We start from the raw sequence: 144,179 nt of genomic DNA on the forward strand, positions 1-144,179 counted from the left end.
CGGCATATGGGATACAACACCGGTGAACCCCTTTTCTGATTTTAAATAATGCAGTATCCCTTTGTTCTGTTTAAACAACTGTTTCTTGGTTTGTGTACAGGTTCCTAATGAGCACATCTTAATTTCTGACCAGGTTCTCCATGGTTTATTATGATCCACACAATCAACATCTTTCTGTTAGTGTCTGCTTTCAGCCACAAATCATGTGACATCAGCAATGATATCCCTTGCTCCATATCCTCTGATGAGTCAGGCTTGAATAACTGACAGTTCCCTGTCAAAGTACTGCTGCATCCATTTAAACATTATCCTCAGGGAAAAAAAGGAGTTTAGTATGATATTAATGATATTATAGGATAATTTCCCCATTTTTGGATCACCTGTCTGTAGATACATTCCAAATATTGAACTCTTCCCATCAGATGGCCAGGTAGCTCTTTCACAGATTTCTTGATATAGACAGGTGAATGGGTTCTCCCTTTCTCCGGCTCCCACCACCCCACATCCTCTTACCCTCATAATACTGCTCTCACTACTGTTCCTGAGGGACTTATCGCTCCTGAATTTGATGTGTCCAGAGCTCTTATCTTTACTAATGTGTGTACTCGACTCTAGCCAGATTGTAAGGTAGAAAACTGAGTCATGGTGGTTGGGGGTAGCAAGTATTCAGGAACTAGAGGAATGATGTGTTTCATTGGTCCTGTACTGAACCCTGGTGGAATGGTCCCTTCCTTTTAACTCTTCTGTGGATGTCCAATTGTCTACAGATGGGCTTTGGGTCTCCACTCCAACCCCTCTTATTTGCCTCGATGTAATTGTTTTGGTTCTTTTGATACCTGATACCTGATCCTGTCAACACCTTTTGATTACACAGGCTAGTGTGCTTCTTCCTTGTGAGCTTATTTGCTTCCCTGCTGGATGGCTGCTTATTTAACTTCAAGCCTTTAAACTCCAGGCGCTACATCGTTTGATAGCTGGGCACTATCTGCACCCATTTTTGTCTTCAGCGATTGTGTCAGGAAGGTGAGTATCAAAGAGTCACAGATTATTAAATATCAAAGAGTGACAGATTACTAGAACAAAGCTTTTTGCTAAGGGGGGCCTTGAGTAGAGACCCAAAGTCTGTCTGCTATCTTAATACTTAACATATAAATATATGTTCATCAGCCTCCATCCCTTTCATTATAAATCAATATATTTACATATATACATGCCTATAGCTATACCTCTATAAATAGGTATTGGCTCCTACTTCTTTCCTCTATTTACTTTCACCTTCCTCCTATCCCACTCTCATGCTCACCCTCCATTTGGCTTCGAATACTTCCTCTTAGATACATTGCACTTGATCAATCCCCACCAGCTATTTTATGCCCTCCTTGCCATCCATTATTAGATCTCTTATCCCAGAGTTTGTTGGCTCCCCACTCCACTCCCCTACCCCACCCACTTCTCTCCAATATCCCCCAGAACCACCATTCAGTTTCCTTTGGATTGTTTGACCTGACTATCTTTTACAGGTAGATGTAGGGCAAAAGAAAAAGACAAACAAACAAAAAGAAAATAGACCCTTTTGTATTGTTTCAAGTCTGATGAGGTGTCAAGCCCTGTGCCCCAAGTCAGAATTCTATTTTCAGGATTCCTCAGGGACTTAATTACTTTGCTCCCCTTGCTACCCTCTTGCACTCCCTTTGCATTTCACCCCACTGTATATGGGGTAGACTAGGCAGCCTTTCCTGCCAGTGTCTCTAGTGCTGTCCCTCATAGTGCTATGGGTCAGTGAGTATCCTCTCTGAGCATTGGCCGCTCTGAGCAGGGATGTCATCCCAGTGGTTGATGGGCTATGGTGAGGTCCAATCTCTCTTGCCCTCTTCGTTTGCACCTGTGAGGTCTGGACAGACCTGCCACTCCCTCTGTGCTGTATTTTCAGTACTGTTCTCTGTATTACCTTCTTCTGGAGAGGAGGGTCAACATAGCTCAGCTTGGGCCCATCCCTGTAGTCTATGTTCGTTCACTGCTCCTTGCCAGTGTGTTGCCCTCAAGGTTTGGGATCAGTCAGAACTGACTGGATGACAGTGAGTTTGGTTTGGGCTTTCTGTGGAGGTCTACATGTATAGTCACCATTTATGTTGTTGAAAAAGTTTTCTGAAGTAGAAGTCGTGGATCTTGCAAAGTTCTATAGTGAGTTTTTTATATCACTAAGGACAGATTTTTTCCAACTACTCATCGTTCTTCTTTGTGTTCATCTTTCTCATTTTGAATCATATCCCATAAGCAAATTAAGATCTCCAAAGGTTTATTGCATCCACATCATAAAGATTGACTCTATATTAAGGGGACATCAATTACTTAGTCTTATTTTGAGTACATTCTAATCTGAAGGGTTTATCTTCTGGTATTATATAAGGTAATGGTCTTCTGCTATTCATAAACTGTTTAGTGTTTGAGCCTTCAAAAGTGGCCCAGCTCTTCCTTCTTCACAGGCTTCTTTTAGTCTAGAAGCATTGTGACATGGCTTCTTGCAGTAATAGCATCATACAACCCTCCACAGTGAGACAAACTGAGAGATAAGTGGTGGGAGCAGTGCCAGGGTCATGTTGTGGTTAACTGACAAGTAGCTTCCAATTCACAGAGACCCTGTGTACACAGAAGAAACACTAACTGGTCTGGCACCAATGTCACAGTTGTTGTGTTTGTGCCCATTGTTGCAGCCAGTGTATCAGTCCGTATTTGGGAGTGCCTTCCTCCTTTTTGCAGACTTTCTACTCCACCAAGCAGGGTTTGCTCCTCCTGGGACTGTTCTCTTCTGATAAAGTGTCCCAAACACACGAGGCCTTCTTTGCCTCTTCCGGCAGTGCTACTTGCAAGACAGATTTGTTTGTTCTTTAAGCGGTCCAGGGTACTTCCAATATCCTTTGCCAACTTTATAATCCAATTTATCAATTTTTAATCTTCCTTATTCAATGTCCGACTTTCAGGTGCATATTGAAGTAATTAAAATTCATGACTTGGGTCAGGACCACCGTAGTCCTTAAAATAACCTCCTTGCTCTCAAACACTTCAAAGGGGTCTTGTGCAGCAGATTTACTCAGTGCAACATATCTTTTGATCCCTTGAGGGCTACCTCCATGAGCATTGATTGTGGGCCCACACACAATGAAATCTTTGGCAATATCTGTTTTTATTTCCATTTGTCATGATTTAGTCCAGTTGTGAGGATTTTGATTTCCTATACATTAAGTTTTAATTCATACTGAAGACTTCAACCCCCTTTTCTTCATCAGAATGTGCTTCAAAATCCTCACTTTCAGCAAGTAGGTTTGTGTCATCTGCGTATCATAGGTGTTCATAAGCATTCCTCCAATCCTGATGCTGAGTTCTTCTTCATCTAACCCACCTCCTCTTATTATTTGCTCAGCACACAGATTGAATAAGTATGGTGAGAAGATATCCCTGACACACACCTTTCCTGATTTTAAGCCATGCACTATTCCCTTGTTCTGTTCAAATAACTGTGATATATATATATATATATATATATATATATATGTTAAAATTGCTTCCATTTGATTATGCAGAACTTCTATTGTGAATTGACTGGAGGTTTAAAAATTAGACACTTGTATATTCAATGATTTCAATGATTTATATACATTCATATATATTCTGTTTCATTTCTTTCATTGCTACTCCCTTAGTGTAACATCACCCATCCAACCTAATAAGCCTTTCTGTTCTCCATTCCTTCTCCTCATTCTAAGTTTTAAGCATCTCCCCAGTGTTATTGTTCCCCTTAAAGAGTTACCTACTTGTGCTAAGTAGGATTATTGTGCCAAACTGGCCAATATGAAAATGTGGGATTAATCAGGTTGCAGTTTGATTGGAGGGCAAACAGAGAAATGGCTCTCCAAGGCCTGCCCCCTCTCTTTTGCTCTCTGGTGATTGGAGTGTGCCAGCATGTGTGTACTGCTGCTATAGTTAGTTCGCTGCACCAACCTGTCAGCTACATCACCTGTGGGCCCGGCCAATACATGGATCATGTTGCTAGAGCATGAGGTTCCTTTGAGATCTGCTTTGCCATGCTGCTGGCGCATACATTGATTGAGCTTGAGGCTGGTGAATTCCGTCACCTTGCATTGCTTGCTCTTAATGTGCCATCTGGGCCTACTTCACCATACTCCCGAGCTACTGACTGTTGGTGATCCACCCTGCTGCCTTCTGCCTGCTTCCTCCTGCCTGTGGGAGGACTCTGCTTGCCTTGCCTCAAGGAGGACTCTGATGTCTGCTTTCTAGACCTTGGACCAACAGCCCACATGAGTTGATGAACTTTCAGGGAAGTGAGCTGAATTGAACCCTCTGTATGGACTAAGTAGCTGTTATATTCCTTCTTGCTGTATAAATCTATCCATCTCTATCTGTATCTGTATCTCTACATCTATCTATATCTATATCTATCTCTCTACATCTATCTATATCTACCTCTACCTCTATCTCTATCTCTATCTCTATCTCTATCTCTATCTCTATCTCTATCTCTATATCTATACCTATACCTATACCTATACCTATACCTATACCTATACCTATACCTATACCTATACCTATACCTATACCTATCTCTATCTCTATCTCTATCTCTATCTCTATCTCTATCTATACCTATATCTATATCTATATCTATATCTATATCTATATCTATATCTATATCTATATCTATATCTATATCTATATCTATATCTATATCTATATCTATATCTATATCTATATCATCTATTCATAAGTGTCCTGGTTTCATTTCTCTAGATAACCCTGCCTAACACACTACTATTCGGCTAAAAAAGTGAGCCATGGTGGTATCTTTAGTTCAAGACCCAGAGTGTGGCCATGGTCCATAGTCTCAGGGTTCCCACTAGTCTCTAAGTGACCAGTAAGCCTGATATATTTGTTGACTTTCAGTCTTGTTCTACATTTTCTCCCAGACCTTCTTATGTGATCTCTTTCAGAATTAAGCATAGTATTATTCTTAGGAGAGGGTCTTAGAAACTGATAGATGCTTAGTTTGTTAGCCTATTTTACTAAGTGTTTCCTTTTGTTTTCTCTTTTCACCACTCTACGTTGGACAGAGCATGATCAATATTTGCATCCTAGGTGATGACGAGCAAGCATTGAAGACCCCAATTGATACTGATCGAAGTAGTGTATGGAACATTGTTTTTGTAGACTATGTTATGTCACTGTCCCCTGGTTTCACCTGAGATTGTGGTTCTGAGCCACAAAACTACTAATTCGCTAATTTACTCCCTGTATGCCACACTACATCCATGGATATAGTTGACGTCAAAGTAAGTAACCATGTGAAACCCATATATTTGTAGGAATACTCCCAACTTTCCCTTTCATATACATTCATCCTGTGTAGATGCATGCATCCACACTTAGCTCACCATTATTGTAATGTTATATATTGAACAGCATTTACCTCTGTTGCCTTTAACTTTTGCATCCCCTCCTTGTTTTTCCTCTATCCCTTTTCACTAACCACCCCTTATTGTATATTCCCTACCTCTTCACCTAAGACTTTGAGATCTACTTGACTCCCTGTCCACTGGAAATTCTGTGACTATACTATTCCCTCTTTTTGCTATTTTATTGTCTTCATTACAAATTGATATCGGTGCCTATTTTATTGTTCTTGAAGGCCCTCCCTCCCTTTGGATATTTGTATATCTGAGTTGACCTCTGTGTGGTATTGTCATGAATGTTAGTCTCAGAAAGTTCTCTTGTGTGGGTGCTTTTACTGAAAATCTCCCTTGGTATTCTTTCTGGGGAAAAAAAACTCTTTAGTATTTGATGTAAGATTTGTTTGATTTTTCAAGTTCTTTTTATTTCTGTCTACCTGGAAATGCTCCATTTTCACTGTCATATTTGAGAAACATTTCTGCTATGTTTATAATTCTTGGTTTTCTAGTTCTACTCCATCTCCCCGCACTCCCGCCAGAGGAAATGCCATCTCATTAATGAATTGCCAGCAGTTTCTTATGAGAACTTAGAGCTAAGTCCTTCATCAGTAATTTTTCATTTTCCTGAGTTGTTCTCAGAAGTCTTTCCTTCTATTACTATTTTGAAAGTTTGATTATGATGTGCTTGGTGATTTTCTTTTAGAATCTATCTTGTTTGGAGTTCTTTCAGCCTTTTGAATGTATATCTGTTTGATTTTCATGGTGTTACAGAAATTTTCCTTCCAAATTTTCTTTCTTTGATTTTGTTGATCTACTCCTGGTCTGGATCAGTTAAGGAAGTCTCGTGGTGGGGCTGGTCATATGGTCCTCCTTGTGCATTGTCTGCTCTGAGCAGGAATATCATCCTTGGGACTTAGTGGGCCAGGATATACTCCAGTCACGCTCCTTCCCTCTTCATTTACTCCCATATTCTCTGATGAGATGTGCCTCTCTCCCCAAACTGTAGGGGTGGGGCTGTGTCCACATAGTTGAGATTGGGGCCAGTCCCACAGACGGGTGTCCTCTCTATTGGTTCCTTATATTCCCATCTTGGTGTACCAGGTTGATGGCCTGGTCTCTCCCTCTCCTCTGGAGATATAAATAATACCCTCCCCTTGTATGGGTTAGTATCCTACCCCCGCACCATGTCTTTTTTCCTTTCTCTTTCTTTTCCTCTCCTATTCAGTTGGCTGCCATATGTATCCCTGGATTGGGTTTGGCCCCAGCCATAATACCTGGTCCTCACCCCAGGAATGTATGTATATATTAACTATTCCCCCATGCCCCAGTTTTTAAGCTTACCTCAGTAGACTCATGTTTTGCTTGTCCTTTCGTGCTTGGCTAAATTCGTTTAGCATAATTTCCTCCAGAGCTTCTCATGCTGCAAGATGCTTCATGTGTTCATCGCTGCTATTTAGAGATGTGTGGTACTCCATTCTATGCATGTACCAGTTTTTTAATCCATTCATCCGTTGATGGAAATTTGGGTTGTTTGCAACTCCTAGCAATTATGAACTGCTCCAAGATGAACATCGGAGCACAGATGTCTGTTTGTGCTTTGTTTCTGGCCTCTTCTGCGTCTATGCCCAGTAGGGGAATTGCTGGGTCATATGGTAGCTCGATTTCCATGTTTCATATATCGCGAAATAGATTTCCATAATGGCTGTGGTTACTGTAAGTTTTAAATATAAATTTATGAAAATATTTCATCTTAAAATATAAAATGACTTCAAAGGGTTCTTGGGAAAAGAAAATTAAACACTAATGAAATTTTCTATGATTTTCTATAACCATTTTATTGGGAGCTCTTACAGATATCATACCATTCCACAGTTCAATGACATCAAACAGTATTGTACAATTGCTACTACAACCAATTTGAAAACATTTTCTTCTTTCATGAGCTCCTAGATATCAGCTCCCTTTCCCGTATCCCACCATACTCCCCAGGACCACTTATCCGATTTGCTGTCTCTACAGGCTCTTTTGAAAGAACATAACGAAGATTCAAGTCTATCCACAATGACAAAATACATCAGAGATAAACCTTAATATATGTATTTAAAAACATACACATACACCAAAAAGTATTAAAAACCAGATAAGGCACATTGTGTGACAAGGTTTAGACCTTTTGAGTCAGGTATTTCATTTTCACCTCTTATAGTCATCTCTCTAATACACTCTGTTTGCTAAGCAGTGTTTTTCCATAACTCAATTATGGATAGTGGGAAATATTAAGAGGCTTATTTCATGTGTAGATCTCAAACTTTCCAAAGCCATATATGTATAATACTATCCTGTTCCTTAGAACACATTGGAACACAATGCTCTGTAAACCTTTCCATTAATGTGAGGAAAGTGCAGAAACTGTGCAATAAATGGCATTGACTACATGCTGTTAATTTGAGGACAAATAATGTTCATTTGTACAAAGTAAAATTTTGATAGACTGGTATAAACAAAATTATAAAGGTCCTAGGTGAACACAAAGGAGAATCTTTCAATTATGAGGAGCAAAAAGTTTATGATTGTTAAGCCATTCCCCCAAACTATAAAAGAGAATTTTGAAAGAACTATCCACATCAAAAATACATATAATTATTGCACGCAGTTTTTAATAAAATTGTTAGCAGTGAATTGTACACTTAAAAGTGTTTAAAGCATCAAATTTGCACAGTATATGTTTGTCCACATGAACAATAAAATATAAATTTGTAAGTACACAAAAACAATGAAAATAATATTAAAATATACAACTATAAAAATAAAATTGCAAATATATGGCAAAATAAAAATAATATCTTCAATATTATATTTGATAGCTATAAAGAAAGAAGTTGAGTGGAATAAATAACATAAGTATAATAAGATCTTTAAGTAAACCAACAGAATGTTTTACTTAATTGGAAAAAGCTAATTATAAGAAACCAAACATTCCCAAAGACAAAGCATTAGATTGGGACCTAACCAAATAAGAAATTCAGAGGACCAATAAAATGTAAAAAAGATGCTCATAATTTTTATAATGTATACATGCATATTTAAAGAATTAGATGCCATATTTTCATCTATAATTTTAGCAATAAAAATACTTGGCCAATGACAATGCTGGTAACATTATGGAGAAGGCCAAGCTAATGCACTTTGAAAAAGACTATTCTGATGACACTTCAAGCAATTGTTTTAAACTGCATTTATATTTATTTGTTTTTTACTATTTTCCAGAAATACCTGTTCATGTATTTGTAGTAGGATTGTTCCCCCTAATAAATTATCTTTTGGTTTTATGTTATTGTTTTTCTCTCTTCTATTTTGGGGGGCTTGTTTCTATTTATAAATCATTTCTGAAATTTACTGTTTACTTATTTATCTTTATCCTTACTCCTTTAAATATGTTACCAGCCTTTTTCTTTCAGTATACTTATTGTATACCCCACATTTTTAATACTTGGTTATTTTTGTTACTTCAACATTTTAAAATCCAAGCTGGTCTTTTTCTCCTTGATTTCTACTCCTATTGTCTTGTAGTCTCTTCTATGTCAGAAACCTCAGGAATACTTGAAAAAAGCCAGCCACTTTTATGTCATTTGATTGTCCTTAGAATAAAATTCAAATTCTATGACAGTGTATTATGATGCCTTAAGTAATCTAGCTAGCGCTTATGATTCAAATATTAATTTAGCCTACTCTCCTCTTTGCTCTCATAAGTTCAACTGCAAATTGCTTCCCATATCTTTAGTACACCAGTTACTTTTTACATGGAATCCTCCCCTGGCCCTTTCATTTGTCTTCAACAATCTATTGGTTAACTTAAAGATCTTAGTATACGTCTTATTTATTTTGCTTACAGTCTTTCTTTACAGCCAACAATTGTATATGCCATGAAAGCCGGGATTATATTTATCTTAGTTGCTTAGTTTATCCCAAGGCAAAGAGATATAAAAAACCCAAACATTTATTGAGGTATATAAGAATTCATCTAGAATTCCACTTTCAGAAAGTGACAGCTCAGTGTCTAGAATAAAGAATTGATAGCATAAGGAAATTCCTTGATGCTAAAAATAAAGGCATATATATTTAGATTGATAAGGGCTAGTAAATTTAAAGAAATTTATTTAAAAATACAGTCTTCTAAAAAGATAATATTTTGGTACTCTAAGTATGTCACGAATATCCTAAACTTCCAACAGGAAAAAATCTGATACTCCATAAAATAAAAAGAAACAGAATATTTCTGATGCTCTATAAAAGAAAGAGAAATAGAATGTTACTAACACTTTAAAAATAATAAGAGAATATTGCTGATAACCAAAAATTCAGAAATTTGAAACTACCAACTGCTTCGTAGAATAAAGGTATGGAAGTCTGTTTTTGTAAAGATTTACAATCTTGAAAATCCTTTGGGGGCAGTTTTACAGAGTCCTGTATGGTCACCATGAGTCAGAATAAAATTGACAGCACTTGATTTATAAAAGGAAGAGGAACTTTGTCACTAACACTTTAAAAACCTTGTAATTGTATTTTCAGTGAAGAGTTACACAGAAAATGGGATCACATTTAATAATTTTTCTCACAAATTATTCAATGACATTAGCTACATTTTTCATTGTCTGATATATATTCTTGTTCTTTCATTTCTTGCAATATCATTCCTGTGCCCCTTTGCCATCTAATCTTTGTTTTAGAGTAAATGTTGGCCATTTGGTCTCATAGGATAATTTCTTAAAGGAGAATAGTGCTCAAGAGTGATTATCTATTTTACGAACTTATCTGTTATTTAACTAAATTGATCTCAAGTCTTGGTTCAGATTTTAAACAGTATTTAATGATCATAGTCTCAAGGAGTCTTCTAGTCACAACATGTCTATTAAGTCTGGAATATGTAGTGAAGAAAGGAGATGGTACCCAGCTATCAAAAGATATAGCGTCTGGGGTCTTAAGAGCTCAAAGATAAAACAAGTGGCCATATAGCTCAGAAGAAACAAAGCCCACGTGGAAGAAACATGCCAGCATGTATGACCATGAGCTGTTGAAGGGATCAGGTATTAAGTATCAAGGAAAATAAAATCATATCATTGAAAAGGTGGGTGAGTGCAGACTGGAGACTCAAAGTCCAATGGTAGCCAAACGGACATCCCTTACTGAAGGATTGTGGGGAGGAGATGAACGAGGCAGGGTGCAGGGTAGCAATGATGAAACATATAACTTTCCTCTAGTTCTTAAATACCCCCCCCCACTATCATGATCCCAATACAACCTTGCAAATCGGGCTAGATCAGAGGATGTACATTTGTACTAGTAATGAGAGTGGTGATGCCTGGAGGGGTGTTGAGAATGTGGGGTAGCAAGGGGGAACTTATTACAGGAATCTACATATAGCCTCCTCCCTGGGGGAGGGGCAGCAGAGAAGAGGGCAGGGGGAGACGTCAGACAGTGTAATGTATGACAAAACAATAATAATATATGAATGATGAAGGGTTCATGAGGTAGCGGGGAGCGGGGAGGGAGGGGGAAAATGAGCAGCAGATATTAAGGGCTCAAGTAGAAGACAGATATTTTGGGAATGATGATGGCATATACATATACATATACATATACATATACATATACATATGTTCTTGACACAATCGATGAGCCCCCAATAAGTCTGATTAATGAATGCCTGAATGATATAAAATATCTATAACATTAATGTGAAATTCCAGTGGTACTTTGAACTAAAGTAAATAAAGAAATTGAAGTTCTGGAATTATTATCTATTAGGACCTATATGTTATATCTCTGGTCACAATAGTCAGTGGTAGTAGCTGGGCACCATCGAGTTCTTCTGATCTCAAATTAGATTGGGTCATGGTTCATGTATTCTGTTCATTCTGCAAACTAGTTTGAGTCTATGGTTTCTTTAGTTTTCTTTTATTCAAGTTGAGTAGACCCACAGAGGTATCTTAGATGAATGCTCACAAACTTTTAGCCCCCAACACTGTTCACCAATATTGACCCACAATTATGGCCCGATGTCTTCAAATCCTGTTAAGCAGTCCAATGAGGTATTTGTTTAGGTCTAAGATATATGTGCGTATATATGAACTCATTTACATATATATTCATATACAAATATAGATACTTATGTATATGCACTCCTACCAGGAACCCTGCTGGTGTATTGTTTTAGGTGTTGCCTAACCATAAGATCAGTGGTTGGAAACCACCAGCTTCTCTGTGGGAAAAAGATGAAGCTCTCTGCTTTCATAGAGAGTAGCCTCAGAAATCCTTACAAGCACTTCTACTTTGTCCTATATGGTCACTACAAAGTCAACTTTGACTTGATGGCAGTGAACTTCATTTTTTATTTTAAATATGCACTAATATATACACATGTGTACACTTATAGACATATATGAATATATAAATGAGTATGTAACTATATATTCATTTTTTAGTTGTCCAATGATATATCACTAATAATATCCTTTTTTGAATGAACTTCTTAGTTACATTATTTACCTTGGAAGAACTGAACATTTTATAAACATTCGTTGTTACCTTGGCTATTGTTAAATATAGTGTCTAATATGTAGCAAGAGATGCCTTTACCCAACCATCTTTGGTAAAAACTAGTGATTTTTATTTTCTGCATATATATCTCCTCTTGTCTTTTAATAAAGAGATATAAGTGTGAGATAATACAATATTTGTCCATTTGTGATTCTTTTCTCAGTCAAAATAAAGTCTTCCAGATCCATCTGTTATATTCAAGAAATTATAATTATTATTTTTATCATGATTTTTATTGTGAATTTTGTGGAAAGTTTACATTTTATACTATCAACTCTGCATCCAACAGTTCAAACCACTCATCAGTTCAAACCACTCATCAACACCCACCCATATTATATCCAACCATCCTCCCCCATTTTCATCCTCTTATCTTTCCTTTCACTCAAGTCACTATTCATCAACATTCTAGTCCATTGCTTCATCTTCTCACCTTTTTCCTCTCCCCTTTGGAGTGGTAGTTACATAATTTCATGTCAACTTGATAAATAAGTGTAGGGGTGGAGTCTAGGCTGCCAATGAGGTCATAGCCTGAAGATGCCTACTTGTGGGCCAGGCCTTCTCGTGAAGATTCTGGAAACTTCTCTCTCTCTCTCTTTCTCTCTCTGACTTGGTCTTCCTGTTCACAAGCCACCTGGAGACTTGCAGAGACCTGTGAGAGCCCCTATCTCTGGTTCAACTTCCTGTTGAAGAGCTACACTTGGAGAGCTGGAGGATCCACGTGGAGACCCACGCCAGTGCTGAGACTCCTCCACCGTCATTAGATCCACACAACTTTGCACCCACTCACCTGCGATCTTCCTGCATTTTGCATCATTTCATGTACATATTTCTTTGTATATCTTCTACTAGAGTTCTAGAGTATATACTAATGAGTGGATTTGCTGGATAATAAGATCATTTTATTTATAGCTTTTTTCTGAGGAATCAACATACTGTTTTTCAAAGTGATTATAACTTTTTACAATCTCATCAGCAGTGGATAAGAGTTTCAATCTGCGCACATGCTTACAATTGTTTGTTGTTTTCATCAATATTTTTAAGATCAATACAGATAGACTGATGGATAGGATACAAAGAAATGGTAATTTTAGATTTTAAATTTATATTTAGGCTCAGCAGTATAAGAATACAAGGACAGGGAATACAAATAGGTTTTCAAAAATAAGGAGGAAATAATTTTCATTCTTTCTAAAAACATTCCCAAGAGTAATTTCTAGCAAAATTAAAAATAATTCCATAAAGATAACACAGATTGAATGAAACAGAAGTGACTGATTATACTGATACACATTGTTCAGTCTAAATGTTAGATAGTACGAGTTAACTAAAATTTTATTATTTCAGGTTTAGATGTAGAACATTAGGAACACAATGTAGAATTTGAATAGCCATTGAATAAAAAAAGTATTCAACCCGACTTTGTAAAATAAATTCCCTGATACTAAGAATATATAGAATCCTCATTCATGCTAACAGGTCCATGTTTTCCTATGAATTCATTGAGAAAATACTACTGAGTCTAGAGAAAAGGGGTTTCATCCGTAGGTTTTGTAATGTTCTTCACTGTATTGAGAGCTTTCTCTCTAAAGAAGGCATTTTTGTGATTAAGAAAAGGCACAGATATATTTACAGTTTTTACTTCTTATAAAATGTTAGTTTGTGTACTTTTCCTCCAGATTCCTTTTCACTGATCCTACAAACCATGAATATATGGCCAAGTCCCTGATTATATGACAAATCCATAATCTCAATAAATATAGATACATAACCCACAGCCAGAGAATTTCTTCTACCCATTTTTATTGTGTGCCATTATTGAGTAGCGCTAAATTGTTGAGGAATTTCACTCTTGGAAGTTGCCAGTAAATTCTTTACATTATCTTTGAAGTGAGGCTTCATTTTTTTTAATCTCCTCTTAAGAGACCTTCCCCAGGGTCCGTAGATGTTGGTCAAAGTGACAGCATTATGAGGGGAGTAGGCGTACTGGCAATGTAAATCACATGCGAGTGCTCTTGCATCTTGCTTTCTAATACTTTCATTTGACAGTGGAATATTTATAGGTATTTGTAGTTCGTATTGACTGCAAGGTTCAAAATGTTTTTCATTGACATACAGTCTATACCTGAGTCAATACTCAAATTATATATATGTGTGTGTGTGTGTGTTTATTTCAAATAGAACGGACATTTACTAAAGAAGACATGCTTTTGCTTTAAAATTCTAAGAAATTCTTCTATGATTCTCTTATCAAAGATAAGAGAATCTCTTATGGCCTTCACACCACAGTTCATATAATCCAGGACATTTTGCTAAAAAGTGGATTCTCATGCAGTGTTCCGGCGTGTAAATGGAAATTGTAGCAGGGATCAAGCCAAAATGAATCGATGCCAAGCTTTGTGTCAAAGTGCATTGAATGTGATGGTTCTCATGGGTGATGCCTTCTCAAGTGGTGGTGCAGAGATCTGATTTCATTGTATCGCACATTTCAGGATTCGTACAAACCCTTCAAATCTGCTTGTATTGATTTGGGAGAAAGTGAGCCGAGGACATTAGAGGAGATTTTAGGAATCAGTCTTAGAAATTATATCCATCAATTCAGTCTATATTTCATTGGCTAGAAAGAGTCATGTGACTCTACCAAGCAAGGCTATGTTTCCATGAAGTTAAAAGAAGACTGGTGAACATCTAAACCAATCTCAGATACAATCTGTTCTTCTCATAACAAAATATTTATTTCACTATTCCTCCCATACTCAGAACACTTTTACCCCCTTAACAAGGTTAAGAAACCACACTTTTCAATGTACTCGGGTTAAAAGAAAACAGTATCTCAGGATGACAGGCATTCATTTTCTCGCAGGTACATTATATCACCCTTTAGTTACCAACTAATTAAAATACAGTTGAACTAATATGCAGATAAGCCAAAATACAAAGGAAGAAGAGGGTATACAGAGTATTCCATGATGCATGCAGAACAGTCAGCTCTGACTCACGGAGAAGCTTATCTTCATGATCATTGTCTGACCTTCTACTTCACCAAATATAAAATCCTTTTCCAGAAGTTGTTCTTTATTTTGACTTGATCAAAGTAAGCAAAGTGAAGTCTTGCCATCTTTACTTCCAAGGAAGTCCATGTGTGATATTCAATATTTTTTGCCAATATCACAATTTGAATGCATCAGGTTTTCTCTCTTCTGTTTTCATGCATCAGCTTTTGACTGCATAACAATTCTCAGATCCTATTGGACATATATATAATGTTTTTTTAGTTTTACTCAGGATTATTAATATTAAATGCCCCTTTAAAACATCAATTGTGTGTGACTGTGTAGGCATAAGAGAAAGGAAGGGAAAGAAGAATAGAGAGATCAAATTGATGTGAAGATAAAAAATTGAACAAGGGGCCAGGTCTGAAAGTGCATGGAAATGGAGTACATCATTTTGCCCACATTTGATTGGGCAGAACTGTCAAATGGTTCCACCTAGAAAAATGCTAGAGCATATATTCTTGTTTTATGTACAAAAGGAAAATGAAATGGTGAAGTAAACTCATGCCTTCACCTCTGCCACAATTCCACTCTAATGATTTACTTCATGGGAATTCTTTGTATTTTTAATAAAAGGCATAGCAGGGTTTTGAATTTAATTTAAACTATAATCATCAAGCCTGTTTCTCAGACTGTGTATGTAATTTTTGTCTCTGTCACCTCAAGGCTGAAAAAGAAAATACATTTTAACACTGTAGTTGTAAAAATTCATTTGACCATGACTTGAAATGAGAATATATAATATATAATCTTTCAGATTATCTTCCTTTTAAATATTTGTCATGTTGTTATATGTGACATTTGTGCCCATAATGCTATTCTAGAGCAGTAGTCACTGAATCTATCAAAGTCATGCCTTCAATAGATACTTTATTTCCAGTTAGTCAGTGGTAATTTAAGTTACATTTTGCCACTGCATGAAATAAAGACTTAAAAAAATTTCATTCTTTAATCCCTAGTGAATCCTCCTTTAATCCAAAACCAGTTAGATAAAAGAATTTGTCCCTAAATCCCATTTACTTGAAGGTCTCTTACTGCCATCATTTCTGATACCAGTTCTGAAGTCAGGAATCATTTTCAGATGTGAACAACAGATTCTTAGTTATGATGACAGTGAATTTATTAAAGGATATTAGGTCATTGATATAATTATTTGGAGGGCTGGACGTACAAATTTTAGGGTTGTTTTCCACAGTTAATTCCCAGAAATATAGTTTAGACCTGACTGAGAAAACTTCAGCTGCTGTGGCTGCAAACTCTAAGAACATAAGCTCTTGTTCCTTGAAACCACCCACTTGCAGTGTTATGACAACACAAAGAAATGAAGGCACAGAGATTCCGTCCTAAAATGTAGCACAAAACACTAAACAGCTGCAGATTAATGGAGAAAGGAAAGAAACTAGCAGAAAGAAAATACTCTCAGAAATGCTTGGTGATAATTTATCATTAAAGTACAAAGTCATATGCAAATATGTAATAGTGAAACTATAGACAGTCAGGGATGAGGAGGGAATATGAGCAGTATCAGAAACAAAGAGGGGTAATCAGCAATGGCGGAACAATAAGATAAAAGAGTGATTTCTTGGGAGCAATAATATATAAAAGAGTGATATCCCAAAATGTCTGTGATTTTAAAATTTGCTAAATTTTCTTTTTAGAATGAAGGCAAGACAAAAATATTTTCAGATATGTTAAGATTTAGTAATTTTACTATGCAGGAATTAACACCTGACAGAACTCCTGAAGGATGATTAAAAAAAAACAAATTTGAATAAGAAAAAAAGGAGTATAAGTTCCTGAATCAAAATTAGAAAAAATATGAAACTTGTTAAATTTAAATAAATATTAGCTACTAGGAAAAAGCATGATACCAACAATATCAATGCATTTATATGAATATAAATATAAATGATTCTAGACAACATATAAGAATCCAAAAATGCATGGAGACATTTAAAAGTAACATATCTGGACTGATAACATTTTTTTTTAATTTATGGTGTGGCTTTATATGGGTGTAATGCATATACTATGATATTCATCCATTTAAATTATACAATTCAATGGATTTTAGCTTACTCCCAGTTGTGTAATGATCACCATAGACTAGAATGCAGACTAAAGCTATCAAAACATCATAGGCAAAATGAATGGAAACATGCCAAAGTCTGATTTTCTCCTTTATGCAGTAATTTATTTTCCAAATTTCCACAATAATTTTATATTTATTTTTGCATTGTGAAAGTTATATAACAAAATATTACCATGTCATCATTGAAAAGTGACTTTAAGCATATTTACAATATTACACAGCCAGAAATCCCCCAAACAAACCCTATGTCCATTAAACAGTCAAAGTTTATTCTGTCCTCCTCTCTGCCTCCGGAAACCAACAGTCTACATTCTGTGTCTATAGATTGATCTATTCTAGACTCAATATTCATGAATCATAAACTATGTGGTTCACTGTGTCTTTCTTTCAATAAGCATAATACTTTCATGGTTTATTCATAGTTTAGAACACATACTACTAGATTGCTTTCTTTTTAAATCATTTTTTGTTGAGCTCATACAACTCATCACAAGCCATACATACATCCATTGTGTCAAGCACATCTGTACATTTGTTGCCATCATCATTCGCAAAACATTTTCTTTCTACTTCAGCCCTTGGTATAGGTGCTCATTTGTCCCTCTCTGTCCCCCACCCTCTCTCCCTCCCTCCCTCCCTCCCTCACCCTTGATAATTTAGAAATTGTTGTTATTTTTTTCATTTCTTACACTGTCGGATCTCTCCCTTTAACCACTTTTCTGTTGTCTGTCCCTCGGGGAGGGGGTTATATGTAGATCATTGTGATGGTTCCCCCTTTCACCCCCATCTTCCCCTTACCCTCCTGGTATCACCACTCTCATTATTGGTCCTGAGGGGTGTATGTACCCTGGATTCCCTATGTTTCCCGCTCTTATCTGTACCAGTGAAAATTCTCCGGTCTAGTCGTATTTGTAAGGTAGATTTGGGATCATGATAGTGGGTGAAGGGGAAGGAAGCACTAAAGAACTAGAGGAAAGTTTTATGTTTCATTGTTGCTATACTGCACCCTGACTGGCTCATTTCCTCCCTGCAGCCCTTCTGTAAGGGGTTGTCCAATTACTTACACATGGGCTTTGGGTCTCCACTCCATACTACCCCTCATTCACAATGATAGGATTTTTTTTTGTTTTTTGCCTGATACCTGATCTTATCAATGCTTGTGATCATCCAGGCTGGTGTGCTTCTTCCATGTGGGCTTTGTTGCTTCTGAGCTAGATGGCTGCTTGTTTACCTTCAAGCCTTTAAGACCCCAGATGCTATATCTTTGATAGCCAGACACCATCAGCTTTCTTCACATTTGCTAATGCACCCATTTGTCTTCAGCGATCATGTCAGGAAGGTGAGCATCATGGAATGCCAATTTAATAGAACAAAATGTTCTTGTATTGAGGAAGTACTTGAGTAGAGGCCCAATGTCCATCTGCTACCTCAGTACTAAACCTATGTATATATTCACATAGATCTATTTCCTCATTGTCACATATAAATATATTTACATATGCACATACCAGTATTTAGAACTCTATAAATGCCCTTTGCCTCTTAGAGAAGGACATGTCTGGTTAGAACACATAGGAGCAAATGAATGGAGAGGAAGAGAAAGTGGAATATATCCTGGTCCACCAAGCCCTGAGGATTATATTCCTGTTCAGATCAGCCAAAGCACACAGAGGACCATCGGGCTGCCCCCACTATGAGACACAACATCCCTTGCTATCCCATAGTGCTACGGGGGACAACATTGGAGACACAGCGTGGGAATTGCGCTCAATATGATCCCACCACCCTGAGATGAAACACTAAGTGTATGCAATAGAACAGCAAGGGGAACAGAGCAATGAAATCACCACGGAATACCAAAAGTAGACTTTGGGGCCAGGACATGACACCCCATCAGACTCAACCAGGAAAACACTCCTACAGGTCAACAAACAGACCTTGAACTATTTTACAGGCTTTTCTTTTCCTTTCTTGTCCTGGTTTTGTTGTTGTTTTGCTTTCTTTTGTTGCTTTGTTTTACTATGTCTTGTTTTTTGTGCATTTTATTATCCCCGCAGGTCTATCTAGATAAGATAGGCAGGATAAACAACCCAGAGGAGAAAACAGTGGGACCGGGGGGGGGGGGGTATGGGAGAGGGGAGGCAGGGGAGAGTAAAGTGGGGGTTAACAACGCCATTGACATGGGAACAACAAGGAATCTAAAATCCATGACAAGGAGGGCATAGGATACCTGGTGGGGCTTGATCAAGGACAATGTAACCGAAAGGAATTACTGAAACAAAAGGAAGGCTGACCATGATAGTGGGACAAGAGGAAAGCAAAAGGAAATAGAGGAAATAGATACATTGCTTTTCATGACTTAATATTATTGCATTGTATGAACATATTTTGTGGATCTATTCTTTAGTGGGTGGACATTTAAGCTGCTTTAACTTTGGGGATATTATGAAAAATGTAGTGATCACTGTTCATGTACAGGTTTTTGGTTGGCTATATACATTTTAATGACTTTATGTTTGTTTAAGAGTAAAATTTTAGGGATATATGGTCTAGGACCCCTGGTGGAACAGTAGTTTGATTCCACCTGTGGTTCTGTGGAAGAAATATAGGGTAATTTGCTTCTTTAAAGATTTATAGCCTTGAAAATTCCATGAGGCAGGTCCAGTATGTCCAAAAGGGTCACTCTGATTTTGGATCAAATAACTGGCAATGGGTTTGTTTTTAAAAAAATTTTAAATCAGTTTTGTTGGCATATAATTCATATACCTTACAATTCAATAATTCAAAGATCAAGAAAACAAACATAAATCTAGCAATGGTTTTAGGGAGGGGGTGTCACACTAAATCCCAGCTCCAATTTAAGAACAATTATGTCTTACATCATGACCCTCCTCTATAATCTCCTCCAGGAAGAGAACACAGAAGAGACAGATGTTATAGCAAAATATGGTTAAGAATTTGTATGTTGCCTGGCTATCAGATAAATTACTGTTTTGGGTCTTAAAGGCTTGTCTCTGAACAAGCAGCCATCTATCTAAGTGATATGTCAACTAAATCCACATGGAGGAAACACACCATCATCAGTCACCAAAGGACTGTGAAGCCTATAATCCGAAATTGAAGAGAGGGATTAGTATCCAAGCCTAAATTTTGATTATCTGCACTGCAGTGGGCTATGGATGGCAGTGGGAGCCCAAGACTCATTAGTGGAACTGTCCAGGAAATAAACCTCCTGTGAATACCCTCTGTCCATCCACAATTGAAGAACAGGATGCATTAGTGAATTGAGTATAGGAGGTCAAAGGCATAAACCTGACTTGAACAGTTAAAACTTTTCAGCAGATTCCCCCTAGGAGGCATGCTGGACATGATCTGATTTCCAAAATGTTAGGTATTTGGAGGTTGCTTTGTTTTTGATTTTACATATTAAGGGTATCCCAGGAGTGATGTCATTTCAGGTTGCCTTCTTGAAATTTTGCCATATGTTTTTTCACTTTTTTGGTGTTTGAAAACCAGGACTAATGAACCTATAGAGTCAGCAAGTGGAATAAGAGTTTTCAGGGGAGGGGGACACAAAGATGGTAGTGGGGTGAAGGGGTGATGATATCAAGGGGCCCATATAAAAAAGAATATTTGGAAACTGGTAGCAAATGTCCAATTCTGCTGGACATGGTTAAACTATGGATTGATTTGATATATGTGTTAATCTCAATTAATTAGAAAGGAGAGTTGTACAGTCATTACCACAATCAATTTTATAGCATTTTCTTCATTCTCGTGTTCATCATTTCATCGCAAGGAAGCATTAATCCAGTTACTCTCTCTGTAGATTTACCAGTCCTCATAACCTTTTGTTAGTCATTTTATTGGACGCTTGTACAATTCTTATCACAATCCATCCATCCATCCATTGTATCAAGCACATATGTACATTTGTTGCCATCATCATTCTCAAAACATTTGCCTTCTACTTGAGCCCTTAATAGTTGCTGCTCATTTCCCCCCTCCCTGCCCACTCCCCCCTACCTCATGAATCCTTCATCATTCATAAATTGTTATTATTTTGTCATATATTACACTGTCTGATGTCTCCCCCTGCCTTCTTCTCTGTTTCCCTCCCCCAGGGAGGAGGCTATACATAGATTCTTGTAATCAGTTCCTCCTTTCTACCCCACATTCTCTCCACCCTCCAGGTATCACCACTCTCACCACTGGCCCTGAAGGAGTCATCTGTCCTGAATTCCCTATGTTTCTAGTTGTTATCTGTGCCTATGGACTACCTCTGGTCTAGCCTGATTTGTAAGGTAGAATTGGGATCGTGATAGTGGGGGGAGGGGAGTATTTAAGAACTAGAGGAAAGTTATATGTTTCATCGTTGCTGCCCCGCACCCTGCCTGGTTCATCTCCTCCCCACAACCCTTCAGTAAGGGGGTGGCTACCATTGGACTTTGAATCTCCACTCTGCACTCACCCACATTTTCAATGATAAAAGTTTTTGTTCCTTGATGGTTTAAGAGAGTATAACCTGGTTTCTAAAGTGCCTGCAAGTGAATTCCAGTTCTTCTGCCTCCTTATCAGCACAAATTATGACCTGTCATATTTATTCTAGCCATACTTATGAGTGTGAAGTGCTATTTCTCTATAGTTGTGATTTGAATTTCATCAATGATTAATGATGTTCAATATATATTCATGTTCTTATTGCCCATTTATACATATTATTTGTGTAAATGTCATTCAAGTCATTTACCTATGGCTTGATTTGGGTTGTTTGTCTTTTTGTTGTAAAAAATCTTTGTAGCTGTTAGATACTAGACTTTTGTCAGGCATGTATTTTACAAGTATTTTCTACCATTTTAGATGATTGCTTTAATTTCTTCATCGTACCTTTTGATACACAAACATGACTAATTTTGATGAAATTCAAGTCACCTTTTAATTGGTTGTTTTTCAGTACGTTTAAAATATATTGTCTGTAAAGGTCATGTACATTTTGACTTATGATTTTTTCTAAGACTTTTACAGTGTTGATTTTGGATATAGTTCTGGTTATTTTTTACTTATGTTGTAGTAGATAACAGTCCAACTTCATTATTTTGCAGATAGATATCTATTTATTGTTGCATAATTGGCTTGTTGCTAGCATGTAGGGATGTAATTGATTTGTGTATACTGATCTTGTTTCCTTCAATCTTGCTGAATTGTTTTGCTGTGATAATTTCTTCGGTGATTCTTTAGGATTTTTTCTATAGCACAAGATTATGCCATCTGCACATAAAGGTGTTTTTCCTTTTCGTTTCTCCTATGAATGCCTTGTATTTCTTTCTATGCCCAATTCTTCTGTCTAATGTTTTAAGTACAAATTTGAAAAGATGTGGTAAAAGCAGCTATTTCAAGAAAATTTAGGGGGACACAATTCAATGTTTCATCCTTAAATATATTATTAGCCTTGGATTTTTTTTAATAGATACTGTTTTTCAGGTTGAGGAAATTTCCTTTTTCTAGTAGTTTAATGGCTTTATCATCAAACAGTGTTGTATCATATCTTATACTATTTAGCACCTATTTGAAGGATCATATTTTTATTTTATTTATTAATATTTTGAATTACTTTTATTAAGTTGCTGATAATAAACCAATCTTGACTATCTTGAATAAGTCTCACATTTTATAAGTTGTTGCTGAGTTTTCTTTGCTAGTGTACCCATATTGTTAAATAAAAAATGTTCTAAGATCTTTATCTTTCTTAAGGGAAAGCAAGATATGCTAAATAACTAGACTTTATCTTGGAGCATTTTAGTATTATTTATTGCAGAATTGAAGATCTAATGGAAAATTAGAATCATTACGAGAATCCAAGTCTAGTATGCTTTTACCACCTTGGTGCTGGTTGACCCTGAGAGACAAATTGGAACTATTCTTGCCAAGTCACCAAGATGCCTTGAATTTTAGTATTTTCTAGGTGTATGTCTTTGTCTCTCTTCTCAGATCACAAATAAATTTTTGAATGGTACAAGTCATTCTCATTGCTTCAATGGAAATCAGTGTAATGAGAATTCCTGAAGGATGTCTCTTCATTCCTTAACTTTCCCCTGAATAACTCCAAAATATAAAATAATTTTAAAATGCGAAATGTAACAAGATACAAAGCATCTCAAATTAAACATATTTCAAAATGAATCCAATGTTCTCACCTCCTGAGTTCCCTAATACCACACTAAACAGCTTCGCCATTTCCTGAATTTCTGAAGTAATTATAGCAATCAAAGTCTTATTTACTCTCTCTATTATCAAGTCTCAGTGAGCATACATTCTAAATGCTTCAGATATATCCATTTCTCTCTTCACTGTCATTATTACAATTAAGGCCACCCTCAACTCTTATCTCAGTCTTTTAGTAATGTTCGAAATGGTTATCCTAAACACTTCGATCTTCACATAATAGAACAATTTTTTGCACCTCAAATCAGATCATAAATATCTACTGTTTAAAACCATTCCTTGCCATCAATTTCTCTTAGAATAAAACCTAAACTTGATAATAGAGCTTTGTGCGCTCATCAGTAACTTCTATTCAGAAGAAAGGCCTGGTCATCAACTTCTGAAAGATCATAGCCATTGAAAACTCTATGGAGTACTGTGCTACTCACCTTGTTGACAACTGGCTTGCTTATTTCCTTGTTTTATTATCTTGTCCAGTGTATCTTACTATTTACACCTGTCACCAATTCCTCTGGGAAACTGCATATTTCATTACATTCATTAAATTCTCTAATCTCTGTGTAAGCTATTATGACTGTTTGGAATATGCGCTAATTTCCTTTGGTATCGTGCACATTCTTATTCTGAATGATTTTTGCACACATTTCAGGTTACAGTGTAGATGTCTAGAGTTTCCTGGCCTCTTCAAAATCACATGGTCTGGGTGTTGTTAGCCACCAACCATGCAATTCCATCAAACTCAAGTTTATCTTTATATCAAATATGGTTTTCTTACGTACTTATGATTATATCCACAGTACCAAGAACTGCTTCTCTTTAACGTGGTATGTGCTTAGTTAATATGTATTGAATGAATGGAATGGGTTTAAATTTTAATTTAAATAATAAACATAAAATGGGAAAATCAGCAGACTAGGCATTAAACCTTGGATAATGGAGTTATTCTGCTTATTTTTAAATTTCACTCATAAAATGGGCAGAATAACATCTGAACAGGTTGTCTGGATTTTCTTATGAGTTTCATACAATAAGACATCTTGGTACGTTGATACATACAAACACTCTATAAATGTTAGGTGTTTTTACTGTACTATTTAAAAGCCCTAGTATTTTAAAATATAAATAATGAAAATGATGATGATGCTAGTAAAATTTTATTATCATAGAAAGTGGTCTGAATTTAGCTTTTCTAAGTTCATGGTTGATTTCTGGGTCTTCCACTTACAATTGGTTGGAGAGACTGAATCTTTGTGAAATGTTTTTTTTTTACTCTCTAGTACTTATATAAAATAGTTTCTTAAATCATTTTGGCAAGATTGTTGGGAAGATTATGAGAAAATTATTTCATAAATTATAAATACTATGTAATTTCAATATGATCTCACTTAATTTAAATCCCAATAATTGTCAAACCAAGGAGAAAATGTGTTTCAGTATCCAGTTTGGAAGATTATATGAGTTATTTATCTTTTCAACTTTTTTACTTTCAGTGAATTGACTATTAAGCCAAAATCATGATATTTAGTATCATTAACTAGTAAAATTGATTGAATACTGTTGTACATTGAATTGTGCTCCCCCAAAAGAAGTATGGAGAGTTTAACCCTTCTACTGGCAAACAGGATCCTATTTGAAATTAGGAGTGATCTTTTGTTATATTAATGAGTTCTTACCTCGTGGTGGATTCCTAGATCTAATAATTTCTCTGATATGTCTTATAAAAAGAGCAGAATAGGCACACACATATTAATACACACAAAATGGAAAGACATCAAGTTACAAGCTAAAGAATGCCTGGAAACCCTCTCTAGAGTCATGCTCCCATTTAGACTTCTAGCATCCCAAAGGATGAAACAATAAAGGCTTGTTATTTATAGGTGCCTACTTATGTTATTTCTTATTTTGGAAGCACTAGGAATTGTTAGATGAATACATTGTGTGATTCAGTGAGGATATCTTCTGATGGAGTTGATCTTATGAATACTTAAGGAACCTATAGAAGTCAGATAATTTATAAATTCTTTTAGGCCAGATAGGATTTTACTGTGATAAATCTGATAACATAAGGAAGAGGCTTATGATAAAATACAAAGTAACAGAATTACGATATTTTAAATGGTAGTGGTTTATAATAAGTGTTTATTTTAATGAAATGGAAGAGCTTCAACTTTGCAGAGTAGAATGAATAGAATCCAAGAAACTTTGATTGAAGACCTATGTTATTCAAAGTACATGACTGTGTTTATTTTAGACCTTCGTGATCAATCGATCTCTGCTGATGATAATGCATGATATTATGGGACATATTTGAAAAGAGAATAATTTAAGATTCAGGTGGGTGGGTGGGGATGCACTAAAACAATCCAGGGTAGGGTGGCAAAAACGGGATAGACTAAAGTTTATCCCGGATTATTGACTTTAGTACAAAAGCTTTTAATTGCCGTGGGGGTGCTGAGTAATTTTTTTCCTGACAAGAGGGCAGTAGGTCAAATAAATTTAGGAAGTTATGATTTAACCAATACATTTCCTACAAATTACATTTGGTGTTATTACGGTGAAGAAATCCCTACTATTTAGTGGCTTTAGTGAAAGCCTCCTTGGTTGATAGAAATGTTAAAGACTGAGGAAATGGAATAGCCTGATGAATTTCATAATGCTCCTTAAAGCTTGTTAAGGGATTAAAAATTAATAGGTCTACGTGATATTGTTCAAGCCCTATATGGTTCTAGACCTACTGAAATCTTAGCCAATTATCTTTATATCACTCCTGTATTTCCTTATCTTACTATACCAATACCTGGTGACACGGGGGTTAATTATTGTTCTGGTAACCATAAGGTCAGTGTTTCAAGCCCACTACCTACTCTGAGGGAGGAGGATGAAGCTGTCTACTCCTGTAACGATTTACAGACTAGGAAAACATAAGAAGCAGTTATAATTAGTGCTATATATTCATTATGACTCCAAGTGAACTTGATGGCAGTGCGTTTGGTTTTTGGTGTAAGATATGGAGGATTGGAAGCTGCGTGCCTAAATTCACTAATAGCATTTGAGGAAGAAATAACTAAAAGAAAGTATTACTGCATAAAACCTAAATATCCACTTTTATAAAAATTATTTCAAAAATATTATAATGTGAAAAATATGCACATAGATATGGAGATGCATATGTATAGTAAGCTATCTAGTGGAAGAATCTTTTATTAATGCATAATAAATCATTTTAAAATTTAGTGTCTCCAAAGAGCCAGTTTTTCCCCACTTCTGCTGTTTGGCAATTTGGTCTGGGATTAGCTCAAGCAGCTCTCTCTGCTCAACTGGGCTCTCTCATGTGTGGGTGATAGACCAGCTATACTGCATCAAGCTGCATCTGAATTGAGGCGTGAGGATGAAAGGAAAAGAAAGAGACATATGCAAAGCATGGGATTGGAAGGACAACAGGCCGATGGACTGAAGTAAGGAGTATATTCAAAGCTTGGTTTTTATGCTCATCTTACAAGGGAATGATTACAAAGTAAACATTAAAGCACTGATTTTTAGAAAACATTCTGAACCTCTTATTTATGCAGATGTTACTTAACTAGGCACACTATCTAAACACTTGAATAATAACAGCACTATATTCTAAGATAAGCACAAGGACATGCAAAGTTCAAAAGAATCTTAAAGAGATCATAAAGAACTGAGGCATCTCACACTGCTTTCAGCTGCAAGGTCATAAAGAACTGAGTTATCTCACAATGCTTTTAGCTGCTAGGTAAACAGAGGCACAGGGAACTAATTAGTCACCCACTAAGAAACACCTGGACCAACCTATGGCCTCCTACACTCATGACATTGGACATTAACTGGGATAGCTTGAATGCCTTCACTAATGCCAACCTCTCTACAAATGCTTTCTCAGACTCCTGGAGGCTAGCCTTGGCCTTTTTGTATGGTGATGACAGATTTGTAAACAGCAAGAGAGGAGGGCATGGTTCAAGGCATAACCAGTTAGCCAAGTCTCTGCATGTATCGCATTTACAATTGTCCCATTTACTAGTCATATAGAAAGTACAGAGTTAATGAGGGAGGAGACTACCCAAGGGCAAGGATTTATCAAGGTGTGATTCATTAAGAGGTGTAATCATCTATACACAAAACATTGCCTTTGGCCTCCTTTGGGTCATCCGGTTATACTGCTTTCTAATTGATGGCAACACATTCTCTTGCTATTGCTATTATTCACTTATAAGGCAATTCTGAAAACACCCTTACATATTACAGTTGAAGGTACTTTTCAAATTTACACTTTTATACTCATTTTTGCTTGTATTTTGCCTTTACATGTATTTATGCATGCATGTTTTATTAATGATCTCATGCTTGTTGAAAGTGAAGAGGACTTGAAACATTTATTCATGAAGATAAAATACTATTGCCTTCAGTTTGAATTATACCTGAACAACAGAAATCCTTACCACTAAGCAGCATTATGAACAATGGGGATTGGGGGGGGGGCGTGAAGGTGTCAGTGATTTTATTTACTTTTGGACATAATCAATGTCCTGCAAAGCAGGAATTAAGAAACCAAGTGCTATATTGCTCTGGGAAAACCTGCTTTGCAAGATCACTAAAGCAAAGATCTCACTTTGAGGACTAAAGTGCACCTGAACCAAGCCACCGCATTTTCAATCTCTTCATGTGCATGTGAAAGCTGGGCAATGGAAAGGGAAAACTGAAATGGAATGGATGCATTTGAATTGTGGAGTGGAAAAAACCATCGAATCTGCCATGGATTGCCAGAAGAATGAACAAATCTGTCTTAGAAAACAGACAAAACATGCCTTTGCTGTGAGTATGAGAATCCTTTTTCTGATGTACTTTGGACCCATCATGCTATCACATCCTTCTGAAGGAAATCATGCTTGGTAAAGCATGAAAATGAGGAAGAGCCTGGAGATTGTAGATCGACAGAGTGACTGCAACAATGATTGTGCAGATGGTACAGAACCAGGGATTTGTTGTACATGAACAACATCAATATTGTGATTTAATAATAGCTAACACTTACTAAACATTATGCGCCAGTCACTGTGTTAAATACTTTGCATATATTATCTCAATCGATTCTGACAACAAATCTGTGATGTGAGTGCTATTATTATTTTAGTTTTATAGATGAGAAAGCTGCGGTTTAGATTACCTCCATAAGTTACCCTCAGTCACCCAAATAATAAGAAGCCAAGTTAGCACCCAATCCCTACATTTTATGATTCTAAGGCTGGATCTATTAACCTCTCCATGGCATTTCCAAACCCCCTATCAGCCCGGTACTGTAATAATCTCATTGAATTATTATTAAAATTGTATGGAATAAAAGTTATTATTAGCCTACTTTCACAGTTGAGAAAACAGAATCTCAGAGAAGTTAACCTGCTTGACCAAGTTTGGGAAATTAGTTATTTGAAGAGAAAATATTCTCATCCAAGTTCACCCAACTCTAATGTCTATGCTTTTTCCACTTGGTAAAGCTTTCATTTTTGGGGCTTGGCCTATTACTGGTCATAAAATGAAACAGTTTGCAGAGACTTGAAGAATCTGGTAGTCTGTAGTAGAGTCTCAATGTCCTAAATTAGCACTTGTACTTCAGAAATATCTCAAGGAAATTTGAATTTTTTAAATGTTATTGAATGGTAATATTTATCTGAAATCAATTTTCATTAAGTCTTAAGTTATGTAGTTGTTGTTGGAGAGTATGGTAAGAGCTATGCTGTGCCATTCAGATCCTCTTTCGGGAATTAAGTTTATTCTTTCAGCTGCTGAAAGAAATTTGCTCCAATAAAGGCATAGATAACATCAGTGACCAATCAATGATTGGATAGATAGATAGATAGATAGATAGATAGATAGATAGATAGATAGATAGATAGATAGATAGATTTCACAGAACACAATGATATAGGAGAATATACTCAAATATTTCCCTAGTTTTTCATACTGTAGTGGCTCATGTGTTACTGTGATGCTGGAAGCTATGTGCCTGGTACTGAAAATGCCAACAAAGTCATCTAATGTGAACAGGTTTCAGTGGAGCTTCCAGACACAAAATAGACTATGAAGAATTGGCTACCCACTTTGAAGGAAGTAGCCCCTGAAAATCTTATGCATAGCATTGGCACATTCTTTATACTGAAGCCCCAATGAATGGAAGTAGAGCATTGTCAGAGATGGTGCCAGAGGATGGGCCCCTTGAGTCGGAAGGTGCTCAAAATGTGACTGATAAGGTGTTTTGGGGTTTTTTTTCAAAGGAGAGTTGACCAAGGGGACGTGGGTGGAATAAGACTTGTGGGAGTGGAACCTTTGAGGTCATCATTTGTTAATGGGCACATTTCAAAGTAAGAAGAAATGGTTTCAAGAATCTACTAAAAATCATTATTGGAATGTACATATTGGAATGTAATATAGGGAAATTGGAAGTGGTCAGAAATGAAATGTAATGCATAACGATCAATATCCTGGCATTACTAGCTGAAAGGGACCGGTTTGGGCCATTTGGAATCAGAAAATCAAAGGTTTACTATGCTGGGAATGACTCAATCAAGAGGAATAGTGGTGTCTGCATGGTCAGAAAGTACCTTTCAAGGTCCTTTGATGTGGATGTCCTGTGAGGGACATTAGTAATTGATTGGCTGATATATGACTTTTCTATGAAGTATTTTGTTTTGGCTTCATGTTAAAAATCTTGCATAAAAGGGAAGCTCTTTAGTGTACATATGTAAATATATTAATCCACAAAAATAGCAGTATTGGACCATGTACATATAGTTATACAGCAAGACACTGAAGTAGGGGATGGACTTTGGGCCTCCGCTCATATCCCCATCAATACACAAATATGTTGTTCTACCCAATTGGCAGATGTGTCACCAGGGTGCAGTAAAGCATCTATGAAACACACTATATTCCTCTGGTTCCTTGAGACTTCTTCATCCCCCCACTACCGTGACCCCAGTGCTGCTTCTCAGTTCAGACTAGACCAGAACATGTACACAGGTATAGAAAGGGATGGGAGCGCACAACACACAGAATCCAGGAACAGGAGTAGGAATAGTGATGCCAGAAGGGTAGTGTGGAGAGGGGGAGAGGAAGAGAGAAAGAGGGAACCAATCACAACGATCAACACATAGCCATACACCCATCTCCACGGCAGAGAACAACAGAAAGCATGGGGGGAAGGGAGACAGTGCTCAGTGTGAGATAGGAAAATTATAACAATATACAATCTATCAAGGGGTTATGAGGGTAGTGGGGAGGGAGGGAGAAAAGAGGAGCTGATAACAAGGTCTCAATAGAAAGTACATGTCAGAAAGAATGAAGGCAACATATATGCAAACATGCCTGATTCACTCAATCTATGGATTGGGATAAGAGTTGTATGAACCCCCAATAAAATGATTTAAAAAGAAAAAGGGAAGCTCTTCTGACCATGCAGCAGAGAACATCATTCAGCTTCTTTCTGCGGAGAGGCCATGTCAGCAACATTCAGTAAAAATACAGGGTAAGGTAAAGGATGCGAGCATTGCAATGTGCTAACAAATGGAAAAACTTGGACTGTCAACAAATGAGAGCACTCTAGTACTCTTCTAGACTCTTCCTCATTTTCTCCCTTTTCCATTTCAATTCTGAGGCTGGTAAGGATTGGTGAGAGACAGCATAAAAACTGTTTTGCAGCAGCTTGGACACCATGTCTTCATTTATGATTTCCTATCACTTTGAATCATCTTAGCTAATATCTTCCCAAAGAATATTGTGCATAATAAAATTATGATACATAAATACTCATATACTTATCAACATGTCTGCATTATTTTTCATAGTGAAATAAGGACATTTAAATCTGTCTGTATTCTTCCATCTAGCCAAACAAGCTAGGTCCCATCTTGAAAAAGCTGACCTTTTGAGAAGTAAATGGAGTTCACAGTAAATTTAACCCCGAACTCACACATAAGGAACACTGGTGGGAATGCTAAAAAAGAAAGAAAGCATTCGTATTTTCTTGAGCTTATAATCTATTTGGCCTTACCGACCATACACACATCAGAAAGTGGCAAACAGCAGCAGATTATTTAGTGCGGCACTTCTCAAAGGTCTTGAAAAAGTAATATAGATGTACTCACATGCCAGAGTGGGCACTTAGCACTCTAAAATGAGATATAGTTTTGTTTTAAAATGTATGCAAATATATAATCTATTTCTAAACATGTTAATGTGTTTCAATATAAAAAATATGTTTTCACCTGTTCATCTATCTTAAAAGAATATGAACATTCCAATAAAATGCAGTATGTTTATACTATAATTTCTGTTCTATGGCACCTAGAATTATGCAGTTAAACATACCCAATTGTGTAAAGCATGGCATTAATTTTTCTTTCCTCGGGTGACCTGTTTGTGTCAGAGCATAGCTATTCTTCATATCAATATGCTTTTGTTTAGGTGCAATTAAGATATATGAAAAAGTTGTTAAAAATCATGTCTGGAGAGTCTTTCTTGCCTCTCTGGTAGCATTACAGAAATATTATTGTAAAGTTCTTGGAGAAGGTATGTGTGTTAGTATGTTAATCATTGGATAATAGTAACTAGAAGGTAATCATGAGCTAGGTTTTCTTCATTAAATCTTAAAGAATTTAATGACTAGATCATTTTGGTAAAGTGCATTGTATTTGTTTTCTAGTGCTGCTGTAAAAATTACTGCAAACATATTGGTTTAGTAAAAGAAAATCTAGTATATTTTAGTTCAGAAAGTATGGAATTAGAAGTGACTCTCGTGGGGCAAAATAAAAATACAGTACCAGTAGAGCTACTTTTCTTTCTTGAGCCTTTAGAGGGAATCCATTTTATTGCCTTTCGGCTTCACACTTTCTGCAGTTCCTGGTCCCCTTCTTATATTGCATCACTTTTTACTGAAACTGGTTTCTGCCTTCCTGTTTCACATTGAAAGCCTGTAGCAATTACATTGGGCCTACCCCCAAATTCTAGGATATCTCCTTATTTTAAATTCAGTATCTGATTAGCCATCTAAATTCCATATGCTATCTTAATTCCCCATTGCCATGTTGTTTATAGTTACATAATTTTATGTCAGATTACAGATAAGAGCTCAGGACACACAGAATCCAGGACTAGGAACTGGAGTCGCAATACCAGGAAGGTAGGGGAAGGTGGGGAGTGGAGGGAAAGAAGGGGGAACTGACCACAGCGGTCTATGTAAGATATGAAAATTATAATTTATCAAAGGGCCACGGGGAGGGAGGGTATAAGGGAAGCTGATAGCAAGGGCTCAATAGCAAGTAATGTTTAGAAAATAATAATGGCTACATATGTACAAATATGCTTGGTACAATTGATGTGTGGATGGTTATAAGACTGTAAGAGCCCCCAATTAATGATCTTTTCATCGTAATTTTTTAAACGTGTCAGGGAGGTATCTAGCCTCTCAGTCTAACCTGACGGTGCCTCCTTGTGCATGTGGCCTTCTCCTAAGGAGGACCCTGCGAACCTCCCTCTCTCTGCCTGGACTCCTACTTGGTGGCCGCCCAGAGAGCTGCCGGAGCCCTTCAATGTTTCCATTGACCTCGGATGCCCATGACTCTGTATCAACGTGAGATGTTCCTGTATTCAGCATTATTACATGTGACTGCATGCATCTAAAGAGGGACTTGTGGACTAGCATCAGATTTAAGGACTTGAGTCGGACTGGGCTGGGATACAATTATTTATTAATATAAAGCATTTTCTTACACATATATGAGTATCACTTGATTTGTTTCTCTAATCAGCCTGCCCTCTAGTCAGCCTTCCCTGACATAGTATGTGTGTGTTCTGGTGGAGAACGATTGACAGAAAACACAAGGGCTTGCTTTTTTAAACTTAGCATAAGTTTACTTAGTGAAGGGAGCATGCTTGAGGATTCAGTAGGGTTTTGTTTTGTGTTTTCCTTTTATTTGATTTTGGGAAAATGTGTTTCTTTGGTAAGACGATAAACCTTATTCCATTATCTCTAGTGTACTATACACATGATAGCATTTTCTATGCATACCTTTAAGTGAAGATGGTTAAGACTGAAAAAGCATGCAAGGAAAACAAAACATTGCTGTCAAGTGCTTTTTTTAATTTATGACTTTATTGGACATGTAAACCTTCCCCATAAGTTTTTCTAGACTATAATCTTTACAGAAGGGAACTGCCAAATTTGTCTTTCTCTGAGCACCTGGTTGATTTGAACCTCTGTCCTTTGAGTTAGCAGCTCAGCACTTTAACCACAGTGTCACCAGTGCTCCTTGAAAGCTGCCTTAATTTATCTCTACTTTTCTTTACACCTGGTCCCATTGCTGTTTGCGCATGTGGCTCCAGGTGCTGCCGAATGGAAAGCCACTATTCACTCTGTGAATGCTTACGATGTCCTGGAAGTTGTTCAAATACTGTCTCATTTGCTTTGCTAATTCTTTCTGATTTTTAAGTCTTAAATTCCCATCTGGAACATAGTCTGTACAATGAATGGGCAACTTTTTAATTTTTCAGTTACTGCTGATGTCCTGGGTAGAAATCTGAATAAGTTAATTCATGAGGAGAACACCAAACCATTTTTATTCACATTGCAGAATGACAAACATTTTTTTCGTAGATTTTACTATAAAGAATATACTAAGGGTACACCCTTGAAGCTGTAATGCCTGACATTTATATGTGTAGTGATAATGCATTTTTATGAAAGATTTTCTCATTATGATTCACTGCTCATTATGCTTGAAATAGCAACCCCCAACCCTTGAGGATCCTTCCTGATTGTTGCTACATAGGGGATTACAGCAGTTCAATCGTACCATCTGATCTGGTTCCTCATGTAGATGCTTCTATAATCAGTGTGGCAGCTGACTGACAGCTGGATTTCAGGATGTAATACCATGACTCTGGCTATGTGTTTGTCAGACAACATTGCAAAGTTATTAGAATCATTTAAATATGTAGTGCATTCGGGAGACTGGTAAAGGTGGTGCCCAGGTGAGTGGCACATACTGAGGACTCTCATGCAAGGCGGGTTTACTGTCCAGGTGGCCTAGTGGTAGGGTCCTGGTGAGAGAGAACTCTCAGGCACAATACCTACCCCCGTCCCCACAAGGCATCTGTCCTGAGCCAGAGCCCCTGAGATCTGGGATCTGATATATGATCCTTAGGACATCTCGGCTCGTCAGGCTGAGCTGACCCAGCACACCCACTGCCACCGTGAGCAGCAATTGACTCACCCCACCCCTAGGCCCGGTCTCCATGTCAGGTGTGGCATGTCTGGCCCGCCGAGACACACACAGCTGTGGCGGGATCCCTTGAAGCAGCTTCACTCATGGTACTCCACTAGGAGAGAAGTTTCACCTTCCAGAAGTTCCCCTCCCCCCACGTGGTAGCGATCTGCCTCAAAGCTCGGGTCCATCCTTCCATTCACCCAGGGTCCTGTTAACTGACCTGCAGTCTACTGGTAGCTGGTTAGGTGACTTGCAACTGGGGCAGATCCACCCCCATTATTGCCTGGAACCCCTCCACCAGCACGCCCACGCATCCGCTCCAACCACCTTTACTCCCACTCGCTGCCTGGGCAGCCTTGTTGTGGCACACTCTTTGAGCCAGCAGCCCTGGGCCTTTCCTGCTATCAACACACCCATTGCTTGAATCCATATCCCTCTACCTGCTCCTAGGCTGGCCCACACTACTGCAGTGCACTGCAATGTACCCAGTTCTGACCACCTGCTTTCAGAGGTGGCTAGCGCCACAGCCATGTGTTTCCCACCGGGAGCTGCTTCTGTCTGCTCTGGGCCAGCCCACGCCACTGCAGTGCCCTGTGATGTTCCCAGCAGAGGCAGCCCCAAACGCTTTCCTGCCCCGAGCCCACTCCTGCTGGCACAGGAGCAGCCCTGCTTTTCCTGCCGGAGCTGCTTCTACCCACTCCTTCATCTGCCCATCCTACTGTAGTGCCTCTTGCTGCCCCAACCCTATCTGGCCGCTTCAGGAGGCTCGCCGTTGCGGTGCACTTTCTACTGGCACAGCTACTGTCTACCAGCTCAACACTACAGGCCTGCAAGGAGCGGAGGAGTGCATGCTTGATCTGAAGAGCAATCATTCACCTCATATTGTATGGCTTTAGAGACCTGGATCAACACCACCTTCTGTGTCAGTGAGGCCTCCTTCACCTTCGTCTTCTGTAAAAATTGGAGGGAAAAGGGAAAAATATTTTTTTCTCTTTATTTTTAATTAAACAAGAAAATGGCTGCTAAGTGTGCCCTGACAGACCAGATCAAAGCAGCCCAGGGACATACATATAGACTCCAGTCCCCACTCCAGTCACTGAAACTCCTCACCACTCTTGACCACTGACCCATCAAGGAACTCTGCCTACACAGCAGTCTGACCCACCTCTGTAGTAGGTTACAGGCAGCCCCCTGAGAGCATGTTTAATAGTAACACAGAGAAAGACCTGAGGGCCCTCTGGTCTCCCAAAAACATGGGTTCTATGAACAGATCAAGGAAAAATCAACAGACCACATCACTCCCATAAAAATAAAAAACAACAGAGGGACAAAACACAGTAGCAGAGTTAAGGCTGCTCATAGAAGAATCAGACATGGATCTGTCATAGAAGGAAATCTTCAGAAGTCTGTTTGGAGTAATACAGGAATTGAGGGAAGCAACCCAAAATGAGTATGCAATGATAGAAGAGATGAAATCCACAATAGAGGGGATGAAGTCCACGCACCGAAGAGAAATACAGGTGTTAACTGATGAGGTAGCAGAAGCCAAACACAAGGTTACAGAATTTACAATTACATTTGAGGAGGCAGAGAACCGTATCAGTGATCACGAAGACAAATAAATAGACCTCAGCAAGTGAGAAAGACAATCATATGGAAAAATTAAAGAAGCAGATAATAACCTGAGATCAATGACAGATGTTATGAAGAGGAATAATGTTTTAATAATTGGGCTATCAGAGCAGAACACACCACACAAGTCAACTGCCAAGATAGCGAACCAATTTCTGGAAAAAAATTTCCCCGCCTTAAAGAGTGAGAACCAGGCTGTCATACAGGAAGCAGAAAGGACACCAACTAGACTAAACTTCAAGAAGAACTCACCAAGACATATAATAGAAAAAATATCCAACTTTGAGGAAAAAGAGAAAATTTTAAGTGCAGCAAGAGAAAAGAAGACAGTCACAGACAAAGGAACTCAGGTAAGAATATGCTCAGACCTATCAGCAGATACCATTAAAAGGAGAAGAGAGTGGAGCAACATCTTCCAAAAGCTGATAGAAAAAAAAACACCTCCCCTAGAATCCTTTACCCTGGGATTATCCATTAAGTTAAAATATCCATTAAGATAAATGGGGAGATAAGGGTCTTCCAGGACAAGGAAACACTGAAAGAATATGCTGCAAGACATCAGGCCCTGAGGAAAATGCTGGCTGGCTCACTATGGCTAGAGATCAACCTTCACCAAGCACAAGCAGGAGACCACCGTAGAGACCATCTCCATCCAGAAGCCAATGTGCTAGCAACAATTACCAAGATAACACGGTGTCAGAGGGGAAAGAAAACAAGAAAGAAGCCCTCACACAAACACAAGATGATGATATGAAGGGACTTAGGAAAACACCCAAAATACAAGACGTGGTAAGACAAAAATGAATCCACAGATTGTGATGATATCTCTGAGTTCCAATGGACTCAATTTGTACATTAAAAACAAAAGCCTGGAGGACTGGCTCAGAAAACATAATCCATCAACCTGTTGCCTGCAAGAGACACAGCTTAAGCACACAGACAAAAATAAACTAAGAATAAAAAGCTAGCCGAAAATATACCAGGAAAATAACGACTTAAAAAAAGCAGGGATAGAAATCTTAATCTCCAATAAAATGGACCTCAGGTTCAAACCATAAAAAGAGACAAGGAGGGACACAATATAATGCTCAAAGGTTCAATAAACCAAGAACCAGTTAGCATATTGAATATTTATGTGCCCCACAATGGAGCGGTGAATTTTGTCAAACTATTAAAAAGATGAAAAATCACGAATTCAACAATCATAGTAGGTGACTTTAATCTTCCACTATCAGAGAAAGACAGACCACTGGGAAAGAAGTTCGACAAAGAGGCTATAGAACTAAACAATGTAATTAGGAAACGGCCTGATAGAGCATTCCATCCAAACGCAAAAAAAAAAAAAAAAACCACATTCCTATCAAGCCCACATGGATCATTTTCAAGAATAGACCACATGTTGTGATACAAATCAAGACAGTAAATTCAAACACAGAGATTATTTTGATGTCTTTCTCAGACCACCATGCCATAAAGATGGAGATTAATAAAAGGATGACCAGGAAATCAAGGGCAATCAATGGGAAGATGAACAATGATCTCCTGCAAAATGAGTGAGTACAGGCCCAGATTAGAGAAGATGTTAGGAAGTTTCTAGAAACTAATGAGAATGAGAATGCAAAGTATCAACACTTATGGGATGCTGCAAAGGCTTTTATCAGATGTAGCTTGAGATCAATAAATGCATATATGAAAAAAAGAAAATAGGCTTATGACAGATATGTTATCACAAAACCTCCAACAACTAGAATAGAGTCAACGGAACAACCTCTCCAATAGCAAAAGAAAAGAAATAATAAAAATCAGGGCAGAGTTAAACCAGTGGGAAGACAAGAGAACAATGCAAAAGATAAATGCAGCAAAAAGCTGGTTCTTTGAAAGGATCAACAGAATTGACAATCCGCTGACAAATTTAACCAAGGAAAGGAAGGAGCAAACATCAATAGCCAGGATGAGGGATGAAACCGGTAATTACAACAGACTCCAATGAGATTAAAAGGATATTCACAAAGTACTCAGAAGGACTGTATTCTAATGAAATCAGAAACGTGGAAGACATGCATAAATACTTGGAAAAACAGCCCCTCTTTAGATTATCTCAAATGTCAAAAACCTCAACAAACCCATAGCGAAGAAGAAATAGTGTGAGTCATCAAGAATCTACCAACAAAAAAAGCCCTTGGACAAGATGACTTCACAGTGGAATTCTACCAAGCATTCATGGAAGAGTTGACAACAATCCTCCACAAAGTATTCCAGAGCAGAGAAAAGGGTGGCAAACTCCCAAACGCCTTCCACGAAGCCAGTATAACTTTGAAATCCAAACAGGACAAAGACCCAACAGGTATAGAGAACTACAGACCGATATCTCCAATGAACATAGATGCAAAAATCCTTAACAAAATATTGGCCATTGGAATACAAAAGTATAAAAAACATATTATCCACCACAAACAGGTAGAATTCATCCCAGGGATGCAGGGACAGTTTAACATTTGAAAATCCATCAATATTATATACCACATTGAGAAGAAAAAGGATAAAAACCATATGATAATATCCATAGATTCAGAGAAAGCATTTTACAGCATCCAACACCCATTCATAATTACAACACTCACAAAGACAGAAATGGAAAATAAATTCTTCAAGCTAATAAAAATTATCTTAAGAAAAGCCAACAGCCAATATCACAGTCAATGGAGAAAAGACCAAAAAATCCCACTGAAAAAGGGTATCAGGCAAGGATACCCCTTGTCCTCACGTCTATTAAATATAGTACTGGAGGTTCTAGTTAACAAATTAAAACAGCGAAAAGGACACTAAAGGTATCCACATGGGATAGGAGGAGGTGAAACTATCGCTATATGCAGATGACATGATCTTGTACATTGAAAACCCCCAAAACTCAACAATGGGAGTACTGGCAGCAATAGAGGAGTATGGAAGAATGGCAGGATACAAGATCAACAAAAAGAAGTAGGTAGGTTTGTTATACACATTGTACAGGATCATGGAAGAGGAGATCAAGAAGGCAGTACACTTCACAGTAGCCAAGAACAAACTGAAATACCTAGGAATATATTTAGAAAAAAACCCCAAAGACCTATACAAGGAAAACCAGAAGATCCTACCACATGAAATCAAAAGCGACTTCCACAAATGGAAGAACATTCCATGCTCTTGGTTTGGATGGCACAACATAGTAAAAATGTCAATTTTACCCAAAGCACTTTATAAATTTAACACTATTCTGATTCAATTACCAGCAACCTTCTTCAAAGAATTGGAAAAACTAACCACCAATTTCATATGGAGAGGGAAGAAGCCCAGAATTAGCAGAGAGCTCCTCAAGAAGAAGGAAAAAGTTGGAGGACTCGCCTTATCCAACTTGAATGCCTACTACATAGCTACAGTGGTCAAAACAGTGTGGTACTGGCGCAATGCCATATATTCAGACCAGTGGAAAAGAATCGAAAGCCCAGAAGTAAAATCATCAGCATATAGACAACTGATCTTTGATAGGGGTCCCAAAACCATCAAGTGGGAAGCAGATGCACTTTTTAAGAAGTGGTGCTGGAAACAATGGATATCCACATGTAGAAAAATGAAACAAGATGTTTACCTCACTCCATGCACAAGAATAAACTCAAGGTGGATCACAGACCTAGAAGTAAAATCCCAAACCATCAGGACCATCAAGGAAAGATTCGGGACAAACCTAAGATCCTTGGCCCAGGGAATTCATAGGCTCACTGCCATAGGGAAGGATACACACACAGGTGAACTGGAAATCAACAAATGGGATTTAATAAGAATAAAACACCTGTGTGCCTTGAAATAATTCACCAAGAGGGTGACAAAGCAACCCAAAGACTGGGAGAGAATTTTTTAGTAATGACACATCGGACAAAGGGTTCATTACTAAAATCTGCACCCTCATGGCCTGCAAAAAGAGGAAAATAGTTAACCCCCTAAGGAAGTGGGCAAAAAACCTGAAACAAACTTTCATTAGGGAGGAGATCCAAGTGGCCAACAAACACATGAGAAAGTTCCCCTGTTCATTAGCCATAAGAGAAATGCAAATTATACCCAAATGCATATACCCAGCAGAGGTAAGAAATTAAACACGACCAGTCATCTGCACTCCAATGTTTACTTTGGTGCAATTCACAAGTGCAAAAACTTGGAAACAGCCTACGTTTCCATCAATAGATGAGTGGATTAGTAAACTATTAAAAGAGTTTTAACAAGCAGCCATTCAACAAGGCCACATGGAAGAAGCACACCAGGCGGTGCAATAGTTAGGTGTCAAGACTGGGCAACGGGGATCAGAAGATTCACAACATAGAGTAAACAAACAAAAATGCATTGGTGAGAATGGAGAGGGTTTGGAGCGGAGACTCATAGCCCATCTATGGACAATGGAACATACCCCCACAGAGGGATCGCAGGGAGGAGGTGTGTCAATCAGGGTTCAGTAGAGCACTAATGGGTCACTCAATATAGCTCTGTTTGCAGGAGTCCTCCCCACCCCCGCTATCATTATCTCAATGCTGCCTCCCAATTTCGACTAGACGGAAGCATGCACATAAGGTATAGGCAAGAGATAAAACTCACAACACATGGAACCCAGGAGCAGGAATGGGAATAGAGATACCAAGAGGGCAGAGGGAAGTGGAGGAAGAAGTGGAGAGTGTGGAGGCCGCAGATCACAATGAATAACACATAACCACATACCACCAGTCATGGGGAAGAACAACAGAAACCAAAGGGGAAGGGAGATGGCGGTCAGAGTGAGACTTGAAAATAATTAACAACTTCCAATCTATCAGGGGGCCAGGAGGGTTGGTGGGGGGAAGAGGGAGGGAAAAAGGAGGAGCTGAACCCAAGGGCTTAATGGAAAGTAAATGTCTAAAAAAGAAGGATGGAAAAAAATAAATAAAGAAGGATGGAATGTATGTACTAATATGTCAGATACAACTGATGTATGGTTTGTAACAAGAATTGTAAGAGACTCCAATAAAATGTAAAAAATAATAAAATAAAATATTAAAAAATATGTAGTGAATTCTTCGTACGCCCTTTCTGTTAGGTGTCCTTTGAGAGGCAGGATTAGAGCTAGATGAGGAAAGGGTAACAGCATCCAATCTAAACTGGTTGGTAGCTAGTTATTTGAGTGCTATGATACTATTATAGAATGACATAACTATATTTTTAAAATATTTGTAACCATCATTTTATTCATTGTAGTCAAGGCATTGTACTATTGTGCGTGTATTACTAAATTTCTTTTTTTTCAACAATCATGTGAGTTAGACACAGTTATTATACCCATAAGACCATCGGCTCTGGCTCATAGCAACCCATTTAGGACAGTAGAAGTCCTCCTTAGGGTTCTGAGACTAAATCTTCATGGTAGCTGGCAGCCTCATCAAAACCCATGGAAGAACTAGTGGGTTGGAACTGCTGACCCTGTGGTTAGCAGCCTAACATTTACCCCACTGTACCACCAGGTATCCTTATACCCATGAGGAGTTGAAGAAATCCAAACCGTCTGAGAGCAGATTAGTTATCAAGAGTCCCCAGCTAATAAGTACAATAATCAAGATTATTGTTGTGATCTGTATGAATTTATCTTATTTGGGTTTTTCCTAAAAGCAAAACCTGTGGCTTGCTTCAAAGTAGTTTATTTGAAATGTGAGGCCAGGAAACAGGGAGTCTGAACAGGGGAAAAGGAAAAGCTAACACCAAGAACCCTGGTGGCATAGAGGTTTTGTGTTGGGCTGCTAACCCCAAGGTTTGCAGATCAAAACCACCAGTCATTTCTCAGGAGAAAGACAAAGCTTTCTATTCCCAAAAAGAGTTACAGTAAGAGAAACCAGCAAGAGCAGTTCTACCCTGTCTTATTTTAATTTTGGAAACCCCCTAGAGAAATTCTACTCTGTTTTACTACAATCCTGGAAACCCATTGGGGCAGTTTTACCCTATAGGGTCACTAATAGTCAGAATCAACTCTATGACACTGAGTTTGGTTTGGGTTTTCAAATAAAAGAATGTCTCTCTAGATAAGTGCTGTGAGCCACAAAGGACTCCTGGAGTGACATGGAGGTAAGATTTGGGCTGCTAACCAAAAGATCTATAGTTTAATCCCACTGTCATACCTTGTACTGTGTCCCCATCAAAATCTATATCTACTTGGCTGTACCATGATCCTCAGTGGATTGGCATATATGAAATGATATAATGTGGCAGTGATGTGATGATTCCCTGATGGAATGCTCTGCTGTGATAAACCAGTAAAGGGATTAAGGGTAGGATACAACATCCTTAATTCTATCATAGCCTTGATTTTAAAACCCCAAACTAACTGAAATTCACTGGTATTGAATCTGACACATGGTGATTCTGTATAGGGTATCTGAGGCTATAAACCTTTATTACAGCAGAAAGCTTCATCCTTCTTCCCTTTGGTTAGCAGATCATTACATAACCCATAACCTACTATTCCAAGGTGGCTGGGAAGGTGTCGGATTTCTCTGGAGTGTGGCCTGATAAGCCTTTTATCTTAAAAGAGAAAAAAAAGAAGAAGAAAATGAGAGAGAGAGAGAGGCACCAACTACCACCAAGAAAAGAGCTGGAAACAGTATTTGTCTTTGAATACAAAGTACTTGCTCTGAACTTCTTAGAATCAGGACAAAATTCATACCAAGATGCGTGGAGCTCTCTAAGAGACACGGCCCACAGAAGCTGAAAGGAGACAAGGAACTTTCCTCAAAGTCGACACAAAGAGAAAACCTTCCCCTCGAGTCAACACACAGAATTTGGATTCTGAGTCTCTTAAATGGCGAGAGAATACAATTATTTATCAAAGTCACCAACTTGTGGTCTTTCTGTTCTAGCAGCACTAGATAACTAAGATACTCACAGAAAAGGGGTGAGGGGAGACGTCGGACAGTGCAAGATATGACAAAATAATAAATTATCAAGGTGATAAATTATCAAGGGTTCATGAAGGAGCGGGGAGGGAGGGGGAAAATGAGGAGCCGTTGCCAGGGGTTTACATGGAGAGCAAATGTTTTGAGAATGATGCGGGCAACAAATGTACAAATGTGCTTTATATAATTGATGTGTGGATGGATTATGATGAGAGTTGTATAAGCTCCCAATAAAATGATTTTAAAAAACCCAGCACCTCCCATTACACTAGAGAAAGATGAGGCAGTCTGTTTCCGTAAAGATTTCCTATCTGGTCCCATATTGTTTTACAGCCTCGGAAACCCCATGAAGCAAGTCTATTCTGTCCTACAAGGTCTCTATGAGTTGGAGTCACCTCAATGGCAGTGGATTTACTGTGAGCAATGAGATCTCATTTTTACTGAGACCCCCTGAGGATAAGCTACCAGACCAGGAAGAATAAGTTACTAGAGTCTTGTTCCTGGGAGTGCTAATTCAATTGGATCAAGTTGGCTCCAGAGGTACAGGGGAAAAAGCCTTGGGGCTGAAAAAGAAAGACCTAAAGTTACACAGGGTTGAGGTGAGAATGCCGCCAGCAGGAGGAGGTTTGTATTTCTATGGGATGGACCCCAGAAGATGTGAGAATCAGAGGTGGACCAAGAGGCTGTGATATGAGGCACTGGGGGCATCAGCTACAAAATTTGAAGCTTGTATTCATAACTATAATGCTATTTAGAGACAGGCTGTTCCATAGGAAAAGATTTTACCCTTCATGTTAAATACATTTCCCATATACTAATTTCAGTTCCCCACATATAATCACTGAGCTCCAAGTATGTGCGAGGTGCTTTGCAATATTCTGAAGGTCCAAAGAGAAATAGCAACATCATCCTCTGCAGGATGCTTCCATTTCAGCCTCAATGTAGCCCAGTGTGTGTATGCCTCAGTGCAAAAGAACCATCGTAACATACATCAGGAACTAAAATGGTTATTCGGGTCCCATGTGTCAGTGTTACACATTTAAGTCTATCATATCCTATTTTAAAAATTCCAAATGTGAAACTGACTCGATGCATAGTCAAAATGTGTTGAAATGTATAGGAAGATTTTAACAACCAACGAAGCAGGCAGGTTACAGTGGAGGTGGAGGCTTGAGGGCAAAGGAAACCTATCAGCATGTCAGCAGCCTGGTATTCTCTTGACGACTTATGCAGCACACACTTGCCCCACTTCCCACAACCTTGAACTCTCCTTGACACAACCATTCAAGCCAAGCCTTTGAACAGCCTGTCGCACAGCATTAAGACCGAAAGTCTGCTTTCCTGACAGTTATCAGACCTCGAAAAGATATATATGATATTGGCGTGTGTGTCCCTCCATTTAAAAAGAGGAAATACAGACTGAAGCCAGATGTGCTTTAAATACTAGATCTGTCATCCACAGTATATTTTATTATTCAAGGTCCATTCGGGGCAGAAATCTCAGCAATGTACTGTTGGTATTAGTTTGAAGTACTATTTCAAAGCCCTAAGCTATTGCATTCTCATGCATAACCACAGTAATTGATGTGTGATTTGGTGAATGTTGGAAAGCAGCCCTTTTCCCCAGTAATGTGTCCTGCACAAGTATTGCACTATCTTAAAATCCACTTATAGTTTTCCTATCTTCTCCCTCTAGTTTGCTTTGGGGTTGTCATGCTAAAACTGCAGGTATGCCTGAATTTGGCAAAGTGCTTAAGGGAGGCACAATGAAAGAGTGGGGAACTTGGGTTGAGAATAGATAGCTTTTCCTATACTAGTAAGGCCATTCGCCTTGTAATTCTTCAGCAGTTCTATCTATGTAGAGTGTCTTTCAGTCTTTTGTCTTCATTTAATAGGAATCTACATGCATATTTTGATACCAAGTATGCATTTTTTATTTTTATCAAAATTCTGAAGAGAACGTCCATCATGTGTATTATTTAAGGTCAATTGGAGAATTAATGAAAGGCTTGTTTGATGCCTATACAGTAAGTGCTCAACAAAGGCTAATATTTATCTTCCTTTATTCTCTGAAACGGGGAGTAATGAGGCCAGAAAAACAAGATTAATGTATTATCTAGGGCTTCTCTGACCCCTTAAGTAGCTGACTCAAATAGCTGAAGGAAGAATTGTTTGCCAAAAGTCTTAAAAATCTTTTGCTTATTTTTAGGTTTGCCTATTGTCAGCAGTCTCTGCTCTCTGTGCCTCAGTTTCTTTATGATCAAGATGGAGAGCCTGTTATTTTTACTTAAGCTTCATAGCATGTAGCAAGGATGAAAGAGCTGAGCCTTGGAAGCCCTGTGCCAGTTGCAAACAAGGTGGAATTGTACACAAGGCAGCAGCCAGCCGCTCAAGAGCAGCCTGTTGTACTCCCTTCCTTAGAGCCCCTGCTTTTCTCTGTAAGGTTGAGCTGTGTGTTCATTTAAGAAAAGGTCAGGAATAAAGCTTTACAATTTAGCCATGGCGACTTCAATTAACTCTCAAGAACCAGACCTCCCACTCCTAATTTGGCTGAGTAGAATTCAGAGTTCTTCAAGGTGAGGACATACTAATGCACTTCATAGGATTCTCAGAGTCCTTTCTGGCTTCCAATAAAAAGATAAGACCATCAGAAAAGAAACAAGTTTTAAGTAATTTATTGGGGTTATCAGTTATGCAAGGATTTATATAGACGAAAAAATGCCCCATTATTTTAAGAGAAGATTGATGCAATATTATAGTCTAAATTATCATATTTTGTGTGTCTGATGTACTCCTATATTATTAGACATGAAGCAAGTCATCGGTAACTTGGAAAGGAAATAGAACTGCATTGCTAGGAGAGCAGTATTTACTTATAGGAACCCAAGACAAGAAGTAGATTTCATGATGAATTCACTACTGAAACTTTTTTTTATTTTGGTTATTATAACCCTAAAAATAAATAAATAAAAAGAAACCCACTTTCATTGAGTCCATAGAGTAGTTAAAATGAATAGTTGATTGGCAATTATGACTCTTTTTTTAAGTACATGCAAGTTAAAGCATTTTTTTTACTCTTAAATACAGGAGGCAGTATCTAACAGCCTGGGTGTAAATCTCTGATCTAATCGTAATGGGATAAATAACCTGTGAAAATAATTCTTTATTTGCAAAGTGAATGCATTTCTGTAGAACAAATGGCCTCTAAAGTCCTTTTCAAGATAACTTTCTGTAGTTTTCTAATAGTTGAGGGAATTATGGGGCACAATGAAATTGCACGTATATTGGCAATCTCTTATTGAGAATCTCATATCTAAAAGGAGCTTAGAGTTCATCGTTTATATGTGTGTACATAGACACAAGAGGGCTGCAAAAAGTTTATAGGAAATGTCAATTATCTTTTTTTAGTTTCATTGTTATGAGTTTTTGAAGTCTCCTCATATATAAGTGTGTATGTTTATATATATTGTGTTCACCAAGGTAGACTAGAGAAACAAATCCATGGAAATTCATATGTGTATAAGAGAGTATTATATAAAGGGTAGTTGTACATGAAGGAAGCACCCCAACCCAGTCCAGTCTACGCTCATAATCCAATATTAACCCATATGTCAGACACCAATGTATATAGTCCTCTTCAGACTCATGAAAAACATGCAATGTCGGTGAATGCAGGATGATCACAGGCCAGTGGGTAAAAAGTCTTTGGATCCAGTTCCATTGTAAGCATATCAACACTGGCAGGTGTCACTGCATGGCTTCTCCAGTTTTCAGGTCCTGGGGTATTTCAGTGTAGTAGCATGTGTCTTGTCCTCAGGGATATCACGCAGGAAATGAGCAATGAGAGAGTCTCTCCCACCTCTAAAGCTGAAATTTAGGAGTTCCCAGAATTCTCAGGAGAGGCCTATGGCCACACAGAGGCCTCATTGGCTATGATCCAATTGACAGGCTAGGGTCCACCCCTTCACTCTTAATCCTCTTAAGTCCCAATTGACACCAGATTATGTAACAACCACATACATATATAAATAATGTTAATTTACAATAAAAGAATTAAGAATACCTAAAATATTACAATATCTTTAAAATTATGCCATTTAAAATGAAAGTGCCCAAACTATTAGAGAAATAAGAGATGCATGTTTAAGAAACCTTGTATTCGTCAATATGACACTTTGAATTACAAAAATCCTGTCAACCAAGGAAAAAGTTGAGCTAAATTGACTTATTAAATAAACTAAAATGCAATTTTATCGTGCGAAAGATATTTATTTAAATACCATAATTTAGAAGGAATTTGCAGCCTCAATCCCTACATAATAGAGCTTTAGTAACATAACTCAGTGTATCCAGGGTTTAAAAAAAACAAATTATAGCAAATTCAGTTTTGCAATATGGTTAGAAATGTTTCAGAATCTATGTCTTCTCATCTACAAATTAAGTCTAATTATCTTGAGATAAATAGGTATAAATACAAGGGGGGTTCAAAAACTGCATGGAAGAATTCCATTATTTTAAAATTATATTATTGTCCACAATATTTTTAAAGCCTCTTGGTATATACCCCCAAATGCTAATATAATTGTCCAAGATGAAGGCTATGTTGGGATGGATGAATTAAAAACTCTGGGTGGATTCAGGGAGTCACATGCTATCTCAGCAACTCCATCATTTTCTATCCATTTTAATTGTCTGCATATGCAGACAAAGGTGACCACTGGCATTTCTAGGCTTGCATTTACCTTATAGTCACTGATCTATGGGAGTCAGATGATTTCATGTCACTCCTGGCTAGGGGTGGAGTGGAATCAAACCTGTCAGTTTGGTCACTGCCTGATGCTAGGTCCTTAGGACTGTGGCCTTCTTATAAGCGGGGACCCTGGGGCTTCCTCTCTCTGACTCTTCCTCCTCACCCTCATGCTTGCTGACAACTCTGGGTGCTGCCAGTGCTTTGCCATGTTTTCAGCAATCGTGAATCTACATGACTGCACCCACCAGCCCGTAATCATCCTCTGCATCCTTGTAGGTGGCTGCAGGAGTCTGAGAAAGGGAATTGTGGAGTAGTAACAGAGTTATGGACTTGAACTGGACTGGCCTGGAATGCTTTCTTAATATAAAGCTTTCTTACACATATATGAGTGTCATTGGCTTTATTTCTCTAGTCAACCTAACACACAATAATTGATTCTGGAAAAGACAGTGCCTCTTCCAAAGGTTGTAGTCATGACTTTCTTTGGTTTGATTCAGAATGTATTATGTGCCCATCTGTGAACAAATCACTGTAGCCAGGATAACGGGATGCTTTCATCAGTCAGGCAACAAAAGACTGGAATCCGCCTCTCTAAGTTACATACCCCGAGAGTGGTGAGGTAGGATGAGTTGGGAAGGGAAAAATGCTTCATTAAAAGATTATTTAAGATCGAGAGCAGAAGGAACAAACAAGCAAGCAATAAATAAATGAAGAAAGACTATCAGATGTCAATAACATTCAAATCATATTTAAAAGGCTGCGTTGTAAGCATTGAAGAGCAAACCAAAAGAGACAAACGCAAAAACCCCCAAAAACTTGCATCTTTGCATCGAGTCAATTTCAACATACAGTGACCCTAAAAGACAGAGACAGAGCAGAATGACCTCATAGTTTTCAGTTATGAGTTTGAGTAGAAAGACTCATATCTTTCTCCCATGGAGTGGATGATGGGTTCAAACCCAGGACTTTCTGGTTATCAGCTGAGTGCCTTGACTTTTTGAATGAAGAAAAGGGGATTTAATTTAAAGGAAATGTTCAGTGTATCAGAAAAGAACAAAATATAGAATAAAATATTTACATTATTAATGCCTTGCTAATAGGATCGGTTCTTTTCCATTTCAATAGCCAAAATTCACTCTTTTTAGAAAACTAGTCAATATAATTTTTCTATGCTATTCTACATGATAAACTCCCTTTTAATGGAGAACCATCTGTTAGATACATTAATCCATTCCGACAAGGTTTTCCTTGCCGGGGAGTATCCTTTCTCCTATAGAAGATAATGTGCGTAATCTCTCTGCTACATTGGGTGTTTATATCCCCATTTATTTCTCAGAGGGCAGTTTTATTTTCCTCATTTCATAGTTCATGGTGGGAGGGGAGTCACTTCAGCAATGTTTCCTTTCTCATAGGGCTGTTGTGAAGAGCAAATGGGGTGATATTTAATATTGGTAAACCACTTAGCTGGGAATGATAGGAACTCAATAAATGGCAACAGTCAATAAGACTATTGTTTAAATCATAATAAAAACTAAAGGAACAAGATCAGATAATGGTGGAGCTGATTTTCTCTCCCAGAGTATTTCTGCCTTTTAATTCCCTGTTTTGGTTTAATGGTACTAATATTTCCCCAGTCAATCTGGTTTGAAATTTCAATCTTACTAATTAATTTTTCTCTGTCTTTGGTCTTTAACATAATTGATTCTAAACTCTATTGATTGTATCTTGGGAGTATCTCTTATATTTCATTCTTATTTGCACATCCGACTGCCACTACCCGAGTTCTAATCTGCATATCTTATTCCCTGAACAATCCATTTTACCCCTAAACCAGTCTATACTATCTTCTCTTCCAGAGTAATCATCTACTTGCCTACTTCCCTAATTAGAAATCAACAACGTTTTTCAGTGGCTTGGTGAATAAAGTCCACCCCTGATACTCCTAGCTGTGACTCTCTTCAGTACAGTTTGAATCAAAGTTTTCAGGCATAGAAATATTTCTCTTGACAAGTTCTATGCTTTGGCAAACTGAACTACTTTTTTAGATTTTTTTCTTGTGTTCCTTGTGATTCTCTGCTATATTTTGTTTTCTTTTCTCTTCATTTGAACTTCTCCTATCACTTATCACAGATTACTTAAATTCTATTTATGAAGGTCTAGTTAAATTGCCATGTTCTCCATGGAGCCTTTCCTTTTTATAAATGCAATGGGATTTCCTCATTTTGCATATAGTTTACCTTATAATGACATAAGTATATGTATTATATTACTACTCTTCAGTTACTTAAAATTAAGGTCTAAATCAACTCATTTGTTAAAATATTCCAACAGCAACAATTAAATTATTGGTAATTGTATATGTGCATTAGGTTGTCAATTAAGATGACCTTTCTAATATTCCAATATCAGATAATCACTAATTTAATAGTATAGAAAGCATCATTAACATGATTTCTTACATTATTTTGCATATGTCTGATGAGCTTTAGTCAAGGACATAGTTGCATTTAGTTCTTGACTGATCTTTCAGACGAATGCCTGAATATCTAATATCTTCGCTGTTGATTACAGAAAAATTCATACGCCTTAGGTAAAACATGTGATAATAAAATTGATATTTATTTATGTAAATAAGAAAAGCCTTGTTTATAGTTTTGGACAGGCAACGGGCCACTGTATTCCTACATGGGTGTATGCTACATAGATACCATTGGGCAGAGAGACATATTTTCCTCAAAAAGTTACTGAATTCACACACATCCATATCACAAATGCTCTAATGAAACTGGAGTTCTACCCTATGAATCATGCAAGAGATGCAGCTGAACTGATATATGGTTTGCTTTTTCAAATTATGTCACTATCAAAAGAAAAGAATGAAGCATGGCTTCTATAGAGCATCTAGCTTTGAGTTAATCTGTCTCTAGAGGTTGCTTCTCTGTGACACGGTGCAGTTTGATTAAGTAGAATTATTCCCTCCAGTCATGTTTCTTAGCACATTTCATATTGTCTTGAACTAGTACTATGTACCTATCTCTGTTCTGATGTGATAGGTCAGCACTAGGCTGAATGAAATGCTATCGCGCTATTTAATACCTATTGAAAGATAGAGTTTTTATATAGATGCCAGACGAGAATATGTAATGCAATAGGGATAAGGGAGGTCAGAGGTAAAATGGTAAAATCAGCTTTCTGGTGTGGAAAGATTGTTTTAAACCACATGCCATTGATATGTTTGATTTTGCTGTGTCTAACACAGGCACCACAATAGTTAAGTGCTAGTGCTTGGCTGATATCCAGGAGGTCACAGTTTGGATCTACCAGCTGCTCTGCAGGAGAAATATGTGTCACTCTGCCTCTACAAAGATTACAGCCTTGAAAATTCAATGGGGCAGTTCCACTCTGTCCTGCAAGCTTGTTACTAGTCAGAATTGACTCCAGGAGAACAGTTTTAACACAAGTCTGATGTCTGTCCATCAAACACTTCTTTTAGATTTTATTATTATAGATTTTCTGTGTAAGATTTCAAAAGAGAGCATCCTTTATATTTTTATTACAAAAGTCTTATATACATCATACATAAAATTCTAAAAATATAAAGAAATCAATCCCATGGAAGCCCATACAACTCCCCTACCACAGTGGAAACGGAATCATATAAATTTGATATTTTTATTAATCAATATATATATTACTGTATGTGCGTATGTACATATAGACATGCAGAAATTATATCACATGTGTGCTCTTTTGTGATGTGCTTTTTATAATTTTCCAAATATGAGAAACTTGGATATGACCTTTACATCACTGTGAAACATTTCCATTCTGGATTAGAGAACTGATACTATATACAAATGTTCATTCTTTTGAAGAAACTTTTATTATATTTTTATTAATATTCATGTTGCATTTTTTGCCAAAGTTTGTTCTATGGACCTTTGTGGATTTCAGTGTATTCTTTGCATTATTATTATTTTAATAATTTTATTGGGGGCTCATACAATTCTTATCACAATCCATACATGCATCCATGTGTCAAGCACATTTGTATATCTGTTGCCATCATCATTCTCAAAACATTTTCTTTCTACTTTAGCCCTTGATACCAGCTCCTCATTTTCCCCCCTCTCTCATGAGCATTTTTATTATTATTGGCAGCATCATCGTCCTTGCTAATATTGAGCGAATATTTTCCACAGGCATTTTCATTTAATAATGAAACCACTGTCAAGTGGTACCGATAACTCATTCTGGGAATACAAGAGTTATTGGATGGTGCCAATGGTTAACATACTTAGCTGCTCAGTTAGATTGAAAGTTCATATCTATCCAGAGGCACATTGCAATAAAGGCATACTTCCAAAAATAAGCCATTGAAAACATTATTAAATAGGTTTATAATGAGAACAATAATACTAGGATGGTACATGCACCATAGAAAAATCAAACACTGTAGATCAAAGGGGCAGTATTTACTCAAAGATAACATTTAGAATGCTTAGGAAAAGAGGAGGAAAGGAAATAGGAGACACAGGGAAGAAGTGGGATAAATGATGTTATGTTATGCGATTTTCAATCGATGACATGAAACAAAATATATATGAACTAGTAAGTGGAAAACTTATCTGATCTGCAAACCTTCACTCAATTCACACTGAAAAATTAAAAATAAATAAGTAAATAGAGCTGAAAAGAAAACAAAAACATAGGGAACAAGTTCTTCTCTGATAAAATTTGGTTGCCATCAGTCAGAATCAACTTAATAAATTATAGTTATTTTAATAGATGACCTTGGGGATTACAGTTAGGTTCACACTGCATCCTTGTTTACAACACATGATTTGTCCTAATATCTAGACCCATTGATTCTGATACAGCTTATTTTATAGCAAAAAAATAAAATCACTTAGAAAGCAAAGCACTCTTAGTTTAAGTAAAGTTTTATTTCAAAGTAAGTACATTTAGTATGGTTTCAAGACACTTCCTTCACTATATTGGATTTCACAATGATGATAAACATGTTAAGGCTATAAAAATAATATTAAAAATAATCTATTTTTATTTGGGGAGAATAAATATATAAGATCTTCCATTATTGTAATATCAAATCCATTTAGAGCCTTGGCTTTATTAATACATTCTAGAAAAAATTATGACTCTTATAGGAGTACACTATAGTCTGCACTTAGTCTAAGCATGAGTAGATATCAAAGGAACTTTTATAAATGGGGAGGGGTGTTAAAAAGATCACTAGTTATAATTATTGTCGCATCTAGTGGGAGCTCTCATGGTGTAATGAGTCAGGTGTTGTTTTGCTAACTGCAAGGCCAGCAGTTCCAAAAGCCCCTCTGCAGGAGAAAGAAGAGGCTACCATCTCCCCTAGATTTACAGCCTTGGAAATACCAGGGAGCAGATCTACTCTGCCATAGAAAGTATGCGTCAGAATGGACTAGATAACACTTTGGTTTAGGTTTGGGTAGTGGTAGTCAATTACACATACCTCACTTCAACTCTCTAAAAGCCCTCCAGACTTAATTGGCGTTTCTCTGTAGGTATTTGTCTGCATTTTGGCTTGATCCAATTATTAGTTCGGAGTGTTCCATATGTGAACCCAGTTCTACTCTTGACACTCGTGGAGTTGTCATGAGTTAGAATTGACTCACTTTTCATTTCTGTTCGGTCTGCATGGAGTTTAGTTTGAAATAATCTCCCTGTAAACAGTTGTTACTTCTAAAAGGCTGAAGCAATTGACATAGAGGCCTTGTTTTCGAGCTGGTATTATTTCCAGTTGTGGAAGGATCGTGTTATGCATGTCTTTGCTTGGCTAATGTCTTCATTAATAACTGTAGAAAGGGGTAAAATGGCATGATGATTCAATCTGAATTGATAGTAAAGGAGAACGTGTTGTGAAGACCCGAGACTCATAACTATATCACCTCTCCGGGAGGGTTTCAGGATGTAAGGAGGCACAAAAGCCAGATTTAACCTATCAAGTAAAGGCAATCTTGCAGGGAAAATGATCAAAAATAAGATATTTTTGTCTAAGGAGAGCACTTACTGGCAATCAGCCATGCTGTGAGCATTTGGCAGTAACCAGAATAGAATTGGGCTAAATAAAATTCTGAAAGAAGGAATGAAAACATTCACACTGAATTCCTAACTTTTCTCTAAAAAAATACATCTTACTTTGAAGTATTTCCTTTAATTGTTGGTGTAAGCCAAAGACAAAAGATAACTGCCTTTTGAAGTAGCATGCAGAAAAAGGAATAAAATGTCTCCACCGCGTAGATGAAATTAGTTACGTGGAAACAACATGCTCAGCTGTTCCAGATCTTAGAAAGTACTTTGGGTCAAGGTAAATTCGATTAATCTGCATTTTAAGTCAGTATTTATCAAAGATCACCTGCTTCTGAACTACTTGAGGTGTCTAGGAAAATGCAGAATTCTAGACCAGACCCCAGAGTTAGTGAAACTGAGGCCCTGCATATGAGCAGATGGAATCTGCATTGTAAACAAGGGCACCATTTTCTTTCTCTAGAAGGTCATTTTATTGGGGGTCTTACAACTTTTATAACAATCCATACATCAATTTTATCGAGCATATTTGTACATATGCTTCCATCATTCTTTTCCAGATATTTACTTTCTATTGAGCCCTTTTCCCTCCCTCCCCCTCCTCGCCCTTGTGACCCCTTGATAAATTATTATTATGTTCATATCTTACACCAACTGCTGTCTCCCTTCCCCCATGGTTTCTGTTATTCGTACCCCGGGAGGGGTGTGTGTGTGTTTGTGTCCATCATTGTGATCCATTCCCCCTTCCTCCTTACATTCTCCACCTTCTGCCTACCCTTCTGGAATTGCTATTCCAAATCCTTTTCCTGGATTCTCTGTGTTGAGAGCTCTTATCTCTTATCTGTACCTGTGTACATGCTCCGGTCTAGTCCTAAGTGAGAGGCAACACTGGGGTCATGATAGTGAGTGGTGAGGAAGCCTCCAGGAACCAGAGGAAATATTGTATGTTTCATTGGTGCTGTACTGCACACTAATTGACTCATCCCTTCCCTATGACCCTTCTATGGAAGGATGTCCCATTTTCTACAGATGGGCTTTGGGCCTCAGTTCTGACCCCCCTCATTCTCAACAATATGGTTTTGTTTGTTTGTTTGTTATGGGTCTTTGGATACCTGCTACCCCATGCCAAAAACACCTCACTGGAAACTATTATTTTATGTTATCAGGAGGACATCACACTACAATGATGGGAAAATAATGCACAAATTGGAACTATATTATGATACAGAAAACTTGTTGTCATGTCTTGGACCATAAAGGCACAAATTAGCAGAGGCAAGAGAGCCATACTTGTACATACAAAGGAGAGGTATAGCATCATCAGAGTTAGTGTGTTTAGCCTCATATATTGGATACTGCCCAACTCCAAGGGACTGCATTTGCATCAGTCACAATGTGATTGGCACCCCCTAGAGTTGTGCAGTGCTATCACTGAATCAGTATATACTAATGTTCCCAGTTAGCACAGAATGCATTCTATTTTGGAGAAAGTACATTAGTTTCTCTCTCACGCCTAATGAGAGATTATGATTTTCTTGGCCTTCATTCACTAGACTTCTGAAATTTGATATTCAAGCTATTGATTCTGAGATATGGATTACCTGATAGATATAGCATGAAAAATAATGATAGGCCCAATAATATGTAATATATTCATGAATATTTACATGTGTTATCAATCTGTTGACACGCCCTAGTGATGTAGTTGAGCTGCTAGCCACCAGCTCAGCCAGCCACGCTCACTAGCTGTTTGTTCCACTTGTGAAAGAAGAGGATTTCCCATCCTGTACAGATTTACAGCCTCAGGAACCCCAGAGGGCAGTTCTACCCTGCAATATAGGGTCACTATGAGTTGGAATAGATTCAGTGGTGGTGGGATCCCCCTTTGGTTATGTAGACTGGATAAATCATAGATTTATAACCTAGAGAGCTGAGACTCAGACCACAGGCTAAGAAAGACTCACTAATGCATATCGATCTCTTGATAGCAATGCTGAAACTATTCGCCAATTTTGCCCTTTCCAATTGCCATAGTGTCACTTTGCCTATTTTATGCAGTAAATAAAAAATACACAATCAGTACTTAAGTAAATAAGACAAGGCATAGACAGCTTGATGAGCCATAGATTCCATTTAGACTATTTTCCCTTACATGCATTTTTTCGCACCTGCAACCAGATTGTAACCTTGAGAAGAATCATATGCACAAAATTAGAGGCCACAGTGGAAAATTTACTTGTGAGAGTAGGTCATCAAAAAGAGCATGCTGAGTCCAGATGCAGAGGAAATTAGAACCTGTGTTTGTTCTCTCTTGGAGGACAATTGTGCCCTCTGTGTAAATTATACAGCCCCTCCTTATACTGATTGAGGGGGAGAGAAGCCCATTATCTAAACAAGTAAGGAAGACATGGGAACAAAAAAAAAGGAGGAAGAGTTAGAAAAATAACTGAGTTTGAAAACTGCTGAGTCATTAGGACTGATTGTATGAAGGAGGAAGGAATAAAAAGGGGGAAAATATTTTACCTGGTTCTCGAGAAGAGACTGGAACCCACTTAACTAGGGTCTAGCAGATTGTGAGTTCTCCCATAGATTTTCATTCTCTTCAAAACATCTTTACTTGATCTACTGCCCTTTCTAGATTCCTCCTTGATTCATTTCTTTTTTACAATGGTCTAGAGGGGAATATTCTTCAAATTCAAACATAACCTAAATAGAGAATATTCAAACATATGCAAACTCATAAAACAAAACCCCTCACTGTAATTGAGTTGATGCCGACTCAGACATCCTATAGGACTAGATAGAACTCCCTCTCTGAGTTTCTGAGACTATTTATGGGAGTAGAATGTCCCATCTTCCGTTCTCAGAGTGGCTGACCTGGCAGATATCAGCCAATTGTGTAACTGTATGCCACGGGACTCCTATATTCAAAAGTAAAGACCCTTTTATTATGCCTTAAATAGGACAAAGACAAATCATCTAGATGAGGGAAATCATCAAGCTAACTTGAGGGAAACCAAGGCTAACCTGAGGCCAAATTTAGGCCAATTAATTAATGACCGAGGTGCTAATTGGAAACTACCACATCACGATTGATGACAGATCAATTCATCGTTGCCATAGGTGGAACTACAGAAGGGCCATTATTAGGATGTGTAAATAAATGGAAATTTAAAAGATTTACTAGATTGGTGGTGGGCTTTTACCCCCTGGCTACATAGTGGTTTGGGGTGACTCATGACTATGTCACCAGGAGTCATTGTCACCAGCAGTTCAGTTTCTCAGATGACATGCCACTAACCCACAGGGCATCCATGCGACTATTACTGGTAAATCATAAAAGATATACGCAGGCAAGGTTCCTGAGGGCAAAACTGACCCTTTTCTGAATTAGAGTAATCACTACCCTGGAGTTGTAATTTGCTTTCAAAACACACTTGGCCTGAGAGCCAAGTGCCTTAATGATCAGAGAAACAAAACAAAACAAGCAACCAAACAACTCCAGTAGAGTCTGAATGTATGCCCAAACTCAAAATGGAGTTAGGTTCCCTCGGTGAACCTCAGCCTTCCACAGACAAAGTGCTTTAAAATTTAAACCCTAACACAACAGCTAAACTTCTTTTTCAAAAGTTGAATTTCTACCCTCACTACCCAGTCTCTCCTTAACCCCATGATGTATATACATGTCATCTGAAATGTACTCTGATCATTCTATGAAGCTTATATGCCTAACACTCTCCTGTATGCCAAGTAAAAGTACATTTCCCACCTTGATTTTGCTTTTGTAATTAAGTTAATAACAGAACCAGGATGATTTTTATTTACTGAGCACTGGCAGACACTTTTCTAAGCACTTTACCTGTTTTAATTAATTTATTTCCCCCTCCCCTACAGCCCTATTAAATTCTATCATTACCTTTATTGCATAGGTAATACAACAAGCTTGGAGAGGTCATGTAATTTCTGTGAGTTCATACACGTAAGTGATGGAGATAGGATATGAACTTAGGTGTTCAGACTTCCATGCACTTGACCACTGTGAAAGTTTCTGTGCCATGTAATTTCAAACTCACCATGCCTAAAATTAAATTTCGATATCCCTATTCCAAATCCTATACATACATCTTCACTTTTTCCACTTTTTAATGAAACCACAATTTTTCCAAGTCCCAGTATTACCATCTTTCCAAGTCCCAATATCACCATCAGTAAACCTGAAAAATTGAAAATAAGTTTAAAATATTCTGGTGGACCAATGTGTAATAATGTTCATCAAAATCCCATAATATTTTTAAGTCATTGGACTTTGGTTCAAAACTTTTGCATTGAGGGTACCCAATAAATGACTATCAAATATTTGCTATTTTCATACTCGTTGCCTTTTTAGGACATGCCATAATCCAACAAGCATAGTTCTGTCTTTGTAAATGAGCATTATTGAAAGTTTTTCCCTATTCTCAACACTCATTGTTTGTGAAAATAGTGGCCTAAGTTATTAATCTATACAAATCAACAGCTGTGTATTTTGTTATGTAAAAGAATCTGTCCAATACATGTATATGCTGCTTTTTTGAAACTGTTTTAAATTCTATACCATTGACTAAAATAATGGTAATGTCAGTAGACCTACCATATACCCCCTGTGAATTATGCTCTCCAAAATAAGTAAACAAACAAACATATAAATAGTGCTGTTTATTAAGTAAAATGGGGACATAATATAAACCATCCCTATGAATATATTTTGACCTGCACCTCATTCTAGCCCACATCTAAGAACAATTTGTTCTTATGACATGGTCCTGCTTGATGCTGACCCTTATGAAGAGATCACTGAAGATATAGGTGCAATGGCAAAGTGTAATGAAGAAACTAGATGGTGCCTGACTGTCAGATAGAATAGCATCTGGGGTCTTAGGGGAGGGTCTTAAAACAAGTAGCCACCAATGTGAGGCTTACATGATAAAAGCATACCAGCCAATGTGAGCCAAGGATAAAACTCACTGCCATCACGCAATGTCTATAGTTTTATTCTGTTCTTGCTAGGTTGTTTAGATTTTGTATGTTTTCATATATATATACACAATGCAAGATAGGTAAATTTATAGGGAAAGTACCTGGATTAATAGTTTCGTAGGACATGGCAGAGGAGGTTTGCAGGAAATGAGGCGCTAACAAGTACAAGGTGGAAGAAATGTCATAAACTTGATTGTAGCGTTGACTAAACAATACTTTTGAATGTGGTTTACTATTGAAGTGTATAATATGTGAAATATATGTAAATAAAACTTTAAAAATCATATAGCTTCAAAAATACTTTTAACAGTTGTATTTGCAAATAATCCACATATTATTCAATTTGATAGTTAAATCATATTAAATAGAATTGTACCAGTTGTAGAACATGTTCTTCTTTCATGTACTTGTATTCAACTCCCAATTTTTCAAACCTCTTCTACCACACTCCCCAAGATATTATTAGTATAGTCATAGTGTTTGTAGCTTTACATCTCCTAGATTTCATACACAGATAAACATACCAAAAATATATCAAAGTAAAACAGAGAACAACCTCAATCATAAAGAATGCAGAAATATATTAAAACCTAGATCAAATTTGAAATGGGTCAAAAGGGAAGATCACAGGATAAAATGTTATTTATTAACCTAATTGCATCTGCAATAATCCAATTTCTCCTGCATTCTGCATGATAGCAAGGCTGTTCATATTCCTGGTGTATGTTCAGAATAGATTCACTTGAGGCTTAATCCTTGTCCAGATCCTGCAAATGGATTTCTGGACATCCATAGTTTTCTGCAAACCAGGTGTTCACGATTTCAACTCTGATACTGTTCCTTCCTTTGGATTTGCATTTAATGGTTAACAAATTTTGGATCACATGGGCCAGTGTGCTTCTTAGGTGAAGATTTACTTGTTGATGGCTGCTTATTTAAAGATAATTTTTAATACTTTACTTGCTGTCCTTTCTCATAGCTGCCCCACTTTGCTCTAGCACCCATAACTTCAGTGAATATTTCATAAGGACAAACATCAAGTGAGCGCATAATACTTTTAAGCCTGAATGTGTTTATTTTGATATCACAATATAGCTAATACATATGTCACAGTTTGTGGGCGTGAAATCACTGGTCTTTAAGAATTATATATTTATTTCAATGTTTTCTTACAAATATAATATTATTTTACTTATCTAGGGTGCATAACAGCTGGCAAAAATTCCTTGGCAAATTGTGCCTTTTACTAGACATGTAAACACTCTAGTAATTTGTGTGAATAAAAAGACACCAAATATTTTCCTCCAGATAAAAAGTATATGTTATATTCAAGAAGTGTTCAACTTAAAATAACTCAGGGGTAAGCCAGAAGATGAAGGGATGCTATAGCTCAGAAGCTGAAAATAATTCATATGGGAGACATTCTTTAATCACCAGATACCTTTACGTTTCTAATCATGTTTTGAATTATAAGAGGACTTTAAAAAGTTCATGTAAAAATAGAATTAAAATATAATGGAAATTTCCATAAAATTTTGAAGCACTCACATACATAGGTCTTTGTCATAAGCAGATCAGCCATATCAATACTTGGGTGGATTTAAAAAAATTGTTGACATAATTTGATGTCAGCTAGACTAAGAAATTCTTCATATTTTAGCATTCTTTAGGGAGCAGGGCATCAAAGTTTATAGAATTTTGACTCAATTTTGCCTTGGAATCCATCTAAGATCTAAAACAGGGCATTCACTTGCAGTCAGTATTGTAAAATGACATTAGATGTTGGCGCTAGTCCTTTTCTGTGGTTAAAGGACTCCGTGTAAAGATACTTTTACTGAGGATTCAATTCTGAATTTATTAAAAAGCTGTTTTTTCTTGCCTTGTTTTCTGATCACCCAGGGCCTGGTTGTGTTTTCCAGTAACCATAACTGGGACTCTATCTTTTCCTGGGCTTGATCCTTTACCAAATATTCTAATTCCCTTGGAATTCTGTTCTTAACTTTTCTTTGCTGTGTTGTTATTGCTGCGTGTTATCACGTCTGTTCCTCAAGTGTTGCTAGGTGTCATTAAGTCAAAGGGACCCTATGTCCAACAGACCAAAACACTGTCCGGTTTTGAGCCATCTTCATGATTATTGCTGTTTGAAACCATTTTTTGCAATCTCTATGTCAGTCCATCTCACTGAGGGTCTTACTCTTTTTTTTTTTTTTTTGGCTGACATGCTATTTTACCAAGCATGTTGTTGCCCTTCTCCAGGAAAATGGTATGTCCAGACTACAGGAGATGAAGTCTCATCACCCTTATCTCTAAGGAGTAATGTGGTGGTACTTCTTTGAAGACAAATTGATTTGTTCTTATGCAGTCATGGCATACTTAGCAATCTGTGCCAACACTATAAGTCAGTGCCATCTATTCTTTGGTTGTCCTTATTCACCATTCATCTTTCTCATGTATGTAAGCCCATTTTGCTTTTCAGCATTTTAAAGAGATCTTTTGCAGCATATCTGTCCAATGCAATGTCATTTATTGTCTTGACTGTAACTTCCATGGCTATTGATTGTCGCTACATATGTTTCAGCATTACATATTTCCAAAGACTAGAATCCAGTCTTAGAATTAAATTCCTCCTAATTTAACTCCTGATAAGTGTTGTCTGATTTCCCTAATATTTCCCATGTACATAGATATCAGAGCTGTCATATATGACTATGCAAACTCTACAGTAAACAAATCCAGGAGACATCTTTGTAAACACTTTGATGTGAATTTTGTTCCGTGGAGTTATACAACAAGAGGCATCCACAAATAGATTCTTATCATATCTCTGCTATGTTAGACAGGGTTCTCTAGAGCAACAAAACGAGGACACTTATGATTATATATATATATATATAGAGAGAGAGACAACATAAGACGCAAATAGCTAACAGCAGTACAAATGGCTCAGTTCAACTCACTTCCATGAGACAGTTAATACACTGGCAGTCCTTTAACTCACAAAGGCTGCTGGGTGCAAATCAAGGAAGCAGACAGATGAGTCTTCTGTAGAGCAATGTAGGCAGTCTGGCCACAGGCAGCAAACAGCAGGGAAGGTTATCAACAGTCAGCTAGATGACAGGGTCCGACACTTCCCAGCTCAAGGGATGTATATACCAGCAGTGTGGCAAAGCATGTCTCAAAGGAACCTCAACTGATAGCAACACAGTCCAAGGGTTGGGTGTCCCACTGGTAGTGTAGCTTGCAAGTTGAGGCAGAGAACTAGCAGGTGACAGCTAAGCAAGGCTCATTGAGCCATTTATCTCAGGCCAGGTTGGCACAACAATCCTACCTATCACATATGCTGACAGACTACTCTCCATTTACACCTTTTATAGTACCTTTTCCATCACTATCATTGAAATTTACCTAGTCTTGAATACCAGACCTCACTAACTTTAATGGTCTATCTTTTTAGGCCACTTTTAATATCCGCTGTTTAAATACAACTGCCTATGACAATAAATGCAATATTTAAAACATCAGAATTATGCAGAATAAGTCAATTTTTTATAATGACAAAAACTCAGAACTCAATGGTGCATGAAATAGCTCATTTCTAAGGTTCTGATTTTCACTATGTTCCTGTGAGAGCTTATATACACATATGTCAGTTTTGATAGGTCACTAATTTATTTTTTACATTGAATTAATTTTGATAAGACACTACTTTACATTTATCCTATGATATAAGTGGAAACATCTAGATTAGATTTGTTCTTTATGATTCTTATACACATACTGTATTTAGTAAAGATTTTTAAGAGAGTCTCGGAGTAGAACCTGAAAATAAACTAGTTTTTCCCCCAATCATTTCACTTAGTTGAAATGAGTATAAAGGTATAGTTGAGTATAAAGGGCAGGCCTTAGTGAATACTTTATATTCTGTGTAAACATTGCAAATATTGTTCAGGCTGTGTCCATATGGTAATTTCGAAATTAAAAAAAAAGATGAATGGGAATACTCATCATGGTTGCTGAGAGAAAACACATTGTCTATTTATCATGTAATTTTAAGTCAAATACTGTGGTTTTGCAATGAACTATTTTGGAAGAAATCCAGACATTTCCTAAAAGTGAGACACTAGACATTTGTTAAGTTGCACTAAATGAAGTTCCCAAAGTGCAGAGATGAGTTGAAATGAACAAATCAGTAGGTTTGGTGAGCTATCACCCTGAGGTTCTCTGAATGTGAAAAAATTCACAGCAGTGGATCATAGATTTATGACAGTACCTTTCATTTCATTACCAACCATAATGAGCTTCAAAGCATACTTAAGGTCTCTAACCTCCAAAGGCTTTTTTCTTTTCTTTCAGTGATCTTGAAAACTCATTGTTTTTTAAACGGGGATATAAGAGGCAGAGAAGTAGGAACATCCTCATTGGCAATAAAAAAGTGACAAAAGTGGTATCATTTTCTTGCCTCATGTAAACTTCTTCATTGATGCAGAGATTTTGATTGTATTGTGTTTTTGCAAAATCTTACTGATCAATATTAACTAGGAGCACAGATTCATCGCAATCACTCTGCTCTGAGGCATATAATTGGAACCTGTAATTCTTCAGCCTGCTTAATATAAATGACAACCAATACCATCATATCTTTGTTTAAAGTTTATTAAGTGGAATGGAATTCACAAATATCTAAGATCCTTGCTGCTTCAATGACTAAACTGAGTACATTTTCTCCCCAGCCTCCCTCCATAATTCCCCAAAGGCAGCTTTATTGTATTATCAAATGTTAGCTAGCTTGCTTCATTGGCGTTTATGATTTTGGAGCAATAGCAATCTAAAGAAAATTTGCTGGTATGGAAAGCTGTACCAAGAAATTCTTTTGATTCTTTGGTGATAAAGTCAAACAGAAGTTATTATTTTCAGTGCCAAGAAACTTCAGAGTAAACCCTTTTATTTTAGTTATTGGAAGGATCACAGAAGGAAATATTTAGCCCCCCAAATATAGAGTTATACACATTCTGTGTGCTGGCATTGAAAGAGAAGAGCAGGCCAATTTAGTTAACTCTAATGGGATTCAGAAGCTTTCCTTGAAAGTAAATTGACCTGTGGTTTAAGGCAGATCAAGCAGTCTGGTATCAAACCAAGAATTGTCTAAACTGTTGTTGTTAGTTCCAACTCCTGAGCACGCCCATGTTTTCCACAGGGTTTCACGCCTGTGACCTGTCGGAATCAGATCACCAAGGCTATCTTCTGTGACTCCTCTGGGTGAATTTGAACCTCCAGTCAATCAACTAGTAGCCAGGCACATAACAGTTTGTACCGCCTAAGGATGGTATTTGTTTAAACTCGAATTGTAACATTTCAAATAGAATTTTAATAATTTAAATAATTTATAAATATTTTATAAATAATCTGGAAGTAGGCCATTAAGTAATGAGAATCTGTGGTACACTAGAGAATGCATCTTTTTAAATAAATTCAAGAAATCTTCTGACACTTTCTGTGTATTGTACACCATATGTATTCTTACATGGCAACATCACATCAACCTAGAAGAATATTAAAGTATAGTAAGGACTCCGAACATTCTGTAGTTAAGAAAACTATTCACCAAAAATGGACCCCAAATTTGGCAGAGGACTATCCTACCCAATATCATGACTTTTCTTCACACATGTACATTGACTTTTTGTATGCTTTGAATGCCCTCTGGGAAGCAGTTATATGAACAATTGTGAGGCCGGGCAGTGTTTTGTTCTCTTGTACATTGATCTGCTATGAATTGGCACTGATGTGAAGAAACCTAACAGCAACCACATGGTAAGCAAGTTTTAACATTGTGTTGTTAGGAAAACCTAATTAAAACAATCCTAAATTGCAGGCATTCAATTATTTTATCAAGGACATCTCTCTTAGATGGGATTTAATATGATTTTGATCTTGGACTATCCACATTCTTAAATACTAACTATATGAACTTTCAATCCTTATGTATCTCAGAACCAATTCAAAATTAAGATTTCATATTCAAATTAGTGGCCAAATAACGTGATTGTTTTTGCTTTATAATTTTCCTCACTAGTTAACATAACCTAGACTACTGGTTAGGAAAGAGACCAAACATCTGATAAAACATGTACTTTTCTGTCTCACAGATCTTCTTAGGCTGACAAGGTAACATGCACCACACCATCATTTGGGACTAAAGTTCCTTCTATTTCTCTTGCACTGTTATAAGATAGTATCATTATAATTACACTATGTTGTAGCTATTATCGTTATAGTATACCTGATTTGACTATAATTTGTGGTAATTTTGATTAATCTTTGTGATTTGATTATATGTGATTGATTATAATATATGTGACCTGTGATTTGAAACCAGGGTTCATTACCCAGTCTGTGCCCCAGCATGTGGTAAGGAAAAATTAGTAAATTCAAGGAAGCTAGCTTTTTGCATAAGGAACTGACACAGGATCTACACAAAGAACTCCTACCAATATCTAATTTTTGAGGATTTAGTAATGGAAGCATGGTTAACTGTCAGGATGCTAAAGAATATAGTTTCTAGTTGGATATCATGTGTCCTTGACAGGGATATTTATTCTTCTTTTTAAAAGTAAAATATATTTTTTATTTCTTTGGTCAGGGAAGTGGATTTTCTATTATTGGTATGCAATCCCAGTTAAAAATAAATTCAAGTTTTCCATTGCCATTAGAGGAAGGGATACAATTTTTGTTGTTGTTTTGCAATAATGCTAAAATTTTATTGAAAATCCCCATAGCAATGAAAATCTCAAGAATGACAGAACATATGATTTAATAGAATTTTCTAAATGAGTAAAATGGATATGTTACTATTCACATTTCCATGGATCTGTAATGGAGTGAAGTACAGCATTTGGCTGAGATTCAGGAAAACTAGTTTCAGTCTTGTCTCTATTGCCTCAGTTTTATAATTTTTAGAGTTGGTATAATAAAACTTGTTCTACTTTTTATACACTGAAATTCAAGTAAGTTAATATATGTGAATATACTTGATACTCTCTAAATTATATAACATTGCTTTACCAAAATTCATTTTGTATTCTAACACAGAGACAATTTGGGATCTAATTCCTAAAAAAAAACAAAAAACTCCATTTAGAGTGAATATGTAATGGATGGAGGGCAATGACAAGAATTGAAGTTGATTGGTAGGTAGAGAATATGTGTGCTATGGAAAAACATGGAATATTATTCTAAGTACAATGGTAAGCTAACAAAAGTTTTGAAGTAGAGAAGTTAGGTGATCTGATTTTCAATTTGGTAAAGATTTGCTTTGGATGCTGTGTAGAGAATAAATTTTAGGAGGCAAAACCAGAAACAGGAAACTCATTGGAAGAATTTTACAGTGGTCCAAGCAAAACAAAAATGGTGACTTTGTCTAGGGTGGTGGCTCTGGGGAAGAACAGGATAGGACACATTTATAAATCAGACTGTAGGCATACTCGTAATTACTGATGTTTGGTTTTTGTTTTCTATTAATTGCAAGCAGCATACCAGGTAAGGAACCTCATGGAATTCCCCAAAAAAGAGGCATAATATAGACAAATCTGGACAGAAGCAAGGCCCATGTAAAGAACAGAGGTTCAAGAAAGTAGATGGAAATTCCAGAGAATATGGTGACCACAGAGTGCAGAAGTCAGTAACTATGGATAGAAAAACTCATTAAAAGTCGTTCCTAGTAGTTTGGGTTGGAAACTCTTGGGAATGGGGAAAATATGTAAGTGGCTGCTTGAGGCACTGGACTTAAACTAGCAAACACTTTGTAATGAGTCATAGAAGAAATCAGACAACTGGTTGCTCCCAATGGCTCCTGGCCAGAGACAGTGACAGAAATACAATCTCTCTCTTTACCTTGAACACCCTCCCAGTGTCCCTAAATGTGGCCTTCCGCACCCTCACCCACCCAGAAGCTGTTGAGAGCCCCCACCACAAAGTCCACCCAGCCTGTGTCTCCCTGAATTTGTCCCCCTGCCACACTGTTTTCCTCTGTTGCATGCCCACGGATTGAGTGATATAGAATCAAAGTGTTTGGGGTCAGTTAGGGGCACACGTACATGGTTTTTGGTCAGTAGGTCTGTGGCCTACAAAGTCAGTAGCACAGTCCTGCAAATGAGGTACCACACTTTTACTTGCAATTACATCATTTTTCTTTTATCTCTTTCCCAACTGGTTTTTTCCCCATCTAAAATGTAGCAGTAACCACATCCACACTGCCAGGCCATACCCACTGACTGCTCCTGTACCACTTGATTGAAGACAGGCAGAGATTAACATCAATAGAACTGTTCTTAACTACTTTATGTGAGCAATGAACAGATCTAAAGCATACTCTCATGTCCTACCATATCTACGAGTAGATAGGTGATACAAACTAATACCCAGAGCACACATCAATTCACCTGCCTGAATAGATTGAAACAAAACAAACATTAACAACAACACACAGGGCAACATAGACTACCATACCATCATAAAATAAATACAATAACTCTAGGTACTAGACTACTTCAATTCATGGCAAGAATCAGGGCAAAGTGGCTCAAGAAAGTGAGCAAAATATAGAGACAGAAAATCTGTCTGACGAAGTGGTCCAGGAACTACTTGTTATGGAGTTCAATAGTTAAGATTCTGAAACAGATTAACGAAGTAAAAATCAGACCGACAAAATGATGAGATAATTCAGAAAAATACAAGAACAAATTGATAAAAATAGACAAGTAGAAAGCATGCAAAAACAGCAAATAAGAATCCAGAAGATTAATACTAAAATTTCATGACATGGTAGTATATCAGAAGGGCAAAGGTGCAGAATTAAATCAATGGAAGATGGAATCAATAGAACTGAAGTGTTTATTATTCTTTGGTGCTATAAAGTTGATTCTGACTCAGAAATGATGGTGAAGTGAAATTACTTGGAATGACCTTCTATGTCTTTGTAATTCCCTACAAATGCTTTCCTGTGGAACCATGTACATAGGGTGTGTGAAACACTAATAGAAGAGACTGGGCAGTTTTGCCATCCCACTGCTTATGTCAGAGGAAGCCATCTCAGAAGCTGGGAAAGAGAATCCAGTGATAACTAAGTAAAAACAACCACTAGCAGAGCATGTCCAATATCCCTGCCTGAAGTGGCAGAGGCAACAGAGACAGCAGAAGCCACGGCACAGAGACAATAAGAAAGGGCTGGAAAGCAGTGCTGAGACCATAAGGCAGACTGCAGGCAGAGGCCAAAGGACAATAGCGAGGAGGTCAAAAGTCTGCGACAGACATGTCTGTCAGCATGACAGACAAGAGTCATTGCTGACAAACTATCTGTCTCCTTACCACCTTGTAACCTGTTAAAAAACGTTCTGCTATGGAGTCAATGCCGACTCAAAATGACGCTGTAGGTCATGGGTGAACTGCCCCTGTGGGTTTCCCAGACTGTAACTCTTTGTGGAGTCGAAAACCTGCTTTTCTCCCCAGGAGCAGCTCATTGTTTCAAAATGCTGACAATATGCGTAAGCAACCCAATGCATAACCACTTTCCCACCAGGGCTCCTTTGCCATCTATTAGCTTTCCTGATAAACCTCATAATTATGAGTATTGTCAGTGAGGTCTGTGTGGTCATTGCAGTGAATTATCAGAGTTTAAGCCCTAATTCAACAGTAGATGCCATTCTCAGTTTTTTCCCTCTCTTCTGAGTGGGTCAGGAGCTGCTAACCAGATGCCAATTTGAAACAACCTTCTGAAGCTTGTTTTTTTTTTCCTCCAGTAAACAAGTTCTTAATAGACTATTTTAAAACAGCACATCAGGATCCCTGATGCTGTAGCAGATTATGCGATGGAGTAATAGCAAGATGAGTAGTTCAAGTCTACCAGCCACTGCTGGGAGAAAGAAAGGGGTCCTATTCTCTTGTACAGATGCACAGCCTCAGAAACCCACACAGGTAGTTCTACTCTGTCCTATAGGGCTCCGGTGAGTGGGCATTGACTCGATTACAGTGAATGAGAAGCACTAAATCCATAGCAATCTGTGAGAGAAAATTAACTGCAGTGGCAGCCCTGGAAAAGTTTGCAGCTAAATTTTTCTAAAAAATAATTGTTTCTTTTTGTTTGATGAGTGAATGGTTTAATGATATCCTGTTTTAGATTCTTTTTTTTAAACATTGCATTAGGGGCTCATACAACTCTTATCACAGTACATACATATATATACATCATTTGTATAAAGCACATCTGTACATTCTTTGCCCTAATCATTTTCTTTTTTTTAATCCTCTTTTCTTTTTTTTTACATTTTATTAGGGGCTCATACATCTCTTATCACAATCCATACATATACTTACATCAATTGTATAAAGCACATCCACACGTTCCCTGCCCCAATCATTCTCAAAGCATTTGCTCTCCACTTACGCCCTTTGCATCAGGTCCTCTTTTTTTTCCCCTCCCTCCAAAATAATTGTTTCTACATGTCTCTTTTATGGATGCTCTTGTTAGTGACAGACTTGTGCATAATTAACCCAACGATATATTTCTGACATTCTTAAAAATACATCTATGAACCCATAATAGATATAGAATATTTTCATGAAATTTTGGTGGCACAGTGTCTTACACATAGGGTTGCTAACTGCAGGCTCTGGAGTTCAAAACCACTGGAAAAAGATGAGGCTTTCTACTTCCATCAGGGGTTCCAGTCTCAGAACCTACAGGAGCAGATTTACTATGTTCTCATAGTGTTGCTGTGAGTCAGAGTCAACTCTATGGCAGGGAACATGGTGCCACACACTATTCACTTTCATTTTAGCTCCAGTAAGTCATTAGGTGGACCCATCAAGTCTTTTGTTTCTTTTTTCACCAATCAAGTCTTAAATAACCCTGATTCCTTAACCGGTAGTCATGTGTAAATCCACTGTAAATCTTGGTGCTTTTCACCGATCCCTAATACCATATTATCTCTCATTGTGATTGTTAAAGCGCATCTTCCATGAACTGGTCTTCTGGTTGGGTTGTATCATTGTCCTTCTCTCTCAGCTTGGTTCTCGCTTGTTTCCTCTTCTCTTGTAGCTAATATTGAATAGCTTTTTCTTGTTAAGAAATTCGTCCAATTTTTCTGCTATGATAATATTTTGAATGATTATTCTATCGTGATAGGGATTTCTTTTCTTTCCTGTATTCTCTGTCATGAAAAAATTATACTAATTAATTAAGGTCAAGAATCTCTTCAAACCCCCCCTGACAACTTACCAAAGCATATTACACTAATCCAAATGTGGCTAAAGTGACTGTAGCACAATTTAAACTAATTTGAATATAAACTAAATTAATTGGCTCATCTACATGGGGAGCTTTGAAGTAAACTTGTGGTGCTGTTCTACACACAGCTCTACTTTTCTCTGTCCATTAGCATCATTTTCAAACATGTCCATGACATATATGATATATTTTGTATAACATTGCTGCTTTTGAAAAGACTTTTTAACTCTGCTTTGGGCAATACTTTTGTCAGTCACTCAAGGGAATGTAAGAGCCTTTTGCAATTGTGTTGAACAAATATTTACATAATGACTGGCCTGTACCAAAAAGGAGCCCTTTCTGGTGGCATAGGGGGTGACATTTTTTGCTGCTAAGGAAGACTGCTCCTTGAGAGAAAGATGAGTCTGTCTGATTCTGTAAAGAACCTCTAGAGAGAAGTTCCACTCTATCCTATAGGAGCTGCTATGAATTCAAAACACCTGGATGGCAGTAGGTTTGGTTTGGGTTTTTCATTATGTATTAGAGAGATAAAACACTCTGAATACATAAAGACTTAATAGACTCGAAAACTCTATGGAGCAGTTCTACTCTTTCCTTTCGGGCTGGTATGAATCATCATCAACTCAACAATGGCGAGTGTATATGACAGGATGTTTAGCACTTTACATATTTTAATTTATTTACTTCTATCAATTTATGACATTGATACTGCAATCATGCCCATTTCACAAAGAAGGAAAGGGAAATACAGAAAGGTTAAATAACCTGCCAAAGATCACATAATCAATGAGTAGAGACCCCTGAAACTTGAACCCAAGATGCCTGAAAACGCCGTGTCCATAAATTTAGCCATTTCATGCAATAAACTATGCTGATTGATACTTTCCCTACCACACACCCTATTCTGTTTTAATTTGTTGAAATACTGATGTTGAATTTCCCTCTTATTTATAAACTGATTGCACTTAGTACCCTCCACTCTATCCCTACATCTCCTGTTGTGTTTTTTCATATTGTCATCCTTTGTTACCCTCTCTCATGGGCTATATTTTTACATAATTTTTGTACATATAAGTGGAAAGATGTTGATCTTATTAAAAATATAACCGTAAAAAAGTAACCTGAAGATAGTTAGGTGCTTGGTCTTAGAAATACTTTAAGATAGTACTGTGAAGAAAAGGAGGAGAAAACTCTAAGCTTAAAGAAAAACATTTTAATGATTTATTACAGAACTTTAACTAATTTTCTTTTCTTGAGTTACTCTTTTGTAACACATTTTCCCAATTTTCAAAGGCATTTCCCCTAAATTATAAATCTTGCCATGATACTTTCTGTACTTAAAACATTATGTAGTTGTCCATAGGCCTCTAAATTAAACTATCTATAACACTATCCCACTTTGCCAGATGCATACCTTTTTACACTTCAATTCTTATATCTTACGTATCACCCACAGGATCTCGCTATGTGATTTGGGGAGAATCATCTCATTTTCTGAGCAGCTGTTTCCCCAACTACAAAGTGATGAGTCTAGACTAAACTAGTCACATGTCCCTGCCCAGATCTTAGAAATAAACTGAGAGTCCGAATCTTTGATTTATTGATTCTCTAATTGTGATATATATGTATGTACACACACACACATATATATATATATATTTACATTTTGTACACGTCCACACTTTCTTATATGTTTTCCAGCTAGGTCCTTGGAAGGGAAAATGTCTTAAGATTTTATCATATTTGGAGGCAAAGAAAGACTTTCAGGGTAAATTTTAACTTATGTAGTTCCTTTAGTATCATAATTATTTAAGTGGTCTTATAAAAGAAGTGAAGGAGTCCTGGTGGTGTAGTGGGTAACCTGGTGGGCTTTTAACTATAAGATCAACAGTTCAATTGTACCACCTGCTCTGAGGTACAAAAGATGAGATTTTCTGCTCCTGTAAAGATTTACAGCCTCACAAACCCAAAGGTAGTTCTACTTTGTCCTATAGGGTTTCTAAGTGTCAAAATCAACTTGATGGCATGGGTATAACAGAACTGTGTCTGTACAGATATATTATATAAACCGTAAAAGAAAAGAAAAAAAGAATGAGTACTAGGCGATTTACAGAGTCATCAACCTGAAGTTTCAAATTTATATTTAAAGTTCACAATTTATGGACTATATATAGCTTGGACAGAGTATATTTCTACATATGCACTTACATGCACTGCAAATATATCCATTAATATAGTGGTGCATACAGGGGGGGAAATTATGATAACTTCTTATCCATAACCAACCACCTTGAGGGAATGAATCCCTGGAGCTGGAACTCAGGGCCTGCCGTGAAATTAAAGTACTTGTCATGGGTTTTCTACTCATAGCCTTCTTAACTCCCAAGTCAATAAGGTGTAGAGGACACGAACTCAAAGACTGGTCAGTTTTGCATCCCCATGAGTTGAAATATGAGGCATCTCAGAAGCAGCAATTGAGAACCCAGAACCATAAGGAAAGAAGCGGCCCCAGAGGAGCATGTGTGAGACCTCTGCCCGAAGAGTCTGAATCACCAACACCATGAGGCAGAGCAGAAGAGCAGCGCTGAGACCATAAGACAGACCTGTGGACTTTCTAGTTGATGGAGCAAGGTGGAGGCGAAGGTATAGAATAGTTGAGAGGATAAGTTTCACAGAGAGACATGGCTGTGTGCGTAACTGTAAGCTGCGCACAAAGGACAGTATTCTAAGAGCTGTCTGATTCTGACTTGTGGTAGCATGTTAATTTCCCTAAGAAACTCCCATAATCTTGAGAATTGTCTATAAATTCTATGCAGTTATTGTAAAGGATTATCACACCTAGCAGAGAAGTAGAGTTAAATGGATGGGAGCGTGGGAGGGGTGGCTGGTATCAGAACAGCATGGAGCAATGATTCTCAACCTTCCTCATGCCACAACCCTTTCATAGTTCCTCATGTTGTGGTGACCCCTCAACCATAAAGTTATTTTTGTTGCTACTTCATAACTTTAATTTTGCTACTGTTATGAATCTGGTGACCCCTGTGAAAGGGTCACTTGACCCCCAAAGGAGTCGCGACCCACCAGTTGAGAACCACTGGAGTAGAGCAAGTTTTACGCTTGAGGCATGTCTGAATTCTTCCCTGTGGCAACTGGCTTTGGGCTGATGTGAAGTTGGATTCATCTTTCCCCTGGTGTAGCCAGAAGAGATCAGATGTGGCCCCCATGCCATTTCAAGACCATAATCTCAAGAACATTGGCACAATATCATTCACAATGACAGTGTTCTACTGGGGTCTTCAAAACTTAAAAACACCCATCTACGGGGGTCTTAGAAGCTTGAGAACACCAATGATTATTGGTCTCTTCCTATGTGAAGCAAAGAACAGTGAAGAAAAGCAAAGATGCAAGGATTAGTGAAATTTAATCTCATGACTCTGGAACAAAAAGAGTTAAATGGTGTTTGGTTACTACTATCAACTTCTCTGAAAGGGATCATCACATGAGAGATAAAGAAGGGGAGGAAAATATGGAACAAAATTCAAAGTCATGGAAAAACGGGTGTACTGTTTGGATAGAGACTGGAGGACATTCCGAGAAGATGACTCCTAGTCACACTTGAAGTTTGGAATTATTGAAATCACATCATGGATCAAATTTCAGCCAAACAATAGCTCTGTGAGGTGAACAATAACACCAAGGAGATATGCACTCCTTAGAATAATCAACCATTCCAGACCAAAAGGGCACTGTTTGTCCAGGGATAAGGTTTAAAAGCAGGAAGCAGTAGGAAAGAATAGTTAAGAAAAATGGAAAACCCAAGGAAGAACTGGAATGAATGCTATTACACTGTGAGGAGTACAGTCAATGGCCTGAAACAAAACGTGTATAAATTATTGAATGGAGAACTGTTTTCCTCTATAAATTTTACCTAAATAACAATATAAAGTTTTACAAGAAAAGAAATGGAAAAATCATTAAGTTAACATCTGAATTCGTGAAATTTCATTGGTTTGTTAATAGAGTTTCCTTTGATCATTTTCAAGAGCATCTTCAGCCAAGCTGTATTTATTTTTTTCTAGTGACTTCCACTGTTATCCCCTTCAGTTCACTAACTTGAAAGTCTTCCAGTTCTGACACATGCAAATGCCAATTGGTGCTGAAGGGCTGGGATTTGTTTTTTTTAAAAAAATCCTTTTTAGATTGGTGCTTTCCAAATCACTGTTGAAAGCAACAGGGACCTGATGGCTAGTTGTGTTTGGACAGAGATAAAACAAATATGCGAACAAATTCTGCATCTGGCTGGTGTGAGTGCATTTTGAATCTCAGTTTATTTTCCTTTTATTTATGGTTTTCCTTCAAGGTAATTAGATTCACTCGTGAAGTATTTTCAAAGATATGACAATTGAGAAAGGATCTCCAAGCAAACTTCTCAAAAATAGGATTGCTTGCTTTTTACTGAATGCAAGACAGATAGATCTCGAGTACAATGCAGTGCCATGCCAGAGTTTCTTGAACAGAATTAGTGAATAGACTAGCAAAAGGGGAGAAAGCAGAAATAGAGTGGGTTCCCCCCCCACCTTCTTCCTGTTCACCATTGTATCCTGCCTTTTTGTTGTTGCTATTTTACTTTTATCCTGGTAGCATGAGTTTTGGAAGCAACCAAGTTAGCATATGTTTCTGACTCAGCTATTTTCTAAATGATTTGTTAACCTTTTAAAGCCTCATTTTCACTACAGTCAAATGGGGAAAATAAAAGTACTTATCTTGTAGGATTCTCATAAGGATCAACTGAGAATGCATGTTAAGACCTGACTGCAAAGTAAGCACCCAGTAAACATTAGCAGCTGTTATTTTTATTGTTAAATGTTACTGCCAGTGTTCCAGAGAGAGATTAAGGAAAAAATTATATTTTCCATCACACAAAAGTTGCAATCTCAGTTTCCCATGAGATACTTTCATTCTCTTGTTAAACATTTTATCTGTCTGTAAAATGCTTCATTTTCCTTTTGACCCATTACTTTACAGAGACTCTTAAATTCCCCCAATTGTCTGATTTAAAAGATCAGGCCAATTGCTGCCCCAAATGATTTCTAGCCTCAGAAACCTACATGGGGTCGCTATGAGTCTGAATAAACTCAATAGCAGTGTTTAATTTTTTTCGTTGTCTGAGTAATCCAATCTTTTCTCAACTTGCATTTTCAGCAAAACAAAGCCCTCTTTGGTCCCAAGAAACAATATGCTTTTGAGCCAGGGATGTAATTATCATTATCATCCTATATAGACAGAGAATTTGATTAACTGCTGCACATTTAGAATATTTGACTTTAATATATTCATATAGTACTACTCAATGCCATTGAGTGATTGCTGATTCATCGCCTGTGACTATTTATGGTAGTAGAAAGCCTCGTCTTTCTCCAGAGGAACTGCTGGTGGTTTCGAATATCAAACAATGCAGATTGAAGCCCATTGCAGAATCCCTACAATACCAGGGCTCCTAATATATTTATATAACTATATTAAAAGTACGTATTATATATATTATCAATTATGAAATTGATAGTGCCTTTTAAGTCTCTGAGATCACATCAGGAACAATCCTTTTAGTTTGAGAGAACTTTCTGAGCAAAGGTCACTTCACAAGTACCTCTTCTCAGGTGATCTTTGAAAGTTTAATTCTCTGTGCTCTGACACTTCAAAAAAGTTTCTTGAGTCTAAGATATAACTATATATGATAGTGACATGGTTTATGTAGTATTACACAAGGAACATTTAGTTGAACGATCTTCGTCAATTTTCAAAACTTCCTTGAACCACAATCACTTGCGTCCATTGAGGCAATGCAAACTCATAGAGACCCTATACTACAGGGTGGAATTGCCCTGTGAGTTTCTGAGATTATAACTGTGTACAGGGGTAGAAAGTTCCATCTTTCTCCTTTTAGGAAACTTGTGGTTTTGAACTGCTGACATTGGAGGAAAAAGGCCATCATGTAACCACTATGCCACCAGGGCTCCCTTGAATATCATGTTCAATAGCATGGCAATAAAAATATCTACCACATTTAATTTTGAGAATTAAATGTAATATCTAGCAATGTAATTCCTGGAAATAATATAATTACTCAATAAGCAAGCAATGTACTTACTAAATAGTAGTATAATTATATATGTGTGTGTGTTGCACATTATTGGAGAAAGGAAATATATATTCTGTGGACACAAAGACAGAAGTGGTGTTGAATAGATCACATTTTTTTCTCTTTATTTTCCTTCAGGATTTTTTTTTTGCTGTAAGGTGCTTTTGATTTGGTTTTGACTCATAGTAACTGAATGTAACCCTTCAGTCCTCTTGTAAATTATATCATATTGAGTAAATCCATGAGAAATTGTTACTTATGTAGGTCAAAATTTTCAAGAATATGCCATAAGGCTGGAAATCAACAAAAGGAAGATAAAGAAAATAAGAGCAAACAATTGGAGGATGAATAACTATTGTTAAAGGACTGCATACTAGCACAGATCAGAGATGGAATTAGGAAGTTTCTAGAAACCAATGAGAATGAGAACATGACATGCCGAAATTATGGGACACGGCAAAGGCAGTCACCAGAGGAAGTTTCATAGCAATACATGCACACCTGAAAAAGGAAGAGAGATCCATGATTGATAGGCTGGCACAAAATTTACAACTAGAGCAGAGTCAGCAGTACAATCCCACTAATAGCAAAATAAAAGAAATTATAAAAATCAGGGCTGAGATTCCGGAGAGGGAAAACAAAAAAACTGTGTAGAAAAGTAATGCTGCTGAAAGTTGGTTCTTTGAAAGGAGAAACAGAATCGACAGACCACTGGCAAACCTAACCAAAGAAAGGAGGGAACAAATTTCAATAGCAAGAATAAGGGATGAAAGAGGGGACACTACAACAGACCCTAATGAAATCAAAAGGGTAATTACACAGTAGTATGAAGGGTTGTACCCCAATTAATTCAACAACTTGGAAGACATGGGCAATTCTTGGAAAAACAATCCCTTCCTGGACTATCACCAAAGGACATCGAGAATCTCAACAGACCCATAGCAATAGAAGAAAAAGACAAGGTTATCGAGGCATTACCAACAAATAAATCCCCTGGATCAAATGGCTTCATAGGAGAATTCTACCAAGCATTTAGGGAAGAACATAAACTCTTTCAGAACATAGAAAAAGATGGCAAACGCCCAAATTCCTTCTATGAAGCTAGTATAACTCTGATACCTAAACCATGCAAGGACCCCACAAGAATTGAAGATCAATGCAACAACCCTGAACAAAATGCAGGCCAATAGAATATAAAAGCATATAAAGCAAATAATCCACCATGACCAAGTGGGATTCATATCAGGGATCCCAGGATGGTTCAACATACGAAAGACCATTAGTCTCATTTACCACATTGACATGAAAAACTATAAGAGCCACATGATACTATTGATAGATGAACAAAAAGCATTGGACAACATCCAACACCAATTCCTGTTTAAGACATTGAGAAGATAGGAAGAGAAGGAAAATTCCTCAAGACAATGCACGCTATACATGTTGCAGTTATGCATTAGACTGCTAGTTATGAAGTCAGCAGTTCAGAAGCACCAGCCATTTCTTTCGACTCAAGTGAAGAATCACAGGACTGCTTTGATGGCAGGAAGTCTCCTTTTGGGGATCTCTCCTTTCAGCTTCCTTTCTTTCCATCCTTTAGCCATTGAGGAAAGTTTTCTTACATTACATTTCAGATTGTTCTCTGTGTGAATATATTTTATTTCCTCCTCTTATGGAAACCCTAAAAGACGTAAGTTGCTCCTCTTGATTGGGTCCCACTTTGTTCTCAAGCTTCTCTCGGTCCCTTTTGCTTTTTTTGTTATTTGTTCTTTTCTATTGGAGTCTATAGATTTATTTATAGCCTCACTGAATTGAGTTTCAATCTTTTTATTCTGTTTCTCTGTTCTCTAATAGGATTATGTCATTCTGTTATTATAGTTTTTGACTTGTGTTTCTGTTTGCAGCTTTTCTTGAAAGGCATGTAGTGAGGTTTCTAGCTTTTGTGTTTTTCTCCTCACTTTTCTGCTCAGCCTCTTTCTTCATCTATTGAATGAGTGCAATTATTTTTCTTTTAAGACATTTTCCTTGTAATTCCATAGCCTCATCAAATTCAGGCATTTCAATTTAGTTCTGATTGGTGTTCAGGTATTTGTGTCTGTTTCTCTTTGTGTGTGTGCTATTTGTTTCACATTTTGATGTCACTATGCGGGACATTAGAGAGGCGGAGTTATATGGGATAAGTGAACTCTGTTAGGTGTTGCAGAGGAGGGTTGGTAGACACTTCATATTAAGTGCCTGGGAGAGAGTGTTAGAATAAGTGTAGGGAAGATCAAAGAGTAAAAGAGGAAATGGTAGAAGAGAGAGACAGTATAAAGGAAAAAATGGGAGGGATCGGGTAGTGTTAATTGATAGGTTAAAAAGAGAGAAAATTAGACCCAAAACAATTGCTGTGATTTTCAATGGTGGAAGGAAAGGCTAATAATATTTGAGAGGGAATAAGGAAAAAATAGATGACAGCAGTGCTAGTTTTGGGTGTTAAGTTGATGAGAAGAAAATAAGAGAGATAAGCAAAAGAGGGCTAGGAAATAAAAGGTTAGATATTAAAGGAGGAAAGAGCAAGAGACAAAAGTATTAAACATAAAAAGAGAAAAAATATATAATACTGGAGTCAGAAACAGAAGAGCTATAAGTGTATGTTTGGGCTCTAAGCTTTGCCCAGGAGCTTTGTCTCTGGTGTGGGTGCTTGTGGATTGATGATGTGTTGAGGGACTAAATGCTCCCAAAAAAGTACATTGAAAGGAAAAATATAATTTTATCCTTATATATCAACAGATGGTCAAGTCCTGATTAAAAATGAATTATATTAATAGTTCACAGCTGTTTTTTAAGCGGGGAGGTTATAGGAATGATAGAACACAGAGCAACAATACCCACAAAAGAACAGCTGGGGTCTAGACCTCATCCTGGGGGAAATCAGGATGGCTTAGAGAGGAAGTCTTTTGAGCAGTTGGGGACAGGTTTGGCAGTGTGCTGTTTTACTACCTTGTGGTCTTTTAGGATGGCAGGGTAGGGTTGAGTTTAAGGCTAGGCGAATGGTTTTGATGTTTAGTATGGCCAAGAGTCCTGTACTCTTACGATTTACATGAATTATCTTAAAGGAATGGATCAGGTCAGAGAAGACGGGTTTTGTTCTTTTTGGATGGTAGAGGTTACTGGGTAGGAGTGGGAGAGTGGGATCCATAATAGTGACCTACCTAAGTGGTCTAGGAGAGGGATTTCCCTCAGTAGTAAGGGACTGTAGCAAATTCATTTCCATGCATATTTATGAACATTTGAGTTGTTTCATTTATTTTCTGTTCTAATAGGCCTGCCATTACCATTGTCATCAAGTCTATGCTCTTATTTCTACTTGCATAGTGCTTTAGTTTCCTAGGATTGGAGTAACAAAATTCCACAGAGTAGGATATTTTAAAGAACACAAGTTTATTGTCTTACAATTCTGGGGGTAGAAAGCCAAATCGGCATCAGCTATATTGATTCCTTCTGTGGGTTCTGAGAGCAAAGCTATTGTCTGCTTCTTGTGACGCTTGGCAGGCCTTGGCATTCCTCCTCTCTCTTAAAAAGCTCACTCTCACAGGGGCCAGGGTTTAGGACTCCAGCACATAACGTTACTCTATTTATCAGATCACCCTGATTCCATTCTACAATTCAGCACACCAGAAAAGAACCTTTGCCTGCTCGATACTCGCCTTCATGGTGACATTGCTGATGAAGATAAGGGTGATATAGCAAAGTGTGGTGAAGACAGCAGATGTTGCCCGGATAACAATTGCAATAGTGTCTGGGGTCTAAGTTCACACAGAAGATGCATACCAGCTTGTGTGATCCAACTTTGACGATAACAAAATAAAAATATGATGGAAAGAAAAGTATTAGAGCTTAAATTGGAAATAACCAATTTGTAGAAAGCTGTGGAGGACAGTGGGAGTCCAAACTTATCTGTAAAGTATATAGACAGATGAAGCCTCTTGAAGATTCCCCCCAGCCCCAGGTGAGGGACTCTATGAGCTTCGCTATCAGACAGAGGTTATAGTTAACTTGATTATGGTGGATAGAAATATTGTACAATGTGATACTTGGTCAGTTGACCTCCCTCTTGATTCAACCTGAATTTGCTCTAGGATTAAATAATTTTTGCTTGTTCCATGACAGAAATTTCCACTCTGGCATTTTGAAAAATATTTTGTGGTGGTTTTTTTTCTTGCTTGCTCTTTATTTTTATACTTATATTATTATTTTGTCTTTTTTTCTGTCTTATTTTGATTTTGCTTTTCATTGGGTCTGTTAGGTTTCCCAGCTTATCAAGCAGAGAATTTATGGATGTATAGATGTATAAAGAGAATAACTGATGTAATGGTTTATCAGGGATGTGGAATGGAGGAGGTGTGGAATTGGGGAACAACTAATGAAAATAGAATGGGGAGGGAACACTTGAACTGATTGTGATTATGTATATATAGCTCTTTTTAAAGTGACTTAACCATAGAAGTGTATGATAAGTGATTTTTTAATCAATAAATCTTAAAAAGTGAAAACAGCCTTTGATGAAATCATAAGTTTTCTCCTAAAACACCCCCTATAAAACAGTCACGTGCAGAATAACTGGTCCAAAAGAAATTAATTGAAAACAGAGTAGTAGTAACCTGAATGAAGGCTGATCAAGATGGTGGGACAAGACAGAAGTAAAAATGGAAATAGAGGAAAGATGCAGGAGGCAAGGGAAATTTTTAGAGGTCTAAATACAGGCATGCACGTATGTAAACATATATATATATAATGACAGGAGAATAGAACTACATACTAATATCTATATGTTAAGAATTAAGGTGGCAGATGGACATTGGGCCTCCACTCAAGTACTCCCTTAACACAAGAACACTTTGTTCTACCAATCTGGTATTCTGTGATGCTCACCTTCCTGACATGATTGCTGAAGGCAAAATGGGTGCATGGGAAAATGTGGTGAAGACAGCTGATGGTGCCTGGCTATCAAAAGATAAGCATCTGAGGTCTTAAAGGCTTGGGGATATACAAGTGGCCATCTAGTTCAAAAGCAACAAAGCCCATGTGGAAGAAGCACACCAGACTGTGTAATCATGATGTGTTGATGGGATCAGGTGTCAGACAGTTAAGGCAAAGAATAAAACCATACCCAAGGTGAATAGTGGAGTGCGGCATGGAGTGGAGACCCAATGCCCATCTGTAGACAATTGGACATCTCCTCACAGAGGGGTCACAAGGAAGAGATGAGCCATTCAGGTGCAATATAGCAATGATGAAACACACAACTTTCCTCTAGTTCTAAGGTGCTTCCTTCACCCCACTATCATGACCTCAATTCTACCGTACAAACCAGATTAGACCAGAGCATGCACACTGTTACAGATAACAGCCTGCAACACAGATAATCCAGGATGGATAAACCTCTCAGGGTCAATAAAGAGAGTAGTAGGAAGGTTAGAGGAGGGTAGGAGGAGAAAGAGGGAATCCATCCCAAGTATCAACTGGAACCCCCTCCCAGGGAGGCAAATAATGGAAAAGTATTTGAGGAGCAATGGAGGATGATGTAAGATATGGAAAAAATAATCTATAGTTTATCAAGTGTTCATGAGGCAGTGCAGGCGGGGGAAGGAAGAAGAAGAAATGGGGAACTGATATCAGGGGCTCAAGTGGGAAGAGAATGCTTTGAAAATGACAATGGCGGCACATATGCAAATGTGGTGAACACATTGGAGAGCCCCCAATAAAAGTATTTTTTTTAAAGAAAAAGAAAACAGAAATAACGATGTATAAATTACCAAGGGCATATGAGGGAGGGGGGAATGGGGAGGGAGGGGGGAAAAAAGAGGACCTGATGCAAGGAGCTTAAGTGGAGAGCAAATGCCTTGAGAATGATTGGGGCAGGGAATGTATGGATGTGCTTTATACAATTGATGTATGTATATGTATGGATTGTGGTAAGAGTTGTTTGAGTCCCTACTAAAATGTAAAAGAAGAAAAGAGAAAAAAATGATTAGGGCAAAGACTGTACAGATGTGCTTTATACAATTGATGTATGTATATGTATGAACTGTGAAAAGGATTGTATGAGCCCCAATAAATTGTTAAAATAAAAATAAAATAAATTGTAAAAAAAAAAAAAAGAAAACAGTGGTAGAAATGACTCACAGTTCCAAAGAATACATTGCTTGAAAATGAATATTTCAATTTATTCATTCTTTTTAGCTATTAGTAACTCAATGGTAACTAGGACTTTTCAGAAATGCTTTTAATAACATTTATCTGAAAGACTGAAAATTTCTTTAATATGCTGAAACAATTGCAAATCTACAAATGTGCCTCTCTGTCCATGGATACTATAAATGCATTGCAATCTAATAAATGAAACTGCACTTTTAAAATTAAGTGATAGCAATGGATGCCCCTTTGATTCGGTTTTATTTATTTTTTGTTTAAGTTTAAAAGAATAGTTTCATTATAAACATTTAAACACAGAAATGTATAGAACTAAACTATGAAAGTCCCATGTATATATCTTTTTCTGTTCAATCCCACTGATGAAATTACTACCAGGGATAATTTGGTGTATACATTTTTATAACGTCATTTTCAATATCTAGAAGTAATCTTCCACAAGCCATCTTTCCAAACCATACACATATGCTCACAAACCTGTTTCCATAATTCTTTTAAATTATTGCTTACTAGTTCACTATATTGTTGTTAGGTGCCTTTGAATCTTTTCCAACTCACAGTGCCCCTGGGTACGACAGGAACACTGCTGAGTCCTGTTCCATCATCACTATTGCTCTTAAGTTTGAGCTCATTGCTACAGTCACTGCATCAATCCGTCTGTTCCTCTGATATATGAAGCATGCTGTCTGTCTCCAGGAACTGGTTTCTCCTGATAACATGTCCAAAGTATGTTAGTACTCAACATACCCAAAGTTTGGTAGCAATTTAGACATTAGTAAGTTGCACATACTCTTGCCATCATTACTATTAAGGACCATTCTACTTGTACTTACTCTGTACAGATGTGGTTGTTGTAGCAGTCTGTGGAATTTTCAATATTTTCACCATGGAAATAATTCAAATGCATCAATTCCTCTGCACTCCTTTTTCTTTCTTTTCTTTTTGTTCTATGCTTACAGAAGTTATTAAGGAACTTAAATTGTAATGCCAGTGAGAAATAGTAAGGGTTGAGTTGTTTATTTGGATATGTTAATAAGGTTCTGCCAGGTCTGCTGGCACTCATTGCTATGCGTTCACCTGCTTTGACATGCGTATTAGGTGATTGAAATTACCATGTCTTGGATCAGGTACGCTCTAGTGCTGTGACCCCCAAACAAAAAAAATTTTTTTCATTGTTGCTTCAAAACTGTAGTTTTGCTACGGTTATGAATTATAATGTAAATATCTTATATGTAGTATATATTTTCATTGTTACAAATTGAACATAATTAAAGCATAGTGATTAATCACAAGAACAGTATGTAATTTTATATTGTGAAATATTTATTTCTAATGACAAATAAATGAAATCTTGTCGTGAAGCATGGTGTAGCCTGGGTAACAGGCTTCACACCGGGTACTCATATGTGGGTGTATCTGCATGTGGGGCACCTGCCTGGAGACAGAGGAGCGGTGACTCAGTTCCTAAGACCATCGGAAAAAGGTGTTTTCCGATAGTCCTAGAAAACCCCTGTGAAAGGGTCATTTGACTCCTCCAAAGGGGTTGTGACACACAGGTTGAGAACCGCTGCTTTAGTACCTTAGTCCTCAAAGCAACATCTTTGCTTTTAGCACTGTAAATGGTTTTGTGCTGTAGATTAATACAATGCAATAGATAATTTGATTTCTTAACTACTATTTCCATGATGAATGTACAGGTTCTTCATGAACACAATGAAGTATTCTGGAATTCCTTTATTCATAGTATTTTACATAGTTTTTATTGTTCATATAATTGAATGCCTTTGAATAGTCAATAAAATGCAATTGAATAGCTTTAAGGTATTTTCTGCTTACAACCAAGATCTATCTGTTGTCAGCAATGATATTCCTTGTTCGACGTCCTGTTATGAATTTGACATAATTTCTACAAGCAATTTATCAATGTACTGCTGTAATCACTTTTAGTTATCTTCAGCAAAACTGTACTCATATGTGTCATTAATGATATTGCTTAATAAATTCCCCATTCTGTCGGATCATCTTTCATTGGGTGAGCACTAAGATGGACGTCCTCCAGTTCCTTGTTTCCTCCAGCTATTTTCCAAATTTCTTGGCAGAGACTAGTGAATGTTTGCAATTCAGTATCAGTTTTTAAAACATTTTGATTGGTAATCTGTCAACTCCTGGAACCTTGTTTTTGCTAATACCTTCAATTCCCCTTAGATTCTTTGCTCAGTTATGGAGCATGTTCTCCTCCTTGAAATGGTTGAAATTCAACCCATTCTTCTTGATTCTATGACTGTGTGTGTCTTTCGTCTCCTTTTGATGTTTCCCACATTATTTAATATTATTTAATAGTATGCCCTTCAATAGTTCAACTTCAGGTTGAACTTTTTCTTCCAGGAATTGACTTGAGAAATTCCGAGCATGTTCCTTCCTTTTGGTTTTCAAATTCCAAGTCTTTGTCCTTTTCATCCTAATGCATCAATTTGTCTTGAGATGCCTTTAGAAATGTTCTGCTCAGCTCTCATACTTCATCATTTCTTAATTACTTTAGCTACTGGGTTTACTATCAATTTCCAATCTCTTCAGACACCACTTTCGTCTATTTTTTTCTTTCCAGTCCTTTTAAATATCCTTTCACTTTCCTCTTGTATGATGTCCGTGACATCATTTCACCACTTGTCTGATCATTTTTGTTCAATGTGCCAAATCTGTTTGAGATGATCTCAAAACTCTGGTGGGCTGTGCTCAAGGCTGGCTTTGGCTGTGGTGGAGTTGTACTACTTTTCTTCAGCTTCAAACTGAATTTGCGTATGAGCAATTGAAGGTCTGTTTCACGGTTATCCTCTAGCCTTGTTTTGGCTGATGCTACAGATTTTCTCAATTATCTCTTCTCGTGGATGTAGTGAATTAGATTCCTCTGTATTCCATTTGGTCATGTCCACAAGTATAATCACGATTTATGTTGTTTTTGAAAAGCATTTGCAAGTAATAAGTCTTTGTCCTAAGAAATTCTATAATGCAATGACCAACTCTGTTTTGATCATCAAGGCAATATTTTTTCAACTGATCATCATTTACCTTTGTTTCTAACTTTTTCATTCCCCAAACCAGTAATTATCAATGCCTTTTGATTGCATGTGTGCTCAATGTCAGACTGAAGCAGATCGTAGAATTCTTCAATTTCTTCATCACTGGCTTTAATGATTGATACACAAATTGGAATAATGGTTCTCTTGATTGGTCTTCCTTGTAGCTGTGTAGATATTACCCTATCACAAATAGCATTGTACATCCAGGTGTATCTTGCCATGGTTGTTTTGATGCTGAAGGTGATGTCATTCCTCTCAAATTTTTCAGGCTTAGTCCAGTAAGTCATGTGATTTTCTGATTCAAAATGGTTAATTTCAGTCAATTTCAGGTCACTCACCACTAGGGTAGCAATCTGGATGCATTACATTTCACTCTTTAGGGTTCTCAGGTTTCCAAGCTTCATACTCTATGCACGTCACCTTCTGATTATTAATGGTTGTTTGCAGCTGCTTCTTATCATGTTGAAGCTTTCCCAATCAGAGAAAAAGTGCCACAAAGTCTTGCTTCGTCCATGTCAATCATGTCAGCTCTTCTTTGCGGAGGCATCTCTTCCCCAGTCATATTTTGAATGTTTTCCAACCTGAGTGGCTTGGCTTCTGGCACAGTGTCAGACAATGTTCTGCTGCTATTCATTTGCTTCTCAGTGGCTAATTCGTCAGAAAGGGATTTCCTCTTTCTAATTCTTCATCTGTTCTTAGTCTTAAAGCACTACTGAAACCTGTTCATTATGAGTGACCCTGCTGGTATTTGAAACCCCAGTGGCATAGCTTCCAGCACCACAAAAGCCACCACAGTGCAACACGCGGGGGTTCATAATGTTGGTTTAGCATATTTAAAACATCAGTAGTCAAATTATATGAATTATTGTTTAACATTTTGTCATTTTACAGGTGTTGCTTCAGTAGACACATTGATGTTCTCCAAATGATTATGAGATGCTTGAGGGTAGGAGCTGTATTGTGTTTATTAGAGGACCAAAACCTCTGCCTTTAGCTCTCCAGTTAAAATTTATTCCACTCACTTGCCTTCTATCTGAATTAATGAGTGAAGAGGGAGTAGAGAGAATATTGGCATAGAATGAAGCTGAATAAATTATATAAAGGGACAGTAGTAGAATGCAAACAGGAAAGAAAATTAATCAGAAGCTATACATAAGAGTCAGAAGAATTCTAGTCCACCAGGCCATGAGGATGATGTTCCTGATTAGAGCAGCCAGTCCACAAAGAGGAAAACAAGGCTGGCCCCACTATGAGACATGATGCCCCTCACTGACCCATGGCGCTACAGGGGACAGCACCGGAGACACAGTGTGGGAATTGCACCTGACCTGATCCCACCACACCGAGGCAAAGCACTGGGGGAGTGCAGCGGAACAGCAAGAGAATGGAGCAGCAAGGTCCCCAGGGAATGCTGACAGTGGACTTTGGGGCCAGGGCGCGGTGCCCCAACAGACTGGACTGGAAAACGCTCCTAAAGGCCAACAAATGATCCTTGAACTAACTACATGCTTTTCTTTCTTGATGTGTTTTGTTTTGTTCTTTGTCAGTGGTTTGTTGTTGTTTTGTTGTATACTGTTGCTTTGTTTTTCTCTGTCTTGTTTTCGTGCATATTATTATCTCCACAGGTCTGTCTAAATAAGACAGGCTGGATGAACTATCTGGAGGAAAAGCAACGGGACCGACAATTCTGGGGGGACTTGGGACAGAGGGAGGAGGGGGGTAAGGAAGTGGTGTCAACTAACCCAGGGACAAGGGAACAACATGGGATACAAATTGGTGGTGAGGGGGGAGTGGCAGGCCTCGTAGGGAATGATCAAGGGTAAGGTAACGTAACGAAGAGGTATAGCTGTAACCCAGGTGGGGACAAAGCATGATAGTGGGGCAGGAAAGTCAAGGGAAATAGAGGAAAGAGCTAGGAGGCAAAAGGGCATTTATAGAGGTCTAGACAAAGACATGTACATGCAAATATATATATGAGGATGGGGAAATAGATCTATGTGTCTATATTTATAGGTTTAGTATTAAGGTGGCGGAAGGACCTTGGGCCTCTACTCAAGCACTTCCTCAATGCATGGATACTTTCTTCTATTAAATTGGCATTCTATGATGTTCACCCTCCCGACACAACTGCTGAAGCCAAAACGGGTGAACAAGTAAATGAGGGGAAGAAAGCTGATGGTGCCCAGCTATCAAAAGAGATAGTGTCTGGGGTCTTAAAGACTTGAAGATAAACAAGCGGCCATCTAGCTCAGAAGCAACAAAGCCCACATGGAAGAACACCCTAGCCTGTGTGATCACGAGGTGTCAAAGGGATCATCATCAAAAAACCCAAAAAACCTTACCATAGTGAATGAAGGGGAAAGTGCAGAGTGGAGACCCAAAGCCCATTAATCGGCCACTGGAGATCCCCTCACAGAGTGGTCTAGGGGAGGAGATGAATCAGTCAGTGTTCGACGTAGCACTGATGAAGAATACAGCTTTCCTCCAGGTCCTAAATGCTTCCTCCCACCCCCCCCCCACCTCCCTACCATGATCCGAATTCTACCTTGGAAGTCTGGATAGAGAAGAGGTTGTACACTGGTGCATATAGGAGCTGAAGGCACAGGGAATCCAGGTTGGATGATACCTTCAGGACCAGGGTTGTGAGGGGCGATACTGGGAGAGTAGAGGGTGAGTGGGTTGGAAAGGGGGAACCGATTACAAGGATCTACATGTGACCACCTCCCTGGGGGATGGATAACAGAAAGGGGGGTGAAGGGAGACACCAGATAGGGCAAGATATGACAAAATAATAATTTATAAATTATCAAGGACTCATGAAAGAGGGGGAGTGGGGAGGGAGGGGAAAATAGAGGACCTGATGCAAAGGGCTTAAGTGGAGAGCAAATGCTTCAAAAATGATTGGGGCAGGGAATGTATGGATGTGCTTTATACAATTGATGTATGTATATGTATGGATTGTGATAAGAGTTGTATGAGCCCCTAAGAAAAAAAAAGAGTCAGAAGAATTAACAAAAAGTAAATTCCCAGGATATGCTGAAGTTGTAGAGTAATGCATTTGATTCCATGGTAACTGATATTTTAAGCCAAATATTTCTGCACCAATAATTAGAAGGTGATTCTGATTGACATCTAGATCAATGAGAACTCCGTGACGTGTTTTAAAGTTGAAAGTCATTTGTTTAAGATGTACATAAATAAGTACCAAGAAACATAAACTGCAGTTGACGTAAGGACATGATCTATGTCTATTTTGTTCCCAAGGTTTACCTTGCGTACCCAACACTTCATTGTAGATTAAACATTGACCTGAATTAACTTATGCATTTAATAATTCCTTATTGAATAGCCGTGTGCATGTAGCATTCTCTGTGTGTTGTGAAAGACACATGACTTTTGCCTTTAGGGGATTTATAAAACTAAATACACATGCATCCAATTTCAATGACTTGAGACAACAAACACAGGGGCCAAGGTAGAAACAGATGAAGAACTTACAAGTAAGAAGACTGAAGTGCAAATCATGGCTAGCCATGTGATTCTGTTTTCTCATCTATAATATTGGGGAATGAATATTCCTTAGCACAGGGTTATAATATTACATTACTCATATTATATTACTTAGTACAAGGTTATGAAAAATGAGATATCATATTTGCCTGAAATACCTTAACAACATAACAATGATGGCATGTTGAGTCAGGCGGCACATTAGTAACAGAGAACACAGGATTTGTTTTGAGAGAGTAATGGGTTAAATACAAAGTGAAGGATAGAGACCATAATTCAACAAGCTTTTTGTTTTTTCCTGTTAAGGAACACATAGGAGATATTTTTGCTTCTGAAGACCACATATGGTCTCTGTCACACATTCTTCTCCTATGCTTAGGATTCTTTTAAAATAAAATCAAACATTTTTAGCTGACAGGCTTTATAAAAACAGGTCTGTGGCTAGATAATACAGTTTGCCAGCTAGCTTAGTAAGTTTTCTGTAAGTGGTGAGTCTTGAATGGATCATAGATGTAATTGAGAATGGTAATTCTTATTTTCTTAGCGCAGTTAACATACTGAGAAGTTTTACTCTGTCCTTTACGCTTATTGTGAATCAGAGTCGAATTGATGGCAGTGGGTTTGATATACTTGGTATAATTCTAATGCTTTCTTTTATATTTCATAAATATTTTAAACTGAGAGTTCTGAACATTTGAAAGAATGAAAACAAATATAATAATAATTTGAGTATAGCATGCCATAGTGATGTCCTATATTGTTCATATTATTTAACTCATTTAATTCTTAAATAATGTTAAGTACTGATATCATCACACTTTACTGAGAAAGAAACTAACACTTAAAGTGCTTGGGCGTATTTTCCAATGTTTCATGGCTAATAAATGGCAGACGTGGAAGCTAAGCAGAGGCTCAAGGTCCTATATTCTTCGCATCCCTCTCCTGGTGGGCTCTGAATTTTAGTCCCCTTAAGAAGATGAGATAAAAACTCAATTTTATACAATTGTCAAAGTGAGATTACTATGGCAAACTCATAAGAATTGTGTACCAAATTTTTGGAAAGTTACACTGAAATGAAACAGATTTTTTTTCATTTTTTGGCAAACAAGCTTCAATGATATTTCTTCTGGGTGTATAACTTTTTGACTGTTCTACAAACAAATTTGAAATAATGCATGAGTATTAAATACTGAAAAGGAGGGCCATAACCTTACAATAAGGCAATGAGGTTATCTTTATTTTTCAGATGTATAACTCACATGGCCAATCAAAGATTTGACCTCACATTTTTCATTCTGGATTTCAACTTTTAACCATCTTACATATTGTATACAATGGATTTGCACTGAGTTTGGGATCATTAGGGGAATATATATGAAATGATAACTAATAATGCGAAGCAAAATTTATGGAATGAATTGAGTAGACAGAATATGTTGTCAGAGTAAGTACAGGGCACTTTCATTTGAGTGGACACAGTGGAGTTGGTGGTGGTGTTAATTTTTCTATCAACAGCAAGTTTATAATTGGCAAGGTATACATCGAGAGATGGGAGTGAAATCAAAATAGAAAAAATATTGGAAAGATGTTAAATAATTTGAGAGGACTATGATTCAGGAAAAGTCACTTCTGTGGTGATTTATTGTTATGGAAGCAATATACACTAACAGTTAATGTTCAAAAAAAGAAAGACAGAAGGAAAGTGGGTTGTGACATCTGAGATCTATCGTTTAAAGTTCAAATAATGAGTCATTGAAAGCATTGTGCAAAAAGTTAAAGATGGTACCATTTTGCTACAGTCGTAACCTTTTATTCAATAGCAAAAAGATTACAATGATGTGATATATTTTAAACAGGAGCACTTGTTTTTTCTACACTATCAACTTTTACAATATGCTTGTGATTTAACACTTATCATGCTATGGATAAAAATTTTAATTTTTATTCTAATAATTTTGTTGACATTTAAAACAAGTAACCATATTTCAATACCATTATTGTCCTTCTAATCATCTTTTACTGTCCACATATTATATTTTTTAATTTTTAAGCTCAAATAGATATAATTTAATAATGTGTCTAAAGTATGCCATTATCTACTATCTAGAATATCTGATATTATCTTGTTCCATTAATTCCCCTGGTAGCCTATTGAAAACTACATTTAATTTCTTTTGTAACTCCTCATAAGACAGCTATTTTTCTTTGTAATAGAAGATCATGACAAATATTCACGTAGACTGATGAAACTGTTAATTTTCCTGTCAAGAGAGGGCCACAGATTTCTCTGAAAGAGGTACACTAATGGCATGGCAGTAATACAATTTCACAAATGACCTAATGGAGCATGTAAAGCATATTTCTTCTATTAAATACACATAGCTTGGAGTCATATTTTGCTTTACGGGCTGTGAAAAATATTTTTAATCAGCGGAAGGATGAAGAGACTCTTCAAGGTTATGCAGATTAAGTTATAAAAAGCCCTTAAACGCATAATCCTCAATGAGTGTTCAGGAAGGAAAAATTCAATCAGGGATTTTTGTTTAGATTGACAACATTTGCTAGTTTCTTAAGTTTTCAAGAGGAGTTCAAAGAGATAAGTAGAATATGAATGTCATTTTTAGAACCAAAATAGAGAAAATGCAAAGTTATTCAAGGTTTATTCACATTAAAAATATATACTGAACTGTTGGGTTTTTTCCTAGCATTGAAAAAAATCAAAACAATATCTAAGAACTCTGTGATATTAGATTTCAGATCTCCCTTCTCTCCCGAAGCAGGACACAATTATAATTACAGTTTTCTGTTTGTTTATTTTTAAGTCTCTGGCCACCAGCAAATATTTCTCAGTGTGCTTGGGACTATGACCATAACATTTTTCTTGGAAGCAAATTTTTATCAAAATAACTTTAAGTATTAGTTTTCTGCCATGGAGATAAAAAAATTTTTATACTTAATTCATTCACTTATTTACTCAACAATTTATATTTCCCTTTTATCAGCACTCATAGTTCTGTGTTATACTGAATGAGGAAGAATCACTTCAATAATCAGAAGAAGGGGGTCACTGTTCAACCTTTGAAAGAAAATTATGCAAGAATGGGGAAAGAGAAGTATAACACAGAATACATGGGATAAAATGTGACCAGGATTAAGCCAGAACCCTCTAAACTTGGTTGTCCAGGCTGTGGTCAGAAAGCCTGCAATCATCTGAAGTTATAGGCAAGCTCAGAGTCTCCCAGTCAGGGACTCAAACTTCATCACGGGAAGTTTAACTTATTTGGTTTCAAACATTTATCTTGTACCCAATAATAAATAGTGCATCCTAATGAAAATGGCTAGCGAGACAATTGAGGACCCTGTAAGGTCTTTCCTCGTTCAAGAATGACTTTAAAACTATTTTCAGTGCATTGTTCTTCCCAAAGCAAGGGAAACAAACACAATTTCCCATTAATAATTTTCTCCAATAAAAAGTGAAGTAAAATTTATTTTAGGTTTACATTAAAATACTCTGAGAAATCAATCAGGATCCCAAAATCTGAATATTGATTCTAACTGCAATACTTCTAACTGGTGTGATCCTGTGCATATCACATAGCTTCACTGAGCCTCAGTTTTTATCTTTTGAGAAGATTTCAAAAATTGTCTCTCATTATCATTCAGAGTTGTGTTACGGGAGTCCAATAACATTAAATATGAAGGCATTCTAAAGTTTATTCAGCGATACTTAAATATAAGGGATTTTTCTTTGAGCATCTCTTGGACTATGAAAGTGCATTGCTTACGATTTGAGCAGGAAGTTCTTTTAGAATCTCTGCTAAATGTTATTGCGGTAGTGGAAAATATTTTAAGAGTGTAATAAAACAGGAAATGACAGAGATTCTAATTTTACTACACAGGAAACAGAATGACCAATTTTCAGGTGAGTTTAGGAATGTTTCTTTTATCCTGAATAAATTAATTGTGTACTGACTCCATGTAATAACCTATTTAAAAAGAGATGAAAGCACCTGGAGTCAGTGGTGCTCCTCCTTATAGAAGGTGCTTTGTCTAATAGGTTGAAGTAAAGGCCAGTGTACTGTAATGAACATGAGACTGCATTATCTACTCAGTGCAGTAGGACAGAAATAAAGGCCCGAGATGGATTTATGATTTCCCTGTTAATGATCAGCTCCATGGAGGTACTGCAGCATGGAGTGTAGCACTGTATCCACAATTAAAATAAAACAAATGAAACTAAAAGATGCTATTATGTCTGACCAACAGCCATGTAGACATGCTGTTCTTCTGTAATGTAAGTAAACGTGGACATGCTTGTGATTCTCTCCTTTGTCCCATCTTAGTTTATTTTATTGTTGTGGGGTGGCAGAGAGTTGCTTCTGACCCATAAAAACCCTGTGCACATCAGAATGAAACACTGACCGGTCATGTGCCATCTTCGTAATTGTCCCTATTCCTGAGCCCATTGATTCAATCACTGTGTCAATCCATCTCATAGAGGGCCTAAATTCCCATGTAATTTTTACGGGCTTATTTATGTCCATTTTGACAGATGGATACATTTGTGACTATCATCAAGGTTAAGATGCAGATAGTTCCTGTTTTTGTTTAATAGATTCAAACTTATAAGAAAACTTATAAGAATTACCCCATAAGGTGTTTTAGACTGTTATTTTTACAGGAACAGATTTTCAAGTCTTTTCTCCCACAGAACAGCTGGTAGTTTCCCACTGCTGACCTTTTGTCAAGCACTTACCCACTGAATTATCAGGGCTCTTTCAAAGAGGTTCTACATGCCAAGAAAAACGACCCTACTGCAATTTCGATCCATTATAAAATTTTGCCTTTTTGCAAATGTTATATCAATCAAATCATGCTGTGTTTTGCTATTTAAGGCTAACTTCTCTGAGTTAGCATATGCGTCTGAGATTCATCATGTTTGTGCATCGCTTTTCCTTTCTGCGTAGTTTATCATTGTATGAACACAGGTTATTTATACATTCATCTATTAATGGTCATTTGGATTATTTCCAGTTTCTGATTATTATGATTAAAGTAGTTATAAATACAAGGAGCCTAGGTGGTGCAGATGGTTAAGTATTGGGGTGCTTACTGGATGCTCAGCTGTTTGAACCCACCAGCGCCATGCTGGAAAAAATTGAGGCTGTCCACTTGTGTAAAGATTTATAATCGTGGAAACTCTATGGAGTTATACTCTGTCTTGTAGGGCTGTGATGAGTTGGAGTTGACTTGAGAACAGTGTTTTTTGTTTTGGTTTGGATTGGGTGAAGGGTTAAACACTCATACATCTTTCCTTGTGAGCATCAGTTTTCATCCTTACCAGCAATGGATGACTGTTCCAGTCTCTCTGTTTCCTCTTAAAACATTTAGTGTTCTCATTTTTTAAAAGTCATTATAATAGATGTGTAGTGGTATCTCATCATGATCTTAATTAGATTTTACTTAATGACTAATAATGATTCGTGACAGAAGGGTAGTGACAAATCAATGGTAGAATACTCATCTACCACGAGAGAGACACTGATAGATTTGATTACAGCAAATGTGCTTCGTTTACTGCCATCACCTGACAATGAAGGCTTGCATGTTGCTATTGTTCCTGAACAGGTTTCATTGGAGTTTCAGGACTATGATTGACTAGGAAGAAAGTCCTGTTGATCCTCTTCTGAAAATTATCCAATGGAAATGCTGCGAATAAGTATAGTTTATCCATAACCAGTCATGAAGATGGCACAATCATGAGGACGACTGTGGTGTGTAGGGTTGCCATGAGTTGAGGCATTGATTAGGAGCAGCTAAAAACAAACAAAAATGACTACTGAGAGTGAGCATCTGTTGACATGCAAAATTTCAATCTTCTCTTTTATGTTGAAGTGCTTCTTTTTTCTATTTTTAAAATTAGCTTTTTGTTTTCTGGTGCCTTTTAACATTCTTTATACATTCTGGATACAACTTTTTTTGTTACATACTTGATTTGAAACACTTGTCCCTTGCTTTGTAGCTTGTCATTTCTTCCTCTAATAGAGAAATCTTCAGGTAAAAGTTTTAATTTTGAAGCAGCCCAACTTATCAAGCTTTATCCTGAAATTAATTATCCTTTTGGCATTGTATTGAAGAAGACTGTGTGAGAGACTAAGCCTTTTCTCTAATGTTTTTCTGAAAGTTGTGCTTAGATGTATAATATGTTTTGAGTTAATTTTTATATAAGATTTAAGCTGTGGCTTGAGGTTTACTTTCTGGATATGGATATGCAATTGCTCCAGAATCATTCACTGCAGACCTCTAATGTTAGGTGTATGTACATTTACGGTGGTTATATCTTCCTGATTAAGAGACCATACTATATTATGTAATGCCTCCCTTTATCCTTGGTAATTTCCCTTATTTGTGCACTTTCTTTGTAGGTTTCTTCTGGATAATGCTTACTTAGTAATTCCCTTGTAACCATTTATTTTTAACCTATCTATATCTTCTTAAAGTGTTTATTTTAATGAAGAATCTGTATGGTTACACTGGTTTGTTTAGTGTTTGGGTTTGGGGATTTTTTTTTGGCCTGTCAACTGGAACAATATCTTAGATTCATTCATATTTTCCCACAGTTTACATTTAATTTTATTATGCTTTGCTTTAAGTCTATTTTTTTTCTTTTTGTTGTCCAATTTTTCTCTGTTCTTCATTTTCACCCTACTTTTTGTTAATTTGAAAGTTTTTTGGTATTCCATTTAATCCATCAATTTTATTTTGCCTATATATATTTGGGGAGCCCTGGTGTCATATTGGGCTATTCACCAAGCTACTAAAAACAAGGTCTGTGGTTCAAACCCATGTTCCCATAAAGATTTGAAGTATAAGAATTACACATGAGACAGCTGTACTCTGTTCTATAAGGTTGCTAAAAGTCAGAATTGACTTAATGACAGTGGGTGACATATATTTCATAGATTTTAGTGGTCAATTAAGAGATTGCAATACCAGTTAATAATTTATTTAGAGTTAATATTTTACTATTTCACTTAACTTATAGAACTGCACACCCATATATAGGTGTGTATCTTCTCCAATAGCTAACTTATCTATTTTATCTACTATTATAGAAAGTGCCCCTCAAACAATATTATAATTGCTTTCAAGACTCATATATTTCAAAAACATTTAGGTGAAAAGAAATATTGTTAGATGCCTTCAAGTTCTTTAAGACCCATAGGTACCTTAAGACTTAAATAACTCAGTGTGAGAAGCAGATGACTGCTATCTCAAGATTATGGATTTGGAAGTCATTGGACTTTGTTTCAAATCTCTTGCTTTGAGGGTGTCCAATAAATGGCAGCTGTTTGAGCCCATTGTTGAGCCCATTGTTGCTGTGACTGCCAATCAGTTTCATTTAGGGTCCTTTACGTTTTGTCTGACCCTGTACTTTACCAAGCCTGATGCACCTTTTCAAGGGACTACCCCTCCTTATACAATGTCCAAATTTATGAGGTAAAAGTCCCAGCATTTAAGAAATATTCTGGCTATACTTCTCACAGACAAATGTGTTACTTCTGGCAGTCCTTGTTAAGTATTTTCTCCAACACGATAATTCAAATACTCTATATGGTATTTTGCAAGGTAATTTTATTTCTTGAATGCTACTTTCATGAACATTGAATGTAGATCGAGGTAAAAGGAAATCCTTGAACATTTCAATCTTTTCTCAAGTTGCTCTCTATTATTTCTCTAGGTCATCTGTTGGTCCAGTTGTGAGGATGTTTTGTTTTCTTTACATTGAGTTTTAATTCATGCTGAGGGCTGCAATCTTGGACCTTTGTCAGCAAATATTTCAAGCTCACTTTCAGAATGCAAGGTTGTGTCTTTTGCATTTTGAAGGTTGGTAATAAACGTTCCTCTAATTCTGATGCCTTGTTCTTCTTCACATGATTCAAGTTCTTTGAATATTTTCTCAACATACAGACTTAATAAGCATGGTGAGCTGAGACAAGCTTGGTGCATGCCTTTCTTGAGTTTAAACCATGCGGTATTCCCTTGCTCTCTTCACACGATGGTCACTTGATCCATGTACAGTTTTCAGTCAATATATATTGGGGATTTTCCCAGAGCTATACACATAAATCTTTTCAGAATAGTTGAATGTACCAGGAGGTTCATTTTAATTCTATAACTCATGGGGAATTATTAAACAAAGTTGCACTTGCAATTTACCAAGGTGTTTGTGGTTGCAGTCTAGCAGAAGATAAAATGAAAGGCATGGAAGTCAATGAAGAAGGTAAAACTGTGACTCTCCAGGCAACCAAGATGAGGGCATGTGATAAGGTGGAATTGATGTTTTGGGATACATTGCAGAAAGTTTTGGAAGCTGTAAAGAAAAAGGGCCCTTGGCCTTGATTAGGGTCCAACGTGGACCACTGATCAAAGCCTCATCTTCCTTCTTTGGAGCACCTGGTGGTTTTGAATGACCTATCTTTCTGCCCAACACACAACCCACCTCATCATTTAATTCTCCATTTTGAGTCCCACACACCAGTTATCCTCCCTAAATTGAGTTACTAAATTGCTTCCTTCGCTGCTGTTAAAAATTCTTTTAAACAAATAAAAAATGATTTTTCACACAACTGGAAAAAGGATTCCATTTGTGGTAGAGTAAAATTTCTTAAATGACCTCTCTCCTCGGGTCCCTGTAACTCCCATCATATGTTTTCATATTCTTTCCTCCTCCATCTGTAATGATTAGCCATATATGAAGCAATGTCAGAGACAGACACCTTGAAGGTGTGTAAGGTGACAGAGGTAGCTGAGACGAGGTGCATCTCAGACTGTGGCATGGAGCTTCAGAGGAGCAGTGACCAAACTACAAGATACCTTCTCATTATATGGCCCAAGATTATGGAACTGTGGGACAAAGTGGCAGGTAAACTGGTTTCCTGGACCATAGAGGCAATGATCAAGAGACCACATGGCTGAGAGGCTAAGAACTGGAGAGAGACTTAGATGCTGGCTGAGGAGACCAATGACTCTACCCTTACTCTTTGCTGATCCTGCCTTGTGGTAAACTTTCAATTCCCCTAATAAATCCCCTTCATTGTGAGTATTGTCTGTGAGTTCTGTGTGACCATTTGCAATGCATTGCTGAACCTGACATAGAGGTAGAGTGCTGTGGGAGGAATGGTTGGTTCAGAATAGGTAGAAGAGGATGGTCCATGAAGGCTCGGTAATAGGGAAACCAGGTCAGGGATGTCCACCTCCAAGCCATTTATTGCACGTTAACATAAGTGCATCATGCCTTTGGTGTCTGATTCTCTCAGTAACTCATATAGAAACCAAACACTTACTTTGTAAATTATTTTTACTTGAAATTGAAAACAATACAATTAATATTTTAATATAGAAATAATTTTAATCCCCCCAAGGAAGGATATCAGGCTTAATTTCCATATGTATACTGACATCAAAAAGATAAACGGTTCCAAAGTCATGCCTAAGTCAAACAGAGTAGAGTTTTCTCACTATTGCACAGACTCAGATGTAATTTAGGTCAAATCATGTCACAAGATTCATACCAACTTCATCAATTAGAAGCCACTTACAGCATGGCCAAGGTAAATATTAGCCTATTACCTAAATCACTTTTATCAAAGGAACTTATCATACATATTATATGGTGGTTTTCATCAGGATGAGTGACACTGTCAAGAAGAGAATTTCAACTGAGTATAAATAGGACAGTGAAATATTCAAAACAGGTTTAAAAGATAAATTTATATATAAAGGTGATACTGGATTGCAGTAAATTCTTCTGTGACTGGATGTTCTATACAGAAGGAAAGGCCATTTGATTTAGAATTGTTAGATGTCAGAGCTGGAAGAGCCATTAGAGATTATTTAGCCCAAGAGATGCAGTAACTGAGGGTCAGAAAGGAGAAAGGGATGTTACTTGGTATCACAGAGAATTTTGTGGTAAAGCTTGAATCAGAAACATTCAGTCCATGTGAAAAAGAATGATTTGGACTGAGCTAGATGGTGTAGAATGACTGCTATGGATCAGTGGTTCTCAACCTTCCTAATGGCGGCAACCCTTTAATACAGTTCCTAATGTGGTGACCGCCAACCATAAAATTATTTTTGTTGTTACTTCATAACTGTAATTTTGCTACTGTTATGAATCATAATGTAAATATCTGATATGCAGGATGTATTTTTGCAGGATGTATTTTCATTGTTACAAATTGAACATAACCACAGCTGAATATAAAGACTAATCACCATCCAGATTAAGTTCCCATGATACAGATATTTTATTTTTGCAGTTGTTGATGATTTTATGGTACATGATTTTACATTTACCCAGTATTATAATTCATGAAGTGTCATTTTCCCTTCAATATTGTTGCTTTGAACACAGTCGCTGCTTTCTATTCACTAACTGCTTTCTACACAGTAGCTGCTCTCTACACTTGTGTGACTGGTCCACATAAGTACATTATGGCATCAACCCTGTCACATACACCTGTATTTGTATGGGGTGTATGCTATGGGATTGGTGTGATGATGTCATCATGCCAGGTGCTCATATGTGGGTGTATCTGCCTGTGGGCGGACCTTCCTGGAGACGGGTAAAGGAGCAGTGTCTCAATTCCTAAGACCATCAGAAATATGTGTTTTCTGATGGTCTTAGGCAATACCTGTGAAAGGGTCATTTAACCCCCAAAGGGGTCGCAACACACAGGTTGAGAACTGCTGCTATAGATGAAAATGAAAGATGGTTCTATAGGAAAGAATGTTAACAATTAGTATTTCCAAAGATTTTGTAAATGTTTGAGGGATGGAGGGAGGATATATCTTTACATGTAATAGGCTTGCACCTGTTGTAATGAGGGAATCTTTCTTCTTACACTTTTCTGTGCAGCAAAGGCTCTGCCTAAGACCAAACTAATCTTGACACTGGAAGTAATTACAGTAGATATGTTGTCTAAATTCTCATCACAAGATGAAATAGATATGATTTATCATATATATAGTGAAAAGAGCACTTGTTTTAGAGTAAGAAAGTCTTGACATAAATACTACTTTGAGATACCATTGACAAGTTATTTGCTCTTTCCAAGGTTAATCTTTATACTTGTAAAATTGAAGGTGTTGAATTAGAAAATCATCTCTGATATACTTTGCAACTCTCAGAAATCCAAACCTATTGACATTGAACAATTTCTACTCATAGTGACCCTATAGGATAGACTAAAACTACCTCATAGGGTTTTCAAAACTGGGATATTTACAGTCCAAATAGACCACCTATGGAACAGCTGGTGAGCTTGAACCACCAACCTTTTCACTAGGAATTGAGCACTTTTCTGCTGTGCTAATGGGGCATAAATCTAGTGCTCTAATATTCTGAGTTGTTTCTCATCTCCACTTGAACATCTGTAATGGCAAGAAATGAGTTATCTATAGAATTACCCAACTAGCGTTCACTTTTGCTTCTCTATACTCTATCCAAATTACACAGGGAAACTAAGACACGAGCAATCCTCTTCTATTCTAGGCTCGATATCTCGAGTTCCTTTAATATGTGTGATTATTTCACATATATGATTACTGCCCACTCATTTTCTTCTTCCTTTTCCTCTGGACATATGACTTGACCTTGTTGAGTCCCAGCACTCAAACCAGAATATTCTAGTAAGCCTTATGGAGCAGTAGTTTTCCTATCCCATTATTTTACTAATCATGTTTCTTAGATTATATCCCAGGATATAATCCATTTGGCAGTTATTATAGAATTAACTGCTATTACATGTTTGGTAAGTCTACCTAAACCTTTATACATTTGACCTATGTGTCTGAAGAGTCGTTATTTCACCTGTGGCTGCTGTAATACTTTTATTATTTAGACACAAGACAAGACTGAAAGAATACTAGTTATATTTCATTTTTATATTTTTGACTCTGATGTGCTAACTCATATGAGTTTCACATCCCTGACAAAAGTGATTACCACATATGGTTGAGCAATTCCACTTAGGTAACGTGAGGAGGCTTCAAAATATTTGTTCAAAAATGGAATAAAAAATGAAGAAAATTTCCACGTATTTTTTCACCCTCTGTATATTCCCCCAGATTGAAAGCAGAAACACAAACAGATACTTGTATGCCAGTGTTCATTGAAGCAATAATCATGTTAGCCCAAATAATGAAACAACCTAAATAGACATCAACAGTATGAATGAATACATAAAACACAGTATATCTGTACAATGGAATAATATTCTTTCTTAAATATAAATGAACTTGTGATACATATAGTACATTGATGAACCTTGAAAATATGCTGAAAGCAATGAATCAGCAACAAAGTACAAATATTGAATGATACTACTTATATGGAATGCAAATGTCACTGAATTGTATGTGTAAAAATGTTTAAATGACAAGTGTTTTGTTTATACATTATGTATATTTATGCACATGCATACATATTTATCATAATAAATATTGATAAGCCAATCTTTCACATTTTATTCCAAATCATTAATAATTTTGAAACAGAATTACCACAGAATGTCATTGAAGCTCTAAATTAATCTCACTTCACCCATCATCACATTCTTAAAATATCTCAAACAAAAATAACCCAAACTCTACCAGGACTCAATCCGTATTTTGCCATCTTTCTACTAAGAATCTTGAGTTCGACTTTATTAGATTTCCTGCTGAAGATGAGAATCATTTGTCTCCCACAGGTTTCCAGGTTTCTCAGCTTTATCAGCACCATCAAGTGATTTAGGTCTGGCAGCTTGACCTCCTTTAGGAGTATGTATCCTCTCAAAATGTTCTTCTAGCTGTGCTATAAATTAAATGACAATTTCAGACTTTAGTTTTGTTTGGGGTTTTCACTTTTTATTGGGAATTGGGTAAATGTTTATGGTGCATATCGATTTTCCATTCAACAATTTATATTAATTTTTCTTTATGTCATCAATTACAATTGCAACAATGAGAAAATACACACCCCACTCCCTCCCCACTTCTTTCCTAACTCTTCTGAATGTTGTCCTTGGGTAAATGCTTCCCTTTTGATCTCAAGTAGTTGATTGTTCTCAGGGATTTATATTGCTCTCCTTATCTAAACTAAAGCAAACCAAAAACACTGTCATCAAATAGATGCCAACTCATATTCACTCTATAGGACAATATAGAATTGCACCCTGGAAGTGTCTGAGACTGTAACTGTTTGGGGGAGTAGAGAACCTTGTCATTATCCCTCAGGATGACTGGTCTTTTCAAACTGCGGATCTTGTACATTACAGCCCAACACATAACCACTGGTGGAAGTCCACCAAGGCTCCTTGTTCCCTTGAGAGACTCATCCATCATTCGCCTAAAAATTAATTATAGGAGTGAGTTCATTTTCAGACTGAAAGATTCACTAAGGCCTTAGTTTCATGGGTTCAAACAGTCAGCTTCTACCCAACCAGTAAAACTTAAAAATATATTTTGAGCTTTGTTCCACCTTTTTCTCCCACTCTTAGTTGTGTTAGCCAGGCACTATCTAATTCTTTTTTATTTCAGAGTCATGGAAACAGATATTCCACTGGTTCGACAGTGTATTGAACTAATTGTTTCCATGTGTCTTCAATTTCTTTTTTCTGTTCTTTTTTTCTAGATGGGAACAAATATTTGCATGTTTTTAACCACCAATTTAATTGGCACATAATTTACATATCATAGAATTGAGTAGTTCATTCAAACATATCAAGGGGATTTTTGCAATCAGCACCATATCCACCCTAGAGCATTCCCTCCCTCCATGGTTGATTCACCCCTAAAATGAGCTGTGCAATCACGATCAGCTCTGTGCTCCCTCCCACCCTTGCGCCTTCATTATTTTCTCCCAAACTCCCCTTCCTTTCCCATCCTCTTCCCCTACATTCCCTGTAACACCTGCATCACTTATTATCATTGTACATCCATTCCTCCTGTACTTCATAGCTGGGCAGTCCCCTGGAAAACCATGAAAAACAAACTGCACTAAGGGGGTAAGTGTAAGATCATATTAGTATAAAGACAAAATTACAACAAATCTGTGAGAGGACGAAAACCCCCATCAACATGCAAGAAGTCAGGGAAGTAGTTTTGTCATAGAATATCTAGGAGATACTTGCCCCCAGAACAAATTCAGGACGTGTCTATGGGGAGGTCAAGTGGCCATGTATCGAGTTCTATCCAGCAAGGGTCTCTGCCTGCTAGTCGCGCTGTTTGGGACTCTTGCCTTTGGTATAACAGATCTGCCAGCAACTTGGACTGATGATAGTTGCACTTATGCTGGCCTCTTATGATCTTTTAAGAGCCTAGTTTCTACTTAGCAAAGTAGGACATATTGCATTGTCTTTGTGGACTGTGTTATGCCATTTGAACGTAATGTTCTATGAAACCATTGCCTTGAACCAACAGGCTCAGGGATTTGTTCCCTCAATATATTTCATTATGCCTAAGAAATTTTATAACAATCCTGGATATAATTGTAGTAAAGGTAAGTGAGCATGAACAGATAATCTCTGTACACACACACACACACACACACACACACACATTTCTATTTTTCCTCCCACACTCGTTCATCTTGCATGCCTGTCCATGAATTTACTCCTGGATCACTGTAGCTGCAGCTGCCAGCCAGTCCACAGATTTTCCTCTTCTCCATTCTGTTTCTGGATTGTTACCCTATGTTTGCTTCAGGATACTCTGAGAACAATTTCAGGTGCAAACTCAGATTCTGAGACTCTGAATAAAATCTCCTAGTGCTCTATTGTGTACTTAGAAAACTCTCTTCTCTCTTTCATCTCTTCTGCCTTATGTTCACAGTAAAACGTACTTTACCAAGATTTTTCTTCTTTATTATTTTAGATTCTCTTTTGTAGATTCTTCTTTACACATTTCCAGGTTTGAGTGTAATCTAAAATAAAGCTTTTGATCCATTATGTCTGACCTTGCATTTGACCTATATCATTTTATAATAGAAGACTATATGATCTTATCACATGCAATTAAAATTCTGCTGAATATGGTCCAACAACAATTACAGCAGTATATTGACAGGGAACTGCCAAAAATTCAAGACGGATTCAGAAGATGCAGTAAAACAAAGTACTGTACATACTTGAATATAAAGCCAAGCCAGATATTAGCAAAGGCACCTAATTTTACCACAAAATTGCATTAAAATGACTGCAGAACTCTTCCTAATATGATCGAATGAGTAAATTGTATGATGTTAAGTGTATGCCAATAAAACTATTTTAAAAATAAATAAATAGAAATGTGCTGAAAAATGCAACTTATACACGAGTGTATATGTTGTATCATTGGTGATTTCAGAGGAATCTTGGCTAAAAGCAGATAATACCAGAAGGATATTAACTTGTATTACATTGACTATGCAAAGGCTTTGACGGTGTGGACCAATTAAAAAAAACAATGTATGGGCTGTAGAACATTGGAATCCTAGACCACTTAATTGTTCTTACACAGAGCCTGTATATGGATCAAGAGACAGTTGTGTACACAGAACAATAGAATAGTGCATGGTTTAAAAGGTGTGTGTCAGCACTGTATCCATCCACCATACTTATTCATCATTCTGTAGGCTGAGCACATATTCAGAGAAGCTGGCTTTTATGAATAATGTGGCATTGCAATGGGAGAAAGGCTCATTAAACATCGGTGATATATGGAGGAGAAAACCTTGCTTGCTGAAAGCGAGGAAGACTTGACATACATGCTCCTGTAAATCCCGGAGTGCAGCCATTAGTATGGATTCTAACTCAGTTTACAGAAAAGCACAGTACTCACAACTCTACCAATGGGTAATATGATAAACAGAGAAAAGTTTGATGTTGACACGATTTGGGGCTTGCTTGGATCCATAATCAATACTCATGGAATCATCTGTCAAGAGATCAAAGTAAGCATTGCATTGGTTAAATCAGCTGCACAATAACTCTTTAATGTGTTTTGAAGAAGGAGCGTTATTTTGGTTTTTTTTCATTTCCATAATTTATTAATTTTTTTAATTAATAAATCTTTGTATTGGGGCTCATACAACTCTTATCACAATCCATACATACATCAATTGAGCAAAGCACCCTTATACATTCGTTGCACTCGTCATTCTCAAAATTTGCCTTCCACTTGGGTTCCTGGAATCAGCTTGGTCTCCTTTTTTTACCCTCTCCCCCTCCCTCCCCACTCTCCCCTTCCCCCTGCTCCCTTAATATTTTATAAATAATTATTTTATCTTATCTTACACTGCCCGGCATCTCCCCTCACCCACCTTCCCATCGCCCATCTCCCAGAGAGGAGGTTACACATAGATCTCCAAGATCGGTTCTCCCTTTCTACACCCCCTTCCCTCCCGGTGTCGCCACTCCCACCGCTGGTGTTGAGGGGTTCATCCGTCCTAGATTCCCTGTGTTTCCAGATCCCTACTGCACCGCTGTACATCCTCTGGTATAACCAGGTCCGCAAGGTAGAATTGGGGTCATGATAATTGGGGAAGAAGCGTTCAAGAACTAGAGGAAGGTTTTGAGTTTCATTGTTGCTACAATGAACCCTGAGTGACTCATCTCCTCCCCACTACCCCTCTGCAAGGGATGTCCAGCTGTCTATAGATGGGCATTGGGTCCCCATCAGGCACTCCCCCTCATTCACAGTGATGTGATTCCCCCCAAGCCCCCTGCCTTTGTTGTTTGAGACCTGGTCTCCTCTGCCCTTCACGATCACCCATGTTGATGTGCTGCTTCCGTGTGGGCTTTGTTGCTTCTGGGCTAGATGGCCGCTTGTTTGCTTTCAAGCCTTTAAGTCCCCAGACGCTATATCTCTCAGTAGCCAGGCACCATCAGCCTTCTTCATCACACTTGCTTATCCACACCTTCGTCTTCAGTGTTTATGTGAGGAAGATGATCATACAATGATTGTGTTTGTTCCTTGGTGTCTGCTACCTGGTCCATTCAATACCTGGTATTCACTTAGGCTGTGTGCTTCTTCTCTGTGGGCTTTGTTGCTTCTGAGCGAGATGGCTGCTTGTTTGCCTTCAAGCCTTTAAGACCCCAGACGCTATATCTTTTTGATCACCGGCACCATCAGCTTTCTTCACCACGTTTGCTTATACACACGTCTGTCTTCAGTGATCGTTTCGGGAAGGTGGGTATCATGCCATGACCATTTAGCTGGGTGAAGTGTTATTGTATTGAGGGAGTGTGCGTGAGGAGGCCCAATGTCCATCTGCTACCCTACTACTGAACCTATAAATATATGCGCATAAATCTATTTCCCCCCAAATCACAAATATATTTACATATGTACATGTCTGTATTTAGGCTTCTCTGTATGCCCTTTGCCTCCTACTCCTTTCCTCTATTTCCTTACGCTTTCCTCCCATCCCACTACCATGTTCAGCCTTCATTCTGGTTTCAGTGATTCCTCTCAGTTACCTTGCCCTTGGTCACTCCCTACCAGTCCTCCCCTCCCCTCCCTCCTCTGGTTTTGAACCACTCACTGTTCCCTCCTCCCTCCCCCTACCTCCCACACTCTCATGTCCCTTCAGGACCGTTGGTCCCATTCTTTTCTTCTCTCATTATTTGTCCAGCCTATCTTGTCTAGGTGGACCTGCTGATATAGTAATATGTGCATACAAATGCAGATGACTTTGACAGCGCCCAAGTGGCACATATGAACATGGCTTCAACAGCAGCAACACTGACACGCTGATAAGCAGAAAAGCCACTAACATACAAAATATACAAGGTTTAAAAAAAAGACAAAACAAAAAGATAGCAAAAAAGAAAAGAAAATTGCTAGTAGTTCAAGGTCTGTTTGTTGGCCTTTAGGAGTGTTTTCTGGATGAGTCTGGTGGAGTGCCACATCCTGGCCCCAAAGTCCATCCTTTATACTCCCTTGGGATCTCCTTGCTCTGCTTCCCCCCCTGCTCTTTTGCACGCTCCCAGTGTTTGCCTCAGTGTGGTGCGGTCAGCTCAGTCGCACATCTCCCACTGTCTCAAGTGCTGTCCCATGTAGGGCCATGGGTCAGTGCAGGATGTCACATCTCGCCATGGGGTCGGCTGAATGGTCTTCTCTGTACAATGGGCCCTTCGAGCTGGTCTATCGCCCTCTGAGCTTGGTGGACCCAGATGTGCTCCACTCTGTTCTTCCTCCTTCCTTTGCTTCAGCTTTCTTCTGGGTGTGGTGTGGTAGGTCAGTTCCTTTCCCACACCAGAAAATCTATTTTCATTTTCTGTGGTTCTTGCTTCAATTGTGGGGGTCAGACTAATTCTGGATGGGGCCGGCGTATGCTCCAATCTCTTTGAGTATTCCTCCATACTTTACGTTGCCCTCCTAGTTTGGCATGTCATGGTGGGGTCTGTATGCAAATTCCAGTTCTGAAGGGACACAACCAATACTCTCCCCCAGGTGGGTTAGTGCCCTGTTCCTCCTATACCATCCACTCGGTTTCTCCCCACCCCGCATTTTCTATCACCTCACATGCATGTGCAAATTGGACCTTGAATAAGGAAGTCAGAAGAAGAATCAATACATTTGAATTAGGATGCTAGTGAAGAATATTGAAAATAGCACAGAGTTCCAAAGGACAAATACGTTGGTCTTAAAAAGTACAGCAAGAATATTTATTAGAGTTTAACCCACATACTTTGCTTGTGTCACCAGAGGAGTTCAGTCTCTGGAAAAGCACATCCTGCTTGATAACGTGAAGGGGCAGTACAAAATAGGAAGCTCTTCAACAACATGGATTGACACATTGGCTGTAACTATTGGCTCAAACATAAGAATAATTGTGAGAATGGCACAGGAGTGAGCAATTTTTTGTTTTGTTATATATAGCATCACTACGAGTCAGAACCAACTCCTAAACAACAACAAGAGCATGGGCTCTTACAGAGATTATTCAGAATCATAAATCACTAAATCCTACAGCTGTGTTTCCAGAGACTACATGTGTCATGCAGATCTTTCTGATACACTGTGTTCCTTCATGACAAATATGCTCCATGCAAGTATGTATTTTCAATATGTAGTATGGAGCTGAAATAACTGTATTCAGTGTGAAATAGTGATGCTCAGAGTAATGTGCTTAAATGGGTTGATAATCTGAATTCTTTCAAGGTTTCGTGACTTTTTTAAGACACATAATTGAGTATTTATAAACCATGCCATAATCTCCCTGAGAAATTACTAGACAGTAGGGTAGAATGGCGTTATCCAATCTTCCTTCTACTTAGTTATTAAAGGCAGTAAGCACAGCCTATCTTACTTAACATATGTATAGGATTGGAAATTATTGGCCACGCCAATTGTTGTAAGGTGTCATCTTATCATTTCTGACCCATAGCAACCCTATGAACAATAAAATAAAACAAACACTGCGCATTCCTGCTCCATGCCTCTAAGGAACACTCTGGCCAGAACTTTTCCCAACACAGGTGAGTTTGTTCTTTTAGCAGTCCATGATACTTTCAACATTTCCCCCAGGCATTACAATTCAAACGCATATATTCTTATGCAGTCTTCCTTATTTAATTCCCAACATTCACATGCATACGAGGCAAAGGAGAATACCCTTGCTTGGGTGGTCAGCACACCTAAGTCCTCAATGAAACATCCTTGAATTTCAATACTCTAAAGACGTCTTGTGCAGCAGATTTGCCTAATGTAACATGTCTTTTGATCTCCTAAATGCTGCTACCTTTAGCATTGATTGTAGATGCAAGCAATACAAAAATCCCTTACAACTTCAACATATTCTCTATATATCATAATGCTACCGGGTGGTCCAGTCGTGAAGATTTTTGTCTTCTTTATATTGAACCATAATCAACAGTGAAGGCTACAATCTTTGACCTTCATCAAGTGCTTCAAGTTCTCCTCACTTACAGCAAGCAAGGTTATGACATCTGCATATCAAAGGTTGTTGGTTTTGAATCTAGGGGTCACTTGATAGAATCTTGCAAAACTTGTTCATAACAAATAACTTTTTCAGCAACACAAAAAGGCAAGATGGAATACACAGAGATCAAGTTGACTACATCTGTGGAAAGACATGGTGAAGAATTTCAATATCAGCAGCTGAAACCAGATCATGAGCTGGCTGTGGAACAGATCACCAATTGCTCATATTTAAGTTCAGGCAACAGCTGAAGAAAGTTTAAACAAGTCCTAGAGAGCCAAAACATGACCTTAAGTGGATCGCTCCTGAATTTCAAGGAGAGATTTGATGCATTGGCCACCATTACAGAGGATCTGATGAGCAGTGAGCAGACAGCCAAACCGTCATTCATGAAGAATGCAAATGATCACTTAAAAGATAGGACAGAAAGAAAAATTCTAAGTGGATGTCAGAAGAGAAGCTGAATAAGAAAATGTGGTGAAGAAATCTGATGGTTCCTGGCTATCAAAAGATAGAGTGTCTGGAGTCTTAAAGGCTTGAAGATAAACAAGCAGCCATCTAACTGAGAAGCAACAAAGCCCACGTGGAAGAAGTACACCAGCCTGTGTGACCACGAGGTGTCGATGGGATCCGATATCAGGCATCCTAGATCCAAAACAAAGCAAACAAACAAACAAACAAAAATCATATCAATGAGAATAAGGGGAAGGGCAGGGTAGAGACCCAAAACCCATCAGCAGTCAATTGGACATCCCCTGTCAGAAGGGCCACAAGGAAGAAAGAGACAGTCAGAGTGCAGTATAGCACCGACAAAACACACAACCTTCCTCTAGTTCATTAATGCTTTCCCTTCCCCAACTACCATGACCCCAATTTTATTTTACAAATCTAGCTAGATCAGAGCATGTATACTGGTACAGATAAGAGCTGACAACACAGGGGATCCAGAACAGAGAAACCCCTCAGGACCAATAAAGTGAGCAGCAATACTAGGAGGGGAAGTGTGGTGGGGGTGGTGTAAGGGGGATATCAACATATGGCCCCCTCCCAGGGTGATGGATAGCAGAAAAGTGTGTGAAATGAGACAGTGGTCAGTGTAAGATATGAAAAAAAGAATAATTTATAAATTATCAAGGGGACATGGGAAAGGGGGGGGATGAAAAAAATTAGGCGCTGATGCCAGAGGCTCAAGTAAAAAGAAAATGTTTTGAAAAAGATGATGACAGCACATGTACAGATGTGTTTGACACAATGGTTATATGGATGGATCTTTATAAGAGGTGTAAGCGCCCCCAAGAAAAAAAAAGGACTCTGAAACTTGCCTAATCAGAGTAGGCAAAGCAAATGGAAGAAAGGGCAAAAAGAGCTGAATAGAAATTTCAAAGGGCAGCTCAAGAAGACAAAGCCAAAAATTATAACAAAATGTGAAAGGACCTGGAATTTGAAAACTAAAAGGGAAGACAATTCTCAGCATGTCTGTTACTGAAAGAACTGAAGCTAAATTTCAAGCCTCTGCTTGGAATCTTGAAAGATTCTATGGACAAAATATTGAATGACTCAGGAAGCATCAAGAAAGTTACTAAGAATAGAAAGAGTCACTCTACGAAAAGGAACTAGTTGACTTTCCACCATTGCCGGAGGTAGCATCTGAGCCAGAACCAAAGGTGCTGAACGAAGAAGTTCAAGTGGCACTGAATGCATTAGCCAAAAACAAGACTCTAGGAATTAATGGAATTCCAATTGAAATATTTCAGCAAGCAGATGAAGCACCTGAAGTACTCACTCATCTATACCAGGAAATTTGGAAGAAAGCTACTTGGCCAACTGGCTGGTTTCAATCCATATTTTTTACCTATTCCAAAGAAAGGTGAGTCAACAGAATGCTTAAATTGTAGAAAAATATCATTGATATCACATGCGAGCAAAGTTTCACTGAAGATCATCCAACAGTAGTTGTAGCAGTACATTGACAAGAACCCGCCAGAGGTTCAGGCTGGATTCAGTAGAGGATGTCACACAATTGATAGAATTGCTAATATAAGATGGTGCTTGACTAAAAGGAGGGAATGCCAGAAAAATGTTTACTTGTGTTTTATTAACTATGCATGACATTCAACTGTGTGGGCCATAATAAGTTATGGATAGCCTTGAGAAAAATGGGGATTCCAAAGCACTTCATTTTGTTCATGATGAATTTTGTACATGGATCAAGGGGCAGTTGCGTGAACAGAACAAGGGAATACTGCATGGTTTAGATTCAGGGAAGCTGTGTGGCAGGGTGGTATCCTCTCAGCATACTTGTGCAAACTGTACATTGAGAAAAATCATCAGGGAAGCTGGCTTATAGGAAGAATACCTTGGCATCAGGTTTAGGGGAAGGCTTATTAACAATATTTAATATGCTAATAAGACAACCTTCAATATGCAGATGGATACTCCGCCTTTCTTACCATTCTTAATTTCCTTATTATTTTTATATTTACTCCTCATCTCTCTTCGTATTTAGCTCTTCTTTTACCCTCCCTTTAAACATGGTTTTCAAGTTTTCAATTGTCCTTGTGAGGCCCATTCTTTCACATAGTTTCAATACCACCTCTACCTTCTATTACTTTATAATTTCTGATAATATATTTCCTGTCAGAGTGTTTCCTCTAAGGTCCAAATGTGCTTAATCCTCTACTGGACATTTCCACATGGGTGTTTTCTAGACACCTCTAATTAAGCATGTTAAAAAAGACGTCTGTTCTCTTCCTCCAATTCCACTTTTCTTCCAGTAATTTCCAGATTCAATGAATGGTGCTAGTACCTACACGTGAAGTCAAAGCCGGTACTTTTCTTCCCTTTTCTGTCGTGCTCCGCTGGGTGGCTTTCAAATAACTCAACTTTGTATGCAATTCCCTAGTGAGTGGTAACTTTTCCTTTGGATGTGAACCAGCTTTTGATTTGCTTTGAGTAACAGAGTATGGTGGGAGAGGTATTGTTGCGTAATGAACCTTGGCCTCAAGAGGTCTGCAACTTTAATTCTCCTTCTTTTATAATATTATTTTTTAGCAATACATGAATATAATAGCATTTTCCTTCCAGAAGTCAAGAATTAACTGAAATAATCAAGTTTTATAGTAAGTCTTCCTTGATCCTTTACATCTCTAGTCTGTGATTAGCCCTTCTTTGTGAGGCTTTACCTTCTTGCTTTTTTCTCTGTCCTTCTACTTATTGGGCTATATTGTCTGTTTACCTGCCCATCTTCTTACTAAGCCAGATGTTCCCAAATGTCTGGGAATGTGTTATTTATTTTTGTATGAATAAATACCTTGTATGAACAAAACATTTACCCTACCAATGTGGAAGACTGAACAAAGGAAGTCCAGAATTTATGAAGCCCGAGGCTGGAAATGTATGTATGTGACCTCTCTCAATGCCATTGAGTCTATTCCAAACCCTAGCAACCCTAGGACCTAGGACCTTTGTCTCTTTGGCTTTCTGAGGCTGTAAGTCTTTATTGGAGCAGAGGGCATCATCTTTCTGCACAGTAAAGCTGAGAGGTTGGAGATGCTGAGCTTCACGCTACGCATCAGAGCTCCTCGTGCATATAAAGACATTTATAAATCATTGTATGCAGATATAGAAACTTGGAAAGTCTTTTTTTCCTTCTTAAATTAGTACCAGTGTTGGGGATTTATAGTCTATACATAATGGTATATCTGCTAATCATTATGTTCGAAAGAAGTAGAGTACTTTGCTGCAATCTGAGTTAGACTAATCATACACACACATGTATGTGCACACACACAAATACACTCACCCACTGTTACTATTTTTTTAATCATCTTATTGGGGGCTCTTACAGCTTTTACCACAATCCATATCCACATCCATAGTGTCAAGCACATTTGTACATATGTTGCCATCATCATTTTGAAAACATTTTCTTTCTACTTGAGTCCTTGGTGTCAGCTCATTCCCCCCACTCTCCCTCCCTCATGATCCTTGATGATTTATAAATAACTATGTTTTTTCATGTCTAACACCGACCAGTCTCCCATCACCCACTTTTTCTACTTAGGGGAGCTCTAGATCCCAGAAAGTATTATATATATATAACTAGTTTACATTTACACTGTGTGGTTTGACTGTGGTCTTTCTAAATACCCAATAAAAATCATATTCCTACTAGTCATGCTTTTCAACTGGGCAGAATATTACGGGAATGTAGAGACATGCCTTACCTGAGCGAAGCAATTTGCAATATTATCTGATTGACTGAGGAACTGAATGCATTTCAGTGCTTCTAAAAATGTTTCACAGGTTCCATGTACATATATGTGTGTGTTTACACGTGTAAACACTTTCTGTTTATCAATTATTTGCTTACATAACTATATTTGTATAGACATTTATTTATTGTGTACCCAATCCATGGGGAATTGCTGTATATTCACTTTTAATTTAATGTCCATCACCATTTCTGTACATATTTTGAGAGCTTTTATTGCACTCTTACAAATTTGCCATTTTCTAAATTGACACGTGTCATTCATGAATGTTCTGATTAAATGTTATTCAAATGGAAGAAATATGAATTTTAGGGATTAAATATGGTGGGATTGCAAGGAACATTCCATTTCTATTAGCTTGCATATTTGAGTATTTTACTGAGTGTGTTTTACTTTTGCAATCACGCAAAAAGATAAAAGCAATATTAGAAGATAGTTGTCAAGTTACTTCTGACCTGAGTTGAACTAATAAAGCCATGAACTCATTAAATAGTATAATAATATACACATTATGACAGATTTACTAAGATTTCTTTGATTGATAATGAAATTTGTTTCCATTTGGCTCTGTATTTTATATTAAATCAACACTATGCACACATGTTTAATTTTATGAAAATGGAGCATAGAAAAGTGCAACACTTTCAGAATGAAATGCGTTAATAAGATTTAAGTAACAGTTGAGAATCTAAAAGTTGAACAGATACAAATTTCTTTTGAAATCTACAGGACTAGCTATATATAAAAAGAGGGAAATGGAAAATTGGCACCATAACCATCTACTTCACTATGTGGAACCTTGATCTTAACAATAGCTAGACCTTTCTTTTGCCTCCCTTTCTCCCTTTTACTTGGAGACTCTTGGCTTCCTTCATACACCCTACCTTCAAACTCCACTTCTGTTTCCTATTTCTTGGTAGCAGCACTCTTTTCCTTTCAAGATAGCAGTTATTAATGTGATCTTGTGAGTTGTGTCAACTATTTAAATTATCCTTTGGACTGTAATTAGGAGCAAAAACTGTGATGAAATTTATGAAGCAAGCTATTGACTGCTGATCAGAATTTCTGATCCAATAGAAAAATGAACAGTGATGTAGCAAGACTGGATAGGAGTGGTGTGTGGAGAGTTGTATCACAGTCCTCAAATCCTCCTTACAAAGTTGCTAATACCACTGAAGCCTGAAATCATCTCTCAATGAAATCATCTATGGTTTGTCTATTCAGGAGAAATGTGATTTCCTGTTTATACAAGAGGAAAGATGCTAAATTGGCTCATCAAAGTAATCCAAGGACTCTTTGTGTATTAAGTACCACAGGAGGAAGAACTGCCTTTTGATGAGTCAGTGTAAATGAATTGGAAACATATAAGACTGAACTTCCTCTCATTTTGCAACATAAGATGGATTCTAAACATTTCAACCAGAATATTATAAATTTAAGAATGGTGTAATAACTTGAATCTGTAGCATTGTTCTGCAATTGAAAAACCTTCAACTAAAAACAAGGTCAGCTTCTTTAGTCAGGGATGCATTTTTATATTAACTGATGAACAGATGAGGCCCATAACATTCTGATTTTCCAGAGTTTTATTTTCTCCCAGCATTAATTTGGTATAGTTTTCTGCCTCACAATTTATTTTGCTTATATACTCAGAGACCATTTGGTAAGGGAAAACAAAACAAAAAATCCTACATAATGATAAATGAATGTTTGGAGTGGCTATTTTCTATTAACCTAGCATTTACTTCTAGTTTGGCATAGACTTGAAGTAGCAAAGATATTTATTGGATAATCTATCATTTCAAAACCTTTTCTCCTCCACTGCTCCCTATCCTGGTGCAAATCACCAAGACCTTGAAAGCCTAGCAATCTTCTTCTGCCTGCTGATTATTATTTTTAATTTGAACAGTTTTGGAAGAGGCTTTGGTCTGTTCTGGAAGTTATATAAATATTTTTTTTCTATTTTATCTATAGTCAAATATGGTTTTAGGATTTGGGCATCTGCTTCACTGGGAGTAGGAGAGAGGGATTTTGAGGCTACAATTTTCTTTCCTCTGTAGGAAAGGCTAGTATCTGCCAGCCAAACATTTCTCCTTGCTGTGTGTTGAATTCTGAGGTTAATTCACCAATTTGTAAACTCAACCCACAATCCAAGCTAAATATTGGTCATTTTATGTGATGGAATCCACTAATATGGTTTCTCTTAATGAGAATTTTGCTGAAGAGGTGTTGGCTGGAATGGAAGGCATTTTGAGTAGTGTTACTCTGCCCTTTGTAGCAACTACAGTCTGAGTAGAAAGCTCACAGGAAAGAGGATAACGTCTATCTGTTGGGACAGGAATTCCATCATGGATATAGTCTTAGGCCAGCTTCCTGGAGTGATACTCTTGTTTATTGAGGTTCCCTAAAGATGCTGATGTCACGGGTCCTGTGCTTGAGGACAAAATTAAGACACTAGGAACACGTCAGCAAAGACCAAATCCTGGGGTGGAAAGCTATTTCTTATTCTAATAAGCACATTTTATTTGCTTTTCAATTTTAAATAAGTATCTTCCAAAATGGAGATAACACTTACTTATTTTGATTCTTCAATTTTGAAGTGGCTTGTATGTCCTGATTTCACACACTGTTATGTCAATTTGGTTGAATTCATTCACAGCATTACTAGATAGCAATATTGCAGCATTTATATATTGGGGCAGGGGGACAGAATCTTCTGTTGGTGATTATTGAAGTTAACACTAACAGGGACAAAAAATGAATTGAGTTAGAGCAATTTATTCCTTATAAAAGTGTGTGTGTGTGTGTGTGTGTTATTTAAGAGGAGACCCTCCAGTGTTGTTGTTTTTTGTTTTCTGGTTGAAGCCTAAAGAAACAGCAGGAGTTAGATCAGTGAACCAGTGCTGAGGAGACGGGAATGCATTCAGGGCAGATGGGAAAGCATATGTCAAGTCCCAGAGATGAAAAAGAACATGGTACTTGAATGGGAAGTGAAAGGAATTCAAGGCATCTGAAGCACATAATGCACTGGTGTGAGGAGTAGCTATGAGGCTGGTTACGGGAGCATCACCATATTATAAAAGTCCTTCTCAGCTACTTTGTGAGTTTGAGCCTTATCCTGAGGGCAATGGGGAATCATACAGAGCTTTAAGCACTTAAGAGAGATGATACATTTTGTTTCTAATAGAGCTTCCTTCAGACTGCAGTATAGAGAATGAATTGGATAACTGTAGGAATAGAGATGGTAAGATTGTTTTAGAAGTTATTAAAGTATTTCAGGTAAGCGATTAATAATGAGTAAAAGAAAATGTAAATCCTGTAGCAAATTACTTGGCAGCTAATGTGTAGTGGATTCTGGATCAGAGGCCATAGCAAATTAAAATGGTTTTAGTAGTTGAAATGAGATGGCAATCTTTGTTATATGTGCAGTACATTACAGTTTACAAATATAATCACAATACTTATTTAATTCTAATAGTTTAAAAAAGTAGATGTAGATATTTTTATTAAAATTTATCTTTTACAAGTAAATGAATTAAAGCTCAGGGAAGTTCGGTGATTATTCAGTGTCATAATTGTCAATAGCTGTGAAATGTCTGAGATTTACAATGCTTGCAAACAAACAAGTTAGCTTACTTCATTGTCATGGAGGCTGACAGAAACCATGATATTCCTATTCTGAAACCATGATCCAGAAGGCACTACACATCAGAGACAAAGGACTTTGTTGCTCATTTTTAAAGAGGAAGTACCAGCATATTTGCATCTGTTCCCTTTGATCCAGTCTCATGGGGTAATAAAACGTGACTCAGCTGGCTGCCTCATATGCAGAGGGTCTACTTTAAAAAGAAAGTTTAGTGAACCCCGCCATTTATTAAATCCCCAATATTTGCTCTGGAGGGAGACACTCTCTACATCTTCTAAGACTATTTTTTAATACGCAGTTCCTCTAAAAGAAATAAAAGCTAGAATAAAACCTGTCAGTGCCTCTGCTCAGATGTCAAGAAACATGAAAGGGCCATGGAGAATTGTTTCCACACAATAATCCTTATGCCTGAATACCACAGCCCATGCTTCTTCTATAGTCTTGCACTTTTATAGGATTTATAAATTGCTGAGCACATTCACAACATTGAATTAAGTCAAGATATAATTAAACAGAATTAAGCAGACAGAGACCAGTCTTCTGTGAGAACTAGAGTTTTTCCTCATGACTATAAAATTGTAGAGTTGAGTAAGTTGCCATAAAAATAGTCTCATGCTTCCCTCGCTGTAGCATTTAGGAGATTTCAATTATTGCTGCTGTCTGAATTTAGAAGAACGAAAAGTAAAGGAGCATGGCTGAATGGTTGTTTATTTATTAGATTTTCTAAATTGCTCCTTCATGGTGATTGGAACTGCAGGAGAACATCAATGATGCCAGGACCATTCAATGTGAAAAGAAATGACAGGAGTCATGGGGAGCAGGAGAAATGCTGAACTAGTGGAATTTTAAGAAGTAATAAATCTGCATTGGGCATATGCTTCAATGTATTAGGAACCAATATCAAACAAGGGTAGCATGTCAGGCACATTCAATGAGAAGGCATCTATTTCTACTGTCTAGAGAAAATGAAAGATATTTCCTACTTTTTAAAGTGTCAGGAAAGCTTGAAATCTTTTAAGTTCATATATGAGGAAGAGGAAGTAGCCATGTGTTACTAAGTACTGTTTTTCATTTGCTACATGCTTATATTAATTATCCAATGAGATCTATTTTAAAGTTGAAAAACCTAAATTATGGGAAAACATAATAACATTCCCAAAGTTATAGTGCAGATATACATTTTTATAATTCTGTAGGCTACTTGAAATTGTTTTCTCTATAATGCACTTGGAGTCTCTCTCTTAATGATATATGTTGACATGGATAATTTATGAATAATTATGCTATTGGGAGAAATTTCAAAGTATAAACAAAGAAATATGACAGGTCTGGTAGAGAAACAGTGGTTGAGATAAATTTACGGTGGGAAGGAGAGAGACCAACAATTACTCTGTTTCTCAAAAAGTGTAAAAAACATGTATATTATAACTGACTAGATACAAAAGACTGTATAAGTCCAACCTGTCTAAATACGTCCAAAATAAGATGTTCACAATGTTTATGGTTGGATTGTTTGGGCTGTTTAATGAAGTAAACTCTGGAGATTGGTTCACTAGTCAGAAAAAAAAATTGATTGTTGTATAACCATAACTCATTTATTTATTCATCTAAGTAGGCTTTTAAGGACCCAGCTATTATGCAAAAACATGCATTATTGAAAAATGGAGGTTGACTACATCAGATCACAGAAGAGATCATTATATATATGGTTAATTATATCATCACATAAATGCCAAATGTCTGAACATCACAGCCTCACCAAGTTGACATATAACCTTAAGCATCACAGGCAGAATTACTTTCACCTCACAACTTGGCCCTCTTTATGTTGAGGAAACTTGATCTATTCCTATTTTATTGAGTGAGTTTATCAGAAATGGGTGTTGGAGATTGTTAAAAGGATTTTTTCTATATCTACTGTTATTGTCATGTGGTTCTTATTTTTTGTCATGTGAATTATATGGATTGTATTCATTTTTTTAATAAGGTGGGTTGAAACCTAAGGTGATATAATGGGTGGTGAGTATATTTTCTGATGGCAATCAGGAATCTGCTCTGATGCTGGCAGAGTAGCTTTTCCTCCTGGAGTTACTTATGTGGATAGTGCATATTGAATTATTAAAAGCAATGTCTCAGCACATTCCTAAGAAAGTGGAAGGCTCTGCAAGTGAATGTGTTACTTACATCTGAGTTTATATATAACTATTAATGATTGTGTGTCTTGTGTTCATTCCATGCTACCATACCACCTATGGTTTCAAGGTCACAAATAATCTAGAATACATAGATGAAGACAGGCTGTATAGAACCAATTACAAAAAAAAAGGATTAACAACACAAACTGCAAGATAACTTCCGAGGAGTGGAAGACCTTTTATTTGTTTATGGATTTGAACAAATATGTTTTCCACTTGGTACCTTCAATCAGAATCCTTGAAATGGAATTAATGGTGTTAAATTTTCAAAATGAAGTATAGGAAATATTTTAACCAGTATAACATTAACCTGTGAAGCTCATAAATGCAGTGTATACATGGGGGTAGCCCCCCGCAAAAAAACAAACTGGAATTGCTCTGAAAGAAGAGGAACTTTCATAGTACGCATTTTCCCTTGCTAGATGAGCACAGAACAACACTTTCTGAGTTAGTTCACCCAGTGGCATTACCTGGGCAGTTCTTTCTGGTCACAGTGAATTTTTTCTTAAAAAGCAATTTTGCTCAAAACTCTTTTTCTTGATGGCTGATTTAAGGGAATAGTGTGTGGCTGTGAAATTTTGTTTCCTGTTCAGGAAAAATGCCTTGGAAACTATTGTGATGTTTAACACAGATTACAACAAGGACAGTGCCATGGGAAAAACACAAGTGTTCAAAGTGGTTTCATATTTCAAAACAGGTGAAATGTTGATTGAGGAAAAACCTTGTTCTGGATGTCTGTCAAGTTCTGAAATGGATAAAAATGTTAACTTGTAGAGCATTTGGAGTTCGTTCCACCAGGTCATAATGTTGATCAAGCTTTGTATTTAGAGGTTCTACAAAGATTGAGTAACAGTGTGTGACCAAAAAAAAAAAAAGGCCTGATTTGTGGCAGATGGGCGACTTGTTTAGCCAGCATGACAATGCACCTGCTCTCACAGCCATCTTAGTGCACCAGTTTGGGACAAAAAGCAGCATGCCTCTATTGCCCTGTGCACTTTACTCACCTGACAGCGCTCCATGTGACTTTGTTTCCACGAATGAAGAGGAACATGAAAGGACAGTGATTTGATAACTTAGAAGAGGTGAAGAAAGAAACAAGGGAGGTGCTGTCAGCCATCCAAACAGATGGGTTTGAAAAATGTATCCAAGAATGGAGAGTACTTTGAAGGTGATAAGGTTGTTTTGAAAAAAGAAAATAAATACATAACTTTAGAAAAAAATCTGTTTGTTGGGGGGTACCCCCCATATAAGGCACACATGGTTATGAAAGGGAATAGTTCTGTAAATTGGTTAGGAAAAGAAATAATTTCATCTTGTAAAAAAAGTCTCCCCAAAGTAGCATATGTTGCTAGAGGAGTTAGTGATGTTTCCCATGTTTTGTGTAATATGAAATGAACTAAAGTCCTATTAATAATGTACTACTCATTTTTTTCACAGAAAGTTACCATTAAAATTGACTATATGGGTTCCACAACACATTGTCCTTATTAGTCTGTCATTTTGACATACTTTGGTGCCCTGTGTGTCACTGTGATGCTCGAATCTATGCCCCCTGTATTTCAAATACTAGCATGGTCACCTATGATGATACAGGTTTCAGCGGAGCATCAAAACTAAGGACAGACTAATAATAAGGAAATCGTGGTCCGATTTTTGAGGAATTGACACCTGAAACCTTATGAAGAGAAATGGAGCATTGTCCAACAGATTGCCGGAAGATGATATCCTCGGGTTGGAATGCACTCAAAGTTAAAACACTTGGCATCAGGATTAAAGCAAGGCCCATTGCAATATACAGGTGACGCAACTTTGCTTGCCGAAAGTGAAGAGAACTTGATGCACTTACTGATGAAGGTCAAAGACAGCCTTCAGTATGACTTACAACAATTAAAAAATTCTCACCACTATATGAATATATAATATCATGATAAAGGGAGAGAGCGTGGAATTTGTTAAGGAGTTTATTTTATTTGAATACACAATGAACTTTCATGGAATAGCAGACAAGATATCAAATGACTTACTGCTTGGGGCAAATATAGCACACAAGAAGTATTTAAAATATTAAAGAGCAAAAATGGCATTTTAACGCACTAAGTGCACCTGATCCAGGCAATAGTGTTGTCAATAGCTTCATCTGCATTTGAAACCTGGGCAATAAAGAAGACCTCACAAGAACTGATACATTGGAATGAAGGTGTTGATTAAAACTATTGAAAGTACCAGGAACAAGTGAAAGGTAAATGAATCTACCTTGGAAGAAGTACAGCTAGCATGCTCCTAGGCAAAGAAGATGATGAGGCTTAATCTCACATACTTTGGAAATTTTGTTAGCAAAAAGCAGTCAGGGAAAAGATCCTCATCTTTGGTAGCATTGGAGAGTCAGTGAACAAGAGGAAGACCCTGGATGAGAAGCAGTGGCCTCTTGACAAATATGCAAAACCGAATAGTGTTCTCTTCTCTTGTGCATGAGGTCACAATGAATCAGTCAACTGGGGGCAACCTAACAATAAGAACAGCAATACATTTTGAGGGGAAATTGTTAAGTGCCAGATTGTTTAAATAATTTATTTTTCAAATCAGGATTTTTTCAGAGGTTATGCAGGTAAGAATTTGGGGATTGGAGATTATCATTCCTCCCCTGGATGGTAAACATTAAGGAAAAAGTAAAAAAAAAAAACTTTAGGTTCCAATCAAATACAGAACTGTCTACTTAGCTAATTGAACACAATGAAAAGTTAGAAGGAAACAATATACAACAAAACAACAACAACAGCAACCTATTGACAAAGAACAAAACAAAACACCTTAAGAAAGAAAAGCCTGTAGTTAGTTCAAGGATCCTTTGTTGGCCTTTAGGAGTGTATTCAAGTCCATTCTGTTGGGGCACCACGGGTTTTGCTCTGTCTTGTTTTTGTGCGTGTTATTATCTCCACAGTTCTGTGTAAATAAGATAGACTGGATGAACAATCTGGAGGAGAAAACAATGGGACCTACAGTTCCGGGGGAACATGGCAGGTGGGGGGAAAGGAAGTGGTGTTAACAAACCCAGGGAAAAGGGAACAAAAAGTGATCCAAATTGGTGGTGAGGTAGGTGTGGGAGGCCTGGTAGGGTATGATCAAGGGTAATGTAACCAAGATGAATTGCTCAAACCCAGGTGGAGACAGAGCATGATAGTGGGACAGGAGGAAAGTCAAGGGAAATAGAGGAAAGAGCTGGGAAGCAAAGGGTATTGATAGAAGTTTAGATGAAGACATGTACATATGCAAATATAATTATATATGAGGATGGGGAAATAGATCTATGTGCCTATATTTATAGGTTTAGTGTTAAGGTAGCAGAAGGACATTGGGACTCCAATCAAGTACTCCCTCAATGCAAGAAAACTTTCTTCTATTAAATTGGCATTTTATGATGCTCAACTTCCCAACACAACTGCTGAAGACAAAACGGGTGAATAAGCAAACGTGGTGAAGAAAGCTGATGGTGCCTGGCTATCTGTTGAAGGTCATTAAGACTCAGCCTTAAAACAGCTGAAAATTCTCATGACTTATGTGTCAGTGTTTGCTGATTTCTTCTGTGACTTAAAGTTTTGCACAGACTGTCAAGAACAAGAAAGTATGCAAGGTCTAGGAAAAACAGGTGGTTTAATTTTCTCAAGGATGTCTAACATGGCAAAAAATAAAGTTGCTATATGTATCAAATGTGCTTGCTTAACAATGAGATAATTAACACTGGGTTGTTTCTGCATGAACATAAGGAATATCATGTTATTATTATCATTATTTTTTAATTTGCATTTTATTACCTTGTTATCTGAAATGTCTTCAAACCATGCTAGCATGTATTACTGCACAAGTTCATCTGAACATCCTTGAGTTGAACCAAGTTCATGGAGTTATCCCCCACCGCAAAGCCTGAAGGACTGGCAGTCAATGACGGGTAAGATTGGCACAAGACATACCAACCTAAGACAGGCATTGGTTTGCTCTTATTTTATGAAAGCATTCCATTGATCAATGATGGGTAAGGATGATTCTTGATGCCTGACGACCTAAGACACACACAGTTCCTGAGGGATTTCTCTCGGCTTTGAAAAAATATATAAAAGGGGACCTGTCCAGAGCCATGAGGCCCGGCCATTACTTGGAATTTATTAGGCCATTACTTGGTATTTATTAGCCTGAGCTCTGGGTATTCTTCTACCCCAGCCTACGTGACAGAGCACTGCAGCTGTGTTTGACATCCCTAGCTTGCCAGACATAGATAAGGAAATCTCTATCTGTCTGTATGCTCCTGTTTTGTGGTCAGCATTCCCAGAAAGTACCCAGCCTGTAAAGCTTAAGCAAACAAGGTGTGATGTTCTTTAGATAAGCACCTATGTCCTGCTTCCCCTTGATTGGGTAAAAGATTGTCTTCGCCTGCACTTGATTTGCATGAACATGCCACTCTGCGTACCTGGTTGAAGACTGTAAACCATTACTGACTCACAGGCAGGGAGCACTCCCCTGAACTCCCTGATTGGTCCATCACCAAAGTAGCCTAATTTGCATGTGCGATGGGTGCTTCCCCCATTGCTGGCCCATATAAGCTGTAACCCTTTGTTCAATAAATGAGACTTGATCAGACTGCTGTCTTGTCTCCATTTCTTGTGTCTCCTGTCCCCCCAATTCCCACTCCCTCCTCCAGGATCCCCGTTGAAGTTCCCACGGGTCGGGACAGCTATCAAAAGGTATAGCATCTGGGTTCTTAAAGGCTTGAAGGCAAACAAGTGGCCATCTAGCTCAGAAGCAGCAAAGCCCACATGGAAGAAACACACCAGACTGTGCGATCACGAGGTGTCGAAGGGATCAGGCATACAGGCATCATCAGGAAAAAAGAAATCTTACCATAGTGAATGGGGGGGGGGTGCAGAGTGGAGACCCAAAGCCCATTTGTTGGCCAGTGGATATCCTCTTGTGGAGGGGTGTGTAGTGGAGGAGATGAACCAGTCAATGTGCGATGTAGCAATGATGAAAAAAAAATACAACTTTCCTCTAGTTCCTAAATGCTTCCTCCAACACCCCCCACTATCATGATCCAAATTTTGCCTTGCAAGCATGGGTAGACCAGAGGATGTACACTGGTACAGATAGGAACTGGAAACAGGGTGGATGATCCCGCCGGGACCAGTGGTGTGAGTGGTGATACTGGGAGAGTAGAGGGAGAATTGGTTGGAAAGAGGGAACCGATTACAAGGATCTACATGTGAACTGTCCCTCCCTGGGGGAGGGACAGCAGGAAAGTGGGTGAAGGGAGATGTCAGACAGGGCAAGATATGACAAAATAATAATTTATAAATTATCAAGGGCTCATGAGGGATTGGGGTGGGAGGGGAAAAATGAGGACCTGATGCCAGGGGCCTTGAGTGGAGAGCAAATGTTTTGAGAATGATGAGGGGAGTGAATGTACAGATGTGCTTTACACAATTAATGTATGTATGGAATGTGATAAGAGTTGTATGAGCCCCTAAGCAAATGATTAAAAAAAGAATTGGAATTAAAAAAAGAGAAAAGTTAACAGGCGATCAACTCTTGCTGTCTTTTCCTCCATTCCTTTCTCCTTTGGTCTGTTTCTTCTATCAAAGAAAATTGATTAAGTCCCTATTATGTGTCAGTTACTTCTGCTAAGCTCCAGTGGTTTGAGGCATTCCATCTTGGATCTGAATATATAATAAAGGATATCAAATAAAAACAAAACGAACTCAGCAATTGAATCAATTCTGACTCATAATGACCCTACAGAAAAGAGTAGAACTGCCCCTGGAGGTTTCTGAGACTAAAAACCATTACAGGAATAAAAAGCCTCATCTTTTCCCCATGGATCATCTAGTAGTTTTGAATTACTGACTTTGCGGTTAGCAGTCCAAGGTTTAGCCTACTGTGTTTGTAGAACTGGGGGGGGGGGGGGAAACCCAGAGAGAACATATGGAAATCATTCTGCTGTTAGATGCTGTTGAGTTGGTTCTGACTCATAGCAATCTTATGCACAACAAAATGAAATGCTGTCCCATCCTTCACCATCTTCACAATTGTTCTTATGTTTGAGCCCACTGTTGCAGAGACTGTGTTAATACATCTCCTTGAGAGTCATCCTCTTCCTCACTTTACCAATCATGATGTACTCTTCCAGGGACTGGGCTCTTCTGACAACATGTACAAAGTTTATAAGACAAAGTCTTGTCATCCTTGCCTCTAAGGAACACTCGCAGCATGCTTTCTCCAAGACAGATGTTTGTTCTTTTGACAGTCCATTGTACTTTCAAGTTTCCTCTCCAGCACCACAATTCAAATGCATCAATTCTTCTAAGATCTTCTTTATTCAATATCAAACTTTCACTTGCATTTGAAGTTATTGAAACTATGATTGCTTGGATCAGGAGCACCTTAGTCTTCAGAGTAACATTCTTGCTTTTCAGGTCTTGTGTAGCAGATGTTCTCAGTCACTAAATCAGTCTGTATTTCAGCAAAAATAATTCCTAGCAGGAATAACTTTGAAATGATATATTAAATAGTGATATAGCACAGGGAAATGTGGAACAGAACTGAAATTCTTAAATAGTCAAGGGCACACTGTTTAGGATAAATCTAGAGATGCCCTGAGCTACTCTTTGAATCCTGAAGCAATTTTTTTCCTGAGGTAACCTTTTAGCAAAATAACAGATTAGCACACACAGTAAAGAATATTCCCCATGAGTACAGTGATCCATTGAAACGAGATCTATGTAATACTCAAAGGTCAACAATTACTCTGAAGCACAGATGAGATTAAAAGGGGATTGAAAAACCAGAGTACTGTGAATGGATCATTCACACAATTAGAGAGAATACTAGATCATTGCGAAATATAACTAATATCATTATATACTTTGTGTAGTAGTTGTCAAACGGGAACTTAATTTTCTGTGTAAACTTTCACTGAAAACACAATACAACACCAGATTTTATAAAAGAAGAATGGAGAAATAAATATGATTTTCTAGAAGAAATATGTGAAAAAATTCAGAGATAAAGTGTACACACAATTTTTATGGAATGATAATTCAGTGCTGGAGTGGAGAATCTGAAGAGGTAATAGATCAGCTTAGAAAAGAAGCATGTAATTAAGGAACTTAAACCTATTGAAGGAATTCTGCACAGTAGTGCATGACTAGATTAATACAAGTTTTAATTCATTAATATTTTTTTAATTTTGAAAGTTCACTCTAAATGCTATGTGAAGCATGGAAGGACAGATTTGAAGGACAAGATCAGTGGCACAATGACTAATTAGGAGAATGCTGTGACAATTCATAGGTAACAGAAATGGAGGCATAGACTAGAGTTGTGGGAGTGAAGATGGATCTGAGAGGATTTGGAGTTATTGTCCACAAAATATGTTGAGGGATTAGCTAGAGAAGAGGATCAAAGATCAAAGACTCAATCAGGAATCCTGATTACTGACTTGTGTAATAGTTGGGTGGTAATAGTTCCGAACAAAGGGACCACTAAAGAAGAATGTTTATGAAGTGAAAGGGATTAAAATTTGTTTTTTCCATAAAGATATCGCACAGTAATTATATATGAAACATTTCAATATACAAGGTGGATTCAAAAGTTTTGTTGAAAAATATGCATTAAAGCACATCTGTACATTCTTTGCCCTCATCATTTTCAAAGCATTTGCTTTCCACTTAAGCCCTTTGCATCGAGTCCTCTTTTTTCCCCTCCCTCCCCGCTCCCTCCTCCCTCATGAGCCCTTGATAATATGTCATATCTTTCCCTGTCTGGCGTCTCCCTACACCCCCTTTTCTGTTGTCTGTCCCCCAGGGAGGAGGTCACATGTAGATCCTTGTAATCAGTTCCCTCTTTCCAATTCACTCTCCCTCTACCCTCCTAGTATCACCACTCACACCCCTGGTCCTGAAGATATCATCTTCCCTGGATTCCCTGTGCCTTCAGATCCTATCTGCACCAGTGTACATCCTCTGCTCTATCCAGACTTGCAAGGTAGAATTCGGATCATGATAGTTGGGGGGGCGGGGAGGGGAGGATGCATTTAGGAACTAGAGGAAAGCTGTATTCTTCATCGGTGCTACATGTCACCCTGACTGACTCATCTCCTCCCCTAGACTCCTCTGCAAGGGAATCTCCAGTGGCTGACAAATGGGATTTGGGTCTCCACTCTGCACTTCCCCCTTCATTCACTATGGTAAGATTTTTTTCCTGATGATGCCTTATACCTGATCCCTTTGACACCTCATGATCGCTCAGTCTGGTGTGCTTCTTCCATGTGGGCTTTGTTGCTTCTGAGCTAGATGACCACTTGTTTACCTTCAAGCCTTTAAGACCTCTAACGCTATATCTTTTGATAGCCTGGCACCCGAAGCTTTCTTCACCACATTTGCTTATACACCCCCTTTGTCCTCAGCAATTTTGTCAGGACTGGGAGCATCATGGAATGCCAGTTTAATAGAACAAAGTATTCTTGCATTGAGGGAGTACTTGAGTGGAGGGCCAATGTTATCTGCTACCTTAATATTAAATATTTACATATATGCACAGAGAACTATTTCCACATCATCATATATAAATATATTTACATATGTACATGCCTATATTTAGACCTCTATAAATGCCCTTTGCTTCCTATTTCTTTCCTCATTTTCCTTTTAATTTCCTCTTGTCCCACTATCATGTTCTCTCTTCATTAGGACTTCAGTAATATTACATCCTACCAGGCCCCCTACACTCTCATCACCACGTATTTGGATCACTTGTTGTTCCCTTGTCCCTGGGTTTGTTACCACAACTACCTTTTCCCCCACCTCGTCCTCTCCAATGTCCCCCGGGAATTGTCACTTCCGTTGTTTTCTCCTCCAGATTGTTCATCCAGCATATTTTATTTTAAAATACCTGTGGAGATAATAACATGTACATAGACAAGACAGAGCAAAACCAAGCAACAAATTAAAACAAAACAAAACAACAACAACCCAATGACAAAAACAAAACACAACAACAAGAAAGAAAATCTTGTAGTTAGTTCAAGTACTGTTTTTGGCCTTTAGGAGTGTTTTCCGGTTGAGTCTGATGGGGTGACAAGCCCTGGCCCTAAGGTCTATTTTTGGTATTCCCTGCAAACTTCATTGCTCTGCTACCCTTGCTGTTCTGTCCCATGTCCTTAGTGATTTGCCTTTCTTTATGTGGTGGGATCAGATCAGGCAGAATTCCCACACTGTGTCTCCAGTGCTGTTCCCTGTAGGGCTATGGGTCAGTCAGGGATATCCAGTCTCATAGTGGGGCCAGCCATATGGTCTTCTCTGTGGATTGGCTGCTTTGAACAGGAATCTCTTTGTCAAGGCTTGCTGGGTCAGAATGTGCTCCACTCTGTCTTCCTCCTCCTTTATTTGCTCCCATGTGCTCTGATCAGACATGTCCCTCTCCTGAATTTGCAGATTCAGTGCTGTATTCTGAAATAAATCCTTCTAAGAGGAGGGGCAGATGTCCACATAGTTGGGAGTGGGGCTGGCCCCTCAGACCTCTCCACTGGTTTGCTACTCCATGCCAGGATGTTGCATTCACATCTTGGAGCACTGTGTTGAAGTCTGGTCCCTCTTTCCCTGTGGAAATATAAACAAGACCATCCCCTTAGGTGGGTTAGTGCGCTGTTCCCCCGCTACCCATTTATTTATTTTTCCCCTTTACCTCCCCCGCCCTTTTTAAGTTGGCTACCATATGTATCCCTGGATTTTGTCTGGCACCTGCCATACTACCTGGTCCTCACCCCAGGAATGTTTGTATAAAGTAGCTTTTTCCCTATGTCCCTTTTGAATTTTTTTAAAGCTTACCTCAATGGACTCATGTTGTACTTGTCCTTTTGTGCTTGGCTTACTTTGCTTAGCATGATTTCTTCCAGTTTTTCTCATGCAGCGATGCACTTCATATGCATAGTACTGTATTTTATGTATGTACCAGTTTTTTAATCCACCCATCTGTTGATGGAAATTTGGATTGTTTCCAACTCCTTGCAATTGTGAACTATGCTGCAATGAACATTGGAGCATCGATGTCTGACCGTGGTTTGTTTTTTGCCTCTTCTTGGGTATATGCCCAGGAGGGGGATTGCTGGTTAGTATGGTAACTTGATTTCCATCTGTTTTAGATATCACCTATTGATTTCCATAGTGGCTGTACATACCCCACCAGCAGTGAATGAGAGTTCCTGTATCCCCACAGCCTCTCCAAGACTTGTTGCTTTCTAATTTTTTGATTTGGGCTATCTTTGAGGGTGTTAGTTGGTACCTCATTTAGTTTTAATTTGCATTTCCCTTATGACTAAAGATTGGGAACATTTTCTCATATGTTTATTGGCCTTTCAGATTTCTGCCCCCATGAAATTTCTGTTCAGGCACATTGCCCACCTACTCAGTGGGCAATTAGTGGCTTTTTTTGGAAGATACCAGAGTATTATAGATTTTAGTAATAAGGCATTTGTCTGATATGTCATTGCTAAAGATGTTTCCAATCCGTGGACTCTCTTATTACACTTTTGGTGAATTCTTTCTATTTGCACAGGTGTTTTATCATCAGTATAAACCATTTGTCAGTTTGTGCCTCCTCTCTGTTTGTGTCCTTCCTAATTTCTGATAGTCTGCGTATTCCCTGTGCCAAAGTTCTCAAATTGGTCCAATTCCCTCACAGATGGCACTAATAACTTGGGGTTTTATGTAAAGGATTGTGATCCACCTTGAGTAGATTCTTGTGCATGGCGTGAGATAAGGGTCTTCATTTTTCTGCAGTTAGATATCAATTTTTTCCAGCACCACTTGTTAAAGAGGGCATCTGCTTCACATTGGATATTTTGGGGGCTCTTATCAAAGAGCAGTTATCTGTATGCTGATGATTTTATTTTTGGGGTTTAAGTTCTTTTCCATTGGTCTGAGTATCTGTCATTATATCAATACCATATGTTTTGACAGCTGTGACTATATAATATGTGCTAAAGTGTTTTTTTTTCAGTTTTTGGTTGATGTATTCAGTGGGTCCCACATACGGGGAATTTGTTTACAATGCTTAGAGGTTCTTTGTCTACCATTCCCTTGAGCCTTATATAGTGCCCCTCTTTATCTCTTTTTGTGGTTTTCACTTTGAGGTCAATTTTATCTGAGATTAGGATTGCAACCCCTGCTTTTTTTGAATTGCTGTTTGCTTAGTATCCCTTTCTGTAGCCTTTGAGAAACAAAAGTGACAATATAGTTGAGCCCTGATCCCTGCCTGTGGGCTGCAAGGGTTTAATCCATGCCCTGAGGCTGGGACAAGTTATGGCTGTGTTGAGATAAAGCCCCTCTGCTGGCTCCAAATTATCCCAACTCTGGCCAAGACAGTGGCGGGGCTAAGGTCAAACCCTAGCCGGCCTCCACTCTGGTAAGCCAAAAACGCCCAGCCCCTCAAAACCTTGTGGATCTTTATCATGCTCCTCCTGCAATCCAGCAGTGTTGAATCTCCCTCTTAGTAACTCTCCTGGGCTGATTTCTGTGGAGTCCCTCTGGTATGTGTTACTCAGTCACCATCTTCCCAGAAGAGACCCCTCACAAACTTATTTATTTATTTCTAAAATAATTTTATTGGGGACTCTTACAACTCTTATAACAATCCATTCATCAATTCAATTGAGTATATTTGTAACATGTTTCCATCATCATTTCCAAAATATTTTCTATTTGAGCCCTTGGTATGAGCTTCTCTTTTTCCTCTCCTTTCCCTATCCGTCCACTCTCGTGAATCCAAGATCAATTGTGTATTGTTATTATTATTCTGTATATTACACTGTCCTTTGTCTACCTTCACCCACATTTCTATTATTCGTCCCCTTTGCATAAGGTGTGTGTTTGTAATAAACGCAACCTTGTGATGGGTTCCCCCTTTCTAACCCTTCCCCCTCTCTGACTATCATCCTATCCTTATACTGCTACTCCCACTACTGTTTCTGAGGGGTATATCTGTCCTAAATTCCATATGTAGAGAGCTCTTATCTGTACCAATGTGTATTCTCAAGTCTAGCTAGATTTGTAAGGTAGAACTGGGTCATGGTAGTTGGGGGTGAGGAAGCATTTCAGAACTCGATGAATGATGTTTGTTTTGTCAGTATGTACTGTTTCTTTATAGAATCATTCCTTCCTTATAACCCTTCTGTGAGGAGATAGCCAATTGCATACAGGTGAGGTTTGGGCCTCCACTCTAAACCCACTCATTCGCATCAATGTAGTTTGTTTTGGACCTTTTGATAGCTGATACCTAGTCCCAGGGACACCTCATAATCACACAGGCTGGTGTGTCTCTTCCATGTGGACTTCTTTACTTTCTGTTAGATGGCTGTTTGTGTAACTTCAATCCTTTAAGACCCCAGACACTATATTTTTTGAAAGCCAGGCATCACCCACTCTCTTCGCCACATTTGCGTATGTACCCATTTTGTCTTCAGTGATTCTGTAGGGAAGGTAAGTATCTAAGAGTGCCAGGTTATTAGAACAAAATGTTCTTGTGCTAAGGGAGGCCTTGAGTAGAGATCAAAAGTCAGTCTGCTATCTTAATATTTAACTTATAAATATATGTACATTGGTCTCTATCCCGTTCATTATAAATTAGTATATTTACATATATTTGCATATAGCTATATCTCTATTAATAGCTTTTGCCACCTATTTCTTTCCTCTATTTCCTTTCACCTACTTCTATTCCACTATCATGCTCACCCTCCATTCAGCTCTCAGTAATTCTTCTTGGATACATTCCCCTCGATTAAACCCCACCAGACATTATAAACCCTTCTCACCATAAATTTTGATATCTTGTTTTTATCTCTGAGTTTGTTGGCTCCCCACTCCTCCTCCCCACCCCTTCCTCCTTAATGTCCTCCTGGAACCACCAGTACCATTGTTTTCTCCTCAGGATTGTTCATCCTGTCTATCTTGTATAGATAGACATAGGCAAAAGTAAAACAAACAAAACTAGGGGAAAAACGAGTTCTACGTGTGTCTACTGACACTTATGTATGCTTTCCATTCATTTCTGATGGTGCCAAGTGCTGTCCGCTAAGTCAGAAGTCTTTTTTTAGGATTCTTCAGTGAAAAGCCCCCTTCTATGTCAATGGAATATATACGCAAATTATTTTTTGACGTTGTTCAAGTTAAAAACAATGAGTTTGTTTTTGTGTCAACTTGGCTATGTCAGGAAGCTCAGTGGTTTTGAAGTTAAGGTTTAGTAATCCCCCATGGTGTGACTTAACACAATATAATAAACTGAAAAATGGCATACGATGAGGGTGAAATGCAACCTCGATACTCAGATCACTGCCTTTATACAATTAAAAGAAAGATTCTTTTTTTCCCCCAGTTTTATTTTTTTAAACCATTTTATTAGGGGCTCATACAACTATTATCACAATCCATACATACATCAATTGTGTAAAGCACATCTGTACTTTCATTGCCCTCATCAATTTCAAAGCATTTGCTCTCCACATAAGTCCTTGGCATCAGGTCCTCTTTGTTTTCGCCTCCCTCACATGCTCCCTCCTCCCTCATGAGCCCTTGATAATTTGTAAAGTATTATTTAGTCATATTTTGCCCTGTCCGACGTCTCCCTTCACCCCTTTTCTGTTGCCCGGTCCCCCAGGAGGAGCTCACATGTACATCCTTGCAATCGGCTCCCTTTTTCCAACCTACTCTCCCTCTACCCTCCCAGTTTCGCCACTCACACCCCTGGTCCTGAAGATATCATCTACCCTGGATTTCCTATGCCTCTAACTCCTATCTGCACCGGTTTACATCCTCTGGTCTAGCCATACTTGCAAGGTAGGATTCAGATTGTGATAGTGGTGGGGAGTGTGGGGGGGAGCATTTAAGAACTAGAGGAAGACTGTATTATTTATCATTGCTACATCGCACCCTGACTGAATCATCTCTTCCGCTAGACCCCTCAGCAAGGGAATCTCCAGTGGCTGACAAATGGGCTTTGGGTCTCCACTCTGCACTTTCCCCTTCATTCACTATGGTAAGATTTTTTTGTCCTTACAATGCCTTATACCTGATCCCTTCAGCACCTCGTGATCACACAGGCTGGTGTGCTTCTTCCATGTGGGTTTTGTTGCTTCTGAGCTAGATGGCCACTTATTTACCTTCAAGCCTTTAAGACCCCAGATGCGATATTTTTTTGATAGCTGGGCACCATCTGCTTTATTAACCACATTTGCTTATTCACCCGCTTTGTCTTTAGTGGTTGTGTCGGAAGGGTGAGCATCATAGAATGCCAATTTAATAGAAAAAAGTATTCATGCATTGAGGGAATATCTGAGTGGAGGCCCAATGTCCTTCTGCCACCTTAAAACTAAACCTATAAACATAGGCACATAGATCTATTTCCCCATCCTCATATATAAATATATTTGCATATGTACATGTCTTCATCTAAACTTCTATCAATACCCTTTGCCTCCCAGCTCTTTCCTCTATTTCCCTTGACTTTCCTCCTGTCCCACTATCATGCTCTGTCTCCACCTGGGTTTGAGCAATTCATCTTGGTTACATTACCCTTGATCCTGCCCTACCCTTGATCAGGCCTCTCACACCTCCCTCACCACCAATTTGGATCACTTGTTGTTCCCTTGTCCCTGGGTTTGTTAACACTGCTTCCTTACACCCCTTCTCCCCCTATTTCATTTCCCTCCGGAACTGTCGGTCCCATTGATTTTCCTCCAGATTGTTCATCCAGCGTATCTTATTTACACAGAACTGTGGAGATAATAATATGCACAAAAACAAGACAGAGCAAAACCAAGCAACAATATACTACAAAACAACAATAACAAACCACTGACAAATAAACAAAACAAAACACAATAAAAAAGAAAACTTGTAGTTATTTCAAGGATCATTTGTTGGGCTTTAGGAGTGTTTTCTAGTCCAGTCTGTTGGGGTACCATGCCCTGGCCCAAATTCCACCTTCAGCATTTCCTGGGGACCCTGCCGCTCCATTCCCTTGCTGTTCTGTTGCACCCCCTTAGTGCTTTGCCTCGGTTTGGCGAGATCAGTGCCGGTGCAATTCCCACACTGTGTCTCGGGTGTTGTCCCCTGTATGGCTATGAGTCAGTGAGGGGTGTCATGTCTCATGGTGGGGCCATCCCTGTGGTCCTCTCTGTGGACTGGCTGCTCTAATTGGGGTCATCGTCCTCAAGGCCTTGTGGGCCAGCATGCGCTCCCCTCTCTCCTACTCCCCCTTCATCTGCTCCTGTGGGCTCCAATCAGATATTTCCCTCTCTTAGAGTTGCATTCACACCTTGGAGCACTAGGTTGGAGTCTAGTCCCTCTTTCCCTGTGGAGATATAGTTTTGCCTATTTCCTCTGTAAGTAGATTCTATGGGAAAACTAGTTTGTTTTTGCTGGATCTGGATGCAGAAATGTACACCTTATGTCTTCTTTGTGGAACGTTTTCAACAATAATTTCAGTTTTGTTAATAGAAACAGAGTTATTCAACTTAGCCCCTTCTTTTTCTGTGGCAGACTGTGATTTTCAGTTAATTTGTCAAATTTATCTAAATTATTTTATTGGCATAAAATTTTTCACAGGCTAAATTATTATATTGTTCTATTATAGGATCAGCAATGATCGTTCATATTTCATTCCTACTTATAACTTTGTATCATTAAAAAAATTTTGTCATATTAGTTTTGTGTAAAGTTTTAACTATAATACAGATTTCATAAAACAAAAAACAAATGTGATGTTTTAGTTAGTTCCTATATTTTCTGTTTTTTGATTCATGCCTTACTTTTGCTTGGGCGTAATTTACTTCTTTCCCTGACCCATACTTTCTTAGAGTGGAAAATAAAGTCATTGACTTGAGATCATGGTTTTTATTGTATAATACCCAAGCTCACTGGTGACTCATAGCAACAGCCCCCACCCCCAATGACTGACCATGTTGATCACAGCCCAATACATAGTAGCTAAACCACCAAATGTACTATTACACCAGATGTAACAGAGGTATTAGGCCAAAAGCTAAACCAGTTGCCGTCAAGTTGATTTCCACACATAGCTATCCTTTATAGGGTTTCTGAAAATCTAATTTCTATGGGAGGATACAGTCTCCTCTATCATCTACAGAGATGCTGGTGAGTTTGAACTGAAAGCTTATGAATAGTGACCCAAATGCCTAAGTGCTATAAATATTTTAAAAAGGATTTTTGTAGTGCCATCTCACACATTGTGATATATTGTGTTTATTTTTCTTCATTATAAAATATTTTTTAATTTTCATTTTAATTGTTTATTTGACCCATGGTTTATGTATCATTATGCTATTGAGTTTGCAAATATTTAGGCAATTTTGAGATCTGTTACTTTATTTATTTAATGTGCAATTGCAAAGAATGTGGGTTACATTTTTCATGCATGGTATTTAGTATAAATTTCAGTATAAAAGTCAAGTCTTTTTAGTATGGTTTAAGTCTTCTATATCCTAAAATTCTGTTAGCATATATTATGAATTGTTGAAATAATCATATTGAAATATAAAAGTGTAGATGTCTGTTTCTCTTTATAGTTTTCTCAGTTTTTCCAGCATTTATTTTGAAACCAATATTAGATGCATAAATGTTTGTGATTATTAGGTCTTCTTGATGAATTGGCCCTTATCATTTGCATTGACTTTCTCCATTCCTGATTACGTTCTTTTTTGAAGTCTGCTTTGTCTGATATTAATATAACTACTCTACTCTTGTTTTTTAATTAGTGTTAACATACCTGGACATAGGGAAAAAAGACTAGAATGTATCAAGTACATAATAATTAGCATCACAATTTTATTTCTCCTACTTTCTCTGAAACTGCAATATTAACAAGGAAAGAAAACCAAGGCAATGACCATATGATCCAAAGTGAGAATAAAAGGAAGTTTCTCTGAACTTCATGTTGTTGTCATTACAGCTCCTATTTTCCACTGAAGTCCACTGAGAGGAGCTGATGTTTGTAAGCCCTGGGCTTTAATTTCAATATCAATTAGTGCAATAACACTGTCTCAGGAAAATAAAAAAGAAAATAAATGCGTAATTAATTGTTATTGGATAGTGGGGAGTTCTTTGGGCATTTGTTAGATTTTTTTCAGGTGTTAGAAGCATTTGAAAGCAGCAGATTTTCTTCAAATGTATCACTGTAATTTCACACTTAACCAGATCATGTCTCTTCACTAAGTATAGTACCAAGATAAGTGAAATAAAATCGCAATGCGAAATAGCAAAGCTTGCCCTTTATTTTCACAAAAGAGACAATTTAGAATAGGTATACTGTTTGTGCTAATAGAATAATTTCCCACTTGTTCATATTCAGGATTGATATAATCTCCCTATTGCTGTGTTTCTAAGGAACCTCTCACTTTGGCATGTTGGCATTAAAACACTTTTTATAGAGAGAAAAGCTTCTTTAATCCTCTTCTCCCAATGGAGTTTGTAGAGGATGATGCTATATAACTGGGCTCTCACTCAGCAGTTGGAATTTATCTTGCTGTTCTCCTGATTCAGTTCTTTTTGTCCCCTGGGAATCAAAGCTCAGAGCTCAAACTGTTCTAGTTCACTTTCAGTCACAGGGCCAGATGCTTTTGAAAGGGATAGGTAATTAGAAGAATTGAGGGGGTTGTGGAGATGCATGAATACATGAATATATCCATATACATTCAATTGGTTAGACTCAATACATTTACATTGGAAGCATCTTGGTCAGTGTGGGGAGTAGGTTAGATCCCTAAAGAACTGGGTCCAACACCCAAATATAAATACCATAACTTTATATGTTTTTATAAATAGCTTTGTGTTGCTTCTGAGATTTTGTTATTGCCATTACTGGAAACTTTCACAGAGAAGTTTTATGAGGCAATATTTATAAAATTGACAGCAGTTTAACAATATAATCATAATACATAGCTAAAATTCAATAAGGGCTTTACTCACTCACAGCCATTAAGTCAGTGCTGACACATAACGACTCTATAAAAAGGGAGAACTGCCCCCTTTGAGTTTCTGAGACTGTAATGGTTTGGGGGAGTAGAAACCCCTAAATAAGGACTTATAAAAATATTAAATCCTTTAAATTGATTTTAAAATTTTTTATATACACCAATAAGTTATTTGTATGCATTAACATGAAAAAAGTTTTGTGAGTGGTCCACTACAGTTGTCATTCTAATACCATTGGAATTCGCATCACTTTACAAAGTGAAAATATCCAGTTACTCTGAGGATAATTTCATGGATAGGAAATTATTTTTGTCATTAGCTTAACTTGACAAGAGAGCTTGATGACTTCTTCTATTCCCATGAATCTCTAGGAATTTCAATTTATCTTTAGTAGAAATGAATATGTCATGCATATTAGAGGAAAAAGAGAGAGATTGCATTAACGAATGAAAATACAAAAAAGAGTTGAATGAAGACTAATTCAATTTCTCAATTAGAGTCACTATCTGATTAGCAGATAGCTTTTGTTATAATAGAGCCATGGAAAGAAGGAAAGATGGATTTGTAAAAAAAAGTTTGTGATGTAAAAAGAGAAGATGAACTAATCATATAGTTTTTTTTAGATTAATTAATATATTTGAAGAAAGGATAAGGCTATTTGCTATCTAAGAGGTGGTTAGGTGGTAGGAGTCTTGCCTTCTGTGTGGGAGTTCCAAAATTGTTTCCCAGCAAATGCATACATGGTCACCTCCCTCTGTCACTGGAGGATTGCTTATTGCTATGGTGTTGGCCAGATATCAATTGAGTTTCTAAATCATTACAAATTACACAAGTCAACCTGTGACAATTCTTTGATTAGGCAACTGACCAAAGGGGTGCTACAGGATCCAGCCATGTTTGGGTCCATTTTGAATGGGGACAACATGAACTAGGGACCTAATCAACTGCAGCTAATGATATCTGCAATATTCCATGCCAGCCCTTTAATGAATCTCACTTCAGATAAAAATTTAACAGCAGTGGTTTGAGAACTTATTCTGGAATATTGATCTTTCAAATAAATAGACTATAGTCTCCTTCCTAAGTTATGTGAGTCTAAGGATCCAATACTCACAGATTTTCTAGGATGTATATTTTATTACACAAACATTTTCAGACACTAATTTGCCATAGTGTTAATTTTATATTGTGGTAAAATCCACTTAAAAATAACTATTAAGGTAAACAATTCAATGGTATTTATGGTATTTTGCTCAAATAACACACAATTTCTACATTTGTTTGCTAACTGTTCAACTCCCCTTGAAGGTATTTTCATATGCACTGCTATGTAAATTTGTCTATCTTGCTATAAACAAAATTTAGTATAGTATGTTTACAAAATACTTTCTGATAAGAGGGAGTGCTTAGCAAACAAACAGAAACCATGTTGTTTACTTTTTGTAAATATATGGTAGCCCATTCACAATGGAGTGCAACTTCTACCTTTACCAAATTTTAAAACATTTTCATTACACCAAAATATAACATTGTACACATTAAGCAGTTATTCTCCATTACCTTTCCCCTCAGCTTTTTGCAACCACCAATCTGCTTTTACTCTATATGGACTTATCAGTTCTTGGTATTTCATATAGCTAGAATCATACAATACCTTTTGTTACTGGCATCTGTCCCATAAGAAAGTGCTTTCAAGGTGAATCCAAGTTGTAGCATACATTGAAAGTTCAATCATTTTTATGACCGAATCATATTCCTTTGTATACCTGTATCACACGTTTAAAAAGAAAATAATCAATAGATTGATGTTTACACACTGAGAATGGTATCATTACAAATATTTGTTTGTAAAGCTGTTTTCAGTTCTTTGGGTTAGATAGTAGGAGTGAATTTGCTGAGGCATATGGTAATTCTGTATTTAACTTTGTGAGGAAATGCCAAACTATTTTCCACAGGGACAGAACCATTTAAAATTCTTATAAGATATGTACAAGAGTTCATTGTTTGTGACTTTTATTATTATGATAAAACTATGAAACCCATTTAACTGCTATCAGTCAATTCTGACGGAAAGTGATCCTTTAGGACAGGGTAGAACTGTCCCTATGGGTTTTTGAGACTGTAACCGTTTACCGAATAAAATCTTGTGTATACAAGAGTAAAATAAAACAACAACAACAACAACAAAAATCTACTACCTGCTTTTCAGTATTTGGCTAAAGGTCATAGCAATTGATTTTCCTAATATTGATACCAAATTACCTTCAAGATCCTTAAAGGGCTTGTGTAAAACTGATTTATTGAGAAATAATTAACATGCCATGGAATTTGTGCATTTAAATCATAATTGTGAAACCATTTCCATCATCACATAGAGTAGTAACATTTTCATCACCTGTAAAAGGAACTTTTAATCCATTAGCAATCACTCCATTGATCCTTTCCTTGAATACCCTGGCAATCACTCTAGATCTGCCTATTTTGGTCACTTTATATAAATGAAATAAGAAATACGTTGCCTTTTGTGGCTGGCTTCTTTCACTTAGCCTCATGTATTCATGGCTCCTTCACATTATAACCATGTACTTTCTATAAACCAACCAACCAAACCAAATGTATGGCCATCTAGTTGATTCCAATTAAGAGCAAGCCTATACGAGGTTTCAGAGATGTCAAGTCTTTTCCGGAGGTGGGGGGTGAGGGCAGCGGTTGCTTAGCCACCCACTGCTTCACCTTGAATGACACCAAATATCATGTTTCTCTTGTCGTTGGGTGGAGTCAAGCTGGCTTCAACTCACAGGGACCCTGGGTACTACAGAACTAACCAATACCCTGTCCTGTGCCATCCTCGCCCCTGTTATATTTAATGCCATCAATGCAGCCATGCTGTCAGTCCGTGTTGTAGAAGCATTTCCTCTTTTTCACTGCCCCTGCTATTTTGCTCAAGCATAATGTGCTTCTCCCGGGCCGGGTCTTTCCTGAGCTCTTGTCCAAATTAAGTAAGACCAAGTCTTGCCATCGTTAACTCCAAGGAGCACTCTGGCTATACTTCTTCCAAGACAGATTGGTTTGTTGTTTTAGCTGTCCATAATATTTAAATAATCTTTGCTAGGACCATAATTCAAATTCATCAATTCTTCTTTTGTCTTCCTTATCCAATGTCCAACTTTCATATGCACATGAGGCAATTGAAAGTGTCATGACAGGGGTCAGGTGCAGCTTAGTCCTCAAAGTGCTATCCTTGCTTTTCAATACTTAAAGGGGTCTCGTACAGCAGATTTAAACAATGCAATATGTCATTTGATCTCTTGACTGTAATTTCCATGAGTATTGATTGTGGATGCAAGCAAGAGGATATCTTGGACAGCGTTAAGCTTTTCTTCATTTATCATGACGGTACTTACTGGTCCAGTTGTGAGTATTTTGGTTTAAGGATGCAATGCTCGATCTTCATCAACAAACAACGTAAGTCTTCATTTTCAGCAAGTAAATTTGTGTCATCTGCATTTTGTACTTTGTTAATAATACCTTCTCTAATTCTGATACTGCATTCATCTTTATGTAATATGGCTTCTCTGATGATTTGCTCAGCATACAAATTGAATACATATGGCTAGAGGCCCCAATCTTGAGACACACCTGGCCTGTCGTTAAACCATTCACTGTTCTCAATTTCTTTTCACAGAATTGCCTCTTGATTCATGAACAGGTTCCGCAGCAACACAGTTTAGTGTTCTGGGATTTCTGTTCTTCTCAAGACTATCCATAATTTTTTTTATGGTTCACACAGTCGAATGCTTTAGCACAGTCAATGAAAAGCACAAGTAAACGTCATTCTGGTATATCTGCTTTCAGCAAAGATCCACCTGACAGCACCTCCACTTCTAAATCTGGCCTAAATCTCTGACAGTTCCCTGTCAATGTACTGCTGCAATTGTTGGATGATCTTCAGCAAAGTTTTACTTTCTTGTACTATTAATGATATTTGTCTATAATTTGAGCATTCTTTTGGGTACACTTTCTTTGGAATGGGTACAATTATAGATCTCATCCAGTCCATTGGCCAAGTAGCTCCTGTAGCAAGGTAATATCTGTTGTTATATTTTATTGTTCTATTTACCAGTTGGTGGGTATTTGATTGTTTCCAATCTGGAATGTTATTTCTGAAAATGCTATGAAGAATCAAAAACTATTTCTGTGCAGACATGCAGATTAATTTATCTTTGGCATATGCCTAAAAATTAAATCAGTAGGTCATAGTGTAAGTCTGAGTTTAACATTTTGGCCAAGCTAACAGTCTTCCAAAATAGTTGAAACGTTTTATCATCAGCAATGTTTGAGGGAATCCATTTCTTCACATTCTCATAAGTTAATATTGGTGGGAATCTTTTAATGTGTTTATTGGACATTAGTATATCTTCTTTGGTGAAATTTGTATTCGTATGTATTTTAAATGGGTCAGTTGTCTTTATTGTTGAATGTTTTAAATGATTAAATATCTTGGTAAAAACATCTTATCTAAGTATATGTAAGCTTGACCACTATTATTTTTTCTTATATTTTAGGGTATATTTTCACTTTCTTTGTTGTTTCCATTTAAGCACAGCTAATTAAAATTTTAATTAATTAAATTTATCGATGTTAAACATTACATCGGTTGTTCTTTGGTGCTATATCTAAAAATGCTTTGTGAAATACAAGATCCTGAAGATTTACCCCTATTTTTCACATTAATTAAATGTGTGTGTATAGTGTGAGGTAGGGGTCCAAATTTATTCTTTAGTCTGTGGATATCCAGTAGTTCCAGCATTTTCCCCATTGAATGTTCTTGTTAAAAAATCATTTTAAAAAATAAATTTGAGGATTTATTTGTGGATTCTTGATGTATTTAATTGGTCTATATGTTTATCCTCATGCGGGACCTTACTATTTTGAATGCTAGAAGTGTAATATGCTATGAAATTGGGAAGTGTAGGTCCTCCAAATTTCTTCTTATTCAAGATAACTTTGTTATCTTTGAAAATAATTACTTGAGGTGTGTAAGGTATGGTAACTTTATAAGCAGAATTTATGATTCTCTGCTTCTTGCTTTTGTTTATTTAAATGAGGATTTAGTATTAATACATAATAAATATAACTATAAATAATAAAATAAAGAATAATAAAAATAAATGTTTAGTATCCAGGATTGTTAGGAAAATATGTATAGAAATATTTCATCAATTTATTTCTGTGGAACACAAATAGGATATATGACATCTAAAGAAATCAAGAATAAATGTTATTTAGTAGGAAGCCAAGAATTATATGAGGAAGGGTGTTAATGAAAAGTTTAAATTTTTAATTGAAAAAGTAACCATATTTAATACAATAATGAATTATTTGTAATACACTTCATAATTCTTAATTTTATTCTATGATATCTAGTATGAAGGGTGAAGGAGCATATCTCATTTTACAGTACTTGGAATTTGAGCTTGGAGTTTACAACAATTTGAAGGAAGTCACATAATGAACCAGAGCAGTCCTTGGTTTCTATATCATTATATTGATGCATTTGATTTATGGTGCTAGCAAAGAATATTGAACTGGCAAAAGAACAAATAAATCTGTCTTGGAAGTAGTACAGCAAGAATGCTCCTTAGAATAAAGGATGGTGGGACTTTGTCTCATGTACTTTGGACATGTTAAACAAGGAGATACCAGTCTCCAGAAAAAAGATATCATGCTTGGCAAAGTAGAGGGGCAGTGAAAAAGTAAGAAGGACTTTGGTATAATGGATTGACACGGTAGCTGCAACAATGGGCTCAAACATAAGAACAATTATGATAAAGGCGCAGGACTAGGAGGTAATTTTTTTTCTTTTGATTTGTTTATTATTCAAAAAAGCTTTATTTATATTTATTTAGTCTCTGACACTGCTTGTGCCTTCAACATTTTCACAATGATTTTCTGCTCCTCGGTAAGGAAAACACACTTGATCCTGTCTCAGACACCTTTTAACATACATGGAACCACCATAGGCCTTGCTGGCAGGGTTTTGTTTTATTTACTTTGTTTTGTTTCAGACAACTTCATGAGAACTTTAAGTCTCACATAAAGGCCCCCTCAAAATATGCCTGGGCCCACACGCCATATAGATTTTGGTGCTTTACCCAGCTTCTTTGTATAAAGGTAAACAAATCTATTACCAGGGTTAGGGACAGCCTAGTTTTGTTAGAGGCTGTATTGTAGGATAACCTCCAACAATAGGTCAGATGCTGAACCATGTTGAATGCCTCTCTATACAGGACCTCCAAGGTATTTTTTCTTTTGTATAGAGGGTTACTATGAGTTGGAACCAACTTGAGGGCTTTATACTCTGAATCAGCTATCTTCCTGTTGATATAAAACATTATTTTACTCAATGCAAAATATCGCATTTGCATTTAAAAATATAGATTGGCACGAAATGTATTAATTTTATAGTTGTTTGATGCTAAACACCATGCCATATGTATATGTATATATGTGTATATGTATGTATGTATGTATGTATGTATGTATGTATGTATATGTAGGTGTATATATATATATTTTTTAAAGACAAGGCAATCATTCTGAGGAGCTTAACATTTAGCTGCTTAGATCTGTGTACTTATTTTTATTTGATTCTATATTCCTATATTCAGGCAACATAACATGTAAATAAAATTAAGTTAATGCCATTCATAATGCTTGATGGTGATTATGTCATAGAGGTTAT

This window comes from Tenrec ecaudatus, chromosome X (assembly GCF_050624435.1).
Source record: "Tenrec ecaudatus isolate mTenEca1 chromosome X, mTenEca1.hap1, whole genome shotgun sequence".
Lineage (NCBI taxonomy): Eukaryota > Metazoa > Chordata > Mammalia > Afrosoricida > Tenrecidae > Tenrec > Tenrec ecaudatus.